Source organism: Diplotaxodon limnothrissa, linkage group LG1 (assembly GCF_057381915.1).
Source record: "Diplotaxodon limnothrissa isolate DT_005_m linkage group LG1, D_limnothrissa_male_GT1.1, whole genome shotgun sequence".
Classification (NCBI taxonomy): Eukaryota; Metazoa; Chordata; class Actinopteri; order Cichliformes; family Cichlidae; genus Diplotaxodon; species Diplotaxodon limnothrissa.
Genome location: NC_140596.1, coordinates 35,296,774 through 35,440,893, shown reverse-complemented (window position 1 = coordinate 35,440,893; position 144,120 = coordinate 35,296,774). Strand labels below are relative to the sequence as shown.

General features: G+C 40.7%; 3 protein-coding genes across 3 annotated transcripts; all 3 read left to right on the top strand.

Moving 5' to 3' along the window:
* Window positions 1-30,059: 30,059 nt before the first annotated feature.
* Window positions 30,060-33,330, top strand: htatip2 (HIV-1 Tat interactive protein 2). The gene is made up of 6 exons (XM_085357756.1): window positions 30,060-30,418; window positions 30,763-30,952; window positions 31,042-31,149; window positions 31,652-31,789; window positions 31,869-31,930; window positions 32,781-33,330. Exons 1-6 carry the CDS (start codon window positions 30,294-30,296, stop codon window positions 32,995-32,997), a joined length of 840 nt encoding a protein of 279 aa, XP_085213882.1. The 5' UTR covers window positions 30,060-30,293; the 3' UTR covers window positions 32,998-33,330.
* A 7,170-nt stretch (window positions 33,331-40,500) lies between these two features.
* Window positions 40,501-101,152, top strand: prmt3 (protein arginine methyltransferase 3). The gene is made up of 16 exons (XM_085357746.1): window positions 40,501-40,535; window positions 40,690-40,819; window positions 42,351-42,433; window positions 42,526-42,575; window positions 42,725-42,830; window positions 43,533-43,686; window positions 44,197-44,338; window positions 46,202-46,267; window positions 48,652-48,773; window positions 51,750-51,849; window positions 67,952-68,030; window positions 78,342-78,529; window positions 83,046-83,132; window positions 90,232-90,282; window positions 90,878-90,965; window positions 101,024-101,152. The coding sequence occupies exons 1-16, from the start codon at window positions 40,514-40,516 to the stop codon at window positions 101,131-101,133; spliced, it is 1,578 nt and encodes a 525-aa protein (XP_085213872.1). The 5' UTR covers window positions 40,501-40,513; the 3' UTR covers window positions 101,134-101,152.
* A 5,874-nt stretch (window positions 101,153-107,026) lies between these two features.
* Window positions 107,027-123,162, top strand: slc6a5 (solute carrier family 6 member 5; the record flags this gene model as incomplete). Its single annotated transcript, XM_085350524.1, has 15 exons — window positions 107,027-107,509; window positions 109,216-109,366; window positions 109,857-109,988; window positions 110,156-110,329; window positions 111,778-111,928; window positions 112,822-112,954; window positions 113,905-114,039; window positions 114,144-114,247; window positions 115,153-115,277; window positions 115,421-115,533; window positions 118,802-118,933; window positions 119,230-119,329; window positions 120,534-120,634; window positions 121,656-121,823; window positions 123,007-123,162. Coding segments are annotated over 15 exons (2,358 nt in total), but the record flags the coding sequence as incomplete, so codon positions are not given.
* Window positions 123,163-144,120: the final 20,958 nt, after the last annotated feature.

Below are 144,120 nucleotides of genomic sequence, written 5' to 3'. Positions count from 1 at the left end.
TGCGCAGAGTAGAAGTGTGCGGCCTGAGCCGTGCGCTCATGATCCTGTTAACCATGAACTAACTGTCACCCTCAGCTGCGGAGGAGGCGCCCCTCGGCCTTTCTCCCCTTCCTTCTCTCGCCTTCAGAAAAAGCCCAGTGGAATAAAAAAAAAGAAAGAAAAAAAGCCTTATTTCTAAAGACGGTTTTGTTCTGCTATTTTAACTGGCTGAATAAAAGTGCATCTGTGATTTGATTTAAAACGCATTCATATGAGCGGACACTGAAACCCCATATAAAACTCTTATTAAAGCGACTTGGAGCCTGATAGTCGTGTTCTGTCAGCCTTCCCCCCCAGAAAACCCGTTAAAGCAGCGCAATCAGGCGAAAATGCGTTTCAGACTCAAAGAGGGAGGGGGGGGGGATCCCAATTGTTGCCAGTATTAAACCCAATTAAAAAACAAACAAACAATTAAAATAAAACCAATCTGGAGGAAATATGTGGCTTTAAAATGTAAACAAAAGCTACAACTTGATTTTATTAAAATATGTAATTTAGCCCCAGATGTTTTTTTCGTTTATATCTTTTCTTTGAGCTCAAGAGTACAACGCTCGGCGCATTTTAGGCCTTAATTACGTTTCTTTACCAAAAATTAATTTCGATCACACTGATTATTTTCATTTACAGATATGAAACTCATTGTGTGCAATTTTTCAGTCTCCTTAAAAAAAAAACAAAAACAAAAAAACAACTAAAAAATAGAGTAGTTACACTCTTTAGACCATATTTTAGTTTGTTTTTGTTTTTGAAGAAAATAGGTTCACTGTTAAGTGGAAGAGCGAGTTAAAATCTGACATAATTAAAAATCAGCCTTCCTTCCCTTCTCTGAGTTGCAAATTTTGTATGAAGCTAAGCTTCATTTGGGATCAGCTCAGATCATGATTAGCACTTCTACGTCAGTCTAATATAAAGTGGCCACAATTCCGATAATTAAAAGGGAACGCCTCCGTGAAATGATCCTTTAAAGAGAGTCAGCGCTTGTAAGAGGTGCGTCTGCGTTATTCACGAGCGCAGGACGCACAAACAGGCGTTAACACAGCGCTCCGTCCCGGCAGCTACACCTCCGCTAAGTAACGAGACCTTCAAAGCTTTTTTATGAGCCTATATTCCTTTACTTGGCCGCCCGAAATCCTTCTTTTGTGAGCGGTAAGCAGATGGTTAGCAGGAAGCATAGGCTTCTCTGGCTGACCGAGACTAATTTCTACGAGCTTTGCAAGCTTGCCACGTCCCCGCTCCTTTACCAGGCCGAGTAAAAACAGCTGGCTGCGGCTGAATTAAAAGCCATTAATAGCGCATCTCTCAAACATTAACACTAACGACCCTCCCTCCCTCCCTCTGTCAGAGCACGATGCAGTCCATCACTTTTATACAATCATCCCGCAGGGATTCAGATACAAGTTAAAGTTTAGGCGGCACCACGTGATACTCTGTAGTACAAGCCCAGAAGTGTTTTATAAATCACTGCGAAAGTGTGGATCCGCGGTGGTGTTTACCGTTTAGTTTTTAATGCGTCAGTTTGACATAGCAATATTATTCATATTGCCAGTATTATTTATAGTACTCAGAATATCCTGATAGCCTTTGATAGGCCTGTCTGTATAGGGATTACCATTACAGAGTGGCAGCTGCAGGAGATGCAATTCATTTACACTCCCAGCTATACTGATTACATTAAACACTTTTCCTAAGAGTGTTATAGTTTTTTTTCCCGGCTGGGCCATGCCAGTTTACCAAATAGATGAACTTAACCATTATCTTGGCTCTCTTTCTGCTTCGTTAAGTGAAAGGGGCTGAGTAAATATGTTACCCATGCATGAGAGGCTCTCTATGGGCCGTCCTATTGTGCTGCGGGTCCGACAGGTGGTTGACTGTTTATTATTCCCTCATTATTTATCAGTGACGTGGGCGCATCGAGGAAAGGGAACTCCCCGTCTTTTCACTTAACCGGGACGAACAGATTGTGCTGACTGGTTGCTGCCTGGTTTATGACACCGGCCACCAGTCCATCCATCTCCACCCTGCAGCCGTTTAGCCGGCATCCACCTCCATCAGGGTCTGTTGACTCCGTTAAACGCTTTCTCTGAGTTAACACATCCATCCCGACAACTTCTGTTGTGCCGATTTCAGTGTGGTTTTAGCAACACTGTTTAGCTTTGAATTATTACAACAAAACTGATAAATAAATAAAAATCTGCACGTCGAAAGTTTAACAATTTGTAGCTCTACATACTGCAAAATTCAAATTTACGAGAAAAATGACGCAGTTTGTTTCATTATGTTAAAGAAAAGCCTAATTTTGCACATTTTACATATTTGTACTCGATATTTTCCATTTGAATACAACGCCAAACTCGTTACCCACTAACATTTAAATACAAAAAATGGTGCACTCTGAAATAAAACTAGGCTTTAGTTAAGGGAAAAGGGTAAACTTGAAATGTAAGTTCCGTACTTTTTGTGTTGGGTGTCCAAAATATGAGTCCTCAAACACTACATAGCTCCAGAAGATTTTTTTTACATTTATTTTCACATGCATGAAAAAATAAACAGGTAAAAATAAAAATCTGGAAACAGATCATTTCTTTTTTGGATTACGTTTGCATCACTTATTATACTTGCAATAGAAAAAGGAGAAACTAGTTTTGGCTGATTACAAACTACAATTCACATGATGGTGTGCTACACTAATAATCTAAAAAACAAACAAACAAACAAACAAAAAAACTGAGTCTTTTTTTACTTGCCAGTGTGGAAGTATTCATACAGTAAATCCAATTTTATTAAAAGAAACAAGTATGCAGGAAAGTAGACAAGCCAGTGGAAGCAAATAGAAGATAAAAAATTAAATAGGATATTCTTTGCATTTTCAATATGAAATGATCTAGTGGTACGTACATTTATTGTAATCAACTACTTCAGTGAGATCATGGTAAATTACAGCTTCTATAAAGCAATTACTAAAAAGAAGCCTTAAACTCATCTTTCTTTGATAACATTAAAATAATTTATGATAATCTTCATGCCCCCCATCCCCTCCAATTTTTAATGATTTTGGTACTACTTGTTGAAGTTTGTGAGTGCTTGTGCCCTCGCTGTATATCGTTTGTCAGATGACTCCGGCCTTTAGCCCATACAGTTCTTAAAATGTCCCAGTGTGTACAGGTTTCAGATGAAGCTGAAATGGGTCTTTGCTCCTGCCATGTGAAGTTAACCAAACATCTATTTCAATGGATTCAGTTTGTGACCGGGCTTCACCTCAGCAGCAGCTCCCACTTGGGGTGTTTTGCCCGCGGCTTCACCTCACCGCTCGCTGCAGCACTGAAGGTCCCTGTGGCATCTGGTGCAGGCGGTGCAAAAGCCCCGCTCAACACTGAGCGAATTAGCGATGCCACAAGATTCAGAAGAACAGTGACAAGCATTAAATTGATATTAACTTTGTATTAAACATGGGCCCCTCCTTCTTCCCCAAATGGACGGGAGCCATATCAGGACACAAAGCGCTCTGTATGAACTCTAGCTGCACCTGTTCCCTCTCACTTGGTCATGGGAGTTCAACTTCTTAGTTTCACCCCAGGCTCCCTTTTTTGTTTGCTTCGCCACACACTGAATTCTTTTAGTTTGGCCTTTTGTTAGAATTTTTTTGATCTCATCTTCACAACCCCAAAGTTACATCTTATCAAATCACAATCCTTAAGAACATCAATTTCACAGCAACCATCCAAACTTTAAATTGCAAGTTCTGCTCTCAGCCGCATAAAGTTTCCAAGCAGAATGGCTCTTTTCGGGCCAGACGGGGGACACTTGCCTCCCCTTTTTGCTGTTCATTTATTAGCAGTTGTTGGTATGGATGTCGAGTGGTGTCCTAATCCTTTTAAAACGCATGTTGGTACAGTTTGCATATCATTTTCTGATCTTGGAGAAAGGCCAGAACCCTCTCTATTCACAGGGATTCCCTGTCCTCTTTCAGTGGAGCCACTGCCAACAGCATTAGCATAATCTGACAACCAATACCATTGTCCGTGACCTTGTATGCAAAGTTAATTGCTCATTAATACCAGACAAAACAGAGGGGTGCAGAGGAAACATAGTAGTGCTTGAAATCCCTGTTTTAGAAGGGATAGTCAGGCAGGTGGAACATCCTTGACTGGGTTATTAAACTCTACCTGAAGTTACTGCAATTACATCATGTCTGAAATATTTTAGTGCTGGCTCCTGGTAAAAAAAAAAAAAAGACTCCAAAACATTTAAATAAAAAACAAACAAACAAACAAACAAAATCACCTGGTATTTAGACACTTCATTTGATCTGGTTTTAAATAATTGTTGTTTAACTAACCTCTTTAGTTTTCTCAATAATCTGGTGCTGATATTGGAAACACGCACACAAAGGGTCATACACACTCTCTCAAAATTATATACAATTTGTCACAGTGGCTCAGTGCTAATCAATTGCAAATGTATCTCTGTGCATGTTTAATCTCATCTCGACATTAGTTTCATGGATTTGGGGCGATTTATGAGAGGAGACTCCACTCCACCACCCCCTCCCGAGCACCTGGCAGTCTTTTGGGGTAGCGTCATGTAAACACCCACTGCTTCAACGAGTGCCCTGTCTAAGGACCCAAGCGTCATTGCACAGCACGGAAAAGAAGGCCGGGTTGTGTGGTTGTCAAGACCGGTTTAGCTTAGGAGACCCATGGTGACATTAGTGGTGACTCTCCTGGTCAGCCCGACCTGCAGAACTTGTCTGATATAGATATAGCTGCTAATATCTGATTATTATGGAATGAACAGGCACTAGACAGGGCTCAGAAGGATACTGAATGCAGCTGCCTAATGCTGTCTTTGTGCTCTGCAGAGCTGCACGAGAACAAGCTTGACACAATTAAAATAAAACCAAATGCTTGCTTGCATGTTTTCCAGCAATGTGCACAACAAGAAAGCTTGAAATAAACAAAAAGCAACTATTTAGACAGAATGGAAGGTGGAAGAGTTTTCAGAGTTTTAATTAATTATTTCCCCCCCCCCATCTTTCCAACAAAGTTTTGATCGGGTTTAAATTTGTCAGTTGAAAACTCTTTCCTGGAAGTTTGTTGTTTACTAAGGCCGGAGGCCTCAAGAAGTGTGTGTGAGAGTGTGTTTGGGAGGGGTAGCTGCACAGGGCAGTTGAAGAAGGTGCTATGAATGGGGAAAGAAGGAGCTTGGGTGGAGGAGGGGATGCTTGACGGACTTCACTGCCTGTTGGCCCTGTAGCATTGATGCCGTGTTGGCCATATAATCGGATTGCCAGTGAGTGAAAGTGAGCCTGGGTGCTTATGTCAGTTTGCGTCTCGTCAAGCTGAATAATACGCATGGCCGGGGAGTGAAGCGGACGCTTGCCATTGAGGGCTCTCAGTACTTGTGGCTAAGCATTTCTAAAAGAGAGAAAAAGCCTCATTGGATTCATATATAATTCTCACTCAAGCGTTTTGATGCATTTGCATAACAGGGGGAAACCAGTGATCTTTTCAGTGCTGCTACTGCTCCTGCTGCACAAGTGTGTTTGCATGTAATACTGTGTGTGTCTGTGGGTGTGTGTCGAGCTGAGCCTTGCATAAACAAGGCTGACACGGTTCTTGTACTTGGCCTCATGATTAATCGAAGATCAACAAGAAAACAACAGAACATTTAGCATTTTCCACTTATCTTCTTTTACATTGAGAGAAAAACATTGTCAGAACCAAAGGTTTTATTGTCTATTTATTGTCATTCTAAAGAAAATGTACAAAGATCTTAACATTCAGTTATTTTTGCCTGAAACACTGTTCTATTTATTTATTTATTAAAATTTTCTGTTAAAGTCAATAATGGTACCGAAATGCTCTTTTTTCTCATTGCCTGGGCTGGTGTTGTTTAGCCCACGATTATCATTTTTAAAAATACACTGCTTTGTCCCCATTCTTAAGCTCAATTTATATGATTAAATTGTTAAAATGTTCACTTTCAGGATTTATTTGAGAGTATTGACTAAGTGGAATTCTTGAAAAATGAATGAAAAACAAAATAAAACCAATCTTTCTCCAAAGGCCAATTGAGGCTAGCTTTAAAAACAGCCTCTGTATATTCCCTGTAGGCTACTGAAATGTCAGACCTTACAGTGGAAATAATCTCAAATACTAGCCAAAATATATATTAAAAAACCCCCAACTCATTTTATACAACTCAACAATTCAGATTATTAAGCCATAAAGTTTTGCATTATTAGGGTTGTCGCTACTTTGGCAGATGTTGCTAGCTGCTAACTAGGCCTCGTATCTGCTAATGAACAAATGAACAACCGATCAAAAAGTCTCCATTCCTTTTTTTAAGAGAAATTTATTCATTATTTATAGATTACCACAAAAGTGGCATATATTAAAGTGGAATGATGGGATGGCATTTGCTAAGCAAGCAAGCTAGCTAAATTTAAGCTATATTTAAGTCATTTAAAGCTGGTTGCTCCTTTTATTTCATTCTTTTTTTCATTCATCTTTGGGTTTTTAACTGTTCAATGGGAAACAAAGTTAAAATGTCACATCTGAGAGCTTGTAATGAACAGAATCTATTAAGTCAAAAATAAACAATATGAAAAATACTGAGGACTTTAGCAACATTTAGTTGCAACACAAACTTGGAGCCAAATATGTGTCAGTATTATTGTTTCTTTCTTATTCTGTACTGCCAAAACAAGACCATTTGTAACGGTACCTACCATACTGTACAATATTATCCAATGTCTAGTTTACACTGGTTAATATTCAAAGTATATCACATATCATTATGTTGATATTTGAACCGCATGGTTCTGTGGGACATGATATGAGGTGGTGGTTTGCTAACAAGGGAGCTGCAGTTCCCTTCAACCCGGATGTGAACCTCCCGTCGGTCCATTTAGCCTGTTGAAACTCTGTGAGGCATGATGACCATCGGGGCAGTCAGGGTCTTTAGGTATAACAGTTGGGAGTAATGTGGTCTTTCTGACTTTCCACACAGCGGACCCCCTGCACCTCAGTCTGAGTCCTGGAGCAGGCAAAGTCTTGCATCTCAAAGTCATATGCAGCCATTTGGAACCACTGGCCTGTGCTGGTTCTTATTCTCAGTGTGACTGATAATTTATCCCATCACTGCATTATGGGGGAATCTAATAGGCTCTAGGTGAGCTGACCTCTGCTCCGTAGTTCTTTAACTCCTCTTTTCTGCTTGTCAGTTCACCAAACCATCACTCTTCAGTTCCTTTCAAAATCTCCTTTCTTCTTCACTCTTCCTCTTTCTTCAGGTTTAGCAGCTATGTTGAGCTCTAAGCTGTTTCAACTTAGTGCACAATATACCCAGATTCAAGTTTTTTGTTTTATGCAATTCTCACATCGATTTGTCAGAATTGCATTGTTTAAACTCACGACTAGGATGCGGAGTTAAACAGAGATGAGGTAGAGCTCCTTATTTCTTAAAGCTTTTGCAAACATTATGGGAGACTGCTGAAGTCTCTGGCTTTGTTGCGATTCCTCTGAATCTTCGACATTTCCATTCATCTCCTATTTCAAGTTGTTCAAAGCTGTATTGAGGTATATCTCAGAGTACTTTGTATATTATCTTTAGTTGAAGAGTCTTCCTAGAGACCTCTTGTACGTCTTACACTCTTGTACAATAGTGGAATGAAGGCAGCAGGGGGAAGGGTCACCTATTGCAGAGTGACCTCTGCTCTGCAGTCCCAAACAATAAGACGCTTGAGGTCAAGAAGAGAACAATGGACAGAGAGAGAGTCCACTCCAAAGAAAACAAATTGCAGAGGAGGAATGTGAAACTTTCACTTGCCTTCAAAAATCTCTTGAGGTAAAGCTTGAAGAAGAGATGCCACCCTTTCAAAACTACGCAATAGGTCAAGGATGCAAGGAACTCGACCTGCTCTTACAACTCATCTTCATGTTTAGGCAGCACAGAAGACATAAAAACAGAGAGTGACCTATTGTTTGCCCTGCTCCACACAGGCACAGATTATAGCTTCAGTTGTTCTAATTGGTTTTCATGAGGCAGAGTGTGATTCCAGCTATTATCCATGACCACTGTGTCCTTGAACATTTTCCCACTGTCTTGTCTTTATGTCTACAGTTTGATGGATCTTTACAGACTTTTTACTATAGGGTTGATACAGTGAGACAAGGCAAGAATAATTGATCAAGGGAGCAGCAAATCTCAGTGTCACAGTCGGGGAATCCAGTCGCGTTAGCTTTACGACGTGTGTCCAAAAAGTCCAGCCCAGCCTGATCTCCAAGTATATCCAAGATCCAAGCACATGGATGGGAAATTATAGCTACCATTTGTTGTTAGAAGCAGATGCATAGTTTTATACTCATGCAACTCCTTGAATCAGAGCGGCAGTGATAATTCATGGAATCCGAGAAACTGAATTTTCTGCATGTTTGATGAAAAGAAGAAATGACATTATTTGCAAATGATGACTGCTGCGTGAGACATTTGCAGCTTGTGAGCGATGGCCTGTGAAAACAGGCTGGGATAAAACAACTGACTGGCAATCACAATATAATGAAAGATTTACAGAATAATGACACATATGTTCCAATTTTACACCATTCATTGAACTGGGGACAATAATTCAAGGATTAAAGATGACAGGCTATGATAGGCCATCTCCTGAGTCCAAGGATCACAGCTCTATTCACATGCAAAGAGACTACACACACACACACACACACACACACACATACACACACACTTTGAAATTTATTTTTAATGACCAGACAGCACAAAAATTTTCACAGTAAGAAACCGATTCCTTCCAAACATTTCACAAGCTACCAATGACAATGGCACCAATAGTGTGCAAAAAACTAATTAATAAAAGCACAATCAATTCATTCACTGTTGCAACATCAGACAATGACAGCAGAATGAAGAGAGCAAGAGACAGTTGCAAAGGCCAGTTGAGAGAAACTATTCAGTCTTTCCTATGTCCTCCATACTCACAGAGGAGATGACAAAGAGCACCAGTTAATTAGCAAGAAGTAGCATCTCAAGGACCAAAGGAAAAAAAACTCCATTCACTTTCTCCGCTCACCTCTTGCTTATGAGGGAGACTGAAGAGTTCGAAGGAGGGGGGCAATGAGACGAGAGCAGGCTAAGCTCAGACTGAGAGCTGAGCTTCTGGCATGGAGCTGCCTAGCTTGATTTAATCTGGACAGTCATTCCTTTAATTTGCAAGGTCATTGTATCTAATGTGGGGGGGATTTCAATTGAGGCTGGTAAATAAGTGAAAGGCTTGGAGTGCGAGTCAACGATGTCCCCCTTCTGTCTGCTTGGTGAGACGCGGCTGTGGAGGGGGAAAGAGGATGAGAGGAGAAGAATAAAGCAGAGCGCGGGGATTTGGACATTTGGAGGATGAAGTTTTAATTAAGGCAATTCTCCTCTCTCTAAGCAGACTAATTTAGCCATACTTCCTCACAAGTGTATGAGACGATTGAAACAAGAAGCAAAGGAGAGGGCTGAAGGGCAGCCAATATTAGATCTATTGTAAAAGAAGATTTTGAAGTGCTTGAATGTGTCATTCAAGAGAAAAATAACTGTGAGAGGGGGAAAAAAGACAGCCGGACAGTTGGTGTGCTTTCAGAAAAGAAAAAAGGAAATGAATACAATCCTTATTATCAATTTGGAAATATTACTCTTAAAGCACAAAATTTGGTGTTAAAATTTAAAAAGCAGGTAAACTGGATTTTCTTTTACATTCTTTAGTGGTAAACGTGCAGCTTAGGAAACAATCCAATGACCCAAGGAATTAACATTTGCCATCGCACCAGGAGCAGAAGGGTAACAGCTTGCAAATAAATCTTGGATTGAGGGAACCTGGTTGGATTAAATGTTGTTTTTGTTTAACTTGTTTAAATGGAGGCCTGATCAGAGCAAAGAACTCCCTGAGGTGCACAGGCTGAGGTGCAGACAAAGGTAGGCCTGCCTGGGCTAAAGTCTCTGAGGACTCGGGAATATGCAAAGCCCTGCACCTCCACCACCGAGGCTGAATTTGAATGGCTTAAACCAAGCAGCACCATAAGGAGGCAACAATCAGCTCCCCAAGCCACCGGGCTTTACATATAAAGGTTATAAAATGTAAATAGATGACAGTAGCTGGGATGTCAGGGGCTTAAGTAGGGAAATGCAAGTTTGTATAAAGTGTCAGCCAAACAAATAAAATGTATAAATAACTGTAAAGTTAGCCTTGGTGAAACCTGGGCGCGGGAGGGGAGTTAAAAAAAACAACAAAACAACTAGAGTAGAGTTCATTGCCTGTGATAGACAGTGTCAATCAAACCAGTGTGTGGAAAGCCTCACCGCCCAGGTCTTTGAGGACACATTGACTCCCTGTTCATCTTCACTGCACCATTCTACACTCCTGAGAGATGGCTACATGGGAACTGAGCAGTAGTTAAAATTATCCATTTGACCTTTTCTTCCATTTGACTCTGCCGAATACAATACAATAATAGCAATAATAATAATAATTACATTTCATGCCTTATCCCATAGCATTTCTTTCAGCAGCAGTGAAAGTGTACTTTATTAGAAGTAATGCTGAACCATCATCATCATTAACATTTTTCTCCAAAAAAGTCAATATATACTAATATATACTGGTTCATGTAGGCTGTTTCATGAGTTATTATTTACAACTACAGATAAATTATTTAAAAGTTAATAAAAAAAGCAGATACAATAATAGCTGATGGTTTTCAAATTGCATTTTGCCAAATGCGGTACATCTGCTGATATCCACATCGACTTTTTGCATGCATGCTTGCAAGTAACACCTGTTCAAATGCAACTGCCCACAAGGACTGTGACTAAAGATGGAAGCCTGAAAGGATCAAGTACCTGAATTTGAAGATATAAGTTTATAGAGAATAGAAAATCCACTTTTACGTGCTTGAACCAGTTAATTTAAGAAGGAAAAAAAGGATTCAGTCTTTCCACAAATTTGCATATAACCCCCAAACATGATCTCTTCCTTTAGGAAAATGGATGAGCTAACAAAAATGACCAACAGTTTTCTTAACCATAACCAAGTGATTATAGCATTACTCAACTAACTAGCAGAGTATTTTTTTTTTTTTAAATCTGACAACGTACTAATGTATTAAGTAAATTCCCACCTACCAGTTGGGGTAAATTAGCCAGCTAATCCTGCTGTGTCAGTAAATGTCAATGTGATACTTCCTGCAGCCAGGAACCTGCTGACAGACACCACAACAGTGCTAACTAGGGCCTTTTAGAGATGCAGGATAATGGTTAGCTTGCCAGTACAACATCAGCATTTCAACATCTGTCTCAAAGGTCAACAGGAAGGAAGATGACAGCTATTTCCTGGTAATGCCAAACCAAGATGCCTGGCTATAGAGCTGCCTACCTGGTGTGATTATTTCATGTTATCAGCGATCTGAAGCTAGTTATGAATCTAAGAGCAATATAAAGTGGATGGTAACAGAATGCCAACAAGCACAACTATCAAAGGCCTAATTTGATATCATCTATATACATGTCAGAGATTAAAAACATAATAGTTTTTGATATGCCTGATGAGTAATGAATATCCAAATAGCAGCATTGTGCTTGCAGTGGTCAATATGGAAATGATGACTTTCCAAACGGCTGTGACTCTTTGTGAGAGTCGTGAACATTTGTAAGCATGAGAAGGTCGGGAGAAAAGACTCTTTTTCTTGGAGAAGTGTGGAAACTTTTTGGAGGGAGGACGGTTTCAGGGGTTGTGCTCAAATCTCTGGAAAATTCAAAGTGGGAGAGTGGAGGGGGTGGATCTGCCAGAACAGAAGGGTGGAGGAGAGGTGGAGGGAGGGGTGATGTATGGATGCGTAAGAGTAAGAGTTTATTCACTGGCGTCTGAGGGAGCCTTTCAGAGCCACTGAGTGAGTGTCTATAGTGGAGCAATCAACCATAGGACTAGAAGGCTTTATCTCTAAAATACAACCCCACCTCCACCACCCCATCCCACCCCACCCTTCAAACACACACACACACACACACACACACACACACACACACACACACACACACACACACACACACACACACACAGTCTTTCTGGTACCTGTGAGAGTCTCTCATGTGCGGCTAAGGGTGCCATTGAGGGAGACAGCAGGGAGAATGGCCCATGAGCAACAAACAATTCAGAGGAGTCTATCATTCTGTGTGGTGTTGTCTTAGGGATTGAATAGAACCACTGTGACCCCACCACCACCACCTCCTCCTCCTCTCTTCTATATCAACCCCTCCTATCTGCTGCCAACCACTCCACCATTACTATCTCCAACTTTCACAAGCCGCTCTCTCTTCAGGCATAGGCTGTCATTTTTATGGAACTAGAGTAATGTACGTTTTTAACACATCCCTTTTTTTTTTAAATGCGTCAGATATGTGCTCTAGTTTTTACTGTCTTGCAAGGCTGAGTTTAACGCCTTGATGCAGAAACATTCACTTGCCTCTGTTCCATATACTGTCTCTAAAAAGTGCACCATAGTTTACATAGCTCTCAGCTCTCACTTTGCATAGCTCTCAGAGTGCAGGTTTCCAGATGATTCCTGTATAAGGTTGGGATTGGGGTTTTAGGCAAATCCTAAAATCAGGGCTTGGCTTATGATATACTGAACCATTCCTCAGGATGACAGTGGCCCAAAGGCTAACTGCTTTAGCTTTTTTACATTTTTCTTTACATTATTACTGACATTTAATTGTAATTTTTTTTTAGAAGAAGAAGAAACTAAAGTTACATTTCATGATCACACAAACAGTAGGTTAAACTATATATCAAGCCATTCAGCAAAACTGTTCCCAATGTCACCAGACCTTGTATCTGCTAAAAGACATTTGGAAGTAAACAAACTGATGGATGACTGAAGCTCAGAAGTTAAGGACACTTGCTGTATATTCATTTTACAGTAATATGCTGTAATATTTAGCTACATACTTGATACAGTTAAATTAACAGCTTGACATGACAACGTTCATATTGTCATATATTTTTGTACAGCACATGCTTAGAATGCTCTTTTTTTCCTAATTACTGGACTAAAACTTTGGACATGTTTAGATGAGATCATTTGAAATGTGGTGGCAGATATGACTTAGAAAACTGATGAAGCAGTTGAACATTTTTCTGAATGTTCTGAATTAGCTCATAGACTGAAGATTTAACACTTGATAATTCTACAAAACTTTGTTCTAATAAATATTTTAAAAGTAGAAAGTTACACAGTAGAATAAATCAACTTCAATAAAACAAATATAGTATATGAAGTGCCCTGGCTTTTGTGACTTGGCGCTATATCATCTAAACTAAATTAAAAAGAATACCGTACTGTGTGTTGTGCTGAGAGGCCAAAGTGTGACTTGAAAATTAGAAATGTTTGTCTTCACTGGACCTTTGACTCCTAAGTTGAAAAATGGAGTGGAATTACTTTTTAAAATCAAACTTGTTGTCATTTTTTCCTGGAATAGCTGTAAACTCTGTATGTTAGCTGTATAAATCAACCCCATGGGCCAAAATAGTACTGTTCAATATCAATGTTTTACAGTAATTCATGTAGTATTTCTGCAACAGTCACAGACATGGAAGAACCACTGAGGATAACTTTGGGGAATTATTACTCCTATGCTATGTTTAAAGGATGGTTAAGAGTATAAGGCTGTAACATTAAGTAAGGAAAACTATCACAGTAATATTGCCCCTCACCGTATAAGGCTAGTTGAAATGCTGCTTTGCACAAGCTTGGTGCCTGATAAGCTTTCACACTAGACTGGACTGTTTAAACATTGAAATCTGTTAGCTGTAGCACATCACCCACACAAAAACCCTGGCATCTAGACTTTAAGCTCATGGCTCCACACACATAAGAAACTGGGGAGTGAGGGGTAAGCCTTTCCCTGGAACCTACAGGTGGATGCCTGGGCTGAAATAGGCATCAGCACAGACATGTGATGGGAGAGATGGGATCACCAGATTAGGAGGATATGTGGATCTATGGCATAAGTGAGGTGTGTAAGCATGTATGGTGCACTGCAGCTCAAGTCACCTGCCTAAAGTAGCTTTGCTCCATTTCTCCAACTTTCAGTTTATATTGATTGCCTGAATTAAATACAGGAAGAGGAATGCTCTTACCCTGAGTGGGTGAAAACAGCAGTGTATATCCAGAAAACAGGGCTGAAACCCCAGTGTCATCAAAGCTGGTCAGTTTTTGGTACAGTAGAAAGATGAGTATTGACACTGAGTAGAATAAATAATAAGCCAGATATTTGTTTAGTTCCCATTGTTTTTAATAAAAGAACTTTGTACTCTGTTAAGTTTTCACGTTCCATATACCAGAAAGTCCCACTTTCTCTAACACAGCCTCCTCTATCGAGCTCTGGGAAAAGCAGGAGGAGCATCACTTATCCCAACATATGGTCCCGTGATCCCTTCTCCCTGATCTGTCGACAGCATCTGTTGCCAAGTGCATAACACAGACAGAAATTACAAACATTGTGTAGATGACACCAGGAGAAGACCAGGGGAGCACTCAGAGTTGGAAGCAAAGGTACGGAGAGGGCACGGGGCTGGTGGCCACTGGAGTAAGGTGGGGGTGTGTGTGAGGGCACCAGGAGGGCGTAAATAGAAAGGCATAGAATACAGTCATTACCCACCCAGGGCTATTCCTCTCTGGCCCATTAGCTGCTGGCGGCCGTGACCAATTGGGTTTTGTCGCTCCTAGCAGGGTCATCCAGTGGTGGTCTGGGCCTTTTCTATAATGGACGCTCACTCAGCCGTCCTCACACAAAACCTTTAAGAGGGAAAGAAATTCTCTCCCTGACTCCCTCTCCTCTCCCTCTCAGTTTAAAAGGAGCCAGTCAGGCAAGAAAGCGAAAGAGTGAAAAGTGATCATGAAAGGAGATTTGTTACAATGCGAGACGTGCAGGGAAGTGATCGTTTAGCCACACGTGGGTTGAAGGGGGACTCCATGGCGGTGGGTCTTGTTAACCCTCTTGACTTGTATGCCAGAAACCACATCAAATTGCTCTGCGCCTCAAAGTCTGCGGACGTGGTTCCTTGTGGGATAAGCTCACAACTTCACAACCTAGCGGCGTGTGTAATTTTCAAAGAGGAAAGGAGGACTTTGAATAGGTCATTGCAGATTATCCAGTGTGCATGAACACAGCACCTTGAACTTCGATGGTTAAAGCGAAGTTCGGTCTTTAAAAGAATCAGAAAAGATTACGAGTCAGTGGAAGAAACACAAATTCCTAGACATTGCCTTAACAGAATCATTGCCTTGAATTATCTTCATCATCGACACACTGCCACTTGAAAACCTGAAACATCTACTTTGTGGAAATCTGTATGAAACTCTCATCTTCATGGGTGAAAACCCCCCAAAACATCATAAGACTCTCCAGGCAAGATGTGGAAATGGGATATTCACACAGAGTGATATTTAATTGTGTGAACATAAATGCATATTGCATCTCATGGGATGTGCATCTGTCTGTGTGTGGGTGTTTTGGTTTTTTATGTTTTGTTTTTTGTCCAGTCCCAAGCTGAATAAAAGGCCAGTTAGCCACCTAGCGGGCTGCTAATTCTCCATGTCAAATACAATAGCTGCAATTATATGGTAATCAGTGTTGGTGGCTCATACCTTTCTGCTGCTTTTCTGCGAGTGTGTGTCTGGTCGAGCTGCTCCTCAGGGAGACGGTTAGTCACGGCTTATTATTGACCCATTAGACACCCGTCCCACTGCCAGAAAGAAACCAGTCAGCTCACAGGCCGTGCTGCATTTGCGGAACAATAACAGAGGGGAGAGTGAAAATAAAGTTAATCATTTTGTTATCTGTGGACAAATTGAACATGTCGCTGCCAGAGATGATTCTTTTAGAGGCACCATATCCAAAGTTTTGTATGCTTTCATTAAAAACTAACAAACTAATGACTTTAGAAGTCATAATGCTAGACTTTAGGCTCTTTTCCAGCCTGCACTAATGCATAATGAATTATTTGTGCTGGTAAAGAACAGAGGAGACTTTTCAAATCAGAACATACTAAAACTCCATGACCATATAGTAATAATGTAGCTTGATAAATCTAAATATATTAGCTGTCTAAAACTTTAGGAACTTTATGAAAAATATTCCCATGAAACATCTTAGTTATAGTTACATTTTACGTACACACCAGTCCTCCAACTCACAGTGTTGCTGCAAATAAAAATGAGCAGTTACTCTGTTTTATTTTGGCACCATTGAGTACATTTTTGCTGCTTTTTTTTGTTGTATACACTGGAGAACAAACTTTACAAGTCAAAAAGAGATTATTATACAAAGGAGACTCATAACATGACACAAGCTTGTGAAGATATTCTCTCTCAAAACACATCCTCGTGTCTTTGTTGCTTCTTCTCTTCGTCCCATAATCGGCAACTGTGTTGTTTTGATATAATCCTCCAGATCTGTCAACTCAAAAGCTTGCCCTCTGCCCCACCCATCCGTCCATCCCCTCACCCCGCAACACACCCACACAGACCCCTCTGCCACCTCCTCAGCGGTCTCCACCCCTCCAAAGCAAAGCTCTCTTTGTTAACCTAATGTGCTTTTACCAGTTGCTTTCTGCCAGGGAGACATCTGCTGTGTGCAACCAGTCAATATTGTGAGGACAGTTCAAAGCAGCCAGTTCATTATCTGTGTCAGCTTAACAACCCGAAGGTAGCGGTCTAAGGGACACAAGGAGGAGGTGGTGGTGGAGGGGGAGGAGGGTGAAGGGTGAAGGGGGGGTACAATGTGTGAGGACACAATAGACTCCTCATTAACCAGTGATTTATCATGATGGGATGCCCGGTTCAACCTTTGCCCCCCCTCCCTCTTCGTGCACACACCTCTAGCACCCCTAGAAAAAGATTCCTATTGTTGGAAAAAGGGAAAAGAGGAATGTGAAAGTTGGGCTGAAAGCAAAATGATACAGTTAAAAAGTCAAATGAAAAGTTAAGGTGGGAAAGCATCCTGCATTGCTAAACTGTGCTCTTTTGAGCATGTCTAAGGTTAAAGAGTCAGAGAAGACCAACAGTCTAACTTATGAGCTTATCACATTTTTTTAAACAAATAAAAACAGACAAAGCCGATAGTTTCTCCGTTACATTTTTCAGTCTTCCCACTTAGATCTGAAACATTTAAACACACTTTAAAGTTTGAGACTTCTTTGATTGCCAAATTCTCTAATCCTGACAACTTAAGAGAGAGCCCAGAGGCCTGAAAAGTCAACTTTATTAAACATCACATGCTATATGACTCACACCGTAAAAAATTTGCCTTGCAACATACACACCCCTCCCTTTTCTGATTTCAGGCTATATGAAAGTCAAATCTCTCGGTCATGATGATATCATACATGTCAGAAAGCCTCTAAAGATGCTCCATGCATGCATATGCAGAGAGATCATAGTCCATCCTCGGCCGCTCTGCCCTCACACAGACGGAGCCTCCCTTTGCACATAAAGGCTGTATAATGAGTGTTTAATGTATGGCTTCTCAAAACGTGAGAGAAAAAGAATATTTAGCGTGGCCCATGTGGTGGTTTTGTAAAGCTGCTGCATGAAGGAACACACCCCTTTTCACTTTCTACTTTTCCATCCTTTCCATGCAAACCCCCTCTCTCTCCACCCCTCCCTCCCTTTCTGAATCCATTTGCCTAAATCAATCCCGCAGGAGGCGGTCGTGGATAATGTACCAGCCAGGGTTTGTAAACCGTTTTGTTAACAATGCATTTTGAAAAGAAAAGAAAAAGGAGGAGAGAGATAAAGCGAGACGGAGAGAGTGAGAGAAGGAGACAGGGGGAAATGGGCAGAAGGGTGCTGAAAAAGGAACAGTTGGGTGGGTGTGGTGCACTGGGCTGCTTCGGACAGGCCCTGCCGACTGGTGACACCCCTGTCCCATCTCCTCCTCCCTCAGCTAAAGCCTGCATCCGCCTAATTCGGCCCCAGTCCTCGCTTTAGTCACACCACCTGCTTTCACCATTCTTCACTAACTACACATCCACCCATCGACTGACGCGTTGAACACACAGAATAAACTCCTGTGAGTCAGCCTAAACCTCCTTTTTTATGTATTTATAACACATGTTACACAAGCAGCAGACTGATAGGCCCAGTGTAATAATAGTGATAAAAAATAAGCTGTGAAAGGTGATCAGCTCCTCAATTCCAGTGCATCATTTTTTGTTCGTTTTTTAGAGGGAACAAGGGAACACCTGAATACTCTGGAAAGTTTCATGTGATCATGCGGACAGTGAGAGGACAATCATACTTTTAAACTCAGCATCTTTTCCATTTTTATATTATCATTTGTGTATATTTATTTATTAAGCCTGCCACATCAAAACTGTCAAGATATTTGACATCCATAATTGAAAGCTTTCAAACTTTCCTTGCAAAAAGCACATGATCTAAACAGTCTGGTTTTGTGTGTGAAATTGTATGTGAGCCACTTTGTCACTTTTTAATGTTGTCTCTGTTCACTGCCACACTGGAGTGTAACATCAAGAAGCCATGGACATCACAAAACATTGCGTTTCCCCCTTGAGTTGCTCTCTTAGGCCTTCACTGCAGCCACCTTCAGTTGCTGCTTGTTTGTGGGTCTCTCTGCATTTGGCTTGATCCTCACTGACTGACTTGAGAGCTGAAGAAAAACACATTTCTTTGCCCTAAGAACTGTTGGGTTACTTTTGCCGTATGCTTAGGGTCAATGACTGGCAGTGGCTCAGGTGCTAGGGTGGGTCATCTGCTTATCAGAAGACAGGTCGATCTCACCCCAGCTTCTCCTGTGCATGTGTTGACATATCCTTGGGCAAGTATCTGAATGCCATGTTGCCCCTGATGCATCCATCGGACTGTGAGTCAGAATGTTAGGTAAAACTGCTTAGGTATAGGCAAAAGCATGTTATGACTCTGTGTGTGATTGGGTGAATGAGACTGTAGTAGAAAGGCACTACATAAGTACCAGTTCATCATTATCCATTTGCACTGTAAATAATGGCAAAATATCGTAATAATATCAAAGTAACATCAAATGAACTGCTAATTAGGATGAAAACAAACTGATCAACACATTTAAGCCCAATCACAAAAGCATCTTGCAAAACAAACAGACAAACCAGAAAGGGAGGCACAATTGTCCTCAAAACTGTACCAATTATATATTTTTGGCAACCGATCAGTACTATTACAGGCTTTGCAACAGTTGAGAGGGGAATGTAGACAAAGCTGCTGAAGCTTTTTCAGTCCCTGCCGCATCAAATTACATATTAGTTAAAAGCTGTTCAAATATCGTGCAAAGCAGATCAGAGTTTTAATTCAGATAACTCCAGGTTTGGCAAACATTCAACATATTATCACTGACAAGACTGAAAGGGTTGTCTCTGTGAGCTGTGTTAGCAAGGGGTCATCTGCTTCAGTACAAGTTAGTAGTGACATATCCTATCAGCTGGGACCTGTTTCTCAATGTTCTCTTTGCCCAACTACTTTGCCTATCAAAGAGCCTTTCAGTCTGAGGACGCCTGAGCCAGTTTAACATCATATTCCCTTAGGATCCCTCAGATACCCACCAAAGCACCCATTACTGGATCATAAGCTTCAGAATCAGGCAACACTGGACAGGAATCCCCAGCAGAGTCCTGTGGATCTGTGCTGATTTGCAACATAAGCCCCCCTGTGATTGCCCATTAGCCCCTGTCCCAACTGACAGTGGCTAGTAGGGTAGCATGTGTAGGTCCAACCAGCTACTGTGCTTTCCCATTGAAGGTTTGCTACCATTACTTCCCCTAATTGGCTGTGAGGGGTATTAGTAGAGGTTGTGCCTTTGGGGAATTGATACTGACATCTGAACTGATGTCCACTTAAAATGAAGATGATGTTGAGTCATAGTGTGCTAACAGAAGAATATTCCCTTGGGATGCAGCTTAGGGTCTGATGATTGATGGGATATTCTAATACAAGCCCCCTTTGTCAAAACTGATTTTATGTTTGCTTCATTTTCCGTGTTCCTTACAAAAGCTAAAATCTTCACTTTACTGTTTTTCTTAGATTACCTCTAACCATATAAAAGTAACCCAGGTGTGTGAGAAATTCTGGAATGTTTCTGCTTAATAAACAGCCATTTGATAAACTCAATTATGATGGATATAAAATATGCACCCAGCATTTGGAACATTTTTTGTGTTTGTGTAGGGACAGCTTTGTCGCAGGAACCAACTATGATGTGTGACATTGCATGCTGGGATACTATGCTAAATTTTACAAACTAGCATAATGTCCTTTTCTTGTGAAATTTAAAATAAGCTCTCTAAATTCAGTAGTAAACAGCTTTATGATGTCATTTCCTATTGCCTCTCTGTTTGCTTGGGAAACTCACATTTTTAAGCAATTAGGTAAAAATAAATACTCCATTATATATCCATCTGATATAAGCAAACTTTTAGATTGTTTTCTTCTTTCTTCTTTTTGATTTGCACAAACATTTTATGGTCCAAAGTTTGAACATATATAATAAATGCTGTGATTTTTTATTTTTTATTTTTTATTTTTTAATTGGCCGTTGACCCATCTTTGGGTCATTTTTTCACACATTGAAATCTGAAGTAATGGTTGAACATGAACATCTCAAAAACTATTAAAGCTAAAAGCCAGAAATTTTCACCGGCCCTTTGTACCATCAAAAGTAGCATCTGAATACTCGAGAAGTTTGTTTAATTTAAATTAGACTATCTGTTAATATTTCCGTTTGCTCAATTCAACATGAAAGTTGAGCAACAATAACATTTTTTTTCCTTCTGTGTTACAAGAATTTCATGTTAAAAATATTGTGTTTTATTTCTGCATTTTTGTGAAATATAATGATTCAGAAATTGTCACTAGTTATTAGTGTATGATCAAACATGGGATTTTATATGAGTGCTGAAAATTATTTTATATTTTAACCTCGGAGGGAGACAGACAAAGTTAGACCAGGTTTACAGATGCCTTTTTACAATGAAGGAGAGTTCTACAACAAAAAAGCTGGACAATTTGTACAAAAAACTCCACTGTCTCAGTATTACTACATGGAAACGTGTCTGGTTTCCTGTGCACACACAGGTCAGGGGATGCACATGATGGTATTGTCCAAAACAGATTTCTCGCAATAATCTTACTCCTGCTTTCTTACAAACTGAAAAGCATGCAAGGCACTTTTTTTTTTTATAGGACTTTGGCAGAAGCGTCAGATACCTGATCTGCTAACACTTTGTAAGCGCACCAGAGGCCACAACAGGCCCACTTGGAGCCACCCACAGTCAGAACTAGTATGACACATGAGCCAAGGGGCTCACAGTTTTTCTGCATGATGTCTGCAGATCAGAGGACACCAACACTGAGTGTGGTCCATCAACAGGTCTTCCTAATCAACCTCAGAGACCCCAGTCTTTTAGCCGCCAACTCTCAACATCTCTCGCTGTGTTTACACACACTGATTAGTTTGGTAAGTGCACAGAATGTCCCAAGGATGGTGATCTCTGAATCAATGTGCCCCTCAGTCCCATCCTTTATCTTTGCATCCCTCTGTCACAAAAGCTAGAGATCCTCTTGGAATCGGTGAGAGAAATTAGGGGATCAGAGTCGGCCTACTCTTGGGCAAACAGAGTGAACTAATGGACCAGCCGCTTTCTCCTCCCCTCAAATTATTAGTGCAGTGAGGGAATGTAGCCAGTCCAGTCATGATGTTAATGCTAAAGCTCACTAATCCCTTACACACACATTGGCTTCGCACTTGCCTTGATACACACATGGCTACTGGGTAATCAGCCCACCACCCATGCAGTGGGAGAGGATGGGAGAGTGCAAGACAGCCAAGGAAGCCAAGCGACTGAAAAATGTAGGTTTGAGAGATGTGGGGGAAATTCCCAAAAAAGGGGGATAACTTGTGGTCCACAACATTTTGGGGGTGGGGGACGTCTACAGGAATGCTAAGGTAACCTGTTATTGACCATTTAACATCTTTCCCCTCCTCTTTAGCAGTACATCACTGCTGAAGCTATCTCTTTTGGGTTCAGGTTAGCAACAGCTGGCTTGAGAAGTATATGTTAATGCCACTGTTTGGGAGGAGTACTTTGGGCTTATGAGGGATTAGCACTTGTTGGCCAGCCCTTACTCCCTGCCGAGCGAGCACGCTAATACAGGTGTTAGTAAACTGGCATTAGACTCCAGCTAATTAGCTTCCATTCAGCAAGTGATTGTCCAGCTAGCTCTGCCATTTGTCGTGGTGTTTGCTCATCGGCAGGGAGGTCTCTGTGCTGTGGTGGGTCTGCCATGATCCAGCATGATCTCCCTTTTTCCCTCCCTTTAAACCACCACAAGACAGCATGGCCCATCCAAAGGAGAAATTCAGGCAGTTTTATAAGACGCTAAGATAGAGAAACAGAGGGGAGGACAGAGTTTGACAGCATGAGTTTGGTAAAGCACGAGTTTGACAATGCTTCTTTTTCTTCACATTTTACCTTCCCTTCGCACTATGCCAGCATATCCTACCAGTAAAAACAGAGCATATGAAAATGTATATGAGTCACTTTGAAGACAACTCTGAAGTGAGTGCACCTGGAAAAACCACCAATCACATAGCTTATGCACACTACAGTAACTGCAGTAGGTTAAAGCTGAAACAGGGAATGTGATGGATGCATAGAATTTGGATCATATTTGTAACTTTTACTATTCTAACTTTTTATTTCCAAGTAAGTTTTGTCTAACCTGGAGATTTCTATCATCTTACTACATGACCAGACCCTTAATTTAAATTACAGTACTGATATGTAAAGCAATATATATGCATATAGTCTAGTCTATGAATATAAATGTATGGGAGCAGCCCATTACACATAGTTTTAAATTGTTGTGAATTGTGATTTCGACCCTGAATTGGACAAGCGCTTTGGGTGCCTTGAAAAGCGCTATATAAATGCAATCCATTATTATTATTATTATTATTATTATTATTATTATTATTATTATTAAGCGTAATTTTGGGGATGAATGAATTTTTGGATATACGACAGTGTGCAAATACAAGGCTGAATTTCATTCATGGCACTACTTTTAAAAGCATGACTATGTCAAGATAACATGTTTTATTAGTGATCATGTAGTTTAAGCAAATACAATCCTACAAGGTTCAAAAGAAGTTGAAAATCACATCACCTGCAACTATTTGGCGACTTTATATTTTCTCTTCCAAAGATAAAGTTGTAATTTGTACAAAACATTAAAAATGTGGTAGGCTAGCTCAATAGGCTTATTACCATAAAAGCCTCATGTCTGCGTGTGTGATATACAAAATAATTAACTGATTAAGAATACAGGAGAGGGACAGGAATCGAAAGATAGGTATTACGTGCCCTTCACTGTTGCTTCATGTGGGAAAGAGACTAAAGGTTAGTTGGCTGACATTCCCGAATCCAATCTGCCGGGGATGTCGGCAGTTCAAAGGAGTCATTAGGCTTCATCCGTCCTGCCACAAAAGGGAGATTTAAGACAGCAAATAGATCTGATAGTGAAAACTCAAAGCCAAACACAGATATCCTCTAAGAGGCTTTGGTGTATTATGCTATTATTACATACAAGACCAAATAGATTTAACAGTTTCAAGTTTAATTTTCTCCTGGGAAAAATCCCATCCTATGATCATCTGTCTTTTTCATGTTAACTAATATTGAGAAAAAAAAAGGCAAATAGAAAATGTCAGTGACAGTCAATTACAATTTGCTATTTCAGTGAGTTCTGGAGGTTAGACACTCAAATAAATCCACATCTCAATTAATTATACATTTGGAATGCATTAAATATTGGAAAAGGGTTAGTAAACCCTAGCTAATATACGTGCAACAAGGGAAAAGGAAGGCCCTACCAGTTAGCTGTCTGACTTTAACAAAGCCAGACTCGTGAAATGGGCTCAAAGGCCAATACACATCCATTCAGACAAAGGCAGCAGAAAACATTTGGTAAGGAAACAACTTTTAGTAAATGGGAATGGAAATGTTGACCAAAAGGCACAATACAGCATATCAGCAGATTACTGACAAAAAAAAATCTGAAATAAATAATATAACCTGAAAATAAAATTGGAAATAAATATAAAAGTGCATTTGGTATCAGCCTTGCTCTTTAAAGTATTGAAAATTATGTCTTTTAAAAAAATCATAGGACTATCTTTCTGCACCTTTCTGCCTTTTTATGTCTCTTTATGACATCTCAATCCCAGCATATGGCAATAGCACCATTTGTTTATTATTTGAAAAATGTTATTATTAATTATTAGCTAAATGAATGCTTACTAGATATACTATATTGTTTCAACTGTATTGTTGAAACAATACAATATAGGCTAAAAACATTATAAAAATGAATGCAATCGCTGCTCATGGTTCTGTTTATGCTACACGCACGCATGCATACAGTCCACTATTCGTTATTTTTTTCCAGCAAACCCTGACAGACAAGCAGATGCAAAACCTCTCAGGTTAATTAGCCAAAAGCTCAGACCCTTTTGGCAGTTACCTCATAACTTCACTGTTAACATTCAGTTTCAGCACTGGCAGACTTGGAAACATGGCCTCGTGCTTCAAGCAATGTGAGACACTTTGATGTTCAAAGGTCCAGATAAATCATGTTGTTGTCTTGTTTAAACCTAGATTTCATACAGTGAAGTCTGTTTTCAGAGAAGATAATAGATTTTGCGATTTGTCTTATTTAAGTGCAAAAAGATGCAAAGTAAAGATATACAGTTTTAAGACAGCAGTAACCAGCAGGTCAGCCAGATGTGCATGGGCAATCTTAACTCTACCTGCTGGGAGCTGCTAGGTCTCCCAGACTCCTTAGGATCATCTATTGAAAAACACAGATAATCTGTTTGCTCTTCTAATGAGCTCATTGTTCCGTAAAGAAGGAAAAAGCAGGTGTCATTGCTGCTTAGCTGTGGCTCTTTGAGCAGGAAAGCTCCTCTGAGTCCAGCTGATACCTTGATTTGGCTCAAACATATTGCTAATGTCTGAGCCTGCAACAAAGCCAAGCCTGAAGAAGACTGGGCCTTTATCTTTCTATGCCATTATTTTTAAAACTTAAAACTGATCAGATGATTTGATGGCAGGTCCGACCTTTTAAGCCTTTAAAGTTAAACCTTCTCTTTTTTAATTTCGATGCACTCTGTAAAATTTGTAAAACATAGGCCGGCTGTTTTTGTGTGACTTGATTTTTGTTATATTTTATATCTTCTCTACATATTTACAGGGATTTTAGTTCAGAAAACACATGCTTTTCTTGCTTAGATGGAACTGCAAGGGGAAAGCTTTTTTGCATTGCACAGAATAACTTCTGCACAATGAGTTCTCTGTACTACATATATGTTTTTATGTTTTTATATATAGTGCAGTGAAGTGTATATGTCTTTATCATGCCAAAGTGCAAAACATGTGTAGTGACAAAACACTGTCGATTAATAAAATCAATGAATCAACTGGGGAGAAAGAAAATCCATATGATTTTTTTAACTAATGACACTGACCAGTAACAAGGTCACTTTAGGCATCCTAAAGTATTCATGGATATATTATCATTTGGACCACAGAACACAGTGGAGATGATTTCCCATTGAAATGCATGGCAACAAATGAATGTAAGGTCAGCAAAAAGACAAAAGACACATTTTTTCACTACTGTTAACATTATTAGACGCCGCAACATCTGATGGCAACAGTCGGCTTTAATGATGGAGCTTCCCTCACATTTCTCCCTCACAGACGCACCATATATATCACTGAACCCTCCATCTTGATTAGACAGTGCCTTTCTAATTGAGCTAATCCCCCACTTCAGTTTGAGCGCTGTCCCCTGAGGTCTGACCCTCCACTCTGGCTGCCTCCTGCTCTCACTGTCTCAGCTCTCAGCTTAAAACTCCCATCCCCTCTGAGGCTCATGTGTAAAGCTGTTTATTGAGAGACAATGGGCAGCAGATTGTGCTGTCAGGCTCCATTAATTACCATCATTAGCATCACACTCCAGAGTCTGTGGAACTCGGGCCTTAAGCCTTAAGCCGTGTTGGTGTACAGATTGTGTGTGTGTGTCTGTATGTGACGTGTATATGCAGGCATGCATGTATGCGCTTTTTATTTGTCTTAATTGGTTGTATCACTTGTTTTATTTGCTTCAAAGAAATATACATTTCAGAAAATACACACACACACACACAAAATCTTAACTATAATTAGATATGTTCATTTTAGTTTGGTGTTCAGGGGTTCAATCATATGTCAGCAGTTAACACTTTGAAATGAAACTTTTAAAACATTGTATTTTCTACAGAAGATTACTTTTTACGATATTTAAATTGCACTCTGAAGCTGAAGTGTTGGCAGACTTCAGATAAGTTCAGTTTGATGTAAGCATTGCAGATGTTTTATGTGACACCTGCAGGCTCAAACAGTTATATTATATCTCATTTTGAACACAAATAAAATGTATATGAGGTGAAAACTGTAGTTTCCTAACTGCATAAGCCAAAAAAGTCTTTAAATATTTCTGGCCAACCAAATTTTCTACCTTCATCTAAAGTCAAAATAAAAAATTGAGAATTTGGGTATTAATTTAAGTACTGACATCAATGGCTAGGGGCCATTATATAACATAGAGCATAATAAATCATGATGCTTACCCACCAACTATTGTAAAAGTTAGTTTTGCACAACAATGTTTTTGTTAACATTGCATAACAAACCTGTTATGCACTGTTGGGTAAATGCTATAACTGTAAAGTAAAACAAACAACTGATGGAAAACCAACTCTTTATGATCCATATGTCCTTTTAGAGACTAATCAATGGTCAAATGCAATTGACCACTGACCACCATTGGTATTTTCACCTCCAACGGCGGAGTTCTAAAAGGAAATTGAACCACGTATCTGCCACGCACCCACCGAGGCATAAGCCTTCTTACTCCAACTTCCTGTCTGATCAATGTGAGAGACAATGACTCAACAGGTGCGACAGACAGGAGCCCAGCAGCAGCTTTCTTCCCTGCCGCTAGCTCCAATTAGCACCCGTGGCTAAGGAACAAAGAGGCGACATTTCATTTCAGCAGAGTGCCAGTTTAAGGCCTCTTCTCTCAACCTCAGCCTCTTTTCTTTCTGTCTCTTACTGCTGACATCTTTAAAGGATCATCCCTGGCTCCATCATATTCTATTAGATTGGGTCGATGCCTTGTGTTCAAAGTGGCAGGAGTGTTAAAAACATGGGGTGTTGATGAATTCATTGCATGTGACTGGACTTGCTTTCTTTGTGTGGAGGTTTTGACTAATGAAACCCCCTGAAGATCTGATAAAAGGCAAAGACATTTTTTAAGGTTTGGTCCAACTCTGGAACCACGCTGGATTTCTTCACCATAGACTAAAGTGTTGCTTTTCCCTACAACTTCCACTTTTTGGAGAAGAGACCTGGTGTATTATATTTCAGTTACAATTTTTCCCCCTGATTCACAGCACTTGCTGTGTAAATACCTTTGACCGATGTAAGAATACACGTAGTGGAGAAGAGTTTAGCTTTGATGAGTTGAGCAGGTGACCCATATGCTACAAGGCTAATGCAGAGCCTTATAGGTTCAAATCTACCCCAAGGCCCTTTACTGCATATCTTCCCCCTGCCCCTCTTCTTCTGTCTTAACCTCCTAAGACCTGAACTCTTTCTTGGCATGCATTTTTAATTTCTCTTTACTATTTTGGCTGATTGGGAGCTGATGAATGTAAAAACAAAGAATTACCTGATTTTTTTAACCTGATTTTTGTTTCTGAGAAAAATGAGATCCATATATGTGGACATTTGTTTTAAATTTTGATAGAACAGTGGCAGTATAATGTCCTTGTAAGTTGATATCAGGCCCTTGTAGAGCAAAATTTTGTATTTTGGTATAGACAACCCAAAATGTGATGTCCACGTATGTGGACGCCAGGTCCTAGGAGGTGAAGGTTTCTTTTAACCTATTTTTCCTCTAAAGCACTGGCACGACATGAGGTTGAACATTTTGTAAGCATATTTTCTATGTAACTTTCTATGCTTTTCAACAGCATGAGCTACTCTAACTGAGCGATTACAAGTGTGTTCAGCTCCAGTTAAATAGTCATTTACCTATGTATAGCTTACTGGTCTAGGGCTAACATAGGTCTAATTGACCGTTTTTGGTCTTTTATGGTGTTCTGTTAATGGGTGGGATATTTTAGAGAGCAAATGAACATTTTGTGCTCAGAGTTGATGTGTTACAAGCATGAAAATGGGGAAGCTGAAGGATTTGAGTGAGTTTGACATGGCTAGCCGACTGGGTCAGAAACTAAATTAAACCTGGGTCTAGCTCAGAGGGATGGTGGGAGTGTCTAAGTGTTTCAAGAATCCCTCTTTGACTCTGAACTACAACAAAACGATCTCATGTGTTTTACAATTGGGTGTAAAGTCTGGAATAACTTTTCCACTGTGATTGATCAGAGAGAAATCCAAAAAGTGGATGAGTTTAGATATCTGGGTGTCATCTTAGGTTCCCATCTTAATTTTAAAACTTTTAAAACAGGAAAGATATCCAGAACCATTAAGATCAACATAAACTGTTCCCGTTGTATAATGCAACGATGGTCTTGTCCTAGAGTTAGTGAGCAGAATGATTCTAAAAGCCAGCAGTAACAAGAAGAGTAGCTCATAGAGACCGCGAACTACCAAAAGAAAACATCATTTGGTCAATCCTCATTCTCACTCAAAGGTCCTCAGATTATTGGAACAGTTTACCATCTGCAATAAAAAATGTTTAACAGATCCTAGAGTTTTTAATTCCCAGGTGAAACAATAGCTGAAACAAAAACAAATCTCTGGACACTGATGTAAACCAGCCTGCTTTGCTGTGGCTGAATAACACGATACATCGCCATGTATCCCCCGTTATTAGGTATAGTAACTCTGAGTGTGTGTGTGTGTGTGTGTGTGTGTGTGTGTGTGTGTGTGTGTGTGTGTGTGTGTGTGTGTGTGTGTATTTGTGGACAGATTCGTTTTATTTCTGCTGTATTTTTTTTAAAAAAAGTCCAAACACAGACTGGGTTTTCTAGCCTTTAGCTAGAAGACCTTTGTGGAACTCGGGCCACAAACGGTTGGATTGTTTTATCATATAACATTGTCTTATGTGCTGTCCTTAATTAAATAAACTTAACTAACTAACTAGCTGCAGACCAGTCCTTGTTCAGTACATAAAGCAGCAAAAATGGATACATGAGCATCAGAACTGGACCATGGAGCAAAAGAAGGTGGTGGCCTGGTTTGATGAATCATGTTTTCTCTAATGTCACATGGATGGCCGCGTGCATGTATGTCACTTAACTGGGAAACGCCTGGCACCAGGACGCACAATGGGAAGAAGGCATGTTGGCAGAGGCAGGGTGTTGCTTTGGGCAATGTTCTGCTGGGATACCTTGGGTACTGCCATCCATGTGGATGTAGTTTGACACGTTGCACCTACCTAAGTCCTGCAGAGCATCTACACCCTTTCATGGAAATGATATTCCTGCCCTTGGCTGTGGCCTCTTTCAGCAGGATACTTCTCTCTGCTACACAGCAAAAATATGATGCTGATGCGATTAACATCAGCATCAACTAATTAACATTAGTTTACCAAGAGCTTGAAAACGTTGAATGTCACACCCTTAAACTGTACACCTCCAGTTTCTGCAGCATAAACCGCTTTACTGTGCGGGGCAATGCAAAGACACACTTTTGTCGCAAAACCAACAACAACAAACAAACACACACACACACACGTCATGGTATAGGAGATATAAAGATTGTGCACAAACTAACAGCTGGATGCATTACAAATTGCTAGAGCGCATGCGCATGCGCTGTCCGTAAAGCGTTGTCTGCGGTGGAGCTGAGCGAGGCGTGTTTATACCACCCCTTTGGTTTGCTTATATATCATGCTACAGTTTAATACAAACATAAAGTTAGTAGTCTAGTGTGAGTTGGTTTCGTGTATTAACCTGTCAGCGGCACGCTGTCGTTTCAAATTTCTTCCTCGGCCTATCAACGAAGCAGGAAGACATCCGTTTGTGTAACTATGAAGCAACCAGGAAGTGTTGCAGCACTTTAATCGTTGCTATCAGCGATGCCTGTTATTAAACTGCTGTGCACCACCCTGGGGAAGACGTTAGGATTTTTCACTGTCCTGGTTGTTTTCATCGCAGCGACCTTAAATTATTTCGAAGATTCCGAAACGGTTAAATACACGAGGTAATGACACGCACTCGTCTTTGTTAACGTTACCGAATTTATACTCAAAACCGAGCTGTACATACATGCTAAATATACCACTGTCAGATCGTTCAAGCCAAACTCCATTTGGGAGTAGATGAATTTAAAGTGATCTTTCCTCTTGGTAGTCGCAGTCCCCTTAACACCGATTTCTGAATTCCGTAAATTTAGCACAAATAATCATAACTGGTAGTCACTATTAACCAGTATTTAATACTTTGTTTCACCCTCGATTATAGCTGTCCACCGAGGTGCTAAACGGTACTGTTCAGATTTACATGTGCATTAAACGCGTGATATTTACATGACTCTGTTGTTAACAGTATGGCTGAGGACATCAAGACCCTAGAGGAAAACTTCAGGCAGCAGAACAAAAGCTGTTTCATCCTAGGCGCTTCAGGGGAAACTGGCAAGCTGTTGCTTCAAGAGCTGCTGGAGCATAATATCTTCTCTAAGATTACTCTTATTGGAAGGAGGCAGCTCACCTTTGAGGGCAAAACTTATGAAAACCTGGTTAGTGGGCTGATCAGTTGACCAAACCTGCAATAATAAGGCCCGTAAAAAAAATTTTTTTTCTTAAGCACTGTTTTCTGTGGCCCCAGGTCCAAGAGGTGGTCGACTTTGAGAAGCTTGATGATTATGCTGCTGCCTTCCAGGGCCATGATGTTGGATACTGCTGTCTGGGAACAACCAGAGCTAAAGCAGGAGCTGTGAGTGGTCTCAATCCAACACGGGAACTTGACAACCAAATGATAAGATTTTACTGTTTCACTGTGGCTGTCGGCCATAGCCAAACCTTAGTTTGTGAACAGTAACTATGACTCAACAGTAACAATAACTGAGCCGTTTCACCCACATTAATTTGGCTAACATTTCCATTAACACAGCTAATAAATTGACAAGGCTCATGGGCTGTTTTATAGACACTAGCTTATTTTGTAATATCTTTTATGCCACTAAGTTATAAAACATTGCTTTGAGGTAATTTAGAAGCAGCAATGTTATTACATATCATGTCTCTCAGAGCACTTCTAAATCATGGAGGTATTATTTGGCTACAATGACTTATTTAAGAGCTCCTAATGAAAAATACTTACCCATATTATACATATGGAAATGATATACATCAGTGACAATCACCAAAGTTAAAATGTAAAAAATGTTGGTCTTTTTTGGGGGTCCTATTTCATTAACTACATTCTTCTGTTTCAGGAAGGATTCGTCAGAGTTGATCATGACTATGTTCTAAAATCAGCTGAGCTCGCCAAGGCTGGAGGCTGTACACAGTTCCACCTGGAGTCTTCCAGGGGAGCAGATAAAAAAAGCGGCTTCCTTTACCTCAAAGTCAAAGTATGTTATTGACTTAACATCCTGAAATTTCCTTAGCTAAACTTTCTTGGAGTCCTAAAATTAATGACTGTTCTTCCAGGGACAAGTAGAGGCAGACATCGAGGCCCTTGGTTTTGACAGATTCGCCATTTACAGACCAGGGTGAGTGATCTCACTTAGAACCTCTTTTCAAAAAGAAGCAAGACGCTGTGTAAAAAATGTAAACAGGAGCAGGATGGAGTGCTTTTTAAACCATCAATTTATTTGAAAATAGCACATAGCCCCCCAAAATTACACGAGTCATCACAAAACAAACCCTCTTTCTTAGAAACTAGATTGTACTGGCTGTTACAGAGCCTGTAAATATACACTCACAAGACATTTTATTAGGTACATTTAACTGCTCAACTTAGCATCAGAATGAGGACGAAAGGTAAATTGAGTATGAACATGGCTGTTTGTACAAACTCGTCTGAGTATTTCAGAAACTGAGGTCTTAGTTCACACAAGCTCACCAAAGCTGGATAATGGAAGATGGGAAAAATTAGTCTTTATTTCTACTGTGACATTTTTCATCGCATAAACAAGATGAAATCATGGACCCTTCCTGCCTTGTATTAAAAAATAATAACTAAAGGTCTAAAGGCCAAAGCGAGTACAACCAGGTATCAGCGAGGTATACCTAGTAAATAGGCTGCTGCAAATTACATGAATTGAAGGGATGAGGAACACCTACCTAGAAAATATACAGGGCTGTGGCTGCATAGAGTTGATTAGAACAATAAAAAAGTAAAATCTGGGATGATCATTCTCTAAAAGAAGAGTCGTGTGTGACTTCTGCTAATGTGGCAACAACTTAGGGAAACTCACAATGAACATGGCACAGTGTGACTTTTCTGTAATTAAACTCTTGTAAATTCATTCTTCTGAAGTTGAAGTGGCATTTCATCAGTCAGTGTGATCTAACCAAATACAATCTCTCAGTCTCACCTTTTGTACTTCTCCTCCGCAGGGTTTTGTTGGTGGATAGGCAGGAGAGTCGTCCCACTGAGTGGATGGCGAGGAAGTTCTTTAGCGCCGTTTCTGCTGTGGGATATAGATCCATGTCTGTCCCAATCCAAGAGGTGGCCAAAGCAATGGTGTCAAACACTGTGCTTCAGCCCGAGCAGAAGATGGAGATCCTGGAGAATAAAGACATCGCCACTCTGGGGAAAAGTACAGGGAAATAAGAGAGCAGGAAAATTTACAGGGGTGGGAAAAAACATGTTCAGTTTGCACTCAAACTTTCAGAGAGACACATAAACCTTTACATTTGACAGGAGACACCTGTGATGCTGTGAATAACCTAAGTGGGTGGTTATCTATAATTCATCTGTATTTAAAAAAAAATCATCTGTGTTTAAAAAATATTTGGGGTGTCTCTATATTTTCAAGTCCTATAAACTTGTAAGAAATTGAAGCCAAGTAACTTTCCAAAAGTATAAAAAACTCAAAGGTGTGTATGAGAAGTTGCTTAAAGATAAATATTAACTTTAGTTTCTTTTTTATTTAAGGAAATGTCATCATATTTCAGGGTTATTATATCCTCGAATGCCCATCAAACCAACATCATGGCGTTTTGCAGTTGTCAGAAATCCAAAGGTTTTTGTCTTTAAAGAAGTGAAAAAGAAGTAGTAGTGCCAGGCCTTTCAGTCTTCATCATTTGTGCTCCAACATATTAACCACTGCCTTAAAGTAAACGTTTACTGAACACTAGATTGAGATAATGACATTTAACCTGTTCATTAAATTATAATACAAATGTAACTATGTGTGTTTAATTCAGGGAAATGTTTCCATATCTGCAGGATGAATGTATGGATCAATGTAAAGATATCTTGTGTGCATAGGTTTTACTTTGCACACACCAAGATCCCAATGTGTGATGCATGTATTACAATTTCTGTACTGGAGGTGCTGCATAATTGTCATATTTACAATAAATGTACTCATGACAGTTTATACAACACGTCTCATTTACCTGCTCTCTCAGTTTTTTCTATTTCTAATTTCTTTCTAATATTAGTAGATGACCTGCTCTACCTCCTGAGCCACAGTGACCCCCAGGCAAAAACTGCTTATTAAAAACAAATGATCCGCAAATTGATTTAATGTAATGAATCCACAAAACCAGTTTACCTCTTTGTGTGCTTTTGTACAACTCCAGGGTTTCTCCACACCTCTATTATTAGTGCAGTGTATTTTCCAAGAAACAGAAAGGTAAAATCTGTGTTTGTTCTTTTTCCTGCATTTTTTTATAGACATTTTCTTTTTGCCGCATAATAAATGTCATATTCTTGATTTTAACAGTACAATGCAATATCACATGTTTATTTTTATATGCAAAGTGATCTTTAACAGATATATTTTGCATACTGAATTTTGTTTCACAAGTGTTAGAATTGAAAGTTGCAGATTTATTTGAAGTTGATAAAGCAGGTGATACCCCCACTTCCCTTTTTAAGAGACACTAACTTCATTTGAACATGCGTGACAGAGCGGTGTCACTGTCACGTCTTAGGTCTATCTCAGTTTTCGGTTTTGCCTCCTCGTTATTTCGTTTTGATGGACTTCAAGCTAAATGCAAATCCAGTGAAACGCTTGTATTTGGGATGAATCGCCCCCTTTTCCTCTTTGTTGCAGCAGCGCCCTCTTGTGACTAAATGCTGTAATACATCTTACAGACAAGGATTTGTTCACTAGAAATATTTGTTGGGATCAGCAGTCGGTGGTCGGTATACATTTTGGTCACAGAAACACAGATGAATACTTTGACATTATTGGCAGCTGAATTAAATTTAGACCGTTTTAGAGTCTTGCTGTTGTGTGCTTTGGCTCACTGTCACATTTGATATGTAATAACTTCAATGTGTACTCAGTATTTTGCTTTTTATATTAATTCCCATAAAGACTTGAATGTTGGGTATTTCTCTTCCTTTCTTTTAATCTAAAAAAACTGCAGTATGGCTACTGCACAAGTGTGCCTTGTAACAAACCACCAAAATGACTAAAAGTAGCCACAAGGTAACATAAAGAAAGGGAATTTACCTCTGAAATTGAGAAACAATCCCTCCTGCACTTTTGTGTGTGTTGCCATCATGACCTTGAAGTAATTAGTCCATAATGACAAACACATGCATCTCTCTATAAACGTTTGGAGTTCAGAATATGTTTATGGGTCTTAAAAGCCTGTTTCATCAGGTTGCTTCCAGCCTAATTTACTCATATGGTGGTGTAAGGTGGTGCTGCTTTTTCTATGCTTCTAGGCCAAACGGGAGTCTAAATACACAGTCTCATATTCTTTTAGAGGCTAAATGTGACTGGACAAAACAACAATCATAATTTAGTTTTCATTTTTAATAGCTCATCTGGACATCACCAGAGAATGGGATTGATTGCCTTTGTCACAGATGTATCTTCAGTTGTTTTTGTGTTTGCGGGTCTCCCTATCTCACTTTAATTTTGTCATCAGCAGGTGAAATGAAGATCAGTCAGACTGATGATGATTGAATCTCGGTATTACAGAACTTTTTACTTTTAAAGTGCAAAAAAACTTTAAACTTTAAAAGTATGTTTTGGGTCACTATTCATAAGGGAGAGTCAACTATTTATTTTTTCTCCATTTGGTTGAATAAGAAGAGACAGTATATCCCCAGCAGTTCAGAATTCCTGGACTCCTGTCTCCTTTAATTTTCTTCTTCTTTTCAGCTCTCCCCTTTAGGAGTCGCCACATCTGCCTTCATCTCACCCCTGCTTAGTATGCAAGAAAAAGCATTTCAAAATATAATGCCCTGTCACCTTTACCAAGCTATCTCTTTCCAATTAACTATTGTCTGCTTACCCACCAGGAACGTTACAGACACGGCTACAAAACCAGGCAATAGCTTGCCATGTTTGGGTGGGCAAATAAAACAAAGACCAGAGCTGAGATAAGCAGAGCAGTAACTTCATATTTTTAGAGATAATTCAGGGGCTATTGTTGTGATTTGGCACTATTTAATAAAACTGAAGTGAATTACACACCCTTACCTCAGAGGTACTCTAAATTGATTGACAATTGATTGAACCAACTTTGATCAGCTGTTCCGGAACAGAAAGCTCAGAGTTGAAAGATTAGACAGCTCTTTCCATCTTCTTTTGTAACTGAAAAAAGGAAAGGAGACGGATCCCCTTTACAGTGATGACCCAAAATATCAGTAAAAGATTTATTGTTGTGGAAATAAAGCCTCCGCTGTTGGGATGTTCATGTTTTTTTCATGTATTGCATTGTGTTTGTTTTTAAAAAATAATTATATAAGTTAGTCAGGCAACAAATCTAAATATGAATCAAGAGAAACAAAAATGTACAGGGAGATACCTTCATTAATGAATCAGACTGAGACAAATCTGATTTATGTCAACATTTCTTCCATTTCGTTCTTCATGAATTGTCATTCCAAGTACACAAAAATGGTTTTATCACAGACACGTTTAAAATGAATTTACTTCTTGAGATCGTCCGTTGTTGTATCAACCTCCAAGTCATCCACAGTTAGGATTACATCAGTACCAACAAGTGTGAGTTATGCTGTGTCATTGTGTTTTAACTTCAGCCTCCTGTGGTAATAACATAATGTACAGAAACCTCCAGCACAGAAAGCAATAAGTATTCTATATGGCTAACATGTGATCATTTATTCTGCAGATAGCAGCTTATTTTTTCAAACAATAATTAAACTGCAGGGATTTTTTTTCTGAACTAAAGAGATAAATCAATCGCTGGATTTTGCTTGATATGGGAACCAAATATACGTTTCTCTTGTTAGATGAGCACTCGCTTATGTGTGTTCAGTTAAGGTGCAAACTTTTTTTTAAATATACACAGTTTTCCTTCACCGTGTGTCACCATGAGCAAGAGGAGCGCCTGGGATGTCTTTGCTTCTTGTGGAGTCACAGAAAGGAAGAAAAATTGACAGATAACAGAAATATACAGTGAAAAGAGAAACTAACATTAATGTTAACATAACTGTGAGGAGGGAGGGGGGGGTCCTTTTCCATCGGTAGGAGAGCATCTAAAGAAAAAAAAAAAAAAGAAAAGAAAAAAAAAGGCAGTGGTAGCCAAGGAGTACAAACCCAAGATTAGCATTTAAAAGTTTACAATAGGACTTCCGGTTTAGGTGAGCATGGAGTATGTCGCATTGAGCGCAGCTCTTGCAGAGTCTAGCTATTATCTAGTATTTCTAAACGTTTACAAGCCAATAAAATACTAAAACTAAACCGAAGGTATTAGTCCCACTTATACAACACATGCCGCAGTCTTGAAACCACCATTACAGAAATCACGTTTCACCAGTTGTGTCTCACTGGGAAAGAGCCTCCTTACTTGGTCCACCTCCTTCATCATATCCAGCAACACTTCCAGGGCAGAGCCCCTTTGCATCCAACTTCACGCTTGTGCACTTCTGCACATGACTGCCACCACCTCCCACCATCTATGCACGAGCAGGTGTGGACAATTTCTTTGATTAAGATGCGGGTAGGAAGTAAAAACCTTTCACAATAAAAGCATGCAAAATCTATAGAAACGTGGATAAAACCAAAACAATAAGCACACAGAATAAAGACATTAAAACTATTCATACCCTGTAACACAACCCCTGGAATCAAATACCATCAAGAAGCATTTGTTCTGTCTCCACCTTGATCTTAAAACAAATGCAATGCCTGAACCATTTCTACATAATTTAGTGACTCATCGATATGTTTATTTGTAAATTTCTACATTTCTCAGCCCAAATTTGAAAACAACAACAACAAAGCAGAACTGCTGCATCATGGCATTTGACACTGAGGGAAAACTGCTCCATCTGCAGGGTTTGAAGTTCCTTTGATTTTAATATCCAGTCAGGTATTTACTATTGAATTTAATCTACAATCACAAAAGATTAAAAAAAAAAATCAGTGCATGTCATGATCATTGTCGCCCTCTAGTGGTTGATTAGATTTACTGTCAACAACTTCTGAGGAAAGTCCCATCAGATGTATCCCTGCCATATTTAGAGTTTAGAGTTTCCAGATAAGGTTGATATTTTTGGAAAGTGGGAAAATGTGGGCAACTGGTGAATGAAAAATATTTATGAAATAATTAAAACCAGACTCCTGTATTTGCAAATATATACTGACATTAATTTTTTAAAGTCAAATGCAGGCTACCGCCAACTAACTAACTAACCAACTAACCAACTAACCAACCAACCAACTAACTAACTACTGGATTAAACTTACTTTAACCATACTCAAACCTACATTATAATATTTTGTTCTTATAAACATAAATGAAAAATGCTGACTGTATCTCCATAGTACCATAGCAGTTGGTGTTATTATTATATATAATAATATCAATCCAATCCAATATACAGAATGACAAGTGACCTATAGGTCACTTGTCATTCTTGAGAAACTATTTAAATATCTCAATGTACACAGTGCGATATATCCCCACTTCCTCTGCAAAAAGAAACAGGCAGAATACCAGCTATATAATGTATTTCCCTTCAAAATAAAATCAAAGCGCTCTGTAAGGAGGTCCAAAATTGGTGATTCAAGAAATTCAGATGCACAATGAGATTGTAGAAGATCTGAATGCTTATATGGTAAATTACATGTGACTGAAAGCAGAGAGAAAGTCTCTTATCAACTAAAATACCACTGCAGATGAAGCTTGAGGTGCCGAAGTCAAAGTTCTCAAAAGAGGAAACATTGGAGAAGAGGAAGAATGAAGTTAAAGGAGAAAAGAAGGGCTTCTTTTTCTCCTTTAACTTCATTCTTCTTCAGCATGTCAAATCTGGCTCTGCCAGCTGAAGTTACAGAGCTCCGTAAAAAACTCAAAGGGATACCCTTTTTAACCTGATATATTGAAAAGGAGAACATCAGTTGACAAAAGTAACGTAAGGAACTTAAAATGACAAATAAAATAGAAAAGGCTGTGGAGCAGAAGTGTGCAGAAATGAAGGAAGGACAAAATACCCTTAAAAATAATTCAATGATCTGACAAACTCTTAGGGAAACAACTCGAGTTACTAATGAAAGAATCCATTTAGATCTTTGATTTTCTATTTTGGCAACAGAGTAATGTTTTGTGGTGGAAGTGCATCAGCAATGGCTGTGAGTTTCAGTGCAGCAGTGTGTAGTCAATTAGCATCAATCACATATCCCAAACATTCCACAGATGACTGGAAAAACATTTCCCTTCATGGACACTCAAGACATATTCTTTCTTTGTAGGTTCTATCCAAGTTGTGCGGGTGCTGGTCCTCAACTGCTCCAGTGTGCAGAATATTATTGAGATAACTCTACACTGTTAATAACTCACTCAGGATTTGATCCATTGTTCACTGGAACAGTGCTGACAGAGCTCAGCAGAACTGCTACAAGGCAGTGTCTAAAAAAAGCCCTTTATGTGTGATACTAGTCAGCATTTCACACGACTGCTCTTCTACATGGATCTATAAGTAAGCTTGACAGAGAAAAATTTTGAATTCTGAATTTCAGTCCTCCATTCATTCAAGCAAACAAATCATCAATCTGGGGGTACTGCCCTGCTGCCAACACTGTAGTTAGTGTTACTAAAGAGTCTCCACAGATTCAGACTCCACGGTCCTTTTTTAGTGCTGGAACAATGGGTGTGTCCCATGGCAAACCAAAATAGCATCCTTAATAGTGGTGTCCCAGTTGCTTTCAAAGGGGCCTACTCTTCCAGCAAGATGGTCCTCTACCTCACTAAGACTGAAAACTAAACAAAAACAAAAGATTACCTTTAATGCATAAAAAAAAAAAAAAAATCAGGCAATTCAGTAAGCTAAAATACAGAGCACCTAGTCTTATGCTGCAACCTTGGGATGATTGTAACCCTCTAAACAGCCCAGATGGGGTCCAAAAACATAATAACACTACGTCTGTGAAGGTTCTCAGTCATCCAGGTCATCATAGTCAAATGAGCTTGCAAAGAAAAGCGTCAGGACTTCTTTAAGTTGCTTGAAGACATTTCACCTCTCATCCGAGAAGCTTCTTCAGTTCTAAGGTCAAATGGTGGGGAGTCCCAGATTTAAACCTAGTGGGAGTATCCACCCTCAGAGGGACAAAAGGACCCCCCGATGATCCTCTAATCGCCTGAGCCAAGGTGTGAAACTGGGTGTGGGTCCCAATCAGCCAGGGTTTCAGGTGAGCTCATTGTGAAACCTGGCCCCACCTTTGACATAATAACACTACCCTAATAGTTTGATTTTGTTATCACTCTGCCTATTGTCATGTTTTAATGTTTAGAGAGGTCACACTGTTTATGGTAAAAAAAACACCCATGTGTGTAATAATGCTGCCATAATCACTCCTGCAGTTATATACCTTGAATTTAAATGGATAAAAAAAGGAAAAAAACGGATATTTTGACATTAGAAAGTACCTCAAAAGTTTCAGATAACTATAATCTGACCGCTTTGGTAGCACCCACAGCTAAAACTAACCTAAACCAGTGCATGTACCTGTTTGTAATGTACCTGCAAACACCCAACAAAACATTATACAAACCACGTTATTTACGTGTTATCTTAGTTAAACGTTGGCGACATCTGGTGGTTTGTATGTGGAAGTGCTTCTTTGGAATGGGCCCGTCCCATTTATTACGTCACCAAACGTCACCAGGAAGTCCTCCGGACTCAAAGCGACATCATGGCAGAGTACACAGACCCACGTGAGTGAGAAATAACTGTATTAATCAAACACACATACTCTTCTTTGAGCTAGCTCATTTGTGTTATTGACTTTGGTGAAGAATAGTGTTTCTAGTTTCGTCACACAGCTGCTTTTACATCTGCGTTTACACTCATGAGATTTAACTTTGGCAGACGTCGATGGAGCTGCTGAGGATATGCCTGAGCTCTCAGACGGTGATGATGATGATGACGTTGATGATGAAGAGCAGTGGCAGTGGATGGAGGAGGACAGTCAGCCGGTTACCTGTTTGTTCTGTGACAGGTGAGATCACCCTGCTCTGGACCTGTCTGTCACTGCTTTTCTTAGAATGATTGGCGACACGTTTACACGCATTTTGAGTTTCTCAGATCTGAAGATGCTTTACCTAAAAGAGATCGTGTAACAAAACATACAGATATAACTTTCACACACTAAGTGGCCCTAAACTTTCAATTCATGTGTAATAATTGTACTTTTGTGTCAGTGCAAATAACTCATGGTCAGAATAAAGACAAGTTCCTTTGACATTATGCAAACCTCACCAAGCTTCACCATCAAAAGAGCTGTTTTTGAGTACTACCTCAGCTGTGCAACATATGATGTCCTTCCATCACCTGAAATCTTAAACCTTTGAGTAGGGGAGGGTGCAGCCTGTCAGCTATGTTCAGCTTCAGTCAGTCTTAAGCACATACTCGTTACTTGTAGTACCAGTGTAACGCGTGGCAGATACACCTGGAGACACAACCAGGTACTCAAGTTCCCAGCACCTGCACTAGCAGACAAAAGAAGAACCACTAACATATTGCTGCATATCTCCAAGGCTACCCTACTACATTGTAGAGGTGGAAATCACAAGATGCCCCATAATACAATAGTATTGTTTTTTTTAAGTATTTAAGATTTATCACCCTTTTCTAATGCAAAATTATGGCCTCTGCTTTGTCCAATAAGATGACGTTATCTCACATACTGCAACTTTTTTTTGTTCAGTGCAAAACAAGATTGTCAAGCACATCAACACTGTCACTAAATCCTGCCATAAATTGTGCCATAAGATACTCAGTCGACAATTGAATAGGGTCAAGTTGGCAACTACATGCAGTCTGTTTCTGACAATACATCAATTAACTGTGATAAATCAACGGAAGTCGTATATCTGTTGTCGTATGCATAGACAGAAATTCACATTTAACAGAAATTTGCATTTAATAATTATGTTTGCGCTCAGCAGCCTTCCTGTTCTGTAGGAATATGACCAGCTGAGTTGTGTTGTGTCCCCTCGAGTTGTGCTCATTGACCAAGACTCATTCAGATGGAAACATATTGGCAATCTGTCTGCATTTGTAAATTACACAGCAATTATTTGACAACACTCGACAATCTCTCTGAGAGTGACTACAGTCAGTCTGAGTCAGACCATAACTATTTGCAGAAAGGTTGCCTCCTAGCAGACGAGATGAGCCCCTTTGTTCTTATTATTCCCAGTATTTAATTTAATTTAATACAGTAATGATATTTGGTGTCTATGTATTGATATAGTATTGACACGACAAATATCGTAATATTATGCTGATTGTTGTAAAAGTAATGTATGTACTGGTTCCAGCTTTTAAGGTAGTTATTGACGCAAATCTCCACCCCGTGTCTTCTGTGTTTTTTGCTTTTTCAGTCAGGTTTGTTTGCTGTTATGTAAAATAACTGGATACCCAAGTTACTACTCTACTATGAAAGAAAAAAAACAATCAAAGATTCAGTTTTTGATTTTTATGGCTTATAACTAAACAAGTCTTCCTGTCTGTCTTATTTTTTTCAGGTTGCTAAGTTCTGTAAATGCCACCCTGCAGCACTGTACAGCTGAGCACCAGGTCAACATTGTAGATCTAATAAGAAATTACAGTAAGTAGATATTGATTTTTTTCCTGCATCACCAAAGGAGCAGATGGCTGTTCTGTTCTCATGAAATGTCTCAACTTTCTGTCCCTCATTAGATTTAGATGACTACGGATACATAAAAATGATCAACTTTATACGGTCAACAGTGAGTGCTGTTTTCAAACTGAATTGAACATCATGCTGTGAAATATCAGGATGTGAATGTTTCTACTGTTTATGTGTGAAGAATGAATATCTAAAAAAAAAATTGAGAGTTTTCAGATTTATGAAAACATACATTTTTTGTGTGTATAGAAATGTAAAGCATCCAGTCTGAATGGGTTGCCAGATGCTCCTTTACCCTGGGAGAGCGAAGACTTCCTGCAGCCAGTCCTTCAGGATGACCCGCTGCTGCAAACAGGTACAGAAGCAGTTTTAAAACACAGATCTTAGTTTTTGATTTTTGAGTAGCTGCATTTTCTATCAACAGATCTCTGTTCTGTTAGCGCGGCTTTTATGCACAGGTCAGAGAACATGTCTGGCTGTTTCTGCTGTTTTGATATTCAGTTGAGTGGAGAATCGGCTGGTCACTGTTCATACCGCAACACCAGCAACGAAAATATAAAATATTTGTGATTATCATGATTGCATGATAGGGCATAAGGCTACTGGAAACTGCTGGAATAACCATTGCACATCAATAACATGCCATTTCCAGAAGGTTTGCTGTGTCTCCCAGCACAGTATCAACATATTCAGTTTCATCTGCTGGTTCTCATCTTTTAGGACTGCTTCTTCTGCATGATTAACAGTATTACACAGAAGACTGTGTAATGTCAGCTCTATTGCAAAGTCCTGACTTGCTTATGTTAATGCTTATTTTAATAGTTGCACTTATGCTCTATTTCTGCCTGTATCATCAATGCAAGAAAAACACATAAATACATAAAATGCACACTCTAAGCCAAAACAACAGCCATGTCCTGCATACTTCTTATTGTATGCCACAGGCTTGATCACTACGTGTTGTCGCTCATGTTTTCACTCAGTTGTCCTTAAAAGGAAAACTTTTTCCCCATTTAACATCCAAACATATCTATCTCTCTGTCTGTGTTTTTGTCAGACCCCGAGGAGCTCTGTGGCAGCGAGAGGTCATGCCTGGCATCTGGGGCCGATCCCCATAATGCACTTGTGCACAGGGCGCAGGCTGCGGAGGAGAGAGCCCGCTCTTCGGAGGAGGCACTGGCCAGAGCCATGGATGACCTGCACAAACTCAAGTCAGTGACTTTTCTGCAGTTTCATCTTCATTGATGTCAGGGTGATTGTGTTAGGTTTTAAATTGTGGCCTTTTATTTATTTATTTTTTAATACATTATTCAGAACTTGCAGTTTAGTCAGTGTAATACGTTGCATTTGCACTGCTCTCTGAGCTCCAGCAGGGGGACACAGTGAACGCAGTATTGCAGAAACATTAACTAGAGTACCTTGTGGAAGAAGTTTGGAGGAAGGGAAAATTCCACTGCAGCATGGAGGTTAAAGTGAGGAGGAAAGGTAGGTAGGGGAGCAATAAGGGAATATTGCAGAAAGGGTGAGCTGTGGGGGAGGAGGGGTTTGGAGGGGAGGGGGGGGGGATTTGGGTGAGAGGTAGAAAGATGAATGCTCCATCTCCTCCATTTACTGCTTCGTCCTGCATGAAGGCTGTGTGTGCGTTCTCCTTTCTGGTCGCTGCTCTTGTCCCTTGTGCTAATAAGAGAAGTTAAATGGCGATCTGTGCGATGTTCTTTCAGGGTGCTGGCTCAGGGGTTGGTGCTGAATGCGGAAACAAGCAGGTCTGGCACCCTGGGCGCTGTGGCGGAGCTCCGTGAGGACGAGGACGAGGCCTACTTCAGCTCCTATGGACATTACAGCATCCACGAAGAGATGCTGAAGGTCTGAGTTGTGTAAACACACACAGACACACACACACACACACACAGTGACCAGGCCTGCAGGTCTCTTTGCAGTCTTTGGAATAATTTCCCCTGGGCACAGAAATGAAGCTGGGTTCATTGGCGTGCATCTTGGCTAAAAGATTTTCATATAGCTTATAAATGAAAGCGATCATCTTCATGTATGAATTAATACTGAGGACGACACAAGCACTCCAAAGTGACAAATCAGCAGTACGTGCTGATCTCTTATGTGAAGCAGCGCTCATGCCTCTGCATAGCGGAGCTTTAAGTGTGCAAATTAATTTTTACACTCCTGAAGTGCTGAAACCTGAAAGCAAGCTCTGTGTGTGTGTGTGTGTGTGTGTGTGTGAGAGAGAGTTCTCCCTCTCCTCAAGTCCTGTTCTACTTACCGCAGTGCTTACATATCCTTTTGGCTGTCCTGATTGGTGCTAAGCACGGTTAAGTTTTGCGTCATGTTTTTGCGTCAAGCTTTAAAGTCCATCAAAGCGTCAGGAGGGGCCAGGAGCACGTGATGGGGGGCTTTGCAGTAGAATGTTTCACAGGTTGGCATGAATTGAATTACCTATGACGCAGTCTGTGTGTGTGTGTGTGTGTGTGTGTGTGTGTGTGTGTGTGTGAGTGTGTAAGAGAGACAGAGAGTGAGAGATGTCATGTAAAAGAGAATGACATGTTTCATGAGTGTCAGGGTTTAATTTTTAAAACAACTTTTAATTGGCCACAGACAACATTAGCCTGGATTGCTTTTCAAAAAAGCTGAATGATTAAAATCTTCAGTATTTCTTGATCATTTTAGTTTTTCATTTAATTTTGGTTTTGAAAGGGCATTATCTTAAATCTATCTTAAATATCTTAAAGTAATCAGGCATGAAATGCTAACTTTGTTGTGTTGATTGGGATATTTTTAGCCCTTCTCCATTATTACCTACTTGGCTTGGCTCAACTTAACTCGCTTTTTAGAGTTATTCATTAGGTTTGATTGGCCGGTCCGTGATGTCATTCGGCAAGTCACCAGAGCCACTTCTTCACCAAATTAATAAAATATATTTTTGAAACCTGGTAATGAGGGAAATGGCTGCACAAAAGCCAGTTTTGTAGTATTGTTTTCATGATAAACGGGGAGCATGGGAGCTAGTTGTACAACTTAATTAGATCTGATTGGATCTCATCTCTCCAGAACATTTTCATCAAATGTACTGATTCAAGTGTCAGTACATTTCATCATAGTTTTCATCCTTATGCATTAGTTGTTATTTAATTATTGTCTTGTTTTCTTCAGGAGACAAAATCAGAGTTACTATTACCGATATACCCTTCCGATTTTTCCTGTTTCCATTAGCAAAAATGGAAACAGGAAAAATCGGAAGTGTATATCGGTACTTGGGGACCGCTTAACTTCTGCCAAACTCCATGAACTGAAGGTTCTAAAATCTGTTTCTTGTAATCTTTCAAAGTCAAAAGTCCAGATTCATATCTGTTCTAACATGTATTAAGCCGTGTTACTGTATTTCGTTTATAGCTTTTCCCTCAGAGCGAAGGTGCTTGGATTTGTGGGCAGATATGATTGGCAGATTAATCAGCGAGTCCTGACCTGACCTCCAGTGTCCTTCCAGTTGTTATTATCCCAGCGTTTTGCTCATAAATGTTCAGGAAACCAACACAGACTGTTGTAACCTGCTGTTATATACCCCTATATGGAAAAAGCTTTACTTGCCTGGATTTACTTATTTTTTAAGTTTGTAGACAACCTTGAATTCAAAGCTTTGTTACAACATAAACATGACTGTAGATTACAAGCAATCCTTTCTTTAATTCAAGAGCAGCTTGTATATTCTATCCACAGGATAAAGTACGCACGGAGAGTTACCGAGACTTCATGTACAGCAACCCTGAAGTGTTCAGAGATAAGGTGAGTCATCCAAGCAAATGAAATTGCGTGTGTACACATTAATGTGTGTTTACATGTATGAGTTAGCCAGTTTAATGTTCACTCAAGCCTGTAAACAGGAATGTGCATTTTCCAGAAAAAGACATTAATAATGCGCCGCGGTGTCCGATTTAAAACACATCATGACTTTATTAGCATGTCTAAATATGGACTGCACAGTCCTGATAACAGACACATGCAATCCACCACCAACCCCATAGCACAAACCCTTCCAACTAACCGCCCCACCCCCCCCACCCTATCCGTCTCTTTTCCATTGCTTTTAGCTGTGGGAAGCAGTGGCCTGTATCATGACCATCCATTATATGGGTCGCTGCTGGTTAGTGCTGTGATGAGGCGGTAGAGGGGGGAGGAAGGATGTGTTGATGGGAACGTCCATTATCCCTGTCAGGCTGAAGCAGTCGGCAGAGAGTTGAAGCGTCTCCTTCTTCAGTAACCGGTAACAGAACCAAGCAGGATATTTTTGTTGCAGATCAAGCGAGGAGTTGCGTTCTGTTGTGTTAGCGCCATGTTGGCGACCCTCTGTGAACCCATAAAGACAGCAGGATTGTAACCAGGGAGTTTCCTTAAATAGAGACACAGAGTCACACAGTGTTATACATTTGGGGCATGTAGTCGCTGCGTCCATGTCTCAGTCATTTAACTCAGTTGGTGATGAACAAGAACAAATTAAGTGAAAGCAATGGGAACCTGAAATAGAGGTGATTAAAAAATGCAAAGAGCGAAAAAGCTGAGAGAAAATAAGGGTTTAAACAGCAGTTTGAGCAAGTTCTTTAGAACATGCTTAACATGAATTCATTAAGTAATCCAGATGTTGATGCGGTCTTTGAAGTTGAAACAGCAAGACATCAGCGAAAGAAAAAACCCAACTTTTGTTTCTTTGTTTCTTTTTTTAATAATCGTTTGATTATTAGTAGCCATGTAATGTAATATCAGTTCCTATCTGATTATAGTTTGCCAATAGAAGAGCCTGTGTGACATCACTGTCAAATGTGGTTAAAGTGAGCTCACTTCTGACCACACTGGCCAAAACTGGTGGGTAGGTGTCCTAAAATTCCCTGAAAAGTCTTCAGTTGATCCAAAATGATGCAGTGAGAGTACTGACAGGGACTAGAGAGAGAGAGAGAGCATATTTTGCCCAGGTGAGCATATTACTGCCTTCTCATTATTAGCTCCATGTTAAAAATCCTTCTCCTCACATACAAGGTCTTGAATAATCAGGCCCCATCATATTTTAAAGACCTCATAGTTCCATTTCACCACAATAGAGCATGTTGGTCTCAGAGTGCTGGTTTACTTGTTGTAACGTGGGTATTAAAAAGTAGAATGTGAGGCAGATGCTTCAGCTTTCAGGTCCCTCTTCTGTGAAAGCAGCTGCCAGTTTGAATTCAGGAGACAGACACCTTCTCTACTTTTAAGATTAGGCTTCAAACGTTCCTTTTTGATATAACATTTAGTTCGTTACACTGCTATAGGCCGAGGCTGCTCAGAGTTCTCATGATGCAATGTTTCTTTTCACACTTTAATCATTAGTTATTATTCATCTCTGGCTCTCTTCCACTGCCTGTCTTTTGTCCTGGTCTCCTCCCCTCACCTTCTACTGGTCACAGCAGATGGCCGTCTCCCTGAGCCTGATTCTGCTGGATGTTTCTTCCTGTTAAAAAGTAGTTTCTCCTTCCCTCTGTTGCCAGGTGTTTGCTCATAGGGGGTTGGTTGATTGCTGGGGTTTTCTCTGTATCATTTTAGGGTCTTTACCGTATAATAAAAAGCATCTTGAGATGACTGTTGTTGCTGTTTGGCTCTATATGAACAAAATTGAATTGAAAATTTGATGAGGTTAAATGTTAAAACTGAAAATTTCAATAAGTGAGTGTAAAGTCTTTTGTTAAGTTATTACAGAGCCATAGACTGGACGTGGTTGACTTATCTGTTCCCTGGAAGTGTAGAAAAACATTCTCAGAAATGTGCAAGTGGCATTGCCAGCAAAATATGGCAGCTGTCATTTTAGCAGTTATTTGGGTTGTCAAAGAAAATCCAAATAAGAATCATGTCTTTATTTCCTCCAGTTATATTTGATTTTTTCTTTTGTAATAACTTGCATAGGCTAGAATCTTTTATCCTTAAAGCTGTAACGTGATCGCGTTTCCCTTCGTGATCTCTGTTGTTATTGTGTTGGATGACCTTTTGGGGTCAGCAGCGCATGGACATGACAAGAATTATGAAGAAATCAATCGTAAACACTGTTAAATGCTCCTGTTTAAGTGTTTGTTTTTGAACCCCTTGACTGTGAAGAGCTTTCCATGTTTGTGGGTAATTTCTCATTTTGACTCCATCGCATCCTTTAGGTGGTGCTTGATGTGGGCTGTGGCACTGGCATATTATCAATGTTTGCTGCACAAGCTGGGGCCAAAAAGGTTATAGCGGTGGATCAGTCCGAAATCATCTACCAGGCCATGGACATAGTCAGGTGAGACTCTTCCTGTGCACTCTGTTTCTGTTCAGCTCCACCAAAACACATGAGCTGTCAGCAGAATTTCCTTTGCGGTGCTCACAGCAATGAAAAATTACATTTTTTACAACTTAAGTGCAAATAGTCAGTCAGTACTAATCAGATTTGGTACAAGCCCCTGTGAGTCGTGTGACCCTCACCTCATATCGGCCCCTGTGGAGCCAAGAGAGTACGCAGATCTTCTTCCCTTTGTGTGCAGCAGAAGATGGTGAGAGTGGAGGTTTGTGTGACCTCCAGCTACCTTTTATTTGTTTCAGCTGGTTGACTTCAATAGAGCTGCTGTCAGCTGCCTGGCCATAATGTACATAATTTACACCTGTGATCTGACTCGTTCACTCCTCTCCTCTGCAGTATCTCCAGTCTGAAGTCTAGAGTCACCCCCAACACTGCCCCAACACACAGAGATACACAGATGAACATGCAGATGAACCCCCTGTTGATTCCCTTTTAATAAAGTCCTCGGTCCAATTTCATGTGCCGCGTGTTTCCTGTATTTCTGCAGCTGATACTCCACAGTGGAGTCCATTTACCTCAACAACAGCTTCTGCTCTCCTTCCGTCTACCTGCAGCCACTATCATACCCCTGCCTCCTAAATGGTTTTTTGAGTTGGGGGCCATTATGACAGCTATTATTTCCGTTATGTAAGACAGTGCAGTATAAGCAAAACAACAGGGTTTTCTAAGGGAAGAGGACGTTTTAATTTTACAGCCCACTGAATAGCTGTTGGAGTGTGTGTTGGCATGCAGGCTGCATTGCAGGTTTGCCAGCGGTGAGGATTCAACTAAAGAAAGATGTTGTACATCCTCCAGCACTCCACCCTTTTTTTTTCTTCTTTTAAAAAAAAAAAAAAGCATACATCCACACATGTGCACACACACGTAAATACAGCAATGCATACAAAAATCCACCCATGGCTTCTTTGGGTTGTGATTTTATTTCTGTGTGCGTGTGTGTGTGTATATGCACATAGAGCTGGCCCCCGTGTGTGTCCGTCACTTCCTCCTGATGTTAATATCGGGATTGTAATTAAAGTGGCTCCTGTTGGTTGGGCAGGAGCATCCATCTCCTGTTTCCACTCCATCGCCAAAGTTTAAATGAAAAGCTCTACGTGACTTCCTCCCTTCACAGTCACGTCCTTAATAGATACTGTCTAAATACTTTTAAAAAATGGATGGAATTGATGGATTAGCTGATAAGACGTAATTTATTCTGACAATAAAGTGTAAAAATGTGAGACGCTGTTTTTTCTGAGTGAGCAAAGTTAATGGCGGCATGAACTGAAGGCATGGATGATTTTTTAGCAAGTATTTGCCTGTGGTTTGCCCAGAAATGCAGCATTAACGAAAGTAAATCGGGGTGTTTTAGCCACGTTTGGTCTGTGCTATTCTTTAAAAAAATTACTAGGTTCACTGTCATGTAAAGCCTCTCTTTTTCCTTTTCCTCACTTCCTCTTTCTCTCCAACACACGCACACACACACGCACACACATACACCTACAAAGCTGCGCAGACACGACTCTCTCCCCAGAGTCCTGACATTGTCCTCTAAATTACCCCAATAATGAGATTACAGTGTTTCCTTCTTGTGAAAGGGTGGTGGTGGGCGGGTGGGGTGTAGGGTGTAGGTGGGGGCCATTGCATTCTGGAAGAAGGTGATAGCAGCAGTAGAAGAGCAGCTGAGAGGGGAGAGACAGTTCAAGATAAGGATCGCTGCTACAGAAATGCACTCTGGGCCGCTGTGAGTAATTGTTCTGTCCTCTGTAACATTAGCTGTCATGATAATGGAATATTCACAGAGATTGATGCCCAAACTGGCTGGTCTGAAAGGAAGGATCATTTAAACAGCCAGCACTGATCTCACAGTGCTTACCTGAACCTGACACATCGCCGGTCCACAGGCTGGAAATACACAGAACAGCGAATATGCCCCTGCACAAACCACGACAAGTTTTGATGTTACTCAAAAAAGGGGAAATAGTCGACCATAGTTTTATTAACTTTAGCTGGTGCTGTTTGTTTTGCATCTGTGATTATGTAAGGGGTCACTGGGGTCTAAGCAAGAATGGTAAAAGAGCGATAAATCTTCCAGATTTATAGCTAATATATGGAATGTGCCTCCACCTGGTCCAGAAGCTTGTATAATAGTAACAGTTAAATATTTGTGGTGTCTTCAGCTGTCTGAACCTACAGGGGACTATAATCTATGGCTTAGGGCACTTTTTATGTCTGCATTTTGGTTTATTTGATCCAGACCAGACCAGGGAGAACAGATTGTTCCAGTGGTCAAACTTTACACGTTGCAGTTTTCACCGGACTAGCGTGCTTTAACCTGCCATTAACTGCTCTGCAGAGCTATCACGGTACAGGAAAATGGAGTTGTAGTATGATGTTGCAGATCTTTGTAATGCGGTTTGTGGTCTCTGTTTCAGAATGGTTACAAACCTAATCAAAGTTAACTTGAAGTGACAGTGGGAGTGCTGTGTAATATTAAAATGTGACTCCTCGGGTTTAATACCATAAAATAAAATATTATAGACAGAATTATTCTTATTTTTTATTTAATTTAAAAATACTAGGAATAACCTTTGCCTTGGTTTTTAGATGCCACGTTGAAGAAGTGCTCACTGACAAACACGTAACAGTTGACTTATTTATTTATTTATTGCCAGTTATATTGGTGCAGCAGTAGGAAATATTCTGTCAGCATCAGCAGAAACTTAAAATTTAGATCCGAGGTTTTTCATGCTGTGCAAGGAATTTTTCTTCCCTCAAAATCCCTTTTCCCCTTAATTTCATGAAGATTTAATCTTTAAGACCATTAATTTCGGGGTGTTGGGTGTTGTTAGGGTTTCAGAATTCTGTGGAAAATGTTTAATTTGTTTAATGTAGGTTGATATAAAATTAATATTAGACATATGTCTGTATTTTCTACAGGTCCAACCAGCTGGAGGATAAAATTACACTGATCAAAGGTCGCATAGAAGATATCAAGCTCCCTGTAGAGAAGGTTGACATCATCATCTCAGAATGGATGGTCAGTACATATTTACACATAAATCCACAAGTGACAGTTTGTAACTAGCTGATCTTCATATTCAGTTTCCTGAGGTCTTGACAAAATGCACTAGTTTAATGGAGACTGCCTCTCTGTCTAAGCTCTTGCAGTATGTATTGGCATTTACTTAGCTACACTAGCAAACCAGACAACAATTGCAGGGAGCACTGTACTGGGTCTATTTCACTTTGGGGGTGCTGTCTACCTGGTTTTTGATCTACTCTTAAATCAATAGTTGACAATAATCGTACCTTACATAAATAAGTACATGTAAGCTGTATAACTTGCTGCAGCATGTTGGATCAACTGAAGCCTTTTCAGGCAGTTTTTAGGATAATCGGATAATAATGGATTACAATAGACCAGAAATGTGTGAACTAGTTTTTCAACATCACTCTGAGACAGGGCGATATTGCACAAATGCAAGAAAGCAGTCGTATTTATTTGTTAAATTATAAATATTCTACATACAGTGGGGCAAAAAAGTATTTAGTCAGCCACCGATTGTGCAAGTTCCCCCACCTAAAATGATGACAGAGGTCAGTAATTTGCACCAGAGGTACACTTCAACTGTGAGAGACAGAATGTGAAAAAAAAATCCATGAATCCACATGGTAGGATTTGTAAAGAATTTATTTGTAAATCAGGGTGGAAAATAAGTATTTGGTCAATAACAAAAATACAACCTAATACTTTGCCAACAAAGGTTATGTTACAATAACAGAGGTCAAACGTTTACTATAGGTCTTTACCAGGTTTGCACACACAGTAGCTGGTATTTTGGCCCATTCCTCCATGCAGATCTTCTCGAGAACAGTGATGTTTTGGGGCTGTCGCCGAGCAACACGGACTTTCAACTCCCGCCACAGATTTTCTATGGGGTTGAGGTCTGGAGACTGGCTAGGCCACTCCAGGACTTTCAAATGCTTCTTACGGAGCCACTCCTTTGTTGCCCGGGCGGTGTGTTTTGGATCATTGTCATGTTGGACGACCCAGCCTTGTTTCATCTTCAAAGTTCTCACTGATGGAAGGAGGTTTTGGCTCAAAATCTCACGATACATGGCCCCATTCATTCTGTCCTTAACACGGATCAGTCGTCCTGTCCCCTTGGCAGGAAAACAGCCCCATAGCATGATGTTTCCACCCCCATGCTTCACAGTAGGTATGGTGTTCTTGGGATGCAACTCAGTATTCTTCTTCCTCCAAACACGACGAGTTGAGTTTATACCAAAAAGTTCTACTTTGGTTTCATCTGACCACATGACATTCTTCCAATCCTCTGCTGTATCATCCATGTGCTCTCTGGCAAACTTCAGACGGGTCTGGACATGCACTGGCTTCAGCAGCGGAACACGTCTGGCACTGCGGGATTTGATTCCCTGCCGTTGTAGTGTGTTACTGATGGTGACCTTTGTTACTTTGGTCCCAGCTCTCTGCAGGTCATTCACCAGGTCCCCCTGTGTGGTTCTGGGATCTTTGCTCACCGTTCTCATGATCATTTTGACCCCACGGGATGAGATCTTGCGTGGAGCCCCAGATCGAGGGAGATTATCAGTGGTCTTGTATGTCTTCCATTTTCTGATGATTGCTCCCACAGTTGATTTTTTCACACCAAGCTGCTTGCCTATTGTAGATTCACTCTTCCCAGTCTGGTGCAGGTCTACAATACTTTTCCTGGTGTCCTTCGAAAGCTCTTTGGTCTTGGCCATGGCGGAGTTTGGAGTCTGACTGTTTGAGGCTATGGACAGGTGTCTTTTATACAGATGATGAGTTCAAACAGGTGCCATTCATACAGGTAACGAGTGGGGGACAGAAAAGCTTCTTACAGAAGACGTTACAGGTCTGTGAGAGCCAGAGATTTTCCTTGTTTGAAGTGACCAAATACTTATTTTCCACCCTGATTTACGAATAAATTCTTTACAAATCCTACCATGTGAATTCATGGATTTTTTTTTTCACATTCTGTCTCTCACAGTTGAAGTGTACCTCTGGTGAAAATTACTGACCTCTGTCATCATTTTAAGTGGGGGAACTTGCACAATCGGTGGCTGACTAAATACTTTTTTGCCCCACTGTATATGAGCACTGAAAAGCAAATCCTGCTAAAAAGTGACTCCAAGATTTCTTACAGTGTTACTGGAGGCCAATGTGATGCCATCCAGAGGAATTATCTCCTTAGACACCATGTTTCTAAGATTTGTGGGTCCATCATAGGTCATAAACTCATTTTCCGCCCGAGAAATGGAACTCTTTTAACAGATCTCTTCTAAAAAAATACACTCATAATATGAGGTTAATTTTTGAGTGAGTGTTTACAGGCTAATAAGGATTCAGAATCCAAGGTGGCAGCAGGATGGATTTATGTTTTAAATACGGCTCGGGCAGCCTAAATTCGGCCATGAGCTTCTCTGAATATCTTACCTGGAGCTGGAGGAGCAGTCTTCCTTCGCTGTGATGGCCATTTATCAGACAGATTCTGCTCAGCGATACATGCGGGACAGCCAAAGTTGAATGCACTGCTGAAGTCATACCTAATTCATGAGCATCCCGTATCTGTCCCCCCTCCACTACCTCCTCCATCCACTGTGAAACCCCAGGGTCACAAGCAGGGGTCGCCACGCAGAGCCTTCCTATCCTCTAAAGGGGGAAATTGAAATTCGGTGGCTGACATGCCAGTGGACCGTTGAAGGATAGGGGGCGTAATCTCTGATGACACTGGCTCACAGACTGATAATAAATCTAAGAATTCTCCAGTCACTTCTCATCAGGGCAGCGATGGTAGACATTTCTCAGAGTGGCTTGGACTTGAGAAGCTGCCCTCCGATCTGCCTGTATAAAAAGGAAAAATGACAGTTGTCAAAGGAAGTAGGCTCTGTGGCTAGGGTAAACGGTCTTATATCCAGGTCGTGCCTTAATGTCTGAGAGAGTGTGTGGAGATGTGGTGGATGCATTTTTCATTTGAATTCTTTTATTCACCCACATCTTTAAAAAAAGAAAAAATAATGAAGCTGGCATTACGGTTGGAGGGTTTCACTGTAATACTGTACATGTAATATGCCTCAACAGTTAATCAAGTGAATTATATTGCACCAAGTTACAGGTTTTTATCATAGTTGCTATATTTTCATAGTTATTAATAATTTGAGAGAACACAGTGAATTAATAGTTCAGACCTTTCAAACTGAAGTAACTTGCTGATAGATTCAGATAGATGTGTGTCTTCATATCAGAGATGTTTATTTGATTGATTAATGGAGTGACCGCTCTTGTGCTGTCTGTGTAAATGCACACAATTCTCACTGTGATGAGGCTCGTGAGAGGCTCCTGCTGCTGTGTGACACTGCAGATGTAATAACAGCCAGAAGCAACAAACTGACTTCATCTGATATTTTATCAAATCACAGATTACAGTCATGTATTGTAGTCACATTGTAGACAGATGGCGTGAATTGTTAATCTGACATTGAATTCACCATTGAAAAGCCAGAGAGGGTTGTGTTTTGGGCACTGAGTGAAAAGGAGCTCAAGAACACAAAAAGGTTTCAAAGCTTTTTCAAAGCTTTTAGTGAGGTCATTTTGTGCAGCATGAGACTGAGACAGAACAATCACAACTTTAGTGAATCGAGTGACTCAAGAAGACAAATTAAGATGTTCTCTGTTAATGAGTTCAGACTTGTGTTATGTTTAAAGTCAGTTGTAAATGTTACTACTTTTGATGTGATAAGACTAAAGTCTCAACTTCTGTGGAAATGTGACCAGGCCACTTATTCAGGAATGAAGCCCACATCAGAATCTGTATGTGTTGGGCATTTTTTTGGTAATGCCCTGTTCTAGCAAGGTCTTAATGCTTACCACTGGTGTTGTCTGACCCAACTCAATACACACACATTAGTGCAGAATAGGCTCTCGGGGTATACTACAGAGAGTGCCCTAATTGGGTCAAAGCAAAGGCAGACATGCACAGGAGGGAATTTAGTAACTAAGAATAGATTAGCAACTAACATCTCTGTAGTGCAGAGAATCTGCAAGCTTTTTGTTCTTTCCTGTGGTGTGTTGTTTTTATTCAACAAAAGTTGAATAAAAAGATCAGAATTAAAAACAGAGTAGTAGCGTAGAGCAGCCACACCACAGTAAGTTTCTGTGGCACGCTCTAATTGTAATTTGTAGACTAAATAGGCTTAACTAGGCTAAATGCAAGCTTTGTAGATCAAGAGAACGTATTGTGGTTGATGTGGCAAAGGAACCATGTCATATTTGAATAACCTCAAAACATGTTTTTCCTAACCTGGATTTTGCGATGATGAATTTTACATTAAAAGAAAAGATTTGTCTATTTTTATCTATCTGAAGCATATTTAATGAAAGAGCTTCACTAAGCTAAGGTTAAAGTTCAAGTAATTATGGTTGAAGAGAGACAAAGTTATGTCCAGCTGTTAGAGTTTATCGAGCAGATAGTGGTTGCAGGGCTAATAGACGGAGATGGGTGATGAATGTGGAGTATCTGTAGTGGTGGTGGTGGTGAAGGGGGCAAATGAGTGCCTTGTCTACTGTGGCAGTGTTTGAGAGACTGCCTTCAGCAACACCACTGTCATTTCATAACTCAGAGCATTGATCGGTCGTGTTTGTCAGCACACCAAAAAACAAACAGTGCCGAGCAGATAAGAGACCAGTGAGCTGATGGGGGGGAGGACAGCTGAGTTTCTCTAAGGCTAAGTGAAGATTGTTAGTCAGAGATCAATCAAAGATGGTGATTGATAGTGTTTAATGGCACAGACATGCAGACTTGTAAGGAGACAGGAGAGTTGGCTTTAACAAACTTTTCTTGTATAATACTTGAATCTCGCTTAAAAAGTCTTAAAATACGTATTTAAATCTTCATATTAGTAATAAACCACAACAAGGATAATTTTGTTCTATGATCTGCATTTGTCTGCCTGTATATGCGACAGTGTGAAAGTCATGAACTCTCTTCTTCTGGTTATAAACATGTTTCATACAAGAACCTACCGTGATGGCTCTTACAGTCGCTGGTATATATGGTCTGTTAGAAGTGGTATGTAAAGGTCTCCTCTTTATATTAATAAATGAGGAACACATTCAAAATAGACTTTACAGTCTCTGACCGGGAGTGATTACTCGTTATGTGCAGGATACAAACAATAAGTGCATCTGCTTTCGTTAGATTGTGTTTTTCTGTGATTGAGACTTAAAAGATGACCACATTTTGGGAAATCAGTTGATTGCTATTAACTCTATTGAATAAATTCTACCAACTTTTTCCGGTCTAAACAATAATCAGGTCTGAGTCGCTGTGTGGGGGTAAAGTCAAATTAAAGGCAGTTCTTCCTCTTTAGCCTCATTATCAGTGCTGGCAGCCTCACCTGCCCAAGAAAAGGGTGGTAGTCATCAGTCATCCTGTCCTTTAGTCTGTCAGTCAGTCCCAGACACACACTTACACAAAAACGCAACAGAAACACACACAGACACTCACAGAAGGACTGAGATGCAGCAAAATTGTCACACGCACAAACAAGCAGACACACACAACAGTGTAAGTGGCACAGGTGTGTCCGCGCTCTAATGAGGATTTATTGGCCGCGCTTACTTCCACAAGACCTTCAAATACTTCAGGTGGTTTTCAGCCAGCTGTAAAAACTAAAAACTTCTGCTCCTTGTTATATAACAGGCCATTGGTGGTGTGGCGATGTCCACATGCTCATAGAAGTTACTGCTTGCTGCTGCAAAAACATACCAACTAGTTTTCTTTACTGTAAATTATGTCCTCAGTAGGGTCACGATAATAGAGTTTCAAACTCGATAACAATACCTGGGAAAGTGTGTGATGCTGTTTTAAGTTGTCTGATGTAATGCAAAAACAAGATTTACAAGATTTCTAAGATTGTTTCAGATACACAAACTGGTTTTGCTTATTTGTAGTTATTCCAACCTGAAATAATCTTAGAGTAATGTTAATGTTTTTTTCATTACATCTGACATTATAGATTATATTATAGTATATTATATAATAATAACAATATATTATATTATAGAATATTATATTAAAAAATACTGCTGACTTGATAAAGATTCTCTTCTCAGCAGCTGATAGCACCTTATAAAACTGAAGTTAAAAGTCTTGTATTATACATTAAAACACTAAACTTTAAAATATTTTGCAAACTTAATAAAACAGTTCTAGTTGGTTGTGTGAAACTCTTACCACCATCTAAAAACCTAATTGATTTCAGTCTCTAATACGGCCTCTAATAACCTTGTACCTGCACTGCAAATACACTATCTTCCATCTCTATCTCTCATTTGCATGTCTTTAAATGGAAATTATACTGCATTCGCCAAGCGTTAACACCCTAAAAATCTATTACAGGGATTTGTGTGTGTGATATGTTGATGATAATTCAGTGTCATCCAATCCTGGATGGTACAGAAGAGGCTCATTGATGTAGAGGTGCTGCCTTGAGTGTTCAGTGAAGCATGGACCTATTCCCCCACACATGCATTCATTCATGCACACCATCTCCTTTATTTTGCCTTGGCCCTCCTGGGACTGGAAGCGATGATGATCTGCAGTAATTGAGGAAAACGTGTTGTGAGTGCAGAAGGAGAGAGGAGGTACTGAGGAGCGGAGGAAAGTGTAAATTGCTGATGCAGATTTTGTACCAAAATTCTTCATGCTAGCAATAACAGAAAGCAACTCAATCTCCAAAGGGTTGATAGGCACAAAATGTGTAGCTATTAGATACAAAGTTTTCAATACGTCTTCACCAAGTACATACATGAAGACACAGTAATTATAAAAGTTTTCTTTGTAGAGTTTCTAAAGAATACTTATGCTTAAGAGATAATAACCCAGTGAAATATCTAAATATCTAATCTATTCTTGACAGATGTAAAACTGAAAAAGAAAGGAAAAAAGAAATACATATTTTTTTCCTTTATGTAGATCTATCTATCTATCTATCTATCTATCTATCTATCTATCTATCTATCTATCTATCTATCTGTGTGTGTGTGTGTGTGTGTGTGTGTGTGTGTGTGTGTGTGTGTGTGTGTATATATATATATGTATGTGTGTGTGTGTGTGTGTGTATATATATGTGTGTGTGTGTGTGTGTGTATATATATGTATGTGTGTGTGTGTGTGTATATATGTATATATGTGTGTGTATATACAACGAACATCCAAGAATACATTGGGAAGATGGCCCCAACTGACCGAGTGCTCAGTGAATACCTCAGGCAGCAGAAACCCAAGAAAGAGGAGGGAGACGAGGAACCATCATGGAAGGACAGGCCCCTGCACGGTATGTACCACCGGCAGATAGAGGAGGTGGCTGATATCCAGAAATCCTACCAGTGGCTGGACAAAGCTGGACTGAAAGACAGCACAGAGGCACTAATCATGGCAGCACAAGAACAAGCTCTGAGTACAAGATCCATAGAGGCTGGGGTCTATCACACCAGGCAAGACCCCAGGTGCAGGCTGTGTAAAGATGCCCCAGAGACAATCCAGCACATAACAGCAGGGTGCAAGATGCTAGCAGGCAAGGCATACATGGAACGCCATAACCAAGTGGCCGGCATAGTGTACAGGAACATCTGTGCCGAGTATAACCTAGAAGTCCCGAGGTCAAAATGGGAGATGCCCCCAAGGGTGGTGGAGAATGACCGAGCTAAGATCCTGTGGGACTTCCAGATACAGACGGACAAAATGGTGGTGGCTAACCAACCGGACATAGTGGTGGTAGACAAACAGAAGAAGACGGCCGTAGTGATCGATGTAGCGGTTCCGAATGACAGCAATATCAGGAAGAAGGAACACGAGAAGCTGGAGAAATACCAAGGGCTCAGAGAAGAGCTCGAGAGGATGTGGAGGGTGAAGGTAACGGTGGTCCCCGTGGTAATCGGAGCACTAGGTGCGGTGACTCCCAAGCTAGGCGAGTGGCTCCAGCAGATCCCGGGAACAACATCGGAGATCTCTGTCCAGAAGAGCGCAGTCCTGGGAACAGCTAAGATACTGCGCAGGACCCTCAAGCTCCCAGGCCTCTGGTAGAGGACCCGAGCTTGAAGGATAAACCGCCCGCAGGGGCGTGCTGGGTGTTTTTTTTTTTTATGTGTATATGTATATATATATGTATATGTATATATATATATATATATATATATATATATATATATATATATGTGTGTGTGTGTGTATATATATGTGTGTGTGTGTGTGTGTGTGTGTGTGTGTATATGTATAGATGCATGTGTATTATCCCACTCAGGGCGATTGTGTTTTATATGCTAATTTGGTTAATGGGTATAAGCTGCTCCAGCCCATTCTCATTAGGTTTTCATTAGTCTCTTTTATGGAAATGCACAGTGTCAAGTATCCAAACAGCCTGACTGTCTGAAAGGAAGTCAAGGGAGCTGTTTCCTCGCACTTAGCTTGCCTGTCTGTGGTACTGAGCCCTTCAGGCAGGTGGATCAATATGTGGAAATGGTATAAAAAAAGTTAGTAAGTCACTGTAGTGGTGAGATTTAATCTTGTTTTTCTTAACACAAGTCAATACATATAAAGTGCAGTTCAAAAAATGAAGAGGGGAAAAATAAACTCTTTCTTGGTTTACTTTTCATGGAACTATTAAAAAAACAAAACAACTCAGGCTCATCCCTCTATTATTATTCACTGGTATTGATTAACCAACTTGTCAGGGACAGTGTATACAGCTGGTAAAATAAGTACTGAAGTAAATATATTGCTAAAGTTGCCATTGACATGAACTTCTTACCAGATGTCGGTAACAACCCATCCAATCTGCAAATGCAAAGAGATCAAAACATAGATGTCCATAAATTAGGTTATATTTAAGTTGTGTGTAATGATGAAATATGAACCAGGGAAAATGTATTGAACATATGAAGAAAGGGGGTGCAAAAAGACATGGAAAGTCATAACACCAGCATAAATCTATCAGTAATTAGAAAGCAATCCTGCCACTTAGTGCAAATTAATATCAGCTGTTTCAGTCCCATCTGATGGCCTATAAAAAGGTGTCTCATTACCAAGATGTCACATAAGAAACACCTCACGAGGTCTCTCATGACCTTTACAACCTTATTGTTGCAAAACATACTAATGGCACTGGTTACAGAAGAATTTCAAAACTACTGAAGGTTCCAGTGAGCACTTTTGGCACTATCATCCGGAAGTGGAAAGAACATAATTTCACCATGAACCGTCCACGACCAGGTGCTCCCGCAAGATTTTAGACAGAGGAGTAGAAATAACAATCAGAACAGTTGTCCAAGACCCAAGGATCACTTGTGGAGAGCTACAGAAACAAGACTGAAGACTGGATTGCTAAAGAAAAAACACGTTGAAGCACATTTAAAGTTTACTGAAGAACATTTAGACAAACCTGTGAAATACTGGGAGACTATAGTCTGGTCAGATGAGACCAAAATTCGATGCTCTTTGGATGCTGTAATACACACCATGTTAGTTGGAGGTGGGAACATAATGGTGAGGGGCTCTTTTTTCCAGCATACGGCACTGGCAAGCTTCATTTAATTGAGGAAAGAATAATTGGAAAAGTGAACAGAGACATTCTTGATAAAAAAAGAAAAAAGAAATTGCTGCCATCTACCAGGATGATAAAGACGGGTGGACTTTTCAGCTAGACACTGATCCCAAACACACATTCCAGGAAACTCTCAGTTGGTTTGAAAGAAAGAAAAAGCTGCTAGAATGGCCCTACCAATCACCAGACCTGAATCCGACTGAAAATCTATGGAAATAACTAAAGTTCACAGAAGGGCCCCCATAATAATAATAATAATAATAATAATAATAATAACTTTATTTATAAAGCGCTTTCAAACAAAGTGCTGTACAGCTATCTGAAACTAAAAACATAAATAAATAAAAGCGATACATAGCAATACAAATAAAAAACACAATACAAGTTAAAAACAAGTCATAGAATTAAGACATGTAAGATAGGGTGAACAAATGTGTCTTCAACTTAGTTTTAAAAACCTCCACAGAGCATTCCTGCCTAATATCTTGAGGGAGGGTGTTCCACAGAAACGGGGCACGAAAAGAAAAAGCACGCTCTCCAGTTGTCTTTTTTCTGGCTCTAGGAACCTTTAGAAGGCCAGAGTCCTGAGATCATAGAGCACGGGATGAAACATAAAGGTGTAAAAGGTCGGAGAGGTATGAAGGTGCCAATCATTTAAAGCCTTATAGGTGAGCAGCAGGACCTTAAAATCTGCTGGAACCTGACAAGATAGCCAATGAAGAGATCTCATTACAGGGGTGTGGTGGGGCGTGGTCTGCGGTGCCGTGCAGAGGAGGCGGACGCACCTGCACGGCATCCGCAATCACACCCCACCGAATTAAATATTGTACTGGGTCCTGTGGTTGGCGTTGTTGTTGTGGTCGTTATGTTGAGCTGGCAGCGGGAGAGCTGAGCTCTGGGTTCGGATGTACAGCAACCCTGAAAGTGTTAATAAAGTATGCTGCAAAGCATGAACGTGCACCAGGGTCTGCTGTGGTCGTTTACAGTGGTGCCGAAACCCAGGAAGGGAGGCACGGCGGGTCCAGGGATCAGTGTTTTGAGACATTTTTTTTACATCACCTCACACCACAACCCCCCACCAACCCCTGAGTCCCCGTGTTTTAACACGGCGGGCGTGATTGCGGATGCCGTGCAGGTGCATCTGCACGGCACCGCAGACCACGCCCCACCACAAGGGGTAATGTGCCAAATTTCCCAAGCAGCTGCATTTTGCACCATCTGTAGACCTCTAAAACTTTTCTTTAGTAGCCCAGAAAGAAGAGCATTACAATAATCAATACGTGAAGACACAAATGCATGGACAAGAACCTCTGCATTGTCGCTTGACAAAACTTGTCTGATTTTGGCTATGCTCCACAAATGATAAAAGGTGGTCTTTGTTATCTCTTTTACATGAGACTCGAAGGAGAGCACCATGTCAAACCACACGCCCAAGTTTTTTTTACCTTGTCCCTGCAATTTATGACATTGTCATCAATTTTCAAGATGAAACTTTGGGACAAGTGCTGAAATTTTTGTGGTCCAATGACCATCAACTCTGTCTTATCAGCAAGAAGTTATCCGATAACCAGCCCCTAATTGCACATAGACAAGGTTCTAGTTTAGAGACTTCAGCACAATTTCCAATGGTTAGAGGAACATAAAGCTGCAGGTCATCAGTGTAACAATGAAAGGTTACATTAAAAGAACGTAAAAGAAGACCAAGAGGCAGCAGATACATAGCAAACAGCAATAAACGGCAAAAGAGCAAAACGGGACAGGCAAAAAAAAAAAAAACAGCAATAGAAAACAGAACCTTCAGGATTTGAAGACTGGAAGAAATCACACCTGAGCAATGCATGCAACTACCTTCTCCAGGTGTTTTAAAGCTGTCATTACCAACAAAGGCTTTTGTAGCACTTTAAAAAATATATTTACTTAGAAAATTGGAGATGTGTTCAATACTCATTTTATGTGCTGTAAATAAAGATAATAGAACTTTGGCTGTAAAAGAAAACTTGTTTTGAGATCATGTCAATTTCATCTGTTTTTAGTACAGAGATGGTCTCCAGCCTGGTTTGTAAACCGTGAGGTAACTGAAAGAAAATGAGAAGCAGCTGAATAGGAAAGAACATGCATAGATTCCAGTCGTGATACATATTAACATGCGTGTTTAGTATAAAAGTATGAAATGCAAGTTGCCTAAATTTTTTAACCACAGTCACACAGACCTAATGCAGACTTAATGTAGCATTAATTTGTGTGTGTTTGTGTGTGTAAAATAATGGATGTAGCTTCCAGGTACAAAGAAAAACCCCAAAACTAACCAAATGTGAAGTGCCTAAAGCCTGTATTCAATCTGAAGGCCACCAGATGGCATTAGCTGTGGTTACAAAAAGAATTTGGGTACTATAGAAGTCTACGAGAAAACAGCTTTCTGACTTTACCACTGTAAACACCTTTCTGCTACGTTTATGGTCTCAGTCACTCGCTTTTGGTTATTGAATAAAAAATTAAGTCTATTTTGTAAGTCTTGGTCATCGGTCACCTCAAGACGCTTTATATTGTAAGGCAAAGACCCTACAATATTACAGAGAATCGTGTTGCTCTTGGAGCTATTAAATCCTGACCAACTGTTACCACTGTAATCTAGGAAAGAGAATGTTTCAGAGTTGGTTGACTCTATACAGTGTTTGTTAGAGCTGTGAAAACAAGAGAAACAGCATTTACTGCAAGATTACTAGCTATTGCATTAGCTTTTTGAGCAAGCTGCAGCCTATTAAAAGTCACTTAACTGAGGCATTATCCTTACTTAGTGGACCAGGGACATGTAGTTACTTCTCTGGGAAGGTAAACGCTAAGTTAGTGTGCAGATTACAGTGAATAATCTTCACTGACTGGCTTTTAACTTGTTATAGGCCCATCATATGCTGCATAATACAATTTTATTGTCTTACTAATAGCCCGGGATAACTTTTAACACATGTTCACCGATGGCTTCTTGTTGCTTAAAGTTTTCTTGTCAGGCAAACCTAAATACTGAAGCCTTATTGTCCTGTGTGAACTGAAATACACCAGTGTCTCCATGTATTTTTTATTATTTGGTCATTAACATCGCACACAGCAAAATCTCCAGTGTTAAATTAACACTGGAGAGTGTCTATATGGGTCCACACCTCTGAGTGTTAAATACAACACTGTTGACAGTGTTATATGTTTAAAAGTAACCTAGTCAGTTTTGAAGATTAACAAAGACTAACACTGAGCAGTGCTGATTTTCTAACACTGGAAAATAACTCAAAATGTTAGAAATATTCCAGTGTTAGAAAATCAGCACTGCTCAGTGTTAGCCATTGTTAATCTTCAAAACTGACTAGGTTACTTTTAAACATATAACACTGTCAAAAGTGTTAATTTAACACTCAACAGTGTTGTATTTAACACTCAGAGGTGTGGACCCATATAGACACTCTCCAGTGTTAATTTAACACTGGAGATTTTGCTGTGCAGATGTAGAGCAGGGCGATATGGCCAAAAATATTTATCACGATATATATTTGAAAATTTGCGATAACGATATAACCGACGATATAATTGATGCGAGACAAAATACAACTCCACAACATTACTAGCGCAAAAAGACAACCTTCCATTTATTTTCACTTAAACAAGAAGCTGGTTTTTATGTACATTAAAGCTTTATAAAAATGTAACAGTGCAAATGCAAATTCCTTGCTAAAAGTTTAACCAAAAGGCATTTCCAGTAGAAATGGGCTGACATATCCTGAGCATAACCATGTATAATATCCACTGAAGTTAAAAAGAGGTGCTTTGCAACATTAAACTGCAGTGTGCAGTACGTATTTTTCGGACCATAAGGTGCACAGGATTATAAGGCACATTAAGCGAAACAAAGCAGTCCGATAAATCAAACTTTATTAAACTCATTCTTCTTGCTTCCTCCACTTCTGTACCATTGATTCATTAATGTTGAATTCTCTGGCAGCTGCTCTATTCCCATGTTGCTGCAGTATATTAATGACTAACCTCGTATTGTGGATGGATTATCTCAGTTGTTCTCCTGACTGAAGTTTGGTCCGTTTACAGCATCCTGCCATGCGATTGCATTTGTCTCTAACCATGAAGAACCTTCACGTTAACTTTTATAAGTGGAAAAGTGTTAGTGTTGGTCCTCCAGCTTCACTGTTTATGTTATGCTAACATAGCTGTGTCGCTAGCGATCACGTAGCACATCATTATATACCAGCTAGCCCAACTTCAGTAACCCTACAAACGTCACTGCTGTTTAGTTTCCTGTCTTCATTTATGTTGGAAGTGATAGCAGAGCTGTACGTTTGATTTTTTTTCAGAAATCTCTCAGTCAGAACATGCAATATCATGCTTAGGTAACTAGCGAAACTAGCGAGCTAACTTCCGCTAGCTTCCTGCTAACTTCTAACTCCGTTAAATGTAATAACTTTTGTTTTCATGGATGCCTGGAAGTTAAACTTTATAGTTACACCTGGTAAAGCAGCAATGCTGATCGTTTTATTAAAGATGAAAGAATTTAGACAGTTTTTAACTCTAAGTGATGCTGCAGTGTTGTTTGACCTGAAGCATACGGAGTTTAGGACCCAGATTACTCCCAGATTTAAGAGCATCTTAGTCCGACAAATATGACAATAACAACGGCCGCTTGCATGTTCTGCAAAAAAATGTGCTTTGTTGTGTATCTGACGGACAAACACCAAACCAGTTCCACATCACGGAAGTTGCACCATTTTTACAAACCAATTCTGGTTCATCTGTTTCACTCAACAATCGGCCATGTGCGTATGAAAACAAAGGCACTGCGCATGCGCGTTTTACTCCCATTCTATCGCGATATTTCATTTTCCTATCGTTGCCTAACATTATACCGGTATTACCGTGAACGGTATAATATGGCCCAGCCCTATGCAGATGTATAAGTTAGGGAGGTGTGGTAGTTGATGTTGGAAGGACATGCAAAGCGGCCAGCGGTGTGGCAGTGGTGTTGGTGTGGGGGTCAGTAATTTTGGAGCATTGTTGATGATAAAAACAAGGTGTGACTGCTTTCAGGCATCTCTCTCTTATGTCCTCCTTCCTTCAAGTGAACCAGTGTCCCGTGAAATTGGGCTCTAAATTACAAGACTAGTGTGCTCTGTGCAAGGGGTTTAAAAACGACTCGCTCTGCAGCTAAGGACATTGACTGGACCACAACAGTCAGCAAACAGGCGATCCGCAGGCCTGACTTTGGTTTGAGACTGGTGTAGTGTTGATAAAGGGAAACAATCTCTCTGTTTATCTCCTTGTGGAGGATGTGACGGTTATATCTGTTTCATCACTGTCATCATTATCAGCGTCAGCCCATGACAGAGATGGTGACGATTTTGGAGTTCCAGTTATAAATCAGAGCTGTTTCCCTGTTTGTCCCCCCCCCCCCCCCCCCCCTCTCTTCTACCTCCAGCGAGAGATTGTCTTTATTTGAATAATAAGGCTCTTATCTCAGTGAGTTGCTAATGTGCCGGCCACTGCATTTCCTCAGTATCACTCTGTCTTCTTCCCCTCTGTTTTGTCCTTAATCATACATGCCTACTAACCCACACACCGCTCATTCACTTTTTATCTTCTGTCCTGGACCTCACCTCTCCTTGTCCCTCTTTCCCTCCACTGAAGGTAATATAGAGATACTGGATTCTTAAACATAAATCAGTCTGTTTTTTCCAGAAGTTTTTCCATCATATTGAGTTCACACTACAGATTTAATCAGCTGTCTCACTTGTAGAGGACTCTTCACTATAGTGCTAGCAAGCCATTTCTGAAATATTAAACTGCCCATCAGTTAAATCACAGCACAATTGAACTTGGTAAAAGACAAACTCAGGCATGTAAGCCTTAAAATGTTGAGCTTAAAATACAGATCTGAAAGCAGTCATGGGCGTCTTCATTCCTGAGAAAGTCAGTCAATGCTTTGACAGCTTTGAAAAGACTGTCGTGGATCATCAGTTACAGGATGTGCATGTACTGATTTGTCTCTGCCTCAACATCCCAGATGGAGATGTAACCTCCCCATATGTTTGAACCCGCCCAAATCATATGCTGAAAAATAACATACCGAAGTGGCCAGGCTTTTCTGATTGGTTGATCCTTTGGTTGGACTGGCAGTAGGTGGAAAAGGCCATTTGTCAGCAGTATCTGCCACTCAGGTCGAAGCCAATAAGATGTGGACAAAAATCTATTTCAGCATTAATGGAATAATACCACGGTTAATGTGCCACCTACTGGAGCAGAACACAAGGTCAACCCGAGGTCAGATCCATGGATGCTGGGTTGCAGATATCCCTTGATTCACAGTCATGGCCATGTCAGATTAAAAAAAATAACCCTGCCATGAACTCCTTGAGAAACATGTTCTAACCTCTTTTTTTGTTCATTAACCCCTAACTCTAACTTTAAGATGTTGGGATAGTGATGTGTATTTCCTCTCCTCCTAGGGTTACTTCTTGCTGTTTGAATCCATGTTGGACTCTGTCCTGTATGCCAGAGACCTCTACTTGGCTGACGGGGGCTCGGGTACGTCACATCTTCTGTTGCGTTAAGTCATCATTACAAGATCAAGACAGCAGAAAGGATGGTTACATCACAGCCAGTTGTTAGGCTAATGATAGGATTACATTGAGAAATGTTCTTCAGAGAAATGGGAGTGCATGCGAATGTGTTAATCACTCAAAACTGAGTGTGTGTGTGTGTGTGTGTGTGTGTGTGTGTGTGTGTGTGTGTGTGTGTGTGTGTGTGTGTGTGTGTGTAACTTTGTAATTCCTGTTTCAGACTGAGACCAAAGGGATGCAATTGAATTCACAGGCCAGTTTAATTTTACTGTGGACGTATCAGTGTCAGCCAGTTAATGGAAGTCATCAGTGGCTATTATATTAACAGGGATTGTTTGGATTGGTTTCCTTCTATTTTTTACTTATGTCAGATGGTACACATTGATGCAGAGTTTGGCCTCCAAACTTTCGATTTTTGCCTCAGTAGCAACTTGGTTAGGTGTTTTTAGGATATTTGGGTCAAAATGATTGGACCTTATAATGGAAACTACAGCCTGACACACATGGAAAGACCTCTCTCTCAGGTCACCCCACCCCTGCCAAAGTCCCAATTTAATGACATGTGCCAAATGTGAGGGAGCTAAAGAACGGTTCCACCACAGTGCCTTTAGTGGCTCTTGGGGAAATGAGAGCGAGGTCTCACATGCACACACATGTACACACATGTACACACACAGAGGGACAGCCAGAATGCGTATAGAGACAGATCTGTTAGTGAGAGAAATCAGACAAGTGAACGTTTGAAGTACGTGAAGCAAAGCTTAAAGGTCAAGATAACGTATGGTCGTTAAGGGCCTTATGGTCATAGCACAAGCTGCTCTCATTGCCTCTACTGAACCGTCGCTCCACCAGAACTGCAGAATGTCAAATGAAAACACTCAAAAACAAGAAAAACATCTGACAGCAACATGGACTTAAAGCAGTGGAGCATTTGAGTGTCTGTCTGTAATGTCATCAACAGGATATAAAATCCAAAGTTAACCCGAGGTACCCTCATTTAGATTACTTGCATGTAACAGCAGCGTGATTAAGTGACTTTTGTTTTCCCATAAATGCACTTCTCATAGTTCATTATCTTCTACACTTACCTACAGACAGCTCAATCAAGTTATTGCATGTTACTTTTGACAAAGTAATTCCAGCAGCATGTTCCTCCCTGCTCCCATTGTGGCTTCACTATTCCCAAAGGAGTTTTTAGGAGTTCATTGCTTAGATATAATAATAATGAATAATAAAACACGCTAGGAGGGACAAATGATGGTAATTATTTTTGTGTTATAAAAGTATTTCATGCTTTTTCATTTTTGGCTCTCTCAGATATGTTTGATTTGATAAACTACAGTCTGATCAGCCTGGACAAGATTGTGAGCTAATGATTTACTCGGCTTTCTGCCTTTATGAAGCCGGCTAATTTGGTATGCAGGGTGCCAGACACTAAAAAGAAGTTAGTTACCTGTGACAGTAATATGAGTGGAGGCTTCCCTCTGTGGTAAACATCCCCAAGGCAGTATTTGTGCAAATAAACACTGCAAATATTCTGTATAAGTACAGCTAGACAGCACCTTAAGCTGTTCAAATTTACCAGTATTTGGCAATAGTAAAGTTGTTGTGTCACCTTAAATTGATCAACTTCTGTTCTCGAGTTTGTTTTAAGATTTTCAGTGTGTGTGCACGTCTTAGCTGAGTTATTAGTCCAGCCCTGCAGCACTGCTGCTGTATGTGTGTTTAAGCTACATTAGAAGAGAGTTACAGCAGCTCTCTCATTCTCCCCACTACATTAACCTCCCCTTCATCCTTAAATGTGTCCCTGCTTGCCTGGCGCAGCACAGCGTCCAGGGAAAAGGGATCTGTTTTGTCCCATGCTCCCTCCCACACCGTCTTTCCCTCATTCACAGCCGACCAATGGGGGAGATGGTGAGAGAAGGAGAGAGAGGTGGGGGGGTAGGCATGGAGGGGGCATGAGAAATGGGCTGCGAGCAGTGAGTCGAGAAGGACGCAGATGTCAAAGCCATGAATCTGGGGACGCCCCCCCCGGCACGTTTCTTTCTCAGCTATTCCACAATACCCCCTCCTTTGCCCATTCATCTCTCAGTCTTCATTTCTTTTTCAGTCTTTCTCTCAGACCATCAGTCCAGATTCTGCCCAATCAGCACCTCTCCCCTCACCTGGCCCTAACTCGGTTCAGTAATCAGAGTAAAATGAAGTGACAAGTCCAATGTTTACGTGCCTATGTGTTGGTGAAAATGTGTGTGCACAGTCATTAGGTATAGTGACACTCACAGGGTCACAGGCAGGCTTCAGCTAATAATGAGAAGCCATGAGATACCCATCACTGAGCTGTCACTATCCATTCACGCATTTTATAGCCTGGTGGGTCGAAGGTCATGTGAGACTGAACACAAACACGTATGCCAGCAACAATGATTCAAATGTGATAATTTTAAATCTATAAATATCTTCTGTGCAAAAGTTTATGATATGCTTCACAGGAAAAACAAGGCCAGGTTTGTCACATTACACGTATATTACAATTAAACAATCCATTGCTTATAATATTTTATTCTTTACCCTTTTCTTTATTACATAAAGTACTTGATAAATTGATTTTGTTTCATGTTGTTTTTATGTTAAAAAAAAATCTCAAAATATTGTCCTTTTTCCATCATTTCCAAGTGTTGCTTCATTCTAGGGTTTTGCATATTGGGACATAATAACAAAAATATTGTCATTACTAGGGATGGGTACCGGTGTCCGGTGCCATGATGGCACCGGTTCTGACATAAACGGTAGTAACCAGACCGAAAAGCAGCGCACATTTCGGTGCTTTATTTCGGTGCTTTTTTTTCCTGAGCTGTGATACACTTCTAGCCAATCATTTTACGTTTCCGAGGATAGTAGGCGGGGCCAGGTACGTACGTTCTTTTAGAGCAGAGCTAGAGATTAAAAATGCCCAAGGAGGACCAGTCAAAGTCTGGCTGTACTTCACAGCAAAAGATGCAAACTCAGCAGCAACAAGTGCTTTAAGCTGATACTGTGATACTGTCAAAGGAGGTAACACCTCAAATCCGATGAAACACCTGGAGACGCATAGCGTGTTTTTTTTAAAAGCCCAGAAATGCGCCGTATTTTATAGCTTGCTGCGAGACCTCACACCGTGCACATCTACTGCGGGTGGGTTGCCTGTTAGCAACATCCCCCAAAAACACGAAGAGGAGAGTCCTGGCCCCTAGCCCTGCCAGTGTAGCAGAAATGATGACGGATGATGATGCAGCAGCAGCCGTTCTTCTCTGGGCGAGTAGCTTAATGTTGTTCGTGTGTAATTTACGTTGAGTAGGCTAACCACGTTATTACATTAATGCATGTAAGGTGAACTAGCAAACATCATCATAGCTACATGCGGCTGTCTTCTTGTTTGATGGCAGATACTCCCTTCACCCTGGCCAAAAAGGCTAAAATGACCAAAGAAAAAGTGGAAAACAGTTAAACATGAGAGGTTTAGGACAAAGTTTGTGTTTTTTCCATTGTTTAAGCACTGCTTCCAGCCAAGAGTTATGCCATAAATCCCCTATAGCTGCAGAAGAGGCTAACATTGTTGTCTTTTTACAAAAACCAGCTGAACATGAGAGGTTTTTGGACCAATTTTGTGTTCTCCATTCTTTAAGCACCGGTTTGAGCACCGTTTGAGCACCGGCACCGTTTCAAAAGTACAGATTTGGCACCGGTATCGGATAAAACCTAAACGATACCCATCCCTACTCATTACAGGTTCTAAAATGAGATACATCCTGAGATGAACAGCAGCACAGGATATTGCGTGATTGTTGCGCTTACCCTGTTTCATCCAAGTTCAGCTGTCCGACAGATGGCTTCAAATTTAATACTAGTACTGGTATACAGTGGAGTTCATGGTCTAGTCACTGATTGCGTAGTTCCTGTGGCTGCAAACAAGCCCAAATCATCACCTCTCCACCACCATGCATGTATGAGGTGTTTGTGTTGATATGCTGTGTTTGGTTTTCCCCAAATGTGGCGATGTGCATTTTGGCCAAACATCGTCACTTCGATCTCGTCTGTTCAAAGGACTTTGTTCTTGAAATCTTGTGGTTTGTTCAGATGCAAACCTAAGCTGTGCTACCATGTAGTTTTCAGAGAGAAGAGAAGTTTCTCTAAGAATTGCTCAGTTTGACCTTGGGGAGAATTTGGTGGGATGTCCACTCATGGCAAGAGAGGAACACATCTTGAATGTTTTTCAGTTGGGAATAATCTTTCTCACTATAAAACGATGGACTTGAAATTGTTTGTAAATGGCCTTATAGCCCCATTTGCTTCTCTAAGATCATTGCACTACATTTTTCCTCCTTGGCATTGTGTTGAATACTTCAGACGCACAAACCGAAAAACACCAAAAGTTTGCTTTCAAAGAGCTGCTCACACTTGCCTATGATCAGTTAATCAAGTGCATTTGATTGCGGCACCTCTCCATGTAGAAATGATTCCTATAGAAATTGTGAAATAAAGAATACGTGATGTAATTCATGTTTTGCAGGCCATCTGAAGTCGTATTTATCTGATTTTAAGACCTGTTAAGAACCAGATTATTTTTTATTATGTCGTGACATATAAAATCTTAGAACTCAAAGAGTTTGTTTTTCCTGTGATTGTTCATCATACAAATTTTTTTTAATCACTTTGTATTTGTTGCAGAGGAGAAATAAGTGACATGAAGATAATGTTAGTGTGACCTTTGTGTCCTTGGACGTGCGTTTGTGTGTCTGTGCGTGTGTGTCCCCTTGGCAAAGTCTAGTGCTGGACACGCCTACTGTAGCAGGGATTACCTCAAAGGTGACTTTGAGTACTTTGGCAGGCATTAATATGTCTGTCTGTGGAACAGCTATCCTGTACCAAAAACTCTTTACGGGTATATAGTTGACATCAAAACAAACCCCAGATGTATGTCCATCATGGCTTGAGTCACAAGGTGGTCTCTAGTTAGGTACTAAACATTGTTTATTTTTTGGTTGTTTGTTATAGATGTCTTTAGCACAGGGGCTGATACTTGCATTACTAGTAGCAGGAGTAGTTTTATATCCTCATGAGTGTTTTGAACTCTAGTTTAGGCCCTAGGCCTCAGTGTTGACTAATGTTGCTTCACAGTAGGAACAGCAATGGCTTCAAGCATCTCAGCTCTAACTTAATCACCAAGCATATTAGTCATCCAAAGAAATTTATTCAGATGTGAAAATACAATGACAAGACATTAACTCATGTTTAATGCTCATTTTGTGATGCAGATAGTTCATTTGATAGACAGTGTTATATAATTATAATACATCTTATAAGAGTTTTTTTCCTATGAGGCGGCAGGATATTGTAAAAAAATTTGGAAAATAATTTTAAAAATGTGCTTATTTTTTATCAGTAATTATTTTGTGTCAGTTAAAGTTTTGGGGTCACACCACAATCTTAAATTGCCTCAAAAGGCTACCATTTCATATGTTTCTGTAACAATCCTCAATCTGCTTTTCCACAAGTAATGAATCAGTCGTAGTCTGGGATCACACCGATTTTAGCTTTTTCTCCCTCATTCTTTATCACACAGCATAGTTATCAGTGTTGCTGCTGAATGAGAGAGAGAGAGCGAGAGCAGGCAAGTGCAGGCAGACTAACACTGTTATTGATGCTGTGGAACTTTCATTAGCACCTAAAGTAATGAAAGGGATAATGGACAGAAGGAAGTTGTTGGTTGTGTTTTTTTGTTGTTGTGTTTTTTTGTCTTTGTGTCTGCTTGAAGGGGAAAATTAGTTAACTATTTTTTCCCTCTTCTTTTGTAAAGTAATTTGTGCAGTAGAGAAACTTGACTCATTAAAACTTGGACTGTCAGGAGAGTGTCTCAAATCTCACAAGTTTAAGTCTTTTTGGATGCTCATGCTTCCTATGCAGTTTCTTGGTGGACAGCAGTAATATTTAGATGTTGGTGGACAGAAGTTATCCAGTGCACAATGCTAACTTCTTGACAAGATATTTCTTAGGGAACTCTGTGCACAGAACTGTGAGTGCAGTTTGAGTGCTGCTACTTAATGGAGATAAAGCATTAGTACTTGACTTCTTTTATGCTTTCAAACTGAAAGTTTGAGTGAATTTCATTTTTGTGGGAAACGTTTCTGAAGAGTGGAGGCTAGCCATGGTTTTGGAATTGGATGTGTGTCCACACCCTTTGTCTTGAGCCATTTAGTATTAAAGTAAAGTGTGAAGAATGAAAGTAGGACAAAGTGGTAATCAGGCCAGTGTTTTGTGCACATGTGATGGATACAGTCATTAAAGGAGCTTCATGAAATTGATGCAAAACTCCACACCCCCAGGATCTTAAGGCGTTCTCTGATTAAATTTGTTGAATAGTTTGTGAGTTATTAAATTTGCTGACATTAAGGATGTCTCATCACTGAGAACAGACATTTATGGGAGCAGATTTTTTCACTCTCTCCTTTAGTTGTGATTAATGATCTTTTGAGTGGAGTAAATAAAATCCCAGAATATTCTCTCATTGTTGTCTGGGCAGCCTTCCAAGTGTTCAGGATACAGATTCAGTGTCCTTCAAAACTGTGGACAGTGATACATATGTTTGATGCTGTTATTTTACTGGAGTGTGTTTTGTATTGTTCGGAAAATTAGAGCAACAGTTAAATTCAATTTAAATGCATTACCAACTGAGGAGGGGCATATCACTGTTTAAAATGCTTTTGCGGGATTTATCCTGTTTTTTTTTTAACCACATGGGGATCCAGTACGGACTCTTTATGCCGGCGAGGCGTGATTGCGAATGTCGCTCAGGTGCATCTGTCTCCCCTGCAGCTGGCGCGCAGATCATGCCCCACCACAGACTCCTATGAGCAAGTGCTTAGGTGACAGTGGGAAGGAAAAACTGCCCTTTAACAGAAAGAAATGTCCAGCAGAACCAGGCTCAGGGAGTGGAGCCCATCTGCTGGAACCAGTTGGGGGTGAGGGGAGGAAGACAGGGCAAAGACACACTATGGAAGAGAGCCAGAGATTAATAATAACTAATAACTGAATACAGCGAGGTGTATAAACACATAGTGAGCGAAAAAGGTGACTGAAATAGACTGCAAACAGGGTGTAGCATCAGCAGACAGGGTGCCGCAGTCAACTTTAGTTGGAAGATGCTGACTTGTCTACAAACACTTGTTAACTACTACAGGGAGTGCAGAATTATTGTATATACATATACATATATACATATATATACATATACATATATATACATACATACACACACACACATATATACAGGGAGTGCAGAATTATTAGGCAAATGAGTATTTTGTCCACATCATCCTCTTCATGCATGTTGTCTTACTCCAAGCTGTATAGGCTCGAAAGCCTACTACCAATTAAGCATATTAGGTGATGTGCATCTCTGTAATGAGAAGGGGTGTGGTCTAATGACATCAACACCCTATATCAGGTGTGCATAATTATTAGGCAACGTCCTTTCCTTTGGCAAAATGGGTCAAAAGAAGGACATGACAGGCTCAGAAAAGTCAAAAATAGTGAGATATCTTGCAGAGGGATGCAGCAGTCTCAAAATTGCAAAGCTTCTGAAGCGTGATCATCAAACAATCAAGCGTTTCATTCAAAATAGTCAACAGGGTCGCAAGAAGCGTGTGGAAAAACCAAGGCGCAAAATAACTGCCCATGAACTGAGAAAAGTCAAGCGTGCAGCTGCCAAGATGCCACTTGCCACCAGTTTGGCCATATTTCAGAGCTGCAACATCACTGGAGTGCCCAAAAGCACAAGGTGTGCAATACTCAGAGACATGGCCAAGGTAAGAAAGGCTGAAAGACGACCACCACTGAACAAGACACACAAGCTGAAACGTCAAGACTGGGCCAAGAAATATCTCAAGACTGATTTTTCTAAGGTTTTATGGACTGATGAAATGAGAGTGAGTCTTGATGGGCCAGAAGGATGGGCCCGTGGCTGGATTGGTAAAGGTCAGAGAGCTGGCAAGAAAGGGTATAAAAGAAGAAAAACTAATGACATTGCCACCTTGTTCACCTGATCTGAACCCCATTGAGAACCTGTGGTCCATCATCAAATGTGAGATTTACAAGGAGGGAAAACAGTACACCTCTCTGAACAGTGTCTGGGAGGCCGTGGTTGCTGCTGCACGCAATGTTGATGGTGAACAGATCAAAACACTGACAGAATCCATGGATGGCAGGCTTTTGAGTGTCCTTGCAAAGAAAGGTGGCTATATTGGTCGCTGATTTGTTTTTGTTTTGTTTTTGAATGTCAGAAATGTATATTTGTGAATGTGGAGATGTTATATTGGTTTCACTGGTGAAAATAAATGATTGAAATGGGTATATATTTGTTTTTTGTTAAGTTGCCTAATAATTATGCACAGTAATAGTCACCTGCACACACAGATATCCCCCTAAAATAGCTAAAACTAAAAACAAACTAAAAACTACTTCCAAAAACATTCAGCTTTGATATTAATGAGTTTTTGGGTTCATTGAGAACATGGTTGTTGTTCAATAATAAAATTATTCCTCAAAAATACAACTTGCCTAATAATTCTGCACTCCCTGTATTTATGCATACAAATAACCAAACATCAAGGCAAGCTGTGTAGCCACACAATGCACAATTGCATCAAACTGACATTGAAGTATGTCAACTAAAGTTGCTGCCTGAACAAAAATAAAGTGAAACACTGAAAGTAGTAACTTTTATAAGAAATAAATAAAAACTAGTAGGCCCAAGTCCCATACAATCTCAAAATGGCTCAACAAAACATGGTTCCTGCAACCTCTCAAAGGTTTTTAGCCAAAAACACCAGCCTATTGACATGATCAGGCTTCAGGGATGCACGCAGGCAGTTGACAACATTTCCACCAGTGCTGAAGACCCTTTCTGATGAGGCACTTGTGGCTGGGATGCAAAGATATTTCTTTGCCAGGATGGAGAGTCGTGGGAAGTCGTGCCAAATGGGTTCTTTTTTGGGTTCATTGAGAACATGGTTGTTGTTCAATAATAAAATTATTCCTCAAAAATACAACTTGCCTAATAATTCTGCACTCCCTGTAGCCGAGCAGGAGTAAAACTTGGAAGTAGTGCAATTGAGACCAGAAATGGAGAACATCCGCCTTCAAAGTAAAAGTTGCATGTATTACTGTAGCCAACAACTTTTTAGAGATTTTACTTTGAAGGTAGACGGTCTCCATTTCTGGTTGTTATCGTACTTTTCATACTTTCACTACTGGTGAAAGAGTAATTTAGGAGTGCTTGCAGACAAGTCTTCATCTTCCACAAAAACTCTGAGCAACCACAGCAATCTGCTTGCAAATAAAGTATTTGCAAAGAGGTTTTCAGTCCAGCACTGTGTTGCTCTTTGTGAATGCCATCATTCCAGCAACGACTCACGAACTAGTTGTGGGAATACTCAAAAAGATCTAAGTGGCAACCATGATAAGAATTTGGGGAATTTCTATTTGTTTGCTCTCTTATACCAAATGTTATCAATTCCGCTGACTCCACCCACAACTATAAGTGCAAGTGGTCAATTCAGCTGCATCTCATAGGGTACACAGCACCATCCCTTACCAAAGCGATGCACCACCCATCACAGGAAGATCCTCACACATTGATGTTGTGTTTTGTATTTTAAAGTATTACATCGTGGTATGTTGTATATTGTGAATGCACTATTACAATATTCATAGTTCAGTATTTATGAGATTGTGCCTTCTGTAAAGCAGTATGTATGATGAGTAAACAAAGATCAATAGCTACATTAAAAAACTAAAAGCGAGAAAGAATATTTTATTTAATCTCTATTTGACGTAGTTGTCTCCTCATTTTTAGTGTTGCTCTATTGCGTGCCTTTATCATCATCCTTAAGCAATATTACATCAGTCAAAGAGTCTGAAAGCTGAAATATAGGCAAGATTTAAAGTAAATATTAATAGATCGATGAAAAAGCTCAAAGTGGGCAGGAAGAGAAAGTATGCATGTGCTGAAGGATGAGCAACTGTTGTCAATCTTTACAAGGTCAAGAAAGGATTTGAAGGAATATTCATGTTATGGAAAAGAGATATAAGTTAAGTGTCTTTTGTTTTGGTTTTTGGCTATTTGACTTTAGCCCAAATTTGGCAGTTTCTCTGCTGGATGTGAGTGTTGAGGCTTACTGATCAAACAGTGGTGATGCTGTTTTACTAATTTTGTTCATTTGTTTGTTTCGCTTCCTCACAGTGTACCCAGACCTTTGTAACATCAGCCTGGCAGCTGTGGGTGATGTACAGAAGCATCAAGACCGCATTGCATTCTGGGATGATGTATATGGCTTTAACATGACATGCATGAAGAAGGCTGTGGTGCCAGAGGCTGTGGTGGAAGTGTTGAAAGCAGACACACTCATCTCTGAACCTACAGTCATACAGGTAAACATTCAACCTTCTGTGTAGCTCCTTTGCAAATCCAGTGGCAAGGCTGATATTTAAAAGTAAAAGTAATGTCCTTTACCAAATAAAATGACAATACAACCTGAATGGTTGGCTTGTCTCTGTATTTATTTGGGGTTGTTTTTGGCTGGACACACAGTAGATAATTAAACGTGACTTGTCAACCAAAATAACTACTAGAAACTTTTTGTCTCTTTAAGTTAAACTCTATTTTTTCTCTTTATCTGACTTTGCACAGATATTTTTGATCAAGCTTACAACTTTGACTTTTTTTATTGTTCTGCCTTATTTGTGTTGCAGTGATTAGAGATCAGATATTCAATTTTGTCTTCGTTTGATGACACGAACAAGTAAAAATGTTCTGCAGCAATACACCTGTACACACAAATGGGAGAAATAGAGTCTTCAGGGCTCAGGCAGTTAAAAAATCGACAGAGAACGAGAGCTGCAGTTAGCTGTATAGAGAGATAGGGCCTTATAGCTTGAGTGTGTATGTGCATGTGTGTGTGTGGTGATGCTGTAGAGCTGGGTGATTGATCTGTCTAATCCTTGTTTAAGTTCTTCTTAAGGAAACTTCATTGCTCTCAGCACACTGAGGACAGAGTAGTTTTAGCTGTGCTGGTGGGAGAGTGGTATACAGAGAATATGCAGATAAAGACACAAGGAGTCTCATATCTAAGAACACCTTTTGTGGATATATCTCAGAAGGATTGCTCTTTCCTCTTTTCTCTAATACCTTTTATATGTGGGATTTTTTTTTGCCAGTTGGCCTGTTTGCTAAGTACCGTGTCCTCCACCCATCTCAGAATGTGATGAATGAGGGTAGAACTTGATGTAATGGAATTTGAAACCTCTAATCGATAGTTTCTCCCCTCCAGTGACAAATAGACAGCCCCTCTGCCCAAATTACAAGGACTCCCATCTATTGCCTCCCTTTGATACGATCCAGTAACATTCCATTAAAGCTGGCTGCTACTCCGGAAAATTGAGAGCCCTTTCATGGAATTATATATTCCAGCTAAGCAGATAAGTTTTTTTTTACTCACAGTGAGAAGAGATAGCAATGTTCAATCTGAGCAATGTTTAATTTGCTCCCTTTAAACCTGCCTTATGTTATGCAGTTGTTTCCAATCATAAATAGCTTAAGAAGTCATTTTGCTCCTTGGTATTCCAAATTGTTTCTTAAGAAAAGCACAATGTTTGCTACATACAATAGGGGAAATTTGTAAGTTTGCTCATTTACAAAGAAATTAACAGTCTCTCTAATTTTTATGATAGTTTAATTTTAATAGAGAGAGAGAAAAAATGCAAACAACATAAACAAACAAACAAATCAAAAAACACATTACATAAAAGTTACTACCCAGCCAGAATTCTGGCTTCCACAGATTGGCTGTGTACCCAAAGGTTACAATTAATCACTTAACTACAGATACTACAGATCTCAACTCGTATGCTTAAAGCACTGTCCACAGTTTCTTCCATGCCAACATCTCCACCACCATTGCCAAGAACACAGAGCTGTCAAAGGGCCAGGGACAAGGTTGTAGAGCTACACTAGGCTGGAATGGGCTACAAGACTATCAGCAAGAAGCTTGATTAGACAAATATTGGTGCAGCCTTTTGGAAATAGAAGAAATATAAACAATTTCAGTCTCCCTGCCTCATGGCGTGAGGATGATCATGAGAAAGGTGATGGATCAGCTCAGAACTACACGGGAGAAGTTTGTTAATGATCTGAAGGCAGTTGAGACCACAGGCACCAACTACACCATCAGAAACACTACACTGTAATGGATTGTAATCTTGCAGCGTCTGCAAGGTCCTTCTGCTCAAGAAGGCACATGTACAGGCCTGTCTCAAGTTTGTCAGTGAATATCTAGATGAGTCATAGAAGGCTTGTGAGACAGTGCTGTGATCACAGGAAACCAAAATCAAGCTCTTTGGCATGAACTTGACCCGCTAAGTTTAGAGGGAGAGAAATGTACGACCCAAAGAACACTATCCCCAAAGTCAAGCATGGAGGTGGAAACATTATGTCATGGGGCTGTTTTTCTGCTAAGGATACAGGATTACTTCACTGCCAATAGATGGGACCATGTCTTGGAAGAGAACCTCCTTTCCACAGCCTAAACAGTGCTGATTGGTCTTCCGGTGTGATAATGACCCAAAACATACTGCCAAGGCAACAAAGGAGTTGTTAAAGAAGAAGCACATCCAGGCCATGGAGTGGCCTAGCCAGTCTCCAGACCTCAGTCCTGTAGAAAATCTGGAGAAGGAACTGAAACTTCAAGTTGCCAAGTGGCAGCCAAGATATTCTGCCTCTCTCATTTCTTTTTGAGAGAGCAAACTTACAAATTCAGCAGAAGACCAAATAATTATTTTCCCCACTATAGCAGTACAACTTGTTGGGTCTGCGCTTCCACAGGCCCGGCTGGTTTAGAAACTTATTCCCTTTAACGAAGCAAGGAAGCAAGATGAACAGCTTTAGCTGGTTTTTACTTGCTAGCAAGGGAGGCTGGTTGGAACCAGGCTCTTGGAGCTAACCGCTCCTCACCTGTCTCCTAGCCAACTTCAAATAAACAGCCTTCCTTGCAGCCTTTTATTCTGAGAACACAAGCATTACTAAACAACAAAACAGAACCCTCACATAGGATGTCCCATAATAAAACACTATAGCCTCCCCCACCAGCAGACTGGCTGGGGAGGTGGTCAGAAACAAAGGAATGTCTTTGATCCTACAGTTTGAACCAAGACTTACAAATTTAAGTACAATAATGGCAACATTTAACAATTTGAGTCCAACACAACTGTATTCCTCCACTACCAGTAAGATTCTATCCAAAATCACTCTATATTTAAATCTATATTTTACTTTTTAGTCTGATCTAATTCTAGTATCTGATTGATGAATGTAAAAACAATATCCTCTATGTTTGAGTCCTCGCAATCGCTAAAATGAACAAAGAGAAGTGTTCTTGGCATGTACTCAATTTTCTGCTTTTGGCTCTCAGCTTCCAGTTACTACTGAAAGCTGTAGTAAGTAAATTGTCACAGCCCTAATTAGTCACCATAACTGTTATAAAGTAACATGATTCATTTAACTGATCTGGGTGCTCAGTGGGAGAGTGTATCTAATTAGAGTTGCTATATAAATAATGTCGGATGATTGTCAGAATGCTGTAGAGGAAAGTCATTTTTCCCACCCTTGATAGGATAATAGACAGGTGCAGGATATGATTTAGGAATCATTTCCTCTTTTGTGACAATTGTAGGGGATAGTACCCTTTAAAGCGCCCTTTAACTGGGCTGCAGTCAGCTATTTGTCTCCAGTAGGGAGACATTTTTTGTTTTTTTCGGCCAGCTCGAGTTAGTCAAAATATAATTACTTTCCAACTTTTTTCTAAGCATATATTTGCATGAGATTCCTAACAGAAATGCAATTTATTTAAAAAAATCACCATTTATAGTGAGTGAAATCATAGCTTTGTACCAAAAAAAACACAGTGATGGCAGGAAAATATGCCAGTTTTCAATTTGCCAGGCAGTACCTGAACAAAGCACTGATGTTAACATGTTCGCATTGACTTCTAAAACACAACATAGATTAACAAAGGCATCCTGTACAGCACATTTAATTTTCTCAGTAAACAATTCTGTGTACAGGTATGTTATTTCCAACATGTCAGCATTGGTTCTCTCAGACATAGTGACAATAGAGAACTACTGGGGAGATTTTGTAAGATTAGCCACTGTGATTGTGGTTCTGTTATTCCTCTGGTTAGTGTTTACTCTGTTCTGCCCGTGTGTTCCTGTATCTAGTCCGCGTTTCTTAGTTTGTGTCTTTTCTTGTGTAAGTTCCTGTTTTATTGTGAAGGTCTGTGTCTTATGTGAGTGTTTTCAGTTTGCCTCCCTAGTCTCGTCATGTTAATTACTCCCAGCTGTGTTCCCACCTGTATGTAATCCCCCTGTGTTCTCTGAGTGTATTTAAGTTGTGTCTTCTGTCATAGTAGTTGCTGGTTCGTCTGTGTTGTTTCCCCTCGGTCTCCCTGCGTCTCCCCGTATGTATTTCTCCGGACCTCCCTGCATCCTCATTCTGGTTTGTCTTATTAGTTTACCCAGTTTAGGTTTCCGGTTTCATGTTTTGTCGCCACTGCTGTTTGTACTAACACCCCTGTAAAGAAACACTCACCTGCACCAGAGCTGCTGCCTTTTGGGTCCTTTTCTACATTCCACACGGCTTGCCCCGGCAATCCGTGACAGCCACACTATTATAAGAAATCTCTACTTGCCCAAACTTGGTGAAGAGCTTTGATTTGACCAACTCTGCTGTTATGAACAAACAAACTCTGTCACAGACTCTATGTAAAATTCAAAAGCAAAGTATACCAACAAGTTTTTTCTGTTATTCTTTGAATTACTTCACAGTTCACACTGTCATTATTATTATTATTATTAATCTTTTTTTAAATGCAGTTTTGCCTTTTCCCTACAGACAATTGACTGTAACAGAGTGTGTCTGTCTGAGCTGGAGTTTTCATCAGATTTCCACTTGAAGATAACAAACACCACAGACTGCACGGTAAGTCAGATATATACGTACTGGCTTTTGTTCATTTGTAGTCTGTCCACATGCTACACAAAAAGCCCCTGAAACAACATTGTACATCCGCAACCATTTATCAGAAATACTGCGTGAAAGGAACAAGGTGGTACAAACAGAAGAGATATCTGTCAGCACGTGCTGATATATTATGTCTCTGTATTGTCTCTCAGTTGGATGTTGAATAGAGTTTCAGCTTGAATTGGAGACACCAGGCTAATGTGATTTTGTATTGCATGCCATACAACATAGTCAGTGTACATGGCCTGCTTTGCTTTCCATGTCATACATAATTAATTATTTCATCACCCACAAATACTTTGTGGGTTAAAAACACGTAAGCACATATTAAAAGAAAGGATTTCAAAGCTAATCCAGCCTTGTTAACTGGTAATATTCAAACCACATTCGTGCATGTCCTTCCAAAAGTTTGCTCAACCTGTTAATTTTATTTATTTTTAGCACTCAAAGCACATGTGGAATGATGAGAACAACTGTAGTCCTGTGTGAGGCATTATCTGACTCCTAGTTGAACCTGTGAGTAGGTCAGCTTGACCAAAAACTTCAGTACAAAATTGAAGTGCATGGCACCAAAGCATGAAGAATGCTTTATGAGTCCATTTGGACTGGCTCTGGCAGCCACCATCAGCCCCTCCAGTCATGCCACCCAATTCCATGAACTTCCTACAGCATCACAGACACATTTCTCTCTGCAACACCAATAATAACCACCCAGCTAAAGAAGAGCCTCACTACTGTGGGCTTGGAGAGAAGTGATTTGTCCATAACAAGGCCTATTGTGTTGAAGCAGCTTTGTACTATGCTGCAGTGTTACCGCACTGGTGTATGGGTTTAATGGATAATCAATAGGTGGTTATTATCTGGCTTGTGCTCCCTGGGTAAGGCTGGTGGATTTAATGGGATTTGTAAACATCCTTTCATTTTTCCTGTCCTGTCTGCTCTGTAATTGAAAACATCCCGTTTCTATTTCTGGATTGTAAGTCCAGTCATGTTAGAGGTAACAGATGATAGGATCATACATTACGGAAGTGGTTTTTCAGTTTATTGTTATTTTTTGGCAATACTTTGTCCTGCTTTCTTCCTGTTGTTTCACATGTCTTATTATTCTCAGTTGCTGTGATGTATGTAGGAGGACAGATACTGTATGTGTGTGTACGTCTGATGTGTACAATTTATCGTTCAGTCATGCTTGTTTCATGTAGGGTTGTTTTGGTTTTTTTGCATTTATAATGCAAGTACTCTAAGTGTCACTCGTGTAAATTGTAAATACCTGCCTTGAGTATCCAGCCTGCTTGTCTCAGGATTTACAGACGGACTGTTGCCCTGTGGGAGTAGCATGTTGTTACCATAAAGACACTGACCTGTAGTCAGTATTGGCCACAGCTCCTCAGTAGTAGTTAAGATTGGGGTGTGTGAAGGGTAAACTGCTCCTGGACCAGTGCTCAGGGATTGGTGAGGGAGAGCTGCTTCTCCTGTCCTGTGATGGAGCGCCTGCTTTTGTTCTCCTGTCGACAGTCCATTCATCAGCTCAGCCTGCCTAACCTTGCATTAAATGAACAGCACAACCCCTGCATCTGCGCCGCTCACGCACAAGACAAATCCTTTCACTCTTGCTGTTTTTTCCCAGTCCCTTTTTCCTTTCCTCCCTCTTGAATTCCACACACTTTGCACCCTGTTTACATGCAAACGTTGAAATCTACCTGCTGCATACAAACTATATGTGCTGAAATTTTCATTAAAACTCTGACTGGTCTGGCATCTGTATCTTTTTTTTTTTTTGGCTTAACCCTCTAAAGCATTGCTGCCATCATGATCCATTTACCTAAACTGTAGAGTGAGTAGCAAAATATCTCACCCCCTCTCCTAAGGGTGGAAAAGATGAATGCTGATGGCATAGCAGGAGAGAATAAGTTTCTGTCTGTAATTAATTTTAACACTGCTGTCTCGGTGCTGCTGACATAGCTACTGTAGCGCTACAGAGAAAAAAAAGTGAGCAATCCATCTCTTACCTGCTTTCCATCAAATTTGAATTGGGTGTATAAGGGAGGGGGGGTGGCCTTCTGGACTGACAGGACAGGTACTCTTCAACTTCAAGGACAATTTTCAGAAATCCACTCTAACTCTTAACAATGCAGCACTATGCAGCATTTTGAGTTAAGCTATCAGTTGATTGTCAGAAAAAAACTGCCTTGGCAGGTTATTTCCACTTACAAATCATCATCAGCACACTGATTTATGCAAATGTCCTGAAAGTTACAGAGGAAGTGTTCTGAGTTTAAACTTAAAAGTCTGCATGTCTGTCTACAGAAGGGTAATACACGCAGCACTTTAATTGGCTAGATTATATTTGATTGAGGAAAAAAATGTGCTTAGAATGTGTTTTCCCTTCAAATAGCATTGTCTAACATCGATACAGTTCACTATTACTACTGTTATTATTATTATATGTGATCACAAAGTTGTATAAAGCTTGTTCTGGGCTCCCTCAAGTTAGGTCAAAGGAAACTGATATCCACCAGGTCCTTAACACTGATTAGTAGCCATAGTGATTCTAACAGTGGTAATTCTAGTATGTATTTATGAATAGTGGTTGTAACATTCAGCACTGACAGCATATAATGGCACTATTTCCGGTTCAGTATTTAAAAAGGGCATTTGCTGACCAATGCAATACCAATCTACTAAATTTGGTAAACCTGTTAATTAAACAAAATTGTGACCTGTATAAAATTAGTCAGTAAATACAGGATGTAGATAATTAAAAGAGCCTTTGGCCTGATTAGTGATTTAGAGCAGCCATTCCCAAAGTCAAGAGCGCTGCGGCCCTTCCAAGATATACTTAATTTCAAACTGAATTTCTCTTATTACTTGTTACTGTGTCCCACACTTTGGGACAAACAAATTAACAGTGACCAACGCCCAAAGGTAAAGGCTTTAAAGTGACAAAGCTGGAGTTTGTCTTCATGCCGTGTGACTATGCTATTTTAACATGCCCTCCACTCGTGCATTCATCAAGCACTCAGGAGCAAAGCTCAGCAGTGGAGCAAACAGTCGGTTTTGCACAGCTTGCCTCTCGACCTTCTCTAACTGTTACTGTAGAGCATCACGAATGAGGAACACCACCTGCAGGTGTGCTGACTCGTGCTCCACCTGAGCCTCACGGCTGCAGTTGAATGGCGAGGCTGAGAGGAGAAACGTAGGGGGAAGGGGGGAGGAATTCACAACATCTTGCTCGTGAGGTGGTCGTGCTTGAAGCCTCCACGCCTGGATAAACCCCATCAAAAGCGCATTAGCCCTCTATTCTCCCGCCCCCTCCCTCCCTCCACCTCACCGCCCCTTCCTTTCCGTCCTTTTAACCCACCCTCTCTTTTCATGCATCCCCCTCCCCACCACCGTATAATAGTATCTGGACGGGCCACGCGGCTCGCTGACACATAGCCAGGCGAAAGAGGAGCGATGATGAATTGCTCCCTGTTGGTGTTATCCATGATGATAATTATTAATTTTCCCCCTGTTCTTCCTGGAGAATGGGGGCCGGAGAGCTGCAGTCTTGCAGAGCCTCCTCTGTGGGCCGCCAAGAATCCCACTGTCATCACTTATCACAGACAGAGCCGGGGCCCAAGGCTAAACGCTGATGAAAATGAAAAGCGCTCGTTCTGATTTGTCCTGTTTTTGGTGTGTGGTTGTGTGTGTATGTGGCTCTGTGCTTCCTCTCCTCTGTCTTATGTTTTTGATCCCTTTTTGTCTTCATCCCCTATATGGTAGGAAACATAGGCTTTTATCTGATTTCATAAGATGTCAGGTATGACACAAAATTTTTTTTGTTTAACGCCAAACAGGACAGCTTTTTTCCAGCAAACACCTACTATTTGCTACCTGCTTAGTAGATGGAGCAGTCCATCTACTGGTGAAGAAAATTGTAACATTTAGCATAGAGATCACTGTTTAGCATTGGCGGCGGTCTTATATCGGTCGTTATTAGCTATTTGCTCGTTGCCAGTACTGGTACCATTAACTGTCGATAAATGTAAAGTAAAAAAGCAAAGAAGTGTGAGAAACGCCATTCAATCATGTTATGAGTGTTGATGGTGTATAGTTTGTGCACATGAGCGTACTCTTTAGTGTCCCTGATGACCACACACGTGTTTGGAATCTGAGCAAAGTCAGGAAGTGTGTGTGAGCAAGTTATCGGTGACAGCATTGTCACATTATAAGCTCATAAAACTGACATAAATGCTGAGACCAATACTTTTATCAAAATATCGGCATTAGTATTTGTCTTAAAAACGCTATATGCCGTGCTGTAATTTAGTATCCTTCCCAGTTTTTGGAGAAACTGAGGAATAAAGAGAGAGATTACCATGCTTAAATTCATCAGGTGGACAGAGACAAGGCTCAAAATAAATATGGGAGTACATGGGCAAATATTTGCCCTCTGGCTAGCTATAACAACTCTGTAATCTGTGACATGATGCCTGTTGTCTGTTTAAATACTAAAATAATTTCCATTTCAGGGAATTCACCTTTTTTTTTTTCCATGCGAAAATAAACTTCTTTTTACTGTTTTCAATACCCATCTGAAGTTGAACTTTCAAGCTTTTACTAAGTCATTTCGGACACCCGGATAAGTTTGATAAGTTCTTCTCTTCCTCTTTAATTAAAAAAGTGCTAAAACATGTACAAATCAGGTGAGAGTCATCCAGACCTCATTTGATCTTCTTCTGTTTTATTTATGAGGCTGTTACATCCTGTTTTTTCAGTTGCGATTTTAATGGGGCTCTGAGCTGCTAAGCTGTTTGTGTATTTGCAAGTTTCTCTGGCCTAAATTTTAATTGCCCGTCTCGCTGGCTGTGTGAAAGTTGCACAACGCAAGAAGTGACAATCAATCTCGCTTATGAGGCATTGTCATCGACGAGGCGTGATGAGGATGATCTCTGCCTCTCTGGCTGAGAGAGGTGAATCTGCTCTGCCTGACGAGTAATTACAGCTAATTTCCTAATTACCTGAGCAGCGAGCTTTTCTGTAGCGTTCATTAAAAGCCATAATTGCATTGGGTTGACATGCTCTTTTATCCACTTTGGGTTCTTTTCTCACGGTTTAGCTGCGACTTGCGGTGCTGCCCCTGCCTGTCTCAGTCGATAAAGGTTGATTGAAGCCTCGGTGCGTGGCGTTTATTGAACGCAGCTTCTGACAGCAGCATGATTATCAGGGTTGCGTATGTGTATTTTTGAGTGTGCTGCAAATACTTTTAGTATTGCAAAAAAATCTGAAATTGTTTGGAGAGTTTTACAGAAGCTGTGAACAGATGGTACTGTATTTTATGTCTTGAAAGAAGAAGCAGCATTCCCTCTGGCATTTAAATGGTTTCCCCATCCTCCATTCCCCATCTTCCATTACCTTGCAGTTTTTGTCTCCCTACCTTTTGTCTGTTTTCCTACCTTTACAGCTTCCTTTCCTCTCTTCTGTATACTATTTTCCTCTCTTGCATTGATTCAGCTCTTCTTTGTCTCAGAGAGCCAGCCTCCAAGTTGTCAGCTGCATCAGGATTAAAAGCTATTAGTTCTGCATCATTGCCACTACAAGTGCGCTCCTGAGATTGATAGAGTGGCTTTGTTCCTCCAGTGGGGGCAGATATGAGAGGAAAACAAACCTGGGGGGGGTTACACCTCATATTTGACAATGGTCACCTAAAGACTTTCCCTCAGTTTGTTTTTCAGTCAAATGTGTTTATGGCGCTGCAGGACTACAGAGCATGTTTTGGAGCAAAAACCACACTTCCTTGCTGGTTTTTAGTGAATTTACACAACTGTAAGACATGTTAAAAGCTCATTATTGGACCAGAGATTTTTCAGATGTCCGATTTTCCTTTTCCTTGTGGGAATTGTTGATTTAAATTCAAATGTATGGAGTAAAGCGTCATTCATTTTCCTTAACCTTTCCTTTTCTTCTTTTCCTGACTTTTGAGATTTTTTTTTTTTTACATTATTGGAACACTGCCACCAAAATAGCCACCTTTGATAATTTCATATAACAATCTAAGGTATATATTTTTGTTACTGTCAGCAAATTTCGCCCAGTGTTGCCTCATGCGGTAATTTGTTTCTTTTGTCCAGTGACAAGTCTCAAGCGAGGTGAGAGGGAGCACGCGGGGACATGTTGTTGACTCAGCCTAAATGAGAAAGCAAGTTGTTTTTGAGAAGAAGTGGGGCTGAAGAAAATAGAATGCAGTTCCCATACAACTCATTTTGATATCTACTATATGTAAGCTGGCATTGCCACTGTGGCTCTACAGACCACACACTAGGGCTGTGCAATACTGCACACTGGCCCTGTAAATAGAGGGCCAGTACTGCCGATACCAATACCAGTGGAGAGCAGTGTGTCGTGATTCATGAGATGAATCATGTTCAGTTTTCAAATTCTGAACATATTTTAATGACCACCAAGTTTGGAGGCCTGGAATGTAAATATCCATCTGATCATGTCTCTGTCAATGTCTGTGCTTTAAATGTTCTATAGGCTAGAAACAAAACAGAAAGTCAACACAAAAAGGTTCAAACATTTTTCATTGTGCATGTTTAAGGTTTATTTTATATTATTTTTTAAATTAATGCAGTTTAGTTGGCTTCCTACTAAACTTAGTGGCAGTATTGATCAAAGTATCGATCCTATCATGCTAGTATTGATCCAATAGCAATACCAGCCTTGATATCAATACTATTGATATTGGCATCAATATGCCCAACTCTCACACGTAAGAATAACATGACAAAGCTGAATTGCGCTTTCTCCTTTAAGGAGCACTTTAAACACAAAGATAAGGGTGCATATCGAAAGTTTTTTTTTTTCTCCCAGTTTGTTTTTACTGTCTTGTTCTTGAACACAGTCCTTATCATGTGGCTCATATTGCTCATTAATATCTCGAGACATGGTCTGCCTCCAGCCTCGTGCGCACTCGCTCTCTCAGCTCTGCATGTCACCGTTGCAGTGTAGTCAAACAAATCCAGGGGTTTATTGTACTGTCACATTCTAACACACCCCTCATATTTCATTGCAGGCAATTGTGGGCTACTTTGACATTTTCTTCGACAAAGGCTGCAGCAACAAGGTAAGCAGCGACCGAGCCATTTAACGGAAACTCAATTATGTTCACGCTTTAGCGTGTTCCTCCTCCCTGAGGCATTCGCTGGCAATCGACGGGCGTCCTAGCCGACTGCTGATACAAGCACTTACCCAGCAGAGCCGGCCAGTTGGAACAGGCGATGCCAAGCTGTGTGAGCAGCACAGACACGCCTTCTGATTGCACTTCCTCTTTTACCTGAAACTCAAGTTGCATTCTATTGATTTGAATTTCAGTAAGATTCTGTTTATTGTACATACTCAGCTATAAATGATTCAGAGACCAATAGCTGTAAGAGTGGGTCAGCTTTAACAGAAACTCACCTCACCTTTTTTTTCTGCTTTCTGTGGCATATTTGACAGGAATCAAAAAAACATGGTTTCCTCTTTTGAAATAGTTTCACATTAATGCTAATTTCTTTCACAAAAATCTGGCCCTATAAATAGATTTGAAGTCCTTAAGCATTCAAATGTTTTGTTTTTTTGCACAATAATACAAAATGACAAAGTGATCCTCCTTTATAGAAACTCAGTACTGACTTTAGGATGCTCTGCTAATGTTTTTTCCCTCTCCACATTACTAGGTGATGTTCTCCACTGGTCCTCAGGTCACAAAGACACACTGGAAACAGACCGTGTTCCTGTTGGAGAAACCTGTGTCTGTCCAAGCCGGTGAGTCAACACTTCCCTGAGAAACACTCTACGACACTGTGCAACGTTTAGTGCTACTGTCTACTCAGTTCAGTTTAATTTTTTTTACTCTTATTTACATATTTTATAGGCAGGTTTGCATTTAATATTCAGGTGTGGTAATTCTCATGATATCATTTCACTCTTCTGGACCCTTTGGGGTGCGTCATAGCGTGTTGCAGTCAGTAATCTGTCTGTGGTGGAGATGTAGTGAGGCTGGTTGACACCCATTATCCGTCAAACACAGTGACAGCGAGGGATCAAAACAAATCGCATTCAGCCATCAGAGGCACCATGTAAAACTTCATCTGATAGCCAGCTGCAGGCCTCGGAATCATGATATGTTACAAGGGAGGCGTTTTGTAACTGGCCAGTCAAATATCTGCGGAATCGCTGTATCAGCACGTTAAAAGACAGTTAACTGATAGAGCTTGATGTGAGTCGTATTTGTATGATTGTTTATGGAAATGACTTTCTTTAAGCCCAATCTCCACCAAACTGAACTGGACGTCTTGTCCTGTGTCTTGTGTTCACTAACAGCATCATACAGTGATTCATCTAATAGCTATATTTTTTTAAATATTACAGATTTCACTTCATTGTGAGGACACTGACGCAGAAGTACATTATTAGAAGACATTTTGTTTTATGGTGTCATGTGTGTCCATTAGAATCACAAGCAGATGCCCACGGCAGGGTACTCAGAGCCATTATGCTATCATGTCAAGGCCCCTTGTGGTGTGGCTCTCACACTTTACAAAATGCCATCAGTTACTAAACCCTCATATAAGCACAAAAGTGTGACACAAGCGTGACACAAGTGTGTCAGTGTGTTTGTTGTTGTGAGGACATTTATTTCACCATTTATTTTATTATATTCACTTAAACATTTCCAAGTTTAACGATCACAAGTAACCGTACAACTCTTAACCTAATTCTAACTATATCCCTAAAACTAAATCTTAAGCCTCAACTAGGTTTAAAAGGTGTTTCAAAAATTGAGGGCTGGCTAAACCTAAAATTTCAATCCCTCAGATAAAGCTGGCTCTCCAGTGGCTGGCAGTAAAGGCATTCTTCCTCAGTTTAACACACAGGGGTTTTGCTGTTAGAAAACAAAAAGGAAAAACAAAGTCAGATCACCTTATTAAAAAGTCTTTTCATCTCAGAAATGGTTGAAGAATTTGAAGGTTCCAGCATGTTTTCCTTTTCAGACATGGTGCTGATTCTCAAACTCAACCAGCCAGTTCTTTTCTCTTTATTGTAAAAGAAACGATTATTGCTGCTAGTGTTGCATTCAAAAATGGTATTCCCGTCACAGTATATCAGTTTATATACAGTGGTGTGAAAAAGTATTTGCCCCTTCCTAATTTCCTGTTTTTTTTGTATGTTTGTCACACTAAATACCAGACAAAGATAACACAAGTAAACACAAAATGCAGTTTCTAAATGAAGGTGTGTTATAATATAAACTAAGTGTGGTATATCACATCTTGGGACAGCTGAGTTTAATTTCTCTAGCCACACCCACACCTGATTACTGCCACACCTGTTCTTAATCAAGAAATCGCTTAAGTAGGACCTGCCTGACAAAGTGAAGTAGACCAAAAGATCCTCAAAAGCCCGACAACATACCAAGGAAATTCAGGAAAAAATGAACAACAAAATAAATGAGATATCTTAGCTTGGAAAAGGTTATAAAGCTGTTTCTAAAGCCGTGGGACTCCAGCCTACCACATTGAGAGCCATTATCCACAAATGGCAAAAACATGGAACTTTACCGGGGTGGCTGGCCAGCCAAAATTCACCCAAGAGCACAGCAACAATTCACCCAAGGGGTCATAAAATATCCCAGAAAACATCCAGAGAACTGCAGGCCTCACTTAAGGTTAAGGTCAGTGTTCATGTCTCTACCATAAGAAAGAGACTGGGCAAAAGTGGCCTGCATGGCAGAGTACCAAGACAAAACCACTGCTGAGCAAAAGGAATGTAATGGCTTGTCTCAGTTTTGCCAAAAAACATGTTCATGATCCCCAAGACTCCCCAATATTCTGTCGACTGACAAGACAAAAGTTTAATTTTTTGGAAGGTGTGTGTCCCATTACATCTGACGTAAAAGTATCACAGCATTCCAGAAAAGGAACATCATACCAACAGAAAATATGGTGGTCATATAATGGTTTGGGGCTGTTTCGCTGCCTCAGGACGTTGAAGACTTGCTGTGGTAAATGGAACTGTGAATTTTGCTGTCACCAAAACATCCTTAAGGAAAATATTTGGCCATCTGTTTGTGACCTCAAGCGGATTTGAGTTCTGCAACAGGAAAATGATCTAAAACACACCAGCAAGTCCACCTCTGACTAGGCCACTCCAAAGTCTTCATTTGTTTTTCTTAAACCATCAAAATCCTGATCTAAATCCGATTGAGATGCTGCGGCACGACCTTAAGAAAGGTGGTTCATGCTCGAAAACCTTCCACCGTGGCTGAATTACAACAATTCTGCAAACATGAGTGGGCCAAAATTCCTCCACAGCCATGTAAAAGGTTCATTGTCAGTTATCGCAAACGCTTGTTTGCAGTTGTTGCTGCGAAGGTTGGCCCAAACAGTTATTAGGTTTATGGGGGAAATCGCCTTTTCACACAGGGCCGTGTAGGTTTGGATTTTTTCCCCTTTAATAATAAACACTTTCATTTGGAAAAAACATTTTGTGTTTACTTGTGTTATCTTTGTCTAGTATTTAAATTTGTTTGACAATATGAAACATTTAGATGTGAAAAACATAAAAAAGGGAAATCAGGAGGGGGGTAAACACTTTTTCACACCACTGTAATACATAATGTCTGGATGATTTCACATTTATTACTGCTGTAAACTCTTTCTCTCTATGTTATCATAATGGGAATCATGGATATGTCTGCTGAAGTGGGAATGGATGAGCTTTGAGACTGGCTGTCCACTCAGTGGCCAGATATCAGACTTAGTCTGCTGTAATAAATGACCTGTGTGGGGACAGAGCCGCTTGATGTCCAGCTACTCCTAGCCGTGCTCAGCCTGCGAGGCCAGCACCCAGGGTGATAAGAATGTCAAAACTTCTGATGCTGCACAGACGCTATCACGGGCTTTGCATTATCCTAGGGAAGATAAATGCATCAGAGAGAGAGCAGAGAAGAATAGTATGCTAAAACAGAACAGAACTAGGAAGCTGCACAGTGATACCAAGAAGCATTATGCACCAGATTTTTTCACATAATAGTGCATGACATGGTCATGTGAAAAAGAATAGTGTGAAAAACACAAAAAGTTCAACCCACGATTTAGTAGTCTGTGGAACCTTTAGCAGTAATAATTTTAAGTTTTACTTTTCTGTTTAATTTTGTCAGTCTAATACATTGTTGAGCAATGCTGACCACACTTTTTTTTACAGTGTTTTCTCATTTCATTGATGTTTGTTGTCATTAATTTATGTACAGCTCTCTTACAGACCTACTACAGCATTTCAATTATGTTACAGTTAGCATTTTGACTGGGCCACCTTGATTTTGTTTTTTCCTTCTTCAGCCAGAGATTTGTTGCTATGCTAAAGATCATAGTCCTGTTGCAGCAAGGCTGTAGCTCTCAGACAGATGGCCTGACATTAGACTGAAAAATATCTTAATCAGGGGGAGTTCATGGTAGGTGCAATCACTCCATGTTAACCAGATCCTGTGGCTACAAAACAAGCCCAAATCATCACCCCTCCTCTATCGTGCTTAACAGTTTGTATGAAATGTTTGTGGTGATATGCTCTGCTCTTTTTTTAGAGAGAAGAGATTTTGTCCTGTAGTATGCACTGCAAGGCATATAACACCGCAGATCATTTTTACCATCTGAAGCAGTGCCATCCTATAGAGCATGCACAATGCTAGACTTTACTGTCCCATCCCTCTCCTTATGCCAAAAAATGAAGAGCGACAGCGATAATATGAATGCATCAGCCTATTTTTTGGTAAAAGACATGTTGGTAATAAGAATAGTCAAAAATTAGGTCTAAGGTCCATCTCAGGTGAAATCTCAGGGCACAAAGTGAAATTCATCAGAAATGGTCCACCAGAGAGTGACCTCAGACTAGCAATATGATCATGAACAGGAGATCATTTAAATCAGGTCAAGTTTTTTTTTTGAGGCAGAATTCTGTTTATTTCAAGTTCAAAGATTTAAGGAGCACCAAAACTGTTCTATGGGCTTATGACAAAACAGGGCTTCATTATTATTATTATTATTAGTAGTAGTATTATTATTTGTGTGCATTTTTGTAGATTTCTAGATTTCAGGAAACTAAAGAGCCGATTTCCTTTAAATATGCGGTGTACATTAATGCTTATTATCATGTGTGTTATCATGTTTTCGGGACCTCCAATAAACAACTATCCTGTACACAACCGGTGAACACCAAAAATGTAAAAAACCTCATGTGCCAATGGCCAGTCTGTTCACAGACTGGCCATTGGCAGTCTGAGCATATTAATGTCAGAAAATCAAACAGTAACATCTACAAGCTGACAGTTATAGTTTTTGCTAATTTGGGTTAAAAAAATTACAATTTAAAACGAAACAGCAGATTTGAATATAAGTCTGGAAGGCAGCTGGCTGGTGGTGTGTCTAGGTATACTCCTCTTTTGCATGTGCTGCCATCAGCTTCTGGCTCTGGTAATCCTTCATAGGATGTTACCTTTCCTGTAGAAACTTCTGAGCTCTGGTTATTTTTGGAGTGTAATGGATATGACTACCTCTAGAGGCCACTAGACCTCAGTTTGTAGACTTAAACTTGTTCATTCCTCCCACCTCTACACATGTTCTGTCTCACTCTGGTCTTCTTTGATCAGTGCCTATTTTACCTAGTCCTGCATTATCTAGAAGGCATAATGTCATGTTGCACCATTAAACACACAGACACAGATGTGTTTGTAGCCTGAGCTTTTTCAGCCTAGAAGATTCTGCCTCAAATTGGACAGATTAAGTCCATAAAGATCCATCAGTTTGTGCATGCGTCTCAAGCTTGAACCGAGCAGTGCAAGCAGAAAAAGTTAAATGGAAGAATAAAATGAAGGGAGAAGCAGGTTATTGATGTGCTTCCTCTACCCCAGCACCCTAACGGTCTCCAGCCTCCTCCAGGGGCTGTAAACCAGAAATGGAGTTTTTAACAGCATTCACCGGCTGCCTGCTAGGCTCCCATGGTGTACTTTTACAACACCCATATACACACATTCTTCTTTACACACTGAAATGCACAATTGTTTTTGCATAGTTCTGTACTAAACTTCCCCTTAGCTGTAAGAGAAAACTTTCTAAAGTCACCTTGAAGATGATAAAAGTCTCTGTTACACACACATACACACACAATGGCCTCTCCTCTCGGGTTATGACTGAGAAGCACTTTTAGCTCTGATTGGCCGAAGTAAGGGCTGAGCATAAACAGCCAGTGGTTGTGTTTCATATTGGCTCAGGCTGTGGTGATTTATCGTGGCGGGACCAAATCTTATTTGATGTGTTTGTACGAGGTGCAGCAGTAATTAACTCTAAGGCCGCACTTCTGTGGGAGGCCCTTGCTCAAGAGAGAGTAGGCACGCAGCAGCCTGGAACAAAACATCGCTGCAAATCCTCCCGACTGGCAGCGTAATAAATTAAACAGAAAATCATTTGTCATGCTCTGGTGTGTTTGTGTAGCTCTAGTATTGAAGAGGAGGGTCTGTTTTTCACAGTTTTACCTGCTTAATGTTCACTGGAGAAAGGTCACATTTTCTTCTTTGCCTTTTTTTTGTTTCGGTCCAAGAAAGTACCTTGAGCTGAAGCAGTGCCCTGGTTACGTGCTCAGAGCTAGTCAGAGCAGCTAAAACATGGGCGTGCATCATCATCCAGGCTTTCATTGGTCAGTCAGGTAGTCTTTATTCCTGCCCCCATTTTCATGACTCACCTCGTGTGTCCTGAGTGGAACCGTAGCTCTTCCAAATATCCTCACCCCTCCCTCCCTGCCTCACCTCTCCAGGCACAGTTTAAACACCTCTTTACCTCCTCAACCCTCCCCCTCTATCCTGTTTGAACTCTGAGGGTCCTTGAGCTGTCGAGCAGCAGTGGCCGAGCTAAGCTTAAAGTTCTTCAGGGTTGTAATTCAACACATGGATCAGTTGTGAGTGCAGACCGGTGCTCGGGATATACAATCCATCATCTCTGCACCTCTGCCTCTTCGCTGTGCGCTGAACGAGACCTGAGAAGCAGAAAAGGATTAGATGAAAGCAGATTGGAGCATAAGGGAGTATGCCAGAGAATTGTGAGTGAAATGTAGCTATGAGCATCACATCAGTGTCAGGTGAAGTCAGCTGCTGTGGCTTGCCCTTTTGTATAAAAATATACATCAGGATGACAGAAGGATCCCCAGAAGCTTTAAGAGTGAACATGTGCTTGAAATGAACTATTTTTAGCTCTGTTGTGTTGCTAAATTAACTGTGCGCGCGTCCCTCTTTATACTCTCTGCGACTTTCCCTCCTCTCCTTGTATTCCCTTTCTTTACACTTTTAGAAAAAGATTTTTAGAGGGAGATGGTGGTACTAGTTCTACAGGAGACTACAGGAGTGCTAAGTGAAATGTGAATGACAACAGTTTAAATGAATCACATATAACTCTGGTGTAATTTCATGGAGAAACGCTGCACTGGGCTGACATGGGCGCTTTCTGTGGGCCTGGTGGTGCTTAATGATACTGGCACGGTGATGTATGACATCGCAGTGAAAGCCCGACACCGTTCCCCGACTCATTTCCACACATGGTTAACTCTTTCTCCAAGGTTCTGAACGGCCAGTTTACTGAAAGCACGAGGCCCTCTTCCACTGGGAGTTTGCACTGACTGATTACAGCAGAGCTGCTTGCATACACCATGACTGAAAAGACACTCTGTCATGGGTTGTTTGTATGCTGCAATACACAGCTGACATTAGACGGACAGCTTAGAGAGCATAAGTCTTTGGTCACAAGACATTTTTATTTTCCTTTCAGTGCTGTTTTAACAAAAGGTTACCAAAGGTCAAGCAATTATTTCTTTGGCCTTTATCAACCTCTTATCAAGTGAAGTTTGACTGCAGCCTCCCAAAACCACCACACTCCATCACAAGACTACCAGTAAGGCAAAACCCAGTCCTCTAGAAACTTATGGCTTAGGTATATTCAGTTCCTAAAAAACAAGGATAAGGAAAGAGAGTTTGTTTCATAGCTATCATTGACTGATTTCTAATGGTTTTCTTTATCAGCTTTAGATTGTGGAAATTGTCTCATTTTATAAGTCAAATGCACAGAGACCAGACTTCAGCCTTTGTAGAGACACAGGAAAAGACAAACTAGGCATGTGTGTCAGTGACCTTTTCCTTCACGGTTGGGTAGTTTTGCTTCTATATTGTTGACCGATGACCAAGTTTATTAAGTTGGGGGTGGAGTCGGGGGCAGAATGGTGTCTTTCAGTTTATTACTATGGGATGTATCTTGTTTTCAGGTTTGCAACATTTCTGTGTATTGTCTTTTGTAGAAATCTTTTGGTAAAGTTTTATTAGTTATAAAAAAACAAACTGGATGATTGGCATGAAAAAAGAACATTACAAAAGTTATTAACCAGTGTAGTAATTCAATTTTATTTTATTTTTATACCACCAAATCTAAATAACGGTTGCCTCAAGGCGCTTGATATTGTAAGGTAAAGAACCTACAATAATACAAAGAAGACAGAGAAAACCCGAGCAATCATATGTGACCCGCTATGAGTAAGTGCTACAGGCAACGGTGAGAAGGAAAAACTCCCTTTTAACAGGAAGAAATCTCCAGCAGATCCAGGCTCAGGGAGGAGCGGCCATCTGCTGCGACCGGTTGGGAGTGAGGGAAGGAAGATGTGCTATGGAAGAGAGCCAGAGATTAATAATAAATGATTAACTAACTAGTACAACTTTATTTCCTAAAAAGGTTGTGATGCTGTGTAAACCCTTTTTTTTCTGCCATTCACAAATTAGAAACAGATCAAGGGCAACAAAAGACTGGACAAGCTGCTGAAAAATACCTGTTGGAACATCTGAAAATTAATTTGGTTATTTGTTGATGATCTTTGGGTCCTTAAAGGAGCAGCTTTAATAAAACAATTGGTGCCTAGCTCAGCTACCATAGGGTGAGATGCGGGGTAAACCCTGGAGAGGCCACCAACCTGGCGCAGGGCTAACACAGAGAGACACTCACACCTATGGGCAATTTTAATATATAAACATATGCTATCAACGCACAGTTAAAAAGAGAGCATTTCCAGTAGGATCAGTGTGCACTATTGCACATGGCATGGGTAACTTTACCATCTGTGAGTGCTGGTGTGTTAATGCTGAATGATATATGCAGGTCTTGGAACAGCATCACTCCCTTCAAGTGACTGCTTTGCTTATTTTAGTAAGACAGCACCAAACAATATTCTCCTCTAAGATTTCTTGTCATGTGTACTTTTGGTTTGGTTACTTGTTTTTAAATACTCTTTCTGAAAGTGATTCAGTAATAAGGTTGTAATAAACTAGAAAGTTTTCACCACTGTTCTCTCCCAACATAGCAGTGGCCCCCACTTTCCACACCCAAATATGGAATATTCTTATGTTCCATTACAATTTGTCACACAGTGGTTTTTGTTTTTGTAAAAGCCCCCACAGAGAAACGCCACGGCTGTTTGCCCTCCTTGTAGTGAAGTGACAGCCCCAGAGCACAGCACCAGCAGCAGATTCTGTGACAGCACCGTTGGCATGGAAACGAGTAAGACATGACAGCAGCGATGGCGGACAGTTTGCTGGAGAAAGCTCCACTGTCAGCATTTTCTCTCGTCGTCCTCCTCTAACCTCCAGCTATGTGGAGCGCGCAGCATGCGGAGAGGAGGCAGGCCGGGGATGGAGAGCGTGAGAGGATGCTTGTTTGCCATTTGGGTAAACATTCATTTACCTCCAGCAGTCAAACGTGAAGTTAATCAGAGTGATTATGCGTCATAATCAGCAGCGCCTTCTCACAGCCTCACCGATCACTCGTGCATCGCACTGTAGATGCGCTGCCTCCTTGCTGCCATCTGGGGATCGCGACACATCTGCATTCATACACGCACGCTCACAGACAATCTTGCTTATTAACATACATTAAACCACATTGCCTTTACACACATCATCATTTCTGTAAGCGACAGTGCGTTCAACTCATACTGCAAAGGCCTGAGCTCAGCAGCACTGTAGTGCTGCAAGGCATCAGGAAGACTTGTTTTTATGAGCAGTTACTCATTTCTGGTTTACTATGGACACACGGATTGATTTCAGTCTAATTGTTTTCTGTCTTTTGATTTATTCATTCATTTATTTATTTTTTATCAGTGCATGATATGTCCAGTTTTATTTCCCTGAAATTTCTATAAGGTGAATTAAAAACAAAATCCACACACATCAGTAGTGCACTTGAGCAAATATGACATATGTAGCTGCATGTATACTTTATAGCATTTTGGTGTTTTGGTGTTTCTTTGTTGTTTGCTAACACTATAGAATGTAGAAAATACTGAAACACTGTCCCTCTTTTACAAAAAATGCTCTTTTTTTTCCTCTCAGTTTTGGTTCAGTGCTTTGGGACTTCCTGCCTTTGTTAGTAATCCTACCTGACTAGAATATATTAAGACAAACTGATGGTAAAAATCTTGTCTTTCTTTAAACTCTGAGTTTCATTTGCAGATTTTTACGTGGTTTTTGGCTGTAACTGTTTATATTTGATTTCTTTTAATTCATATTACTTCAAAACTGATGATTTACTGTAATGTGTCTTATTAACAGCCTTTATATTTTGAGCAAAGTTCTACTTCTTGTGGAAAGTTATCCCTCAGGGGTAGATTTCAGCTCACAGATGAGTTAATGATGACGCATCCCTTCAAAGAGAAAGAGGGAGAGACCCTCCAGTTAAATGTAATGTGACTTCAGTATAAAAAGGTGTACTGTACTCATATTTCGCTGTCTTTGATATTTTCTTTAGGGGAAGAGCTTCAGGGAAAGATCACTGTGCGCAAAAACAAGAAGGATCCACGCTCACTGTGGGTTACCTTTGAACTCCGAGACAGGAAGCAGACTTATAGCCTCCAATAAGGACAACCATCACATGGTCCTTGCCACGAGTAGTTCGAAAGAATTAATACCTTAAGTGTTTTAAATGTTGGTATTGTTCTTGGCTTTTGAAATAAAACATACTGTAATATGAGATTTCCTCCTTGTCAGTGTCTTTTTGTGCACATTCAGTGTAACTACACAAAAATGCACATTCAGCGTGACTATGTTTATTTTTACACATACTGCCAAATGCATGCTGTTGAAATAGTAACTGCAAATGGTTAACAAAGGATCAAGGCTTCTTTGCTCTTTGTGCACTTAATTGTTTTATTTATTTAATTTTACCTTGATAAAATTGACATTTTCCCATTAGAGTAAAAAATTTTCATTTTCCACCTTTAATGTCCATCTTTTTTTTTTTTTCCCTCACAGTTATAGCTTCAAGTCTGTCATACTGAAACAGGAGCCATCACACCAGCCACAGGTTCTGTGGACATTTAGCGCAGGTTTATCTGGGTTAGGTTTATGCCTGAATTTACTCTTCTCTCGGTTAGGATGAGTGTCACTGTCCCTGCTGCCAAGAATCAAGCCCGTAGCATCATATTACCACCAGGAACCATGTTTTACAGATAGCTATAGACACTTTTTGAGTTCATCACTGCATCAGACCTGTTGCCACAGATTTCCATTCCAGTTTTGGTGTAATTTGGTATACTTCAGCCTTTTCCCCTCCCTTTCTTAATGATGGCTTCTTGATGGCCATCCTTCCACTGAGACCATTTCTGATGAAGTTTTGGCCGCTTTGGCCTGAACATACCATTTAAAATTTGTTCTTTACTAAGTTGTCTGTTATTTGCGAACACAGCATTGGTTCATGCCTTAAGTTATCTTTGTCAATAAGTCAATAAAACGAATTACAAGTCTGAAGCCCAGAAATCAAGATGTAAAGAAAAAATGAGTGACTCAAAGTTGCTTGAGTTCTACCCAAAAGAGTTTTTAAGATTTATCTTATAATATAATTAGAATCTTTTTTTCCTGGGGTAATCTTGGGTAATCACTGTGCTTGTGGAAACCATCACAGTCATCTTGTAGTTCTACGGTGTTCCATAGACATCATGACTCAGTGTGCACAAGCAGTGTGAATGTTTGCTGCCTTTAAAATACATCCAGACTTTTATGTGTCACAGAGGGTCTCAAATCAAATTCAGTCAATGTTAATCAAGAAGCACAAAGTGGAGCACCAAAGGCAGAGCATATTTTTATAAAGAAAAGATTTCCATTGGGGATCATTAAGTAGAGGATATCAGCTGGCCAAACTCTTGTCTAAACCATTTAAAGTCAGTTCAGCAATCAGAGAGGCTGGATATTTTTCTGAAGCCACTATACGTGCAACCTTGATGTCTGAAGATTGTTTAACAGTTAAAGACAGCGTCAGGTGCAACCTTAAGTCTTTCTCTTCAAATCCGCAATTTTACTAATTTCACTAATTCTTCAAATCATCACTCACATGCATCTCTGCCTCATCCAAAGGAGGCTGCTCTTTGTTACAGATTGTGTGCGCTTGCCAGGTATCCCTCCTTATTGTCCTACTTTGAGCTGTGTGATACCTCAGCAGGGGCATCATCCATCTTCCGTGAGTTTACTGGGACAATGCAAAAATGAATTTAAGCTTTAAAAAGGCTGACTGAAGCCTCTTTACATACTTCACCGAGCAGGTCTGCTTACAATTACCCCCCCCCTCCGAGAAAGAGGAGTCATCTGTGAGGGGAGCAGCGGACTCTGGGCCTGGCTCCCTGTCTTAATGATGATTTGACGGTCACATTTCTACCGCTTCCCTGTCGTCTCTGGCATTCTATTCCTACAGTGTGCTGTACAAGGTGACATCAAACAGGGCGAATGCTTTTTTTGTGTACATGTTTTATTTTTTCTTGCAAAGTTGGATTCGTGGGATTTTGGTTGCGTGGAGTCAGCTCTTTAACTACGCTCCATTCAGTAGTGTCATTTTTGGCTGGACTGCGAGGGACCTGCATCTAGAGACCTTTACGGAAATCGTTCAGCATCATTCCCACATTTTCTGCGGTGTTGTTTCATAATAAACAAGCACTGATGTGTCCTTTGATAAAACTGACGAAAAAAAGAATTCACAAAGCTGGCACCGCCGTGATTAAAAGCCTTAAAAGAGCCTAATAACGCGCCTTTGTTCACAATTGATTATGTTTATTGTCTCACAGCCTGTGCCATTCGTTTTCTCCACATTATTCTGTAAAAAATGACGCTCATTCTGAGAGGTAATCAATTTTGTAAATCTATTGCACTTAAACGCTCATTTACAAAGCAACATATTTATGACACATTCATTGCTTTGGGTTGGATCACTGTGTCTGAAATAATAATGAAAACGAACGTCAAACAGAAGGAGAAAACAATCCTGAAGCTCAAAGAATTTTCTTTACTTACAACGAAATAGCTCCTTAAATGAAACGAACCCAATTTATTTATAAACACCTTGGGGTCTTTGTCACTGGACGAACTTGAACTGCAGTGTGTGAAGGCTCTGTCAGGGCCGACTGATGAGGATGCTGATAATGGGAGTCGTGCGCCTCGGCATGACCCCCCCCCCCCCCCCCCCCCCCCCCCAGCTAACCCCCCTCCGCTGAATCACGGCTTCCCAGGCGTTAGAATTGGTGCGGCTTCTTATCGCTCAGGCGACAGGGGGAGTGATCAATTAATTACAAGAGCTCACATAATTAACGAGCACGAGGAGACACTCGGCGAGAGGCAGTTCACATCCTCCGTTAGGATGCAGTCCGCTCAAAGTAATGAAAAAACACACACACATATATATGTGTGTGTGTGTGTGTATATATATATATATATATATATATATATATATATATATATATGCTGACACAGTAGAATTTAAACAGTTGCAGGATGTGACGCATCTAATGCGCACTTTCTTCACTTTGGTGCGCGTGTGCAAGTAGTGTAAACCACGCTGTTTCTAAAGAAAATACAACAAACCGGGGTCTTTTTGGCAGTGGGCGTGTATGTGCGCGCGCGTGTGTATGTGTGTCAGTCCGCGCGCACAGCGGTCTCTGGAAGAGGAGCAGAAATCAATTACAATTATTCTCTGTTGACAGTATAATTAAACTCAAGGCTGTGGCTAATACAGCCGCTCCAGACTCTTATCTGGAACGGACGGAGATTTACAAGCGCAAGCAGCCCGGCGTGCATAGCAAGCGAAAGGCCCCGAGTGAGACCCTCGCGTGTCCTGCTGGTACCACACCGATCACAGCGGGCGAGCAGAAACTGCCCCAAACTTCCCCAGCTGTCCAAAATACATAAATAAATTAATAACTTAAAAAGAAAAAGAATCAGGGCATTAAACGGACATTTAATGTACTAGTTTATTACAGCGGTTCAGATGACGTTTTTAAAAGCGCTCCGAGTGCTTAGAGAAGAAAAACGCCATAACGACCAGTTCACAGTATAGCAAGTTAGTTTAAAACATAAATTATTATTTTCGTTTATTTATTTTATTGTTTTTAGAGGCTCTTTGAGATTTATATCGCATGTTAGTGAACGCTACCTGGTTAAACAACGTACTTGACTGGCAGCGACGCACTAATTATTTTTCCGTTCACTGGGATTGACCTGACTTGACTTCACTCTTGTGAGCAAACTTATGTCCACGTTGCCGGAAAGGATCAAGAGGAGCCAGTTTGGCTTGTTTCCGACACAGTTTACCACCCGTCCCGTGGCCTTTGTTTTCATTTAAGCTCATAATTAACGCTCCATTCTTAAATCATCAGTTCACCAGTGGGGTTTTAGTTTGGGGGTAAAACACAACTCACGGGACACGTGTACAGCGAGATTCGGAGAATACGCAATGCAGTGTTTTAGACTGTACAGTATGCCCCCCTCCGCCTCTTTGGGGTGTCACTGCTTCCAGTGCAGGCTCCAGTGGTTGGCTCCGGCTCCCCTTAAAACACGTGACTTTAACTTAAAAAAAAAACCAGAAATCTTCTTGCGTAAGACTTTAACAAATGAGTAGCTTTGTCAAGACCTCGCCCACTTTTTTTTCTCTGTATTTGATCAGTTTCCTATTGGTGACGCACGAAGGAACGTATAGAGCCCAGAGCTTTGTGCGTAAAACCCGCCAAGTGGAAAAACTATTTATAGTTCAGGCCATTTTTAGCACATGGTGTATTCCACCCATACAACTTCTGAAAATGTGTGTGTGTGTGTCTAATTGTAATTGTTGAATGTGAATTTATGAGAATAACTATAAAGAACTCCCTCATCTTTGATTGTCAGCTTAAGGCACAGTCTTAGTTTCTTTTCTGTAAAATAAAGTATTTGATGTTGCTACGCTAATTGGAACTACTGGCTTATCCTGGCTCAGCACAATGCAAACATTACTTAGGCCTCGGTGCGCTCCAGTCTATTCAAATTCCCCCCAATAATTACCCAAACCTGGAAATCTTTATCCAGACAAGCCACGTGAGATCAAGTGGGACGCTCCCCTGCATGCGTGTAAACATCCCACACTTCCTTAGAGACAAGTGTATTAATCAGGTTTTGGAAGGCTCTGTCCGGCGCTCACGCATTCAACGTGCGTAACCAGACAATTCACGCACGCACACACGCGCCCCCGTCGTCTTGTTCTCCTGTTGTCCCTTTAAAAATCCGAATCCAAGGCCAATGATTTATCAAACTCCTATTATCAAGAAAATGTCACAGGAAGGGCACCTTGCTCTGCACTGACGCAAACCCCACTCTTTCCCACGGAGCTATAGAAAAGCTTTGCAGTTGGTACTTTGCGGAGCTACAACCAGTCCGCTTCTAGTCGTCTCCTCATCGGGTTTTTTTTCCTTTACAGCTGTTTCCAGCCTGCTGGCAGAGCTCTGCAAAAAATGGTAAGTGTTCCAAACTAATTCGTGTAACTATTCTCCTGCAGTTTCATCTATCTATCCTCTGTCATCTGAGTGTATTCTCTTCTGTTTTTATGCTAATCTGGCACTTTTCTTGCAGGGGGGCACTGTTTAACGCTTTCAGGCGCTCGAGCTGTCCGTGGTGCTGAAATGCAGCTGTGGTTTCACACTGAAAAACTTTAACCGCCTTTTCTCTTCTGTGTCACCTAACCTTTTTATTTCTTTATTTCCGTTTTTAGAGAAAAATTTCAATGGGAAAGTTAACATTTGGTTGATCATGTCTATTTTTGTAACCTTTTTTTTTCTCAATTTACTCGCTTTCTACAGACTTAAACGGAAGCCAGGTAGTTAGTCCCCCGCTAAAAACACAACTAAGAAAACAACAAACCGGTCAGTAATTTTTCTTTTCTTTTAAGGATTTATTCCTGTTGCCCCCCCCCCCCCCCCCAAGTTACATTTCAGGGGAGTCATTTGTAATTCCACGCCCGTGGTCTGCTCACCGCTGGTAACGCCGGCGATCTTGCATGCCTGCGGGGAGAGCGAAGCCACCGAGAGACCCGCAGCAGCTTGTCTATTGCCCATAAAAATCAGTGGATGTGTGTGGCTGAATGACATGAGGGGGGAAATGGGGCGTAAAATTAAAGAATCTTGCAGAAAGCGAGAACCGGAGAAGCAAAAGCAACCCCCTCCCTCCAACAAGCACAAGAAGCACTTTCTCCACACACACACACACACACACACACACACACACACACACACACACACACACACACACACACACACACACACACACACACTCGGCAGACATTGAGCTGAAACTATGGAGCGACCAGAGCCACAGCATACAACAGAAAAGGGAAAGAGCGTAATTTTTATTATGATTTTTTGTTTGTTTGTTTGTTTTTAGTCCCAGAGCAGCGATGGCCTGCAAACGCCTGCTGGTTTCATGGTTTCTGCCCTGCTTTTTCCTTTTATCTCGCTGATCTGTCGCTCCCATATTCCAGGATCTGTCTGACCACAGAGACATGGCCAAACAACCGGCCAGCGCTCCCACCGGCTACATCCCTGCGCAGCAGTCCGACGGAGCCGCGGGACTTACAGGAAACAAACCGGACAACACGGCAGCGTGCCCGCCGTCCACTCCTCGCCATCACCCGGCGCCTCAGCCGCCGCCTCCTTGTAACGAGCGCAACACTTTTTGTCCCGCGGAAAATAAACCGGGGGAACCGGACAGCAATAAAGAATACGGGACGTTTAAAAACACCCCGCCGGCCGTCCCCGGATCCGTTGCCGTTAATTCGGCCTTGAGGAAGGATTCCATCGGTTCGGCCCGCGGGGGGTCCGCCCAGTACGGCGACCCGCTCCGGGCCACCGCTGAGCAGAACAACACCGCAGGCAACTGGACGTCTATGAGCCAGACCACCATCATACTGGGAACAGATGGGAACACGTCTGTTCAGCCTGGAACCGTGGCGGGGGTAAGTCAGCTAAATGAACCGTTACCTTAACGGAGGGCGGCCGCTGTGGAGGCAGGTGCGGTGTGGATGTGTTTCCGCTCGTGGCTGATCGGAGAGCTGACTGGATTAACCTGCTGCCTCCAAACAGGGGGACAGTGCCACGCAGACCTTTAGTAATATCTCTGCTGTGAATAACAATCTGTGGAACTCTAAAAAAATGTGGTAGCTACCCCAGGCATTGATTTGTGACGGACGTGTTAAGCTGTTCATTTGTAGCCCCAGAACTTCTGAGCTGAATCAGAGGATTCTTTAAAAGTGGATCTTAAGAGGGAACCGTCATTGTGAGGACAGACCGTGGGTTCGTTGTCGGGATGCTTAAACAGTATTGTCTGATACATAGTTCGTGGTCTTTATTTAGTTATTTTTCTTTCATGCACCGGTTCGGGAAAGCCTGTATTGGGAGTGAGAGTGGTTCATTCAGCGTATGCAAAGATTGTAAGCGCGCGGAACGCCCACAGGTGTAACAGACTATGGTGAACCTCTTCGCAGTGATACCGGGTTGAATCACGCATGTGTTGTAATTTGGGTGGACCCTGAGCTATTTGCTGTCCTTGATTTGCGCAGCGTCTGTTCTGATGCTCTGCAGCAGTCTGCGGTGTCTGATCAAAACTTTAAAAACCGCTTATGTCAGCTAAACATGAGGAAAACAAAGCGCGCACACTGGGCTGTTTTGTTTATTCACGATTAGATCGCCCCTTTAGACATAAACCTATGGCTGTTTCCGGTGTTTTTTATTTTTCTTATTATTTTAGTTACAATTCTAAACTTGATTTGTGCTTGGTGGTGATAACATGGTTAATGAAAAAAAGAGAACTGAATCATACTCTCGCGGTATTCTCGGTGTTCCCTGCCCACACTTGGTATGGCCCAAAAGCCCAGGTGTTATCCGGCTGATAGACAGCGCTGTATTACAGGAGACTGCGGATTGTTTCCAATCCCCAGGAGGGCATCCCCCACCACCCCTACCATTTCACACGCTCACACTTACAGAAGCAGACACACAGACACATTCCCATGCAGCGCAATGTTTGTGAATCGGAATCTATATATTCAACACAGTCTATTTCCTGAATCTGATAAATGAGGTTCTGCTGTGTAAAAAAAAAAAAAAAAAGTTCTCCTGAATCGATCCTCAGGAAATGTTTTTAATCTCCGCATGAAATTCCACGAAGATTTCCAGCGGTTTGGTGGAGGTAACGGCCCTTAAGCGTAGCAGAGGATGAGACGAGTTACGTGTGTAAGCTTTGAGAGCCGCTATGGAATTCTGATTGTCGTGTGTAAAACGGAACAAAATTAAAACATAACGAACACAGTGAACAAAATGTAGATGGCCCAAAAAAAAAGTGTTTTGGATCGGATTCGTCAACATTTTGTAAATAAAAATGTTCCAGATTTTCAGTCAGCATGATGAATGTGGAAAAAACGCGCTTTGATCAGTGAGCATGTAATATTATTGTCTGTAAAGGACAATTCCCACCAGAATGATGAGTTACTCTTTTTAATTATGTATTTATAATTTGTTTTTAAACTAGAGAATGCTTTTTGTTGATGGGAGATGAGTTAGCCTGAGTGCTTCTTCTTGTGGTTACACTTAGCTTTAAAAAAAAAAAAAAGATTATTATTACTTTTTCAAAACATTTTAGAGACTCAGTGTTTTCCCCCCTCAGGTTAACGAAGATGATGACGAAGGGGGAGATGAGAATAAGGCCAGAGGAAACTGGTCTAATAAACTGGATTTTATTCTGTCCATGGTTGGCTATGCAGTGGGACTGGGAAACGTGTGGAGGTTTCCTTATCTTGCCTTCCAAAACGGGGGAGGTAAGACTTTATGTGTGTGTGTGTGTGTGTGTGTGTGTGTGTTTTAAATAATAAAATAAAAATTTCAGTCAAGGCCGGAATTAGCCCCATTCATTCCTTTATCCTGTTAGGCCTGTAAGCATGCGAATGCTAAGAGAACTATGTTGAAAATGAATTAAAAAAAATAGGTTATAGTGCTGGGATTTCCTCTGGTGGTGCGCAGATATAATGTGCTTACATCGCAAGCAAAATCGACTCTCATTATTTTAACTGGCATTCTTGTCCTTGTTATAACTGCTTTATATAGGAGTTATTATCAAATAATATCCTTAAATGTTGCAGAAGTCATTAAAAGCTGCCGTATGTTTTTCCCCATATGCCGAATGTTTTTTTTTAGAAGCAGCCAAGTACACACTTCACGTTTGATGATTTTCACTTTATTCCATAGTTAGGTTCAGACTTTGGTGCTTCTGAAACTCCGCTCTGTAGCCTGGTCTTTAATTCCCCGCAGGAGCTTTTTTGATCCCCTACCTGACCATGCTGGGCATCGCTGGGATCCCAATCTTTTTGTTGGAGGTTTCCCTCGGCCAGTTTGCAAGCCAAGGGCCAGTGTCAGTGTGGAAATGCATCCCCGCTCTGCAAGGTAAACTGGCCCATCTCCTCATCTTTAAGAAATATAATTTTAAAAAAAGAAATAAAAAAGAAATAAACATATAAAACCCAAATAAAAAATAAATACATTTTATAATCACGAGTTCTCCACTTTCCTTAAGAGTAATTTATCTATTTCGTCTCATTTATTTATTTTAGGTTGCGGGATTGCCATGTTGATAATATCTGTCTTGATAGCCATATACTATAATATTATAATGTGCTGGACACTGTACTACCTGTTCGCTTCGTTGAAGGGCTCACTGCCATGGGCTAACTGTAGGAATGAGTGGAACACGGTGGAATGTAAGGACAAAGACATGCTGCTGTTAGGTAAGACACACACCTTCACACACACATACACACACACACACACACACACTAGAAAAGCACCCCACTCTCCACAATACGCAATGCGTCATGCCTCCCTCAGCTAAGGTGTCCTGCAGTATAATGAATACTGACCTGTGATCTCTGCGGCGTTTCACTCTGAAAAATACTTAAACTTAAGAGCACCCAGTTTGTTTTCTATATGATCCGGTTGGATTGTTAGAGACCAGTAAAGTAGGGGATGAAGGCCCCAGGGAGATAAAATCCCACCTGAAACACGCTATATTTATATCTTCGATTATTCTTTTGTGTGATTCTGTCAGATTAAAGCATTGCTTCATGTTTTAAAGCTGCAGCATGGGGCAGAAGCAGCCTGTTAGTGGTCTGACACTGAATTAAACTGTGGATAAAATTATGTTTTAGCAAAGAAAACATAAAAGCGGAGAATCGAAGGCGTCTTGGCGTCGATTTGCATCGAATAAAAGTCGAAAGAGGCTTCACTTTGTGTAATATTTGCCTTTAGCGATTCTGTGAATTCAGCACAAAAACTGCTTGCTTGACAAATTTACTGTACAGGCTGAGCTGCTGCAGTGCTGCAGTGAGCCCGAGACTGACCCCTGCTGGATGAAACGGGAAGGCCTATTCGGGTCTGCATGTCTGCGTCTTTTGAATGATGAAGCAGACAAGAGGGAGCAAAAACGTGAACTATGTAGCCTGACGTATGTTAATGTGTTTACATATATGATTTTATCGTGTGGGTGAGCGAGGTCTGAACAGGTTTGCAATGCAATGCACAAGCTCTGCAAAAATAATCTGTTATATGCATACTTTAATGTTTCCCTTTTATGCCAAAGAGATGTGGATATATTAAAATATGTATATGGAGTAATATTACACTACAATGTAATTTTTAAAGCTATATTTGTGGCCTAGGGTCATAAAGGATTCATGTCATGTCATCGCATGTTGTCCACTGAGTGCCCCCCTCCAAAAAACGAACAAACAACAACAACAACAACAACAACAAAAAACAACAACGAGTTGCACAAGTGTGCAAAGCGCAATTAAAAAAACGTCCTGAATCATTAAGGCCCAGTTAATATAAGCTTGAAATGACTGAAAATAGAGTCATATAAAAAGCTTAAACCTACTTCTGTCTACCTTGTTTGCATGAAAAAAAAAATATAAATAGTGAGAACAGGGCTCAGAAACATTTATTTAATCATATTCAGCAGTGCAGGATTTTAACAAATACAAGTGGAAGAAGTTTCCAGTGAGGCTACACTACACTGTACACTGTATCCATCTGGCCTTTTCCTCCCACTTCTTACTCACATCCATCTCTTCACCCCAATTCAGAGTGTGTACCTGAGCGGGCAGTAAGTTGTGTCCCACAGCAGCTCTCTGCCAGCCTCTCCAAGCTGACGTGTATTGATTTCTGATTGGAACAGACTCATGCATCCTGCGGGACAGAAACATCACGTCCATCAAGAACTCCACTTTCTGCACGTTGGCAAACACAGCGGGAAACCTGACAAAGCTGCTAAACATGAGTATGGATGGAAACAAGACATATGTCAGCCCCAGCGAGGAATACTTCAAGTGAGTGAATCCTCTGGCCAAAATAAAATGTTGTTTTCAATTCCTGAAAAAAAGATCTATACACTTTTAGCCAGATTTAAAAAAAATAAATACATTTATGACTGGATGAAAGACAGAATCTGATATTTTTTAAAAACCATTCTCTGCAGTTCTCAAGCCATCAAAAAAGTGATCATTTTGCTTCAGTAAAAAGTTCATGGACACTTAGATAAGGTTTATTCCTAATAATTCTAGTTTTATATCTTCTTGTTTTATATTTTGCATTTCCTTTTAATGTGACAACACACAAGTACATGTCCAGATAGTTGCCTGACGCCACAAATTAATCTTTTAATTTCATACCTCACAAAATCACCCACATAGGAGATATTCACGTAAAACACTGCAAAAATAATCTCAAAAATGTACAAAAAAGTACAGCACAATAATAATAAAAAAAAGTCCTGCAGCATTTTATGAAAACATGTTTATGTACACTTTAACAACAATATAAAGACAGAAAAAGCAGAAGGAAAGAAATCAAGTCCGGAGTGGGATAATCGTACTGTTTTCCATATACAAGGAAAAAACTGTACAGAGACTTTGTAGTTCTCTCTTATTGCACTCATTCAGCTTAATATCTTTAAACACAACGAGGCTATCCTCGCAATATATAATTAATGATGATTTATGGAGATTTGTGTCAAAAGTTGGGCAAAAAAAAAAACAACTTACATAAATCTTACATCTCTGGCAGACCCTCTGACATGTTTGGGACTCTGTAATAAATGACTCGGCAAAATGAAAAAACAAACAAACAAACAAACAAAAACAAAAAGTGTCAGCATGAACTTTTGATCTGCATTGTTTTTTGTTTTTTAGACTTAACCTTTCTGTTTGAATAACACCTGCAGGTACAATGTGCTGCACATTTCCAAAGGGATTGAATATCCAGGAGACATCCGCTGGCCTCTGGCCGGCTGTCTCTTCTTGGCCTGGCTCATTGTCTACGCCTCTTTAGCCAAAGGAATCAAGTCATCGGGAAAGGTAACAAACTAAAAACAAAACTAAAACCTGCCTTCCGATGTCTTTCTGCTTGAAGTTTGAAGCTCAGAAGACATGCTGCTATTAGTTTTCCTTTGATTGCGTTCCCTTTAATGATAATATCGCCACCTAGTGATGAAGTATGTGACACACAACCTTTTATGAGGAAAAACTGTCATTTCCAAAAATGTAAAAATAACGCAGATCTGAGTTTATTTCCAAGAAAAATTTCATATGCAAATACCCAGAGTCTAGAGAAACGCAAAACAAGTGCATTATATTGTGTTTAATAAATTATCTACTTCACAGCGATTCTTTTAAACTCCGTGTTTGAGTTTTTTTCTCTCGTAAGAAATACTTAAATGTTACTTAAAATAACTGAAAGCTATTTTCTTAGTTTAAAGAAAGCAAAAGAAGGAAAAAATAAATACATAAATATATAATTTATAAATATATAAAATGCTGTTCAAGCCCAGGTGAATGTTAGAGCTGCTTTAAAAAGACAGTCTTATGGTCTCAGACCAAAACAACACCCAGAAACTGAATAAAGTTGCGATTGTTGTATTGTGGTGCCCTCTGGTGGACATAGAGATGAGCTGCAGCACACATAAGCCTGTCACTGTGGAGTGGAGCTTCAGGCCTGTGTCAGAGGTTTTTCTGTAATAATTGTAAACTTGGGATTTTTTTAGTGTACAAATTCCTGTTTGCACCACAATCGGGATCAAAAGTGATCCTAATATAATCCTAATATATATGTTAATAATAGTGGTTTTTTTTGATGAGAAACAGCTAACTCTTGAAAAACTAAATGTTTAAAAGTCCACACACAAAGAGAGGGATATAAATGATCTTACAAAGTTTACTGACTTTGACCGTTTTATGAAAAAAACTGTTTTATCTTTGCATGTGTGTGTGTGTGCTGATGTTGCTCATTTCTTTTCTTTTCTCATTAGGTGGTGTATTTCACCGCCACGTTCCCTTACGTGGTGCTCGTCATCCTCCTGATCAGAGGAGTGACCCTCCCCGGTGCGGCTGACGGCATCCTCTACTTTATCACACCAAAATGGGAGAAACTAAATGATGCAAAGGTAACCAGAATTTCCTCACTGAATTCTACAAACACTAAAGTACAGACAGAAAAGAGGCCTTCCAGTTCTTGCCCTTCTCCTGCAGCTGCTCCTCTCTCCCTCAGGTGTGGAAAGACGCTGCCACTCAGATCTTCTTCTCCCTGTCGGCTGCTTGGGGCGGCCTCATCACGCTGTCTTCTTACAATAAGTTCCACAATAACTGCTACAGGTAAACACATAAAAGGTAAACTATGCTTCTGGCAGACAAATTCCACCTGTCACCACAGATGCATGACGCTATGTCTGAATGTGTCTGAATGTCTGGTAGGATGAAATGTCAGTAATAAATGTGACTTTTTGCAGCAAGCTGTTTCTTTCATTTTCTCTCAATTTGTTCTTCCTGTGCTTTGTTTTATCGCTAAAGTAATCCACAGCATTTGAAGAAAAAAAATGCAAAAGCCTAAATGTGTGAAACTTTTTTGATTCACAAGAAATATATATATATATATATATATATATATATATATATATATATATATATATACTCCATGCAGTCACAATATCTGCACATTAACTGAATATACACATGGTTCATTACTATAAATGAAAGCTTAGTAGTATTATCCACTATTATATATTTGCCAATTGTGTTTTTTAAATGTTGTACACAAGACAGGGCTCTAAGTATGAGAGCATCAGAGACATTATCAGAGGGATGTGACACTCAGATCGATGAAATGTTTGAGAATTCAGTTGCCGTAAAGATGGTGAAAGAAGTTTGACTTCTTATGAAAAGCTTTTCAAATCATTACTCTGTGGCAAAGTTGGCAAACATTAATAAACAAAAAATCCAATTTGACTCGATGGTAATGAGATTTTTATGTTCCAGTGATCATTTTAATTCAAATGAATTTAGGCAATGCTTCAAAATAACCGCCCAAATAAGTGCCAAGAGACGTTGCAAGATGGCTTCCTCATCCCGAGACCTGGTTCTAGAAGGACTTTGGCACCACTGGACAGTTTTCATATTCATATTTCTATGTTTTAAATACTTAAAAACTCTTGAAGTCACAACAAATATATTTGCTCACTTCACGTTTCTCCTTTCTCTTCTTGTTTTCCTTTTCATTGCAGGGACACTATCATAGTGACATGCACAAACAGCGCCACCAGTATATTTGCTGGGTTTGTCATCTTCTCTGTCATTGGTTTTATGGCACATGAGTTAAAGGTGCCAATAGAGAAGGTGGCTGATGAAGGTAAGCTCCCAAACTGGCCGGCAGTAGCATGAGGTCAGCACTGCTTTTATCTGCACTTGAGACAGTGTCTATGTATTCCTATTGAAATACCATACATGTAGTATATATGTTTGTCTGTGTGTGTGTGTGTGTGTGTGTGTTAGGTCCAGGTATAGCTTTCGTGGTGTATCCAGAGGCTCTGACCAGACTTCCCCTGTCTCCTTTCTGGGCAATCATCTTTTTCCTTATGCTCCTGACCCTTGGCCTGGATACTATGGTAACCTTTACATCCTCTTAATACTAATGAAAAAAAAAATCAAGTTCCAAGTTTAAATATGAGCTATGGCATTTGGAAGTTATAGCTGGAAACAGGCAAACAATTTGCCCATAAAATGACTTTTAAGTAACTCTATTTGAACTTACATGTTAAAGAACATGAAACATCACTTTTAGTCTTTGCTCTACTGCTGGAGTAAAATCCTGCACAAGCTCTCCATCTGCTAAAGATGATGTCAGTCTTCTTACCCGAATCTGAGCAAGACATGCAAACAAGAAAAGAGTTTCCTTTTTTTTTTAGCCAGTTGGTGGCAGAAGAGCTCCACACTACCTATGAAACCAATCATCACCCTCTTGTCCACCACAGTGTTTGCGTAGAGGATGAGATGATCTTGTTCTTGTGCTTGAGAGAAACATCTCTCACCTCATCTCTCAGTGTGTTCGTCTTTGATTGTCTTCCTCGCCCTGTTTCCTCACATCTTAGTGCGTCCCAACTGAGATGGAGGCAAGAAGGAGAAATGAGGAGAAAAGGCTTGAGGGCAACACGTATTTAAGAAAAAGTGACACTCTCACTTCTGAGCAAGATTACAAGAATGTTAAAATATTCGTTTTTTTTTTAATTACAAGCACAAACGAGGAGCACAAAGTTTGATTTTCTTTATTAACGAATATAACTTATAAATACAAAAGGAATATTTAGTAGTCTCTTTCTGCCAAAGCTTGTATAGTCCAGTTGTGTGTCACTTAAAACATAAAATGAAAAAATGAGCTGATAATGGCTAAAAAGCTCTGTGAAGTGCAGAGTTGGGGATAATTGTAAACATTTTCAAGCAATAATTAATATAAAAAATATGAATAAAAAGCGCAGTGAGGGGAGGTTGTTTCGTTCAAGGGTCAAGATTAGGGAAACCAATCTCGACCTTGATGCCAGTGTTCATTTTTAATGTGTAATGTGTTTGTAAACGAGGTGTCGTGAGACGTTGGTCTGTCAGGTAAATGATCTGTTTCTGCTGTGGTAGGTATTCAGGCCCACTTTGTTTTAATTTTGCTGAAGATCTCAAAGTTTGTGACAGTCAGAAACACGAGTCTCTTGACTTTTGTTTGCTCCGAGGTTAACATTTGGGTTTGGTAGCTGATGTATAAACACTGCACACTGCACACATTGACCCAATTAACATAATTACAAATGCACAGCACCCGCTGTGACTGATTTCACCTGAAGTGCCTGAGCTCTCCAGGTACTTGAACAGAGGGGAGTCTGTGTGATTGGAGTGAGTGAAACTAGGTTGACCTTAAAGTCTTGGAGCAACATCAGGAAGTAAAAACAACAATCAAATGTGATATGTGAACACAGTGCTTTACACTGTGGGTGATAAGAATTCATTTTGTTAACCATTCCATCACAGAAATGATGGAAAGATCAATCGTAATATTAATAAAACCACTCCAGCTGCAGTTTGAGCATATGGAGTGTGGAGAATACCAACAATAACTGCACAGATTTAAGATATAATTCATTTTCAGGAAGCTATTCTACACTAAAAATGTTTATGTCCAAAATTCTCAGTGGATAATGTAAAACATTACATTTAATGGAAGCTGACCAAATAATACTGAATTGATTAGTATACTTTCAGTTCATACCAAGCTTATTTTCCTTAATGATTAATTAAGCGTGTAAATAAACCATTGTTTTTATATTTTTCATTTGCATTTTACTCAAAATGCAGTACATCAGTTTTGGGCCCCTTTTCCCTTCAGGACTGCTTTAATTTTTCATGAATTCAACAAGTTGCTGGAAACATTTCTCAGAGATTTTAACATGACAGCTTCATTCAGCGTCAGCATCACTAGGTTTGAACTTCCGCAGGTTGTTTTGAACAGTTGTTGCCACATGATTGGATGGTTAGATTTTTGTGTCAAAAAGCAATAGCTTACAAAGTGGCCTGTGCCTTTACATTTTAAAAAGGAATTACAGTAAACAAAAAACCTATAAGGTTTTCATTTTAAACTATATATCTGTCTATGATATTGATCTATTGTAACATTTACTTACTTTAGATATCATTTACAATTTGTATTTGGAAATTGTTTTAATTCTTCTAATGTCAAAACAATAATTCCACTAGCAGATCCATAAATGTAAAAGTGAAAGACAAGTATACTGAAAAACTTCAAACTGACTATATTATTGCTCCATGTCAGCACTATATTTTCCTAAAAGAACCCAAAACGGTTTCATTTGGACCCACTAGCCATGATATCGGTTACTGCGCTGAGTTATGCCTCACGCAGCTTCAGCGAACAAACACTTTTCGTCTTTGGGATGTTTTTAAAGTCCAGAGCACCTCCCGCCATGATCCTGGGTAAACAGTTCCTGATAAAACACAAACTCCTTCAAGTGCATTGTGATGCTCCTGAGCTGAGCAGAGGAGCAGAGGGCACAGTGGTGCATTAAGACACAAGTAAACAGTAACAGTAAATGATGATGTTACTTTGCCTTGGCAGCAGCAGCACAGAGGAGAGTGCTGCTGCTGTGGTTTTGTTGTGGAACGCAGCTCAGCAGTAATAGGCTTGGGATGTTGACGGGAAATTAGTTTTGGGAGCTCAGGAGGAAAAGGAAGAAGTGGGGAAGTGACAGATAGCTTGATGGCAGCGCCATTTCTACAATAAACTTATGCATACGCACACACTATACAACCCTCGCTCAATTTTCATGTTTATGTATTCATCCGCTGCTGTCCTCTGGGTTCCGAGTCCCTTTTACCATCATGTTACATTTGCAATTCTCTAGACAGGCTCATCCTATCAAAGTCTATCCATTGTAAACTAAATCCTTCATACTTATTTGTTTTCAGAAGTTCTTCTGCTCAGGGTTAGAATAATGTTCTTTATTTGTTTGCGAAATAAATGAAATTATGTGTTTATTGGATGAACCGAAGACAAATGCTGGATGCTAAAGTTATGACAGCAGCGGCCGCTTGGATTCAGATGAGGTAAACTTGCTGACTTGAGGCTTTTTATTTAGTGGAATTGCTGCTACGCCCTGGCCTGGGTGGACAATTGTTAGTGATTCTGTAGTGGAGCCAAGCAGGATTACTGTAAGCTGTTGCCAAAAGTATTAATATTAAATAGGAATCATAAAGAGTTGGCGATTGTTTTCAGCAAATGCAATGTTTGAACAACGTGTTTATTAAACATCTGCCATGGTTAAACACATTTCCTCCCTAGTTCTCTTTAATATTCCCCCCTTCTCATCTCCATCCCAGTTTGCCACCATCGAGACCATAGTCACCTCTGTGTCAGATGAGTACCCCAAATACCTGAGGAAACACAAGCCGATCTTCACCCTGGTCTGCTGCGTCTCTTTCTTCATCCTGGGATTTCCCATGATCACAGAGGTATGTGCTCTGCTGCACTTTGGGTTCACAGTGGATACTTGAGCATTCTCCTTGCACCCTCTGACTCTGACTTTGAATACAATGCCAATTTTTCTGCATGTCAAGCAAAGTTCTGGCCTTCAGATGTCAGGTGCAATGATTGGAACAGTAGGCTGAGTCTTATTAAAAGGAAGTTGTGACCGTGGACAAATCCAAGTGTCGGGTGACAGGAGGGATGACATTGCAGGATGAAGGCTGAATAGATTTTGTAATATTTTCTGTGTGTGTGTGTGTGTGTGTGTGTGTGTTTGTTACAGAGTGGGATGTACATGCTCCAGTTGGTGGACACGTTTGCGGCCTCCTATTCTTTGGTCATCATTGCTATCTTTGAGCTGGTGGGGATTTCGTACCTCTATGGTAAGTACACGAGCTGCCATGAAAGCTCACTTTAAGGCCACTCTAGGTTCAGCATGTGAAGTCACAGCTGTGATTTTTTCTTTCCACAGACAGTACCTTTAATCTGCATTCTGTTTAATGGTCAATAGGGGGCGACTGCTCTGGTTGCAAATGTAGACAGATAAGATCATAAGGACAGATTAAATTTGATCTAGTGAATACTTCTCTGATGATTTCATGGCCTTTTGGGCAAACTTACGGTTGCCAAGTTGTTATTTTATAAGTCTGTTGTTTTTTCAGTCAAACCAATAGGTGACATACCTATACCCACTTTTTTTTCATTTGTATTTCTTACATAAAAAGCCAGTGCCAGTTTGATTGTGTGTTCAGAGAGGCATATGCATATAATAGAATAATAAATGCAAGAATACCTTTCTCTTCTGAAAATCTAGATATCTGATATTGTGTGTGTAATTTCTTTGCTTTGACTTTGCTTCTGTGACACATTTCCACAGACAGCAGGGCCAAACTGTATAATCAGCCAAGAGACCCTAAAATATTACTGTCAGTGCAGGGTGCAGCAGAGAATGTTGGTGGTTTTTGAGGCATTTCTATTCCTGAACTTAAAATCCTTTGTCATAGTAAAACAGATAAAATCAAAATATCTTCAGGCTGTAGCAGTTTTAACAAGAAAAAAAAAATCAAACTGAAAAGAACAGCATAGTTAAAATAACGGGTTTCTGCATCTCAATTATGCGTATCTGCAAAAGGGGACAATCGTCCAAAGCTCCTTCGTGCTGGAAACGAATTCTCACTTGTTAATCCTGCGGTGACCACTAGGAGTCTCTGTTGTAATGCACAAGTCTCTGTCACACACACAGGCAGAGAGCTCAGGTGTGTATCAGAAGGCTGTTACCAAGAAGCAAAGCTCGCCTCCAGTTTGTCATCAGTGCAGGTGACATATTGAAATGATTGTGTGACTCTGCCACTTCATGTCACTCACAGTTATCCGTCAATAAAGGCAGAGGAATGAAGCCATCTGCTCACTCGCTTTTTCCAGGGACCACAGAAACGCATTCACATGTGCTCATAAGGACAGATTGAATTTACCGATCCTTTTTTTTAAAGGGACGTTATCAAACCCAGGTCACACTCCATGCCTTCTCTCTGGAAACCACCCATTTCTCTTCTTTTATTTCTTCTCTTTTTTCTTCTTCCTTTGCAGGCCTACAGAGGTTTTGTGAGGACATTGAAATGATGATTGGTTTCCAGCCAAACCGATTCTGGAGACTGTGCTGGGCCTTTGTGACTCCAACCATTCTGACGGTATGTTTGTTTTTGCTCATCTCATTCCCTGGTATGCGCATACACGCACACTCACTCACACACACACACACACGCTCACACACACACACACGCGCACACAGACACTCGTACACATGGGCACATATGAACATGTGCAGCCCAAAATGCCTCTATTTTCACTGTCTTCTTTCAAGTTCATTGATTTGCAATCATAAAGGAACAGAGGAGAAATTGCTCCTGTACTCAGAAATCGAAAAATTATTTCCTCCTTCACATTCCCGTCATGTCACAGGTTCTCACGTTGATTGTCATTTCAAAACTGAAGCTGCCAAATTCCAAATGTGTCAGCGTTTGATCTGCACTGAACATGTACATGATCAGTAGAGAGTATACACATATCTCCAAAGAAACCTGTCTCTGTAAAGCTGAGAGTCTTTACGTAGAATTCTGTGTAGTCGAAGTTCACTACAAAGGCACGTGAGAGCTGGACACTGGCCAGCATTAATGTTAGTAGTCGTAATGGAAACTACTGTACCTCCAAAGCAGAGGTGACGATGACAAATGGAGCAGCAGTCGAGGCGGCTGGCCATCTTGCTGCTCTCTCTCTCTCTCTCTCTCTCTCTCTCTCTCTCTCTCTCGATCACATTTCCTCCGGGAGCTCATTGATGCACAGCCTCCGGCTAACCTAGTTCTGTCTGCCATCTTTTCTCTGTTTGTATTCCTTTTGGTCTTATTCTAATCCTTTCAAACCAAATTCACTTTTTTATACTTTTTCCACCCCCCCGACCCACTCCTGCCTTTCCTGTTTTTGTACTCTCTGCATATAATACAACTAAAGATCTAATTTTCTCATTGATATAGAACAGCAGACAAAGTTTTAGCCTTGGACCCTGAGGTCAGTGCAGTTAAGCTACTACACAGTCCATACCAGTCAGTGCTGACAATCACTGCACAGTTGAGCAGCATCAGGTAACAGCAGTTGAAATACCGTGCTGTGACATTTCATCTAACAAATGTTTCTCGGATTTCCGGGCGTGTGCAGGGCATCCTGGGGCTGAGTCTCTACCAGTGGAAGGTGATGACATATGAGGACTACACCTACCCCACCTGGTCCATGGTTATGGGCTGGCTCATGGTCATCTGCTCTGTAATCTGGATCCCCATCATGTTCGTCATTAAGATGCACCTGGCCCCCGGCACCATCATCGAGGTAATAATTGTGATAAAACTGTCACGTAATGTTTTGGGTTTGTCTGCTACGCACACACTGTCCCACATGCATCTTTGTCTCTTTCTCTTTCTCTTTCTCTCTCACGCCCACACACACACACACACACACACACACACACACACACACACACACACACACACACAGGCGCGCGCACTGTCGAGGAAATCAATAGTCTCATCCTTCGCTCATTAGCAGAGAGAGGAAGGCTGCAGGCTGAGTATTAATTTGAACATTTTTTTCTGGGAGTCTTGTGGGTCTCTTTAAAATGCTTTGATTAATGGATGATGATGATGACGAACGGGCCTTTCTGGTCTAACATCTTTGTGCGCTCTGTATCTGACAGCAGCCTCTATCACACACCTCTAACGCTACATTTGATTTGCTTTGCTTTTCTTGATCATAATTAACGCGTAATCATCACAGTGTCAAATCCTTTTTCACCTCGAAATTCTGCACACAATGCCCCATAGTGACAAAGTCAAAAAGTTTGCTTGAAATTTTTGCAAATTTATTAAAAATCAAACAAAATGAAGCACATACACAAATCTTCACAGCCTTTGCCATGACACTCAAAATTGAGCTCGGGTCCTTCCTGTTTCCACCGCTGATCTTTCAGATGTTTCTACAACTTAACTGAAGTCCAGCTGTGGTAATTCAGTTGATTGGACATGATTTGGAAAGGTACACACCTGTCCACATGTAGTTCTTGGTCCCATCTCATTAACTGAGGCGAAGGCTCATTTTCCAAAATAATAGTGAACCCCAACACGCAGCCAAGATAACAAAAGATTGGCTTCAGGACCACTCTATGAATGTCTTTGAATGAACACCTCTTGAGAGATCAGAAAATGGCTGTGCACCGATGCTCCCCCATCCAACCAGGTTCTGCAAAGAAGAAGAACAAAAAATATGTGTGCAAAGCTTTTAGAATCATACTCAGAAAAATTTGAGGCTGTACTTCCTGCCAAAGGTGCATCAACAAAGTATTGAGCAAAGGCTGTGAATATTTATGGACATGTTAAATGTGCAAGAAGTAGCTTTATCAATGTCAGGGCAAAAGCCAAAAAAAATGTAATTTAACAAGAGGCCAGCATTTGTTAAAGAGAGCAGTTCATGTATTATCGCTACCTGTAAGTGCTCTGTGTTTCCTGTTGTCATGCAGCGCCTGAAGCTGGTCTGCTCCCCTCAGCCTGACTGGGGTCCTTTCCTGATGAAGCACCGTGGAGAACGCTACCAGAACATGATCGACCCACTGGGAACCAGCTCCCTGGGCCTCAAGCTGCCCCCCAAGGACTTCCAGCTTGGTTCTTACCAGTAGCAGCCATCCTGACAGCACCACATCCACCACTTCCAAGCCCTGTAGGAGGCACTGGTGGGTGGTGGGAATCGTCTCCATCCCCACGTCTTCTCCCTTCTCTCTCTCTCCTGCTCTGTACTTAAGCCTTCTTTGCTTCTTGTCTTCTTTGCTTTATCGTGGATGTGGAAACAAGCTCCTTCTCTTCTTCCTTTATGTCTGCATCATGTCCTTTCTTCTCTCAGGGAGGAGTAGCTGCCCAAGTGGAGTCTACTCTTCCACTGCTGCTTTGTACACTCTTAATGGGCTACCATTGCCTCCCACACATGACCGCTGATTACTCCAGAACCCTTCCCAGGGATCTTTATTCCAAGAGAAAAATTGTGTCATAAAATGACACAGCTCAGACTGCACTTGCAATATTAGACTCACCCTAGTTGCTCCCTATGGAGTTGTGTGTATTTCTCTGTGTGTGCGCGCGTGAGTTTAAGTGTATGTGCGTGCCATCAAATTCGTGTGTACAGATAATGAATCATCTTGGTGCAAGCAGACACAGGAAAACAAAAAGAAAATTGAGCGACAGAGAAAAAACCCCCCCAAAAACAAAAAACGGCACAACGAGCTCAGTGGGGTCTTTGTTTGGTTCCATCTGTGTACAAAATTCCATCGGCAATACAAATAATATCAACTGCCTGGAAAGAAAAAAAAAAAAACACAATTTGCTCTGTTATCACATTTTGTTCCTATCCAGCAGTATATATGTATATTCATATGGGCTTCCACTCAGTCGCTATTGCTTTGTCAAAAATAGATTATAAGATCTGCAATTTGTGCCTCTTACATCCCGGTAGAGTAGCGAATGCATCCTGATTACTACTTTCCGTAGATACACTTTGGCCTCAGATGACTCTACAGTATGGTACAAACTTGGGTTTATTTTTCATTCTGAACCCGAGGGACCATTTGTGATACCCTCTCTCTTTGTCTATTTATTAAGTTGTATTCTTGCTGTATTGTCCTAGAATTTAAAGTAGCACATTCCTAACGTAGGAGTAGTCTAGCCTTCTTCTAGAAGGTGATAACGTGGCCATTTAACCTTCTAAGGTCTGAAAACCTAGTAGTCGCTATTTGTGCATATATTTTAGACGTGCATTTGTGAAAGTGCTAAGCCATCTGACGAAACCTTCTTTCCAATATGCATCGCATCAGTAGAGTAACAGTGTAAAATATATATATATATATATATATATATATATATATATAGCAGTGATAGAGGTAGCAAGACAGGGACTCGCATTTGTGTGTCTGCGTGTGTGTGGGAGGGGCAGTAATGCCTCTCTGAACCCTAGTTGTGGAATATTTTGTACAAAAAAAAGACTTTCTTCAAGTAGTAAGCGTGTGTTGTTGTCCTGTCCTCAAAAAATTAGGAACTGCTGCTATATGTGAGCAGATGAAGATTAGAAAATGGCCTCCTTCTATCCTGGAAGTGTACTTTGTCTCTTGTTGTTTGTGGTAGAGCTCTTGAGACCTCTTTGTCATTTCAGACGTATGCCTCGCTTCTACGTGTGTCCTCATGAAAACAGGGTCTCAGGTATACTCGATCCCTTCAGATTACTCTGGTAGCTGTGGGAACAGTAGCAGCCAGTGCACAGAAAACAGCAGAGCCACCCCAGTGCTTAATTATAATGGGAACGGTGTGGAAGTGTGTTGCAAAAGGTCAGATAATCTCAATGCAGCACTGCTTTGGTTTTGCTTGCTGTTGCTTCGGTGCAATGAATATAAAAGATACACAAGTGATTTAGCCTGACCAACCCTGTGCACTGCTAAAGGAGGGTCATTATGAGTCAAATTAATTAAAAAGAAAGTCACATTTCAAAACTGGAACTTTAATTAGCTCTTGAAACAGTTTTGTTGATCATCAATGCACTGATTAGTTTCATTCGAAAAGGCAGAAAATTCTGAGCTCTCACCAACTTCTACTCACACTGTGATCCTGTAGAATTAGCCATAATGCTGTAATTTAGCACATATTTCCCTTTAACTCATCCTGTTAAGATATCCTCAGCACAAATGAGCCACTGTTTCTGGGGGCGTAAAAGTCATCTCCTTATGTAACGCCACAGCAACTTGAAGAACAGTTCAGTAAAGCTCAGCAGGTAGACAGACAGGCTTTGCACCCTCTTGAAATGTCACATGTGTGGCAGCCAACTTTTACTTTGTGGGCTGCCAACCAATTACCTTCAAAGTAACACCATGTATCCACTCGAAAGCAATTAGTACTTTCCACAATTTGACCAGTTGGATATGCATTTTCATGCTGACAAAATTCCTAATTGGCTTTACTATGCTTTTAACACTGCAGGTGATGAATTGTGGAATGGCGTAAGCGTTCTTAATGGAGGCTGCAGGTATAGATTCTATAACAGTAGACAAGAGTTTAAATGTCTCCTTAACTATTTCTCTAAGCCATGTATTTTCAAGAACTTGACATGTACATAGCACAGATTGTGATCAAAGAGGTTTTATGGTTTGAAAACAAAACGCGATCAATCGATGAGCACAAATACCCTGATGTTAAATAGTGTGCTTGCTAGGCAGTGTTGCTTTGGGTAATATGTAGTGCATTTAGCTCTATTTGTTCCAATGTGATAATAATGTATGTCTGTGTATGCTTGTATGTGTGTGTTTGTCTATATATTAGTTCACATGAACTTCCACTTACCTGTCAATCAGATGTTTGCATGGTCAGTCTTACAGTAGATTGCTGAAACAGGCAGAGGAGATTTACAGGATGTTTGATGCACCTAGTTCTCATTTCTGATGATGTGGGGATCTTGGAGAACAAATTATTAACTCGAGCTGGGTAAAGCAGACTATGAACACTAATCTGCTCCAAAAAAACCATTGAACTCTATGGCTTTCATGCAAATTAGAGCAGGGCTGGCCAAATGAGCAGGTTGGCATTTTAAATCATGTTGGATGTAGTAGACCGTTTGCGTATTGCTATAAGACTTGAATGATTAAAGCCTTTTTTGCCCTGAGAGAGATTTTAATGCTTTCACTCGGGGCCTTGTTCTGTGCCCTGTTATGTTCAATTTCTATAGAGATTCTCTGCCTTTATTTTTCAGAAAAAAACAAACAAAACTAAATTAGGGTTTAGTTGAAACCACATGGAGCCATATAATGTAATGAAGAGCTTGCATGTGCAGTTTGTGTTGCTGTAACTTGATGTCCATGTATAATAATCTTTGTCCTTTTCCTCCCGATAGTATAATACAGTGCATGTTTACTTTAGGTAACTTTATGTTCTACATAAAGAAACAGAAGGTTGCTGTTGTCCTTTTACATAGGTGAAAGAATCAAAACAACAACAACAGCAACCAAAAAGAACTGCTAATTTGCTTAGCCTGCAAGTCAACTTTGGGCAGTATAAGTAACCAAAGAAAGAGCAATTTATATAAGGGTTGTAGTGAAAACAGAAAGCAATCTTTAAAAGAAAAAAGGAATGTGTCATCTGCGTATAGGAGGTCGAGATACTGCCATTCATATAACATGTAGTGTTCTTTGATGTTTGCCAATATGTTACAAAACATCTTCAGGTAACCATTGGCCTTATAGATGTCCTCTTATGGTAGAATATTATATGTATTTCAGAAATAACATCACACAATAGCTGTCTGTCTCATATGGTACCAGTATTCCTATTGTTACGTCTGTTGTGTCTTTTTGGCACTTTATTGTGTGACCTATGAATGCATAGGTTAAATTTCTAATTACTTGAGTAATGTCATATATTTCTGTGTGTTCTATGCGAGGTACTGCTGCCTATGGATATAGATATGTGCCTCCAAAAGCCCATGACATCAATTTAATTTTAAAATTAAGAGTAGATATACACTATAACAATTATGTTTTAAAATGTGTGTGATGTGTGTAAACCCCCCAAAACAAAACAAAACAAAAAAAACAAGAAAGAAAATATATATAATATATGTGAAATGCATTTATTTATTTTCAACTTCATCAATCTTTGAGGCTCTACCTCAGATTTTGTATTTATGTATAGAAATGCTATTGGATTATAGTATCTTTGCCAATTATAATATATCGCTATTATATCATGAAATATATACCCTATGAATCAATAAATAAATGTTATTGTTTTCCTTGTTGTCACTGGCTTCTTTTCAGACAGCACACATGCTGAGCTTGCAGAGCTATGAACAATAACAAAACGGAAATTTGGCTGAGACAATAAATCCCCTCTGCAAATCAGTCTGTCAGTCTGCTCTTACATTGAGCCGCTAAAGTACTGAAGGCATCATAGCCATATGAAAATATATCATACTGTTTGCTGTCGACTGAGAAATCACAGAAGAAGTGGAAAGTATAATGATAATAATTTAAAAGCTCCTGCAAGCATGTCACTCTTTGACCTACATTGAATACCCTCAACTGACTGAATGGCCATTCAGTGATTCTTGAGATGAGGGACAAAACATGTCCGGCAGATAAAACCCAATTTTGTGGTTAAAAATATGCATACAAGTGTTAACCCAACTGCCTAAAAGACAAACCAAGGCAATGTTTATACAACAAAAGTATGATTTTGCATTTTTTATAAATATATATTTATTTTAAATGGTAAATATATATTACCAGTACCTTAAAAATCCATTGTCCAGAAGCAGGTGTGATAATATTAAAATACAGAAATTTTTTTTAAAGTAATGTAAAATTAAACATCATGGCTCTCGTCACTAAGTATTTAAGTCAATACCTTATATAATATCAAAATATGCAATTGAAAATTTATTTTTAAATATTTTTTAAGTGATTAAAATCGTGTCCAGAGTTTTTGTCAACACCATCAGATTTTTTTTAAAGTACAAAAAAATCAGGAATTAATGTTGGGTAGCTTACACTCTGAAGACCCCTTTACCACTTCCTGTTTGATAGACATGCCATGAGGTCACTGCTGTGATAATTTATTTGTTTTTATTTCATTTATTGCACACCTTTCTGATAAAACTCTGTGTCACAACCATAGCGCGTCAACACCAAAGTCGATGTAATCCAAGATTTTATTTTATTTTTTTGTAAAAAGAGCTTAATTTAGGTAGAATGTAGAGGCCATAAGCAACTGATGAAAAACAAGATGGCTTTTGTCAGAAAAACATGTGTTATGAGAGAAAGTAGGGTATTTTGTCAACACCATCAGATGTCAACACCATCAGGTGTTGACCCTTTTTCTAATGGTGTTGACAAATTCCACAAAAGTGTGCTATTCACCATTTATGTTAAGTTATTTTTTACTAATATTTCAGATATATTACTTCCTGTGTAATTTACTGATATTTCTGCTTCACAGATGTGTCAAATATTATCAAATTTGCCTTATCTTGAATCTCATTGTTTATGTATACATTATTAATCCTGTAGGAAAATGCTTAGTTCTCTGCATTTAACCCATTCACTCAGTGATGCAGTGGGCAGCTACCAATCTAGGATAGCTGCTGTTCGTTGGATTTGAATGCCCAACCTTCCGATCATGTGGCATCTACTGAGCTAGCTGTGCCCCGAGAGCTGTTCTTTAAGTGATGATGTATGAATCCTGCTTCCAGGCCTAAACTACTCTGTGTTTATTAAGCCTGTTGTGCTGTTAAAATGTTTTAATGCTTTTTATCTTGTTCTATTACATCTGAACAAGCCGCTAAAAACAGTCAGTGATCACTGTCAGCCTAACCATCGGGAACCCTCACGTTAACTTTTATCAAGTGGAAAAAAGTTAGCATTCATCCTCCAGCTTCACTGTGTTTATATTATGCTAACATACAGTGGCTTGCAAAAGTATTTGGCCCCCTTGAACTTTTTCACATTTTGTCACATTACAGCCACAAACATAAATCAATTTTATTGGAATTCCACGTGAAAGACCAATACAAAGTGGTGTACACGTGACAAGTGGAACGAAAATCATACATGATTACAAACATTTTTTACAAATAAATAACTGAAAAGTGGGGTGTGCGTAATTATTCAGCCCCTTGAGTCAATACTTTGTAGAACCACCTTTTGCTGCAATTACAGCTGCCAGTCTTTTAGGGTATGTCTCTACCAGCTTTGCACATGTAGAGACTGAAGTCCTTGCCCATTCTTCTTTGCAAAACAGCTCCAGCTCAGTCAGATTAGATGGACAGCGTTTGTGAACAGCAGTTTTCAGATCTTGCCACAGATTCTCGATTGGATTTAGACACCAGACAGGTCAGGGATAAAGTTATTGAGAAATTTAAAGCAGGCTTAGGCTACAAAAAGATTTCCCAAGCCTTGAACATCCCACGGAGCACTGTTCAAGCGATCATTCAGAAATGGAAGGAGTATGGCACAACTGTAAACCTACCAAGACAAGGCCGTCCACCTAAACTCACAGGCCGAACAAGGAGAGCGCTGATCAGAAATGCAGCCAAGAGGCCCATGGTGACTCTGGACGAGCTGCAGAGATCTACAGCTCAGGTGGGGGAATCTGTCCATAGGACAACTATTAGTCGTGCACTGCACAAAGTTGGCCTTTATGGAAGAGTGGCAAGAAGAAACCCATTGTTAACAGAAAACCATAAGAAGTCCCGTTTGCAGTTTGCCACAAGCCATGTGGGGGACACAGCAAACATGTGGAAGAAGCTGCTCTGGTCAGATGAGACCAAAATGGAACTTTCTGGCCAAAATGCAAAACGCTATGTGTGGCCGAAAACTAGCACTGCACATCACTCTGAACACACCATCCCCACTGTCAAATATGGTGGTGGCAGCATCATGCTCTGGGGGTGCTTCTCTTCAGCAGGGACAGGGAAGCTGGTCAGAGTTGATGGGAAGATGGATGGAGCCAAATACAGGGCAATGTTGGAAGAAAACCTCTTGGAGTCTGCAAAAGACTTGAGACTGGGGCGGAGGTTCGCCTTCCAGCAGGACAACGACCCTAAACATAAAGCCAGGGCAACAATGGAATGGTTGAAAACAAAACATATCCATGTGTTAGAATGGCCCAGTCAAAGTCCAGATCTAAATCCAATCGAGAATCTGTGGCAAGATCTGAAAACTGCTGTTCACAAACGCTGTCCATCTAATCTGACTGAGCTGGAGCTGTTTTGCAAAGAAGAATGGGCAAGAATTTCAGTCTCTAGATGTGCAAAGCTGGTAGAGACATACCCTAAAAGACTGGCAGCTGTAATTGCAGCAAAAGGTGGTTCTACAAAGTATTGACTCAGGGGGCTGAATAATTACACACACCCCACTTTTCAGTTATTTATTTGTAAAAAATGTTTGGAATCATGTATGATTTTCGTTCCACTTGTCACGTGTGCACCACTTTGTATTGGTCTTTCACGTGGAATTCCAATAAAATTGATTCATGTTTGTGGCTGTAATGTGACAAAATGTGGAAAAGTTCAAGGGGGCCGAATACTTTTGCAAGCCACTGTAGCTGTGTCGCTAGTGATCACATAGCACATTACTATATACCAGCTAGCCCAACTTTAGCAACCCTACAGAAGTCACTGCTGTTTAGTTTTCTGTCTTCATTTATGTTGGAAGTAATAGCAGAGCTGGTATATCATGTTTAGGTGGAAACAAGCAATTTATTATAACTCTATTAAATTTCATATATTCTGTTTTCATGGATGCCTGGATGTTCCACCTGGTAGAGCAGCCACACTGATCTTTTTATTAAAGATGAAAGAATTTAGACAGTTTGTAACTCTCAGTGATGCCGCAGAGTTCCTTTGACTTTGGGATCTGCAGCGGAGCTTGGACCTGGAAACGGCTAATGACATCAGACTTAAAGACCGGATAGCATTTCTATTGCTTAATATATAATTGTGTTGTGAATATTCATCCTTAATCTGTATAAATGCATATGGGTCAGAAAAATTATATTAATTACAAGATGGTACATTTCAGGCTAGAATGGCAAAGGGGAACCTGTCAGTAGAGAAACGAAAGAGAAGGAACAGGGATGATCAAAAAAGAAGGAGAGAGAAGATTAACAGCCAGCCTGAGTTGAAGAAAGAGTTTCTCATAAAGGAAAGGGAAAGATGGAGAAATGGAGTGAAAGAGGGAAAAATAAAGAACACCAGGAAGAGAAAAAAGGCAGAAGAGAAGGTTTTGGAAACAAGCACAGAGAGACAAAAGGAGAGAAAGTACAGGGGGGTCTAAACACACAACCACAGAGTACTTTAGGAATCAAGGAGTATTAGGTAGCTACTTGCTGGTGAACTATTAAGATGTTGAACTTGACATGTGCAAAAACAGAATTGTTATGATGTGTCTTGTGATATTACATAAGTTGTTAAGGTTTAATGGTCATTTTGAAAGAAATAACATCTTGTTTTCTACTAGTGTGTCACCACCGTCAGATTTGTGTCACCACCGTCAGCACCTTGTCAACTCCATAATATGGAGTTTTTGTTTATTTTTCTCTTTTGGAGAACCATATATTTTCCTCCCTCATGATCTTCCAATAAAAATACGTAATTTTCTCAATAAAAATGTGTAATTTGCATGCTGCTTAATATGATTGTTTCTTATACAGATTAAATATAAGCTTCTGAAAATATGTATGACTGTAACTCTAATAATAAAAAGCCAAAACAATCTTACTTTTAAATGCGGTATAATTACTTTGAAAACATATGTGCATAAACAATAGAATAGAGAAGCTGCTAATAGTCAAAATAGCTGAAACAACTTAATTTAAAATATATATTTTTGCATTTCTTTGTGTCTGATGGTGTTGACAAAAACCTTGCACTGCTCCAGCAAAAACGTAAATTATTACACCTGGGAGATTGTACCAGAACATGGTGAGACAGCCAAAACTTTGTGTAACAATTATATGTAAATGTTTTTTTTTTTAAATCTAAAAATATATTTTAGAAAATTAAAACCTGTTTTGTCCCTAATGTCAGGAATCACTGCATTATCTGATGTAATCACTTAGGTGTGGTTAATAGGCATCCTCTTGTACCCTACTAGTATTTTAATAGGTGATTCATCTTCCATCATGCTCATTCTCGAGTATCCCTGATTATATAACAGGCTGCTGTTAGTTCAGTAAAACTCTGATTGGTTTTGTAAATGTAAATACACAAATTCTCCAGTGGATGTCAACTGTTCTGACATGTTGCTAATGTTGTGCAAGGATCATTTTAACCCTGACACATTATCTTTATTCTGACCCCAAACAATTACTGTGGTGCCAAAACTTTATCAAGAAATGGGTCAGTCAAAACAAAATTTAAAACAGAGGACACATCTTGAACTCGGCTAATTTATAGTGGAACCCTATATAGTGTAACACTTTCGGCATCAGTGAGTACACAAGGGTCTGCTGGGGTCAAAAATGACCCACGGAAAGTATAATATATGGACTTTGGCTGCTCTTTTAAAGTGGAAACAAGCCATCCATTATTTCTCTTCAGCAACATGACATGACCACTGTTAAATGAGGCAATAACAACTTACTGAGTCTGTTAGGGAGTAAATGAGGTTGCCTACGGGTGATACTTGGTGTGATAAAAAACTGATAATAGCCGTTCACTGGGTCAGGCTGATAACACTCTACAACTTTGATGATACAAATGCTGCTCACTATAGCAGATAATCTGCATATTTTCACATCCAACACATTTGCAGTTCCTGTTCAGTTTAACACAACACACTGATTATTATAGTGCATTATTATGTATCACACATACAATTAAGAGGACCTTAGCAATGTTGAGCAAGACTAGACTACAAGTTAATGCTCAACTGTCTTTGTTTATACATTTATATAGTTCAGTATTGCCAAAACTATCATTGACGCAAACACTTTATATGTGTGAACAAAATTCATTTAAATTGCATTTCAAATATATTTTCTTCCAAAAAAAAGAAAACCATATTTGATTATGTTTGGCTAAAACTAAAACGAATGCAAACTTAGGTGATAGAAGCAGTTTGAGGTGATTGCTGACCTGCTCATGTTTAGCTGGTAGAATTGTCAGGCTCACCATCAAACTGAACATGCTAACACCTAAGCATGAATTAGGGCTAAATACAAGAAGAGCTGTGAGCACAGCATGTTTTTTTTTGCAGGCTTTTACAAGTATACTATATTGCTAAAATATGCTCCTCTGCCTTTATATGGACTTGAACTTGAGTGAACCCATAGGGTTTCATATAAAATCAGGTTGCCCTTTGCAGTTATGAATTTCAACTCTTCTGGGAGGCCATTCCACATGGTTTAGGAGTGTGTTTATGGGAATTTTTGGCCATTCTTCCAGAAGAGCATTTGTGAGGTCAGACACTGATGTTGGACGAGAAGGTCAACATCAGTTATTAGAACAGTCTCTGCTCTAATTCATAACAAAGATGTTCGGTTGGGTTAAGGTCAGGACTCTGTGCAGGCCAGTTATTTTCTTCCACACCAAACTTGCTCATCCGTGTCTTTATGGACCTTGCTTTATTCACTAGTGGGGAGTCATTATAACAGGAAGGGGCCATCCCCAAACTGTTCCCACAAAGTTGGGAGTATGAAATTATCCAAAATGTCTTGGTATGCTGAAGCAGGAAGAGTTCCTTTTAATAGAACTAAGGGACCGAGCCCAACTCCTGAGAAACAACCCCACGCTATAATTTTCCTCTACCAAATTTTACACTTGGTGCAGTACAGTCAGACAAGTACTGTTCCTCTTGCAACCTCCAAGTCCAGACTCATCCATTGGATTGCCAGATCCAATCACGCCAGAAGGGTGATTCTCCACTGCTCTAGAGTCCAGTGGTGGTGTGCTTTACACTGAATCCAATACTTTTAATTGCAGTTGGTAATGTAAGGCTTGGACATGGCAGCTGCTTGGTCATGGATATCAATTCTATGGTCTGTAGCAGTTGGCTCTGCAGAAAGTTTAGCATCCACTTAGTCTGCTCTGGCCATGGAAGTGATTGGAACACCTGAATTCAATGATTTGGATGGGTGAGTGAATAATTCTGGAACTATAATGTAAAACAAATGTAGAGGCAAATGACCGGATAGATTTTTTTTTTTTAAGCAAAATCATAGGGAAATACAAAAGTGTTACTAACACATTTATTGTAATAACCAGTTTAAATATATTTTACATGCTTCCTTTGATGCTGTACTGCAGCATGAAAAGTCCAGCATCAAGCACAGAGGAAAAAAAATCAACATCTGCCTCATTACTTTTAATGTTTTTCTCTTTGAAAGTGCTTTGTTTCAAAAACTGCCAGCAGTCACTCAGCAGGAGCAAAGAGGGAATTTAAAAAGTAAAGAAAACGAGAAACTTTTGCACAGTTAGTTCAACTGTTTTACTACAGAATGCTTTGATTTTTCTGCATGTGAATGTTATCTCTCTTGTCTTTTGATATTCTGCACTTTTAATAGATTTTTATGATTTTTCTCCAAAATGTTTAATCACTCTGAGTAATAACTGATAGTATAAACAGAGGATACAGAAGTACAAGTCTGGAATAAGTTTGCATTAAAAAACCCACAAAATTAATAACATAAAGTACACACATTTTTCTAAATTGCACAAACTGGCCAGATTTACTAAACTAAATTCATCAGATGTCACTGGCTGTGGAATTTTGTACTTCACTATCCAATGAGAGCTTCACATTAACAACAACAAACAAACAAACAAACAGACTAATTATTGCAAACTGGGGCCTGTTCTTCGTACCTCGCTAAGTAAGTTAGCTGGATTTGATTGTTGACGATTTCGCGTGATCTTGGATCGTTCGGTTCTCCGAAGCTCATCCGGGACTTGCTGTCATAGCAACAGATCCGTAAGCGTAAATCTGCTCGGGAGCAGGTTTACTTTATGTAAACAAGATTAGATCGCGTACACTCAGGTATGTCCGCTTCATGTATACGAAAGCAACAGCGATATTTTACCACTGTTTTTCCACAAATAAATATTATCAATGTAACTAAAGATAATGCAGTACTTGATTCTTTTATTGATTCCATACAGATACATACAGGTCATTTCCTAAAAAAAGGGAAATGTACTATTAATCATTCTATTTCATGTATTTGATTATTTCAGATGTAAGTCATATTTTAGAGTTGTAATTGTAAATTACTTCGTGTAATCAAGATGAGAGACCACGGCTATAAAAGCGAAGGTGGATTTGGGAAGTCTGTCGCAGCCATGTCCTGTCTGTATACGCGAGCAACCCATTGCGGAAGGTGCAAGATTGATAAGGAGAGTTTTCAGAACTCAGCGTATATTGCGGGATAGACAGGATCCTTTAGCTCAGCGCAACAGTGTGCTCATAGAGAGATATCGATTTTCCCGTGAGGGTATTATTTACTTAACCAACTTGTTGACGAGGGGGTGCAGGACCACCACCTGTCTTCTTCTGCTCTGCCCTTTTCTTGGTTGCTGTTATAAACAAACAAACAGATTATTTCAGGGTCTCTTTTCAAGAGACTAAAAGCAATATAAGTGATAAATTGTCATGGTCCTGCGGCCATGACTCAGTGACTTTGTGTTTGTGTTCCTTATTGTTATTATTCTCTTTATTATTCTTGGGCTGTTTTGGGATGGTTTGTGTTTTGGGATTTTAGATACTGGGTTTTGGGTTTGTGCTCCCTCTATTGGTCCCTGGTGTTAGTGTTCCCCTGTCTCGTCAGGTTAATCAGGTCCAGCTGTGTCTCCCACCTGTGTGTGATTTCCCAGTGTCTCTCTGTGTACTTATAGTGTGTGTTTGCCTCTGTTCCTCGTCGCGTCGTCTGTATTCATACCTTGTGAAATCCCCTGCGTGCTCTCCCTGCTGTTCTCCCTTCATGTTCAGGTTTGCCACTCCTTTGTGTAGTTTATCCCAGTTTAGTTCGTCCTTAGTTCTGTTTGCCATCTCCACTTTATGTCTGGTATTGTTAATAAATCACCCTTCACATCTGAATAAGTGCTGCATTTGAGTCCTCCTTCCACTCTTCACACGGCCGCTGCCCCGAACCGTGACAGTACGACGCGACCACAAGATGGACCCAGCAGCGCTTAATCCGTCTAAGGAGCTACGGGAGAATCTCATCGATGCCACACAGGAGCTCATCGACCTGTGGCTGGAAAACCCGGGCGGGGAGTCCCAGCGCGCTATAGAGAGGCGGCTACAGCGTCTGGTGACCGGTCTCCCATGGCTTCTAGGCTCGCTTTGTTCGTGGGAGCGGGAGTTTCTCCTTTTGGACCTTGGACTACGCCCCCCGTCTGCATTCACTTTCGAGCAGCCCGATGCGGTGAGTGAGCGGGATGCATTGCCTTCCCCAGATTCCGGGACTTTGTTTTCTGGGGCTAGTTCTCAGTTCTGTGTCCAGCCACAAGCCTCCCAGTCTGTAGCTCAACCGCTAGCCTCCCCAAGGACACAATTACCTGTTCTGCCGCCGCTCCAGTTAGCCACTCAGCCACCACCACCGCTTACATCACCGCAACCCGTAGTTCAGTTAATGGCTGAGTCACAATATTCACACTGTTTTTCCACCGCTGTTTCTAAGCAGGGAGATGAACTGTTTTACAACGGACCTGTTCCTCAAAAGCTGGCAACATTAGAGACTGTTGCTCACTCCGGGGCTTCCCCAGAGGCTGGGTTACTGCCCTCAGCTTACTCTGGACCCCTGGAGGCCAAGATGCCAGCTGTGAACTGCACCGGGCTGTCACTGCCTGAGCAGGGTCAGTGCTCTGCGCAGCTGCAGCCCTCTGTACGTGCGCCAGAGGCCCACGTGCCTCCTAGTTTTGTTTCATGTGTGCCAGAGGCCCACGTGCCCGCTGGTTCTGCGGCTGTTTTCGCTGGGGGGCCCAAGGAGCCCGTCCAGCCTCCTGCTTCGCCTGCTGGGGGGCCCGAGGAGCCCGTCCAGCCTCCTGCTTCGCCTGCTGGGGGGCCCGAGGAGCCCGTCCAGCCTCCTGCTTCGCTAGCTGGGGGGCCCGAGGAGCCCGTCCGGCCTCATGCCACACCGGCTGCCACGTCGGCTGGGGGGCCCGAGGAGCCCGTCCGGCCTCCTGTGGCTGCTTCACCACCCGTGGCTGCAGCGCCGCCTCCTGCAGTACCACCACCTGCAGCGCTACCACCTGCTACTGCCACGCCTCAGCCTGAGGACGCAGCCTCGCCTGGCCCGGCTTCATCCACGCCTGGCCCGGCTTCATCCACGCCTGGCCCGGCTTCATCCACGCCTGGCCCGGCTTCATCCTCGCCTTCATTCTCGCCTGGCCCGGCTTCATCCTCGCCTTCATCCTCGCCTGGCCCGGCTTCATCCACGCCTGGTCCGGCTTCATCCTCGCCTTCATCCTCGCCTGACCCGGCTTCATCCTCGCCTAGCCCGGCTTCATCCTCGCCTTCATCCTCGCCTGGCCCGGCTTCATCCTCGCCTGGCCCGGCTTCATCCTCGCCTGGCCCGGCTTCATCCACGCCTGGCCCGGTTTCATCCACGCCTGGCCCAGCTTCAGCCTCGCCTGGTCCAGCCTTCGTGTCGGCATCTTCGTCTGGTCCAGCCTTCGTGTCTGCATCTTCGTCTGGTCCAGCCTTCGTGTCTGCATCTTCGCCTGCAGCAGCGTCTTCAGCATCCGCACCATCGCCTGCAGCAGCGTCTTCAGCATCCGCATCATCGCCTGCAGCAGCGTCTTCAGCATGTTCGCCCGCTGCGGCCCCGGCTTCCGTGCCTTCAGCCTCGCCTGGCCCAGCCTCGTTTGGGTCTGGAGCTAAACGGCCGTTTTCTAGACCGCTGGCTAGGCTACTGGCCGGGCGCCGTCGCCTGACTGGCCGCCGTTGCCTTCCGCACGGCCGGCCCCCGGACCGCCTTTGCCTGAGCGGCCGCCGTTGCCTTCCGCACGGCCGGCCCCCGGACCGCCTCAGCCTGAGCGGCCGCCGTTGCCTTCCGCACGGCCGGCCCCCGGACCGCCATCGCCTGAGCGGCCGCCGTTGCCTTCCGCACGGCCGGCCCCCGGACCCTCTTCGCCTGAGCGGCCGCCGTTGCCTTCCGCACGGCCGGCCCCCGGACCGCCATCGCCTGAGCGGCCGCCGTTGCCTTCCGCACGGTCGGCCCCCTGAACTTTTTGCGCGCCGTCACGGCCTTCTTCGTGGACGGCCTCCCGAACTCTTTACGCGCCGCCACGGCCTTCTTCGTGGCCGGCCGCCTGAACTGTGCTTCGGACTCGGCTCCCCTGTGAGTTTTGTGAACGTTTGTTTGGGACTCTGGGGCCTTCGTTTTGGTCATGGCCTGGTCCCTCCGTCCTGGGCCCCCTGCCACCCGCCCGGGTCTGGTGGTGTGTTTCTGTGGCTGTCAGGGGCCAGCCCTTGAGGGGGGGTACTGTCATGGTCCTGCGGCCATGACTCAGTGACTTTGTGTTTGTGTTCCTTATTGTTATTATTCTCTTTATTATTCTTGGGCTGTTTTGGGATGGTTTGTGTTTTGGGATTTTAGATACTGGGTTTTGGGTTTGTGCTCCCTCTATTGGTCCCTGGTGTTAGTGTTCCCCTGTCTCGTCAGGTTAATCAGGTCCAGCTGTGTCTCCCACCTGTGTGTGATTTCCCAGTGTCTCTCTGTGTACTTATAGTGTGTGTTTGCCTCTGTTCCTCGTCGCGTCGTCTGTATTCATACCTTGTGAAATCCCCTGCGTGCTCTCCCTGCTGTTCTCCCTTCATGTTCAGGTTTGCCACTCCTTTGTGTAGTTTATCCCAGTTTAGTTCGTCCTTAGTTCTGTTTGCCATCTCCACTTTATGTCTGGTATTGTTAATAAATCACCCTTCACATCTGAATAAGTGCTGCATTTGAGTCCTCCTTCCACTCTTCACACGGCCGCTGCCCCGAACCGTGACATAAATATTACCATTCTGTAGAATATTCTTATATTTCACTTTTACTTGTTCCCATGTTCTGGTGGGTCCTGTCGTGGCTCTAATGTGAATGAGGATATAATGTAATATAATATAATATGATATAATATAATATAATATAATATAATATAGTGTAATATAATAAATTTACCCTACCGCCTACTGGTGTTGGCCAGAGGGGCCGATGGCGCGATATGGCAGCCTGGCTTCTGTCAGTCTGCCCCAGGGCAGCTGTGGCTACAACCGTAGCTTGCCTCCACCAGTGTGTGAATGTGAGAGTGAATGAATAGTGGCATTGTAAAGCGCTTTGGGTGCCTTGAAAAGCGCTATATAAATCCAATCCATTATTATTATTATTATTAAATTACTTACGAGTAGGGATGGGTACCGGTGTCCGGTGCCATGATGGCACCGGTTCTGACATAAACGGTAGTAACCAGACCGAAAAGCAGTGCACATTTCGGTGCTTTATTTCGGTGCTTTTTTTTTCCTGAGCTGTGATACACTTCTAGCCAATCATTTTACATTTCCGAGGATAGTAGGCGGGTCCAGGTACGTACGTTCTTTTAGAGCAGAGCTACAGATTAAAAATGCCTAAGGTGAAGCGGTCAAAAGTCTGGCTGTACTTCACAGCAAAATATGCAAACTCAGCAGCCTGCAACAAGTGCTTTAAGCTGATACTGTGATACTGTCAAAGGAGGTAACACCTCGAATCCGATGAAACACCTGGCGACGCATAGCGTTTTTTTTTAAAAGCCAAGAAATGCGCTGTATTTGATAGCTTGCTGCGAGACCTCACACCGTGCACATCTACCTCGGGTGTGGTGCCTGTTATCAGACCCGGAGTTAGCAACATCCCCAAAAACACGAAGAATAGAGTCCTGGCCCCTAGCCCTGCCAGTGTAGCAGAAATGATGACGGATGATGATGCAGCAGCAGCCGTTCTTCTCTGCGTGAGTAGCTTAATGTTGTTCGTGTGTAATTTACGTTGAGTAGGCTAACCACGTTATTACATTAATGCAGGTAAGGTGAACTAGCAAACATCATCATAGCTACATGCGGCTGTCTTCTTGTTTGATGGCAGATACTCCCTTCACCCTGGCCAAAAAGGCTAAAATGACCAAAGAAAAAGAGGGAAACGGCTAAACATGAGAGGTTTTTGGATAAAGTTTGTGTTTTTTCCATTGTTTAAGCACTGCTTCCAGCCAAGAGTGATCCCATATATGCCCTATAGCTGCAGAAAAGGCTAACATTGTTATCTTTTTACAAAAACCAGCTGAACATGAGAGGTTTTTGGACCAATTTTGTGTTCTCCATTCTTTAAGCACCGGTTTGAGCACCGTTTGAGCACCGGCACCATTTCAAAAGTACCGATTTGGCACCGGTATCGGATAAAACCTAAACGATACCCATCCCTACTTACGAGTTTAATTTGTCAGCAACTTTCTGCCAGCCCTCTCTCCTTGCTTTTGCAGCCTTTGCAGTGTTCCCTTGCGTTTTAATGAAACTCTGAAACTCCTGAAATCCCTCAATCAAGAGTTCTTGCTCTGCTGCTGAAAAATACCGAGCGCGGTCCTTCGACATTTTCGCCGACCAGTCAAAGGGTTGCCCATCAATGTTTCTACTATCGATGCGTAGCCCCTGTTAAGCCACCCAGTGATCTCACATTACTTCATCCAGCTATACTAATCGTCAACAACACGTGTGTTCGAAGAACCGGAATAGCGAGCTCAAAGTTAGCGCGATGATTTGATCTTGGATGTGTCATTTGATCTTGGATGTGTCATTTGATCTTGGATGTAGTAAGCGAGGTACGAAGAACGGACCCCAGTTAAAAGTAACATAACCATAAACAATAAAACAAGAACATCTAAACAGTAGCACATGTGCCAAGGCATGATGGGAGAAAACTAGCTGGAATTTATATCCAAAAACATCTAAACCTCTAAAGTTTCACACAAAATGATGGCTAATTTGAGGTATTACATTAGCAAATGTTACAAATGTTTGAGCTTTAATTAGCAACTACCTGCAAATGCTGTGTTTCATGTAATTACTGCTTTGACTTAATTAATTTACATGCTTTAGAAACTTATAAACGAAAGTAGCTCAGTCTGGTTACCAGGCAACTGGAAACAGATTAAGTTACCAACATAAAAAGTAAAGTGTCTCATCCAGTACACAGTCTTAAAGCGGAGTACAAAAATATGGCAATACTATATTTAGGCAAAGATTACGTCAGGAACTTGAACATGGAGCTAGCTAAACATGCAACTTTGTCCAAGTTGACTAAGCTTAAGCTTTTATGATTTAGATATGACCCACATATATAGCCTAAAACTTTTCATTTATACTATAATATGTGTGTGCTTACTGTGTATCTATACAATATATAGAGCTATTATTACACCATTTCTTAATGTAAGATTGTTATTCCCTTGTAACTACCTACATGCTTACGAAGCTAGCACTAAACTTGTAAGCCAGAAAACCATGTAAATTGAGCAGAGTTATCCTATCTTTTAGATTGAAATGTAATGCTTCTTGTGTATAATGCTAATCACAGGGAGAGGGTAAAGAAAGAAAGCTGATTAAGGCACTGATTAACAATAGCATTAGCTTGAATAATAAGTGTTTTTTTTTCTGCTGTCCACCTGTTAAGTGTTATATCCAGACTCATTTTGGTTCTGATTTGGTCTCCAAAATCACTAGTTTAGATTTGTAGAAAAAGAGATGCTTTGGGCTAAACTACACTCATTCAGACAATACTTGCTATGTGCAAGAAAATTCTGGTAAAAATCCCTGAAAGATAAGTTTTCCCACGTACACAATGACTCCTGAGTCTTAAACCTGGCTCGCTTCTGTACTAAAAATAATTTTACAAACTTCAGGATGTATTAAAGTACTTGAAAAAAGTATCACAAATACATGACATATCCACAAAATATTTCTGGTAACTATTGCAAGTTGAAGCAGACGATGCATTTAACCAGAATTGTATTGTGAATGTCACAGAGGCATAGCTGGACTGGTCATTGGGTATACCGGGCAAATGCCCGGTAGGCCGATGTGATTTTTTGTTTTTATCGGCCAATGGTTTGTTTTTTTGTTTGTTTGTTGTTTTGTTTTTTCTTGTAACAGCATAAACAATGAAAGGTGGTGGATTGGCCAGATGCTGGCCGATGTGTAAAAATCGAGGCCAGCAGGTGGATGAGGGAAAGGGGAGGCAGTAGGAGGAGAGACCCGAGGCGGCCGCTGGTCCGAGTGTCAGGTGAACTGAACTTCAGGTAAGAAGTTATGACCTGCAGTCTATCTGGGTCAGATATAAACCAAGTTTAGGTGGAGTTTATTTTCGTTGTGCTGACTTTTTACAGTCAGTTACAATAACTCGTACTGCCTACTAGCTAGCATGATGGAGTTTCTATACAGCTGGGTGGGTGCTATGATGTTACTGATAGTGAACTTTATTTTATTCCTGAGGTTAGTTAGTAGAGTTGCCAACCGTCCCGTAAGAAAAGGAATCGTCCCGTATTCAGAGAAAATATTACGCGTTTCATATTTTGTCCAGGACTTCAGCTAGAATGGAAAAAGACACAAAGCTGGAGTTATTCTGTCTTCACGCTTCGCAGCTCTCCCCCTCCCTCTGCTGTTGCTGCTTCAATCATGAAACTGATCAATGATCAGCTGATCGGCTTTTCTCTCACACACCAGCAGATGTCGCGCTAAACAACAGCAGCATGTTTAAGCTTGATCAGCTGTTGTTAGAATTTATTTAATATTAATTTCTAGTATCAGCTGATGTTTGCTTGAGCCACAGCTGTAAAAGCTGCTGGTCATGATATCGGTTCGGATATGTGGTGAGAGGGAAACATGAAGATGAAACCAGGAGATGTCCTTACTGAATCATCAGAGCTGAACAGGTGATGGAGAAACAGGTTTACCTTTTAGGTGACATGAATGAGTTGAAGGGAAGTTATGAACTGTGCATGAAGTTTGTTTTCATTCAAAGGCTTTATGGCTTTAATACCTGGTGGGCCGGTTTCTAGTCAAAATGCCCGGGCCCATTTTATGTCCCAGCACAATGGTACTTTCAAATGTCATCCTCCATACACTGTAATTATTTTTGTTTACTGTGCAGAGGTTAACTTGTAAATAGAAAAATGATGCAACCAACTCATTTTACACCAGAAGTAGCTTTTCTTTTCTCTTTGTACTGCTTCTGTTACTCATGGCACCATATGTGTAATCTTCTCAATGATCACATTTTCTAATGTGTAGCCCTGCAGGTATGATAACCCAAGCTAGATTTACTCTGCTAAATGATAAATTGCTTCGCTAATATTTAGATACACCTGATTAAATTAGAGCATAATGGAAAAGAAACTGCAAAATAGATCTGATAAGTCTTAACATAAAAAAAAGCATTGTTGCTCTTAAAATATAATTAATTTGACAGCATGGTTGGAATAGTATCTTTTTAAACTGCTCCCAACTGATATTTCAACTGATATTTAAGTTTATCACACTTTGTGTCAAATTTAATATGGATTCTCCTCATTTTATTCTAATTAATCTACCCACTATACTACAAAACTATGAAAAAAACGCAAGGCGGAGAAATAGCCAGGCCCTTCGGGAAGGTGCTGTGACACTTTTGCTGCTGTTTATTCTCTAGAACCTTGAGGCTGATTATGGGGTGAGGCCACAGATGATAGGAAGATAAGGAAGGGTAGACGGGTTAGCGTGCTTCATTAGGCTGGAGTGAACGGTGCTCTTATGGGACTGGAAAAAAAGACATGCTTTTGTGTATTTTATAGTTTATCCTTAGAATTCATTCAGGCGGTACATCAGAGTACACCCAAATCTGGAAAAACACCAGTCTTCAAATGATTATACTTTTGGCACACACACACACACACACACACACACACACACACACACACACACACACACACACACACACACACACACACACACACACACGTGTCATTCATTAGTATTCATTGAAGTATTCATTGAAAATATAATTTCTCAATCTTAATTTCTTCGACTCTTACTCATAGCAGGACTTTTATGGGAGTTGTGGATTTGTTATTG

Bases quoted from the DNA above. Each gene is read 5' to 3' on its own strand.
- prmt3 (XM_085357746.1), top strand. From the start codon at position 40,514: ATGGCAGAGTACACAGACCCAC. The intron at 42,576-42,724 runs GTGAGTGCTGTT...TTGTGTGTATAG, and splicing joins TCAACTTTATACGGTCAACA to AAATGTAAAGCATCCAGTCT. The intron at 68,031-78,341 runs GTACGTCACATC...GCTTCCTCACAG, and splicing joins CTTGGCTGACGGGGGCTCGG to TGTACCCAGACCTTTGTAAC.
- htatip2 (XM_085357756.1), top strand. From the start codon at position 30,294: ATGCCTGTTATTAAACTGCTGTGCACCACCCTGGGGAAGACGTTAGGA. The intron at 30,953-31,041 runs GTTAGTGGGCTG...CTGTGGCCCCAG, and splicing joins GCAAAACTTATGAAAACCTG to GTCCAAGAGGTGGTCGACTT. The intron at 31,150-31,651 runs GTGAGTGGTCTC...CTTCTGTTTCAG, and splicing joins CCAGAGCTAAAGCAGGAGCT to GAAGGATTCGTCAGAGTTGA.